General features: G+C 33.9%; 11 protein-coding genes, 3 non-coding genes and 2 pseudogenes across 15 annotated transcripts; 8 read left to right on the forward strand and 8 right to left on the reverse strand.

Moving 5' to 3' along the window:
* Positions 1-5991: 5991 nt before the first annotated feature.
* Positions 5992-13085, reverse strand: LOC132294145 (BTB/POZ domain-containing protein NPY2-like). Its single transcript, XM_059791898.1, has 6 exons — positions 12873-13085; positions 12657-12723; positions 11110-11901; positions 9508-9577; positions 7732-8907; positions 5992-6905 (listed from the first exon to the last, which is right to left on the reverse strand). Exons 3-6 carry the CDS (start codon positions 11169-11171, stop codon positions 6336-6338), a joined length of 1878 nt encoding a protein of 625 aa, XP_059647881.1. The 5' UTR covers positions 11172-11901; positions 12657-12723; positions 12873-13085; the 3' UTR covers positions 5992-6335.
* A 10358-nt stretch (positions 13086-23443) lies between these two features.
* Positions 23444-24469, reverse strand: LOC132294146 (zinc finger protein ZAT10-like). Its single transcript, XM_059791899.1, has one exon. It carries the CDS (start codon positions 24298-24300, stop codon positions 23563-23565), a length of 738 nt encoding a protein of 245 aa, XP_059647882.1. The 5' UTR covers positions 24301-24469; the 3' UTR covers positions 23444-23562.
* A 15986-nt stretch (positions 24470-40455) lies between these two features.
* LOC132294147 (ATP-dependent Clp protease proteolytic subunit-related protein 1, chloroplastic) lies at positions 40456-49927 on the forward strand. Its single transcript, XM_059791900.1, has 9 exons — positions 40456-40829; positions 46843-46958; positions 47109-47312; positions 47427-47531; positions 47687-47749; positions 47999-48110; positions 49154-49215; positions 49275-49457; positions 49542-49927. Exons 1-9 carry the CDS (start codon positions 40595-40597, stop codon positions 49626-49628), a joined length of 1167 nt encoding a protein of 388 aa, XP_059647883.1. The 5' UTR covers positions 40456-40594; the 3' UTR covers positions 49629-49927.
* A 1138-nt stretch (positions 49928-51065) lies between these two features.
* On the reverse strand, positions 51066-57619 carry LOC132294148 (mitotic checkpoint protein BUB3.1). Its single transcript, XM_059791901.1, has 9 exons — positions 57290-57619; positions 57033-57163; positions 54187-54269; positions 53526-53792; positions 52969-53044; positions 52294-52374; positions 51686-51764; positions 51493-51593; positions 51066-51408 (listed from the first exon to the last, which is right to left on the reverse strand). The coding sequence occupies exons 1-9, from the start codon at positions 57404-57406 to the stop codon at positions 51321-51323; spliced, it is 1023 nt and encodes a 340-aa protein (XP_059647884.1). The 5' UTR covers positions 57407-57619; the 3' UTR covers positions 51066-51320.
* A 6651-nt stretch (positions 57620-64270) lies between these two features.
* Positions 64271-72730, forward strand: LOC132294149 (uncharacterized). Of its 2 annotated transcripts, XM_059791903.1 has the most exons (9): positions 64277-64554; positions 65064-65144; positions 67328-67448; positions 67559-67653; positions 68845-68916; positions 70532-70780; positions 70931-71039; positions 71415-71601; positions 72264-72554. In XM_059791903.1, the coding sequence occupies exons 1-9, from the start codon at positions 64531-64533 to the stop codon at positions 72346-72348; spliced, it is 1023 nt and encodes a 340-aa protein (XP_059647886.1). In that variant the 5' UTR covers positions 64277-64530; the 3' UTR covers positions 72349-72554. The 2 variants fall into 2 exon arrangements, with proteins under 2 accessions (XP_059647885.1, XP_059647886.1); XM_059791902.1 differs by lacking the exon at positions 71415-71601 and having other exon boundaries at positions 64271-64554; positions 72264-72730.
* Positions 72731-74542: 1812 nt separating this feature from the next.
* On the reverse strand, positions 74543-87702 carry LOC132294152 (vacuolar-sorting receptor 3-like). Its single transcript, XM_059791905.1, has 12 exons — positions 87198-87702; positions 85894-86586; positions 85720-85808; positions 85516-85585; positions 85360-85443; positions 85174-85250; positions 85018-85099; positions 83026-83108; positions 82866-82932; positions 80433-80561; positions 80229-80338; positions 74543-74923 (listed from the first exon to the last, which is right to left on the reverse strand). Exons 1-12 carry the CDS (start codon positions 87502-87504, stop codon positions 74825-74827), a joined length of 1890 nt encoding a protein of 629 aa, XP_059647888.1. The 5' UTR covers positions 87505-87702; the 3' UTR covers positions 74543-74824.
* Positions 87703-92011: 4309 nt separating this feature from the next.
* Positions 92012-97061, reverse strand: LOC132294151 (uncharacterized). Its single transcript, XM_059791904.1, has 4 exons — positions 95385-97061; positions 94642-94878; positions 94442-94533; positions 92012-93140 (listed from the first exon to the last, which is right to left on the reverse strand). Exons 1-4 carry the CDS (start codon positions 96288-96290, stop codon positions 92357-92359), a joined length of 2019 nt encoding a protein of 672 aa, XP_059647887.1. The 5' UTR covers positions 96291-97061; the 3' UTR covers positions 92012-92356.
* Positions 97062-98103: 1042 nt separating this feature from the next.
* TRNAN-GUU (transfer RNA asparagine (anticodon GUU)) lies at positions 98104-98177 on the reverse strand. Its single transcript has one exon. It is a non-coding gene; the product is annotated as a tRNA-Asn (tRNA).
* A 3336-nt stretch (positions 98178-101513) lies between these two features.
* Positions 101514-102229, forward strand: LOC132286018 (uncharacterized). Its single transcript, XM_059788275.1, has one exon. It carries the CDS (start codon positions 101678-101680, stop codon positions 102020-102022), a length of 345 nt encoding a protein of 114 aa, XP_059644258.1. The 5' UTR covers positions 101514-101677; the 3' UTR covers positions 102023-102229.
* Positions 102230-104181: 1952 nt separating this feature from the next.
* LOC132297645 (U2 spliceosomal RNA) lies at positions 104182-104300 on the forward strand (annotated as a pseudogene).
* A 1173-nt stretch (positions 104301-105473) lies between these two features.
* On the forward strand, positions 105474-105671 carry LOC132297623 (U2 spliceosomal RNA). Its single transcript, XR_009479323.1, has one exon. It is a non-coding gene; the product is annotated as a U2 spliceosomal RNA (small nuclear RNA).
* Positions 105672-108690: 3019 nt separating this feature from the next.
* Positions 108691-109343, forward strand: LOC132286025 (uncharacterized). Its single transcript, XM_059788283.1, has one exon. It carries the CDS (start codon positions 108789-108791, stop codon positions 109137-109139), a length of 351 nt encoding a protein of 116 aa, XP_059644266.1. The 5' UTR covers positions 108691-108788; the 3' UTR covers positions 109140-109343.
* Positions 109344-110170: 827 nt separating this feature from the next.
* On the forward strand, positions 110171-110365 carry LOC132297633 (U2 spliceosomal RNA). Its single transcript, XR_009479334.1, has one exon. It is a non-coding gene; the product is annotated as a U2 spliceosomal RNA (small nuclear RNA).
* Positions 110366-111763: 1398 nt separating this feature from the next.
* LOC132297634 (U2 spliceosomal RNA) lies at positions 111764-111916 on the forward strand (annotated as a pseudogene).
* A 482-nt stretch (positions 111917-112398) lies between these two features.
* Positions 112399-117381, reverse strand: LOC132294153 (uncharacterized). The gene is made up of 2 exons (XM_059791907.1): positions 116613-117381; positions 112399-112823 (listed from the first exon to the last, which is right to left on the reverse strand). The coding sequence occupies exons 1-2, from the start codon at positions 117171-117173 to the stop codon at positions 112653-112655; spliced, it is 732 nt and encodes a 243-aa protein (XP_059647890.1). The 5' UTR covers positions 117174-117381; the 3' UTR covers positions 112399-112652.
* A 3306-nt stretch (positions 117382-120687) lies between these two features.
* LOC132294154 (DNA polymerase kappa) lies at positions 120688-134544 on the reverse strand. The gene is made up of 14 exons (XM_059791908.1): positions 134082-134544; positions 133241-133413; positions 131889-132062; positions 131566-131689; positions 131375-131475; positions 131137-131223; positions 129600-129695; positions 129331-129451; positions 126644-126772; positions 124988-125079; positions 124080-124191; positions 122680-123014; positions 121976-122220; positions 120688-120949 (listed from the first exon to the last, which is right to left on the reverse strand). Exons 1-14 carry the CDS (start codon positions 134209-134211, stop codon positions 120835-120837), a joined length of 2034 nt encoding a protein of 677 aa, XP_059647891.1. The 5' UTR covers positions 134212-134544; the 3' UTR covers positions 120688-120834.
* Positions 134545-144179: the final 9635 nt, after the last annotated feature.

Raw genomic sequence — 144179 nt, forward strand, 5'->3', positions numbered from 1 at the left:
CCTTGTGTTCTTGCGATCCTCCTATTTCCTTACGATCTTCTAAAGATCCGAGTTGACTCAGTTTCGGCCTCTTCATTCACCGTGGACTCGGCCATGAACGCAGTAACTTCAAATTGGAACATCGGATTCAATGTCGAGGAGAAGAATGGAAGAATCGTAAGGGAAGAGCCCGAGCCCACGGTTTCGGTATTCTACAAAGAGGTGAAGCTGTCGTCCATGCCTCTCCACGGGTACAGCTCCGATGGTGTGTATCTAATGGTGACCAACAGTACGGGCACATCATCGGTGCCGGTGACCGAGCAGGTGGCGAAAGCTATTGCGGTGGATAGGTCAAATGGGGTTGTGAACCTCACCATCACCATTCATTGTTTTTTTAGGGTTATGTTGAGGGGTGAAATCACTGAAATATATGGTAGTATGATGGTGAGATGTGAGAATGTGAAGGTTGGATTTTCTCATCACAATGCAACAACAGGGACAATGTTGGGCGAGTCTAGAAAATGCAGAGTCTATTAGACTACTTAAATTACTATCAATAATTGTACGTGTACGTACATGTTTAGGAGTCACAAATTTATGTATGTATCTACTTAATTACTGTAATGTCCATGCTTGATGATCTGATTGGCAAATCGAAACTATATATATATATATTTGAATTGAATTTATGATCATTTTTAATATTGTTTGTTCATTTATCAATAAACATGGGAGAGATTTTCTATTTTGTGACAACATTTAGGTAAGATTCCTTTTTCATGTATGCTCTGTGATTGAAGTATATGAGTCATTTTTTCACCACCATAAAAAACAGCAATCCCAAAATTATTTATTTATTTATGTTCATTCCTAGCTAGCTAAAAGCTGTGTGTGTCACCTAAGTTTAAAGCCTTAATAATTGTATGTGTGGATCAACATATACATAATTGGGACATTCAGAAATGTTGATCACATCCAATTTTTGCTCCCACAAGAAAACATTTGTATTATTATTATTTTTTTAAAGTTAATAATTAACTCGAGTTAGTTTCAACTTGGAAACAAAAATTTTAAGTTACAGTAAATTCCAATACTTGATCTAATTATTTGAGTGGATAATAGAATTCCAGTCAATGGACTTTGGATTAACTAGTAAACCGGAAAGTTTTGGCTTCATGCATCTAAAAATGTGGTTTAATATTGCTCTCCTTCTCTCACTCTATATATATATATATAGATACTAGTAACTAGTGAGAGAGACACAGAGAGAGAATGGACCACTATGTAAGTTGAGTTTGGTCATCCAATTTTTTTTTATTTTTCTTTTTCGGTCATGCAAATTCCTAAGCTATATTTGGAGGACATTTTGCCTTCCAAGTACGGCAAAATTTAAGTGTCCTTTCATGGAATACAGATAGTTGATGCTTTGGGCTCACAAGAGTGCTAGCCATGATATATATATAATTGTTTTATAATAATAGTGAAGTAAGTTCCATATATATATGTTGATAATCAATTTAAAACATAATTGAGAATAGAATTCATTAATAAATTATACTTACAAGTCAAGTTTATTTAATTTTCTTTTTTTATAAGGTAAGAAATGTTAGAAGTTATATTAGTAGCTGCAGAGAGTCGAAACTTAGCACACCAAAATTCACCGAAAACACTAACCCATTGCGCTATCGAGGCATCTGCAAACCCATTTAATTTTCTGCAAGCCCACTAGACTATAGGGGGATTTCTAAAGAGGGTGTTGCTCTCTTTGTGCATAAACATTTGCATGTTCTAACAGCTCTCTCTGAATTCTCAAAATTTCAATCCCAAATGCTAAATGTAGGTATGATTCAACCACTTTTAAAAATGTGAATATAAATTTTTGTATTTTAAAATTTTTTAGCAATTTGCCCCTGTTCAACAAATTAGACCATTTTATTTTTTAAAAAAAATCCCAAATACCTTAGGCTGTATTCGGCTACATGAAATTGGAGTTCTGGAATTGAAATTTGTAGAATTAGAGAAAAATAACTTACAAAATTTTTTCCAATTTCACCAATTCTAATTTTAAGACTTCAATTCCATGCAGCCAAACACAGCCTTAGGGAATTTTAGTTATTTTTTTTATTTATAAATACATTTTCTTAAAAATAAATAGAATATATATATATATATATATATATTGTTGTTGTAATTTTTGGTATATAGCTTGGCGCGTGTGTTGAACAATGTCTTTCCAGCCGCACTACAGAGTAGTATTAAAGTAGCTATATATTACTAATGTTCATTCATTTTTAGTTTAATAAATAGTAATGCAATATGTTCTATGTCATGTAGCCTTCACAATCTATTCCGGGTCCCCCAGACACCACATGGTCCAATGCAAATAAAAACCGGCCTTGCCCCATGGATCATAAGGTCCCAACAGAAATGGGCTATATATATGGCCGGGCTCGAGAGGCATGGGCTTGCTTCTACGAACATAAATATTCTTTGGGACACTTGACGGTCCAATGCAATGCAATGCATTGTATTTTATTTTATTTTTATTTTTTTGTCGATCGAGGGTGTTGTCGGGCCTCTTAAAACATCATATAATTCACCATCAGATACATACATCCCCACATGCAAATTTCCTAAGAGTGGCCCCAAGGGATTCGAAACAAATTCTTGCTTTTTAAAGGTTTTATATGTTGCTCTTGACCGACATGATGGGGTCGATGTGAATAAATAAAATCATATAGTGGTTAGATGGATCATTCGAAAGACAATTGAATATATCTTATGAGTTATAGCAAAATTCAAATCAAATGTTATCCACTCAAAATTAATCCTTGGCAAAAGAGAGCATTTTCTAATGAAATCTACAACTCCCCTGCCCTCCCTTGATAAAGTATGCAGTGTTGATAGTTCTTAACAACAATCTGATTATGCCCTTAAGATCATTTTTAATCTCGCAATTTAAAGGAATCAATGTAGTTCACAATCGTTTGCTGCCCATGGTTAGTGAGTGCCCACCTAGCCCAATTATATTAGACCATTGGTTTGGGGTCCACTAATACATACACACGTATGTCAGCTTTATTTCATTTTTTGTTTATGTGTTAATATATATTTGGTCGAGATCAATAATCCGAAGATCATGTAATAAATTTTCATTTTTAAAATCCTTTATCATAAATACTATTATCAATGAACTAACATGTATGCTAGTAAAAAATGACGTACGATATCATTTCAATCTCACATAAATGCAAGTCAGTAATATATCAATAAATGCAAGTCAGCAATATATTAAAATGTTATGAAGGGATTAGTGATCTCACATAAATGCAAGTCAGCAAAGTACCAAAATGTTATAAAGGGATTGGTGACCCTACACGTATAAATTCTCACTCACTGTATTAATATTTATGTTAGTGGAAAATGATGTTTTGATAATATTATTCAAATTGAGAATGTCATTAATAATGTCATTTTTCTCTCACATAAATGCAAGTCAGCAATTTACCAAAATATCACATAGGATTGGTGGCCCCACACCATTATAGGTGTGGGGCCCACCAGATTAAATTATTTTCCAATCAAAGTTGGCTCAAAAAATGTCACTGATTAATAAATTTACACACTGCTGTTGAAACAAATTTAACCAGTTTAAAATTATTAATTCAAATTTTTCCAAACCTTTTAAAATACTACCATTAATTAATAAATCTTAAACATCATCACATATAAACTACTAGTAACTAATTGCCTTTCCTAAAATGCATATGCGGTTTCGTTTCAAAAGAGAGAAGTTTATGTCGTTTGTTTCACCGGAAAATAGAAAAAGAAAGCAATGTATCATCTCCCCTGTGTTCCGTGTTCACACACTTCACACACACACTCTGTTCATCCCCCAAAAGTTGTATTCTTAGAACTCTCAGTTTTTCTCTACCCATGAACACCAACACCAACACCAACACTCGCCCCGCCGCCGTTTACCCTTTGGCGGAGGAAGCCCCACCCACCCACTACAACCACCGTGGAGCACGTCACGCGCCTCCACCGCCGCCACCACAAAATGAAAAGTGCCACCAATGCATTGCAGAGGCAATTGTATTCATTTTCTGTGCCTCCCTCGTTTTTATTCCTTTTGTTGTTGCGATCCATCTATCTCCTCCCAATACTCCAAAGATCCGAGTTGACTCAGTCTCCGTCTCTTCATTCTCCGTCCACTCGTCCACGGCCAATCACTCAGTAACTTCAAATTGGAACATCGGATTCCATGTGGAGAAGAAGAATGAATTAATGTTATGGGAAGAACCGGAGGCCGTAGTTTCGGTATTCTACAAAGAGGTGAAGCTGTCGTCCATGCTTCTCCATGAGTACATGAGCTCCGATGATGTGTCTCTAATGGTGAGCAAGAGTACCGGAACATCATCGGTGCCGGTGACCGAACAGGTCGCCAAAGCTATTGAGGTGGATAGGTCAAATGGGGTTGTGAACCTCACCATTGCCATAAAGGGTATTTTTATGGTTTTCTTGAGTAGTGAAAGTTACGAAGAGATGATGGTGAGATGTGGAGATGTGAAGGTTCGATTTTCTCATCATAATGCAACAACAGGGACGATGTTGGGTGAGTCTACAAAATGCAAGCTCTATTAGCTACACTACTTTAATTACTACTAATATATCAATAATTGTAGGTACGTGTTTAGGAGTCACAAATTTATGTACGTCTCTACTTAATTTACTGTAATTCCCCTACTTGCTTGATGATCTAATTGGCAAATTGAAACTATACAAGTATTGATGTTTTTCTCATGTTTATATATCATCCATGTCGAAAATTAAATCTATTGTCCAAAAAATATTACTCTTTGAATTTTTTGGGGAGTAGTTTGGTACACAGCAACGGAATGGAATGGGTATTTTATTCCAACCATTTCCTTATTTGGTATGACATTTATTCGATGTTTGGTATGAAGGAAGAAAATTGGATGTAAGGGAGAAAAAAAGTGATAAATTAGACATGCCTATGGAAGAGAGATTGTATCATTCCCTCTTTTTGTTTGGTTGAAAGGAAGAGAAGACAATGAAATAGTACCATATTTTATTTGTTACGAGAGAAACGAATAGAAGAGACCGTCTTAATTATACTAAAAATTTTGTAATTTTAAAACTTTTATAATAGGCTTGACTTTTTTTTTCTTTTTTTTTTTTTTTTGGTGTCTTCGGTCCATATTTGGAGACGAAAATTTGTAAAGGATGAAGGATGTCTAATCCATCATTTTTTCTCTTCTTTCCTTACCTCTACTCCTCTTCCTTCCTATCTTCCCTCAACCCCTCTTTCTTCTTTTTTACCAAACGAAGCAAAAATGAAAATGATCATTCCCTTGGAGTGAAAATCCATTTCACATCTAAAATTAATGGAATGAAATTTTTGGCCACCGTCCCTACCTTCCACCACTATTGCCTTTCACTACCGTCGTCACCACTGCCCTCTGATGCCGCCACTGCCTTCCACTTCCACCACCGTTGCCACCACTTTCTGCCACCACCACCGTCTCTCGTTGCTGCCATAGCCTCCGCCTTAGCCTTCCACCACTTTCACTTAGAATGGTGATTATCATTTCATTCCTACATTATTTCATATTTGTAACCAAACAATAGAACAAGAATAATCATTCCATTGCCATTCCCATCCCATTCCCCCACCTCATTTCCAACTTCATTCCATTTCAATCAAGTGATTGATAACAATCTTTCACCATTTCTTTTCTTCCTTTTGATCATTGGCATAGATTTGTTGAGATTTATATATTCTTCTCTTCATCAAATATTAATAATCTAAGAAGCTTGTTATAAAACTATATAAATATCCAATTAACTGCTGAAAATAAAATCCCACTGGTTAATCACAACATATTAACATCTAACAAGGTTTTTTTTCTTCCCTAGCAAGCAGTAAACAAACAAGGATTAACCAAGTGACTCTCCACCCTGTTTATAAAAGAATTAAGACAACAATAATTAATAAGCCAAAAAATTACCATTATGCCATGCTACTGCAGAAGAGCATATATTGTAGGCCTAGAAACAAGTTCATAATATGGCAGACATGTCCAAGCCCGTAATAAAATTTCTACTCCATTGGCTAGGATTCATTGATCAAACTCAAGTAGGCATTCAACAAAGTGTGCTTGGCATTTTCCCAAGTAACATCTTCTCATGAGATACTTTGCTGCAAATTTAATTCTAACCTATATGCTTCACTTTTGTTCCCTTAAGATAACGACTATTTTTTTTTTTGACTTGGTAGTTTCATTCCAAAAACAAAAAACCCATCAAAAACTACATTTTCTGACTTTTTTTAACTAAGAAACCGAAAACCGCCTGTTTCTTGAAGGCGTAGATTTGGCTTCTTCATGGTTAGCAGAACTAGGACTGTCTGATGAATCTGAGCCACCATTCTCACTATGACCCCCTTTGCTGGACCAGAGTTTTGTAAATACTTTCTTCGACATGAGCAACCCTTTCATTTTACTAATGGCAGCCCTGTCTGCATTAGTTCTAATATCCCCACCATTTCTGTCACTCCCTCGGCTTCCATTCCCCAACCTTAAGGCAGCTAGCTCGGCTTTCAAGGCTTTGAGCTCCTCGGACGTGGCCACAGCATCCCATTCTTCCTCCGTGTTAGTTGTCGCAGATCTTGAGCTCCCATGGGACCCACTGTTTAGATCCTTCATGCCTTTAGGTAGGTCGGGTGTGCTGCAGCCCGATGATGCAGCGGCCCTGACTTGCTCAAAAAATAGGATCTGGACGACAACACGCAAGGGGAGTCTTTCATTTTGTACGGCATGCATGCATGCATCTGCAGATAACTTTTTGCAGTCCATCAACCTACATATCCTCTTCTTCTCACTCTTGCTGATCCCAGGGTGCTCCTGCGGCAAAAAACACACAAGTTTTAAGAGCTAATGGATCAACAACCAGTGTCAAATTGTATAAAAGTCCTGTTATTCTTTTAAACATATTCAACTAAAATGAGCTTCTAGTAGAATTTTGTTCTGGTATAGGACGAAATAGCTCAGTACAAAAACCCTAATCATCCCTCACCTTTTAAGAATATAATGCATGTCCTCTCAACTTTTGACTGATGAGTGATGATGTAAAAGAAGGGAAGAAAAGGTTTATGTGGCTTTTCAATTTTATGCTTTGTGCAATTGCTGGGAAATTTCAAGATGGTTGAAAATTGGAGTACAATAACAGGATAAGATTGAAGAGGTAGTTATGTGATTCCAACTTCTCTTTGTGTTGGTTCCCATTAATGAAACAAAGCAAAATTGCTTAATTGCTGCATGTTAGAGATGTCTATAACAAAAACCAAAATTGGAGTCCAATAACAGGATAAGATTGAAGAGGTACTTATGTGATTCCAATTTCTCTTTGTACAAGTTCCTTATCCGGCCATGAAACAAAGGAAAATTACTGTGCATGTTAGAGAACTCTATTGATGTAGGGGGGATAGGATTTAACTTCAAAAAAAAAAAAAAAAAAAAAAAAACAAAAGGTTGCCAATTGTCTAAGAACATACTAGGAGAACTTTTATAGCATATAGTAAAGACTCACAACAAACTTCTCACACAAATCAACATATAACAGCATTCTGTCATGCCTAATTTTGGATTTTATCATGAAAACACAATTCAAATTCCAACTAGATATTATCATATAAAGTGAACAAAATTAAAACAATCCGAAAACTCTTACCTTGAGATATGTGTCAATGGCCCGATAAAGTCCATCATGAGCAGGACGAGAGAAACCAGACACCATCTCAGCAAGATCAACAAACATCAACAAAGCGAGATTAGGATCCTTTGCAATTTCAGCAAGGTACCCATCAACCAACTTTCCAACCATTAGCTTTGAAGCATCTGATAAAATTCCTGGTTTTCTTACTTCCTGAATCTCTTGGTCCTCTGCTAATAGAGTTTCAGGATTCTGGTCTTGCATCATAAACTCCTCCAGTATTTTCTTCACTATATCGACATCATACATTGTAGTTGCCCCTTCTGGGGCTCGAATCAAAAGATCATTCACAGAAGCTGCCTCCAGTTGCTGCCCTAATCTACTTACCAGTTCTCCCTTCGCCATTTCCCCCAAATCCACCAAACAGGCTGCTTTTAACAACTTGAGCAAGAAACTACAAGAGACACTGCCTTTCTCTGCAGGCAACAACCACACGAGCATATCCACTATATATCGAATTTTCAATAAATCTCCACATTGGATCATACCTTTATCAAATCCCGGAACCCTTCTCACAGCATAAGCTTTCAAAGCTTCTCCTAACACTTCACCAGCAATTATCCCTCTGGCTTTCATATTACTTATAACCCGCTTATATAAATCTACTTCAAGCTCACATAAGTCTTCAACCCACCAATCCTTTGGCACAACCCGGTTTTTGACACCATTCCAGTTAGGACCATTCCCATTTTCCTCTGGGAGCTTTTTCCTGTTATAGGTATAGGACCAGTCCACCTTCGAAACATCAACAGAGGCCTTGGAAGCTATAGAATCGATGCAGTTGCTGACCAACTTCAGTTCCTCAGACAAAGGAGATAGAGACTTTGTAGTCTGAAGGAAAATGATAGAATCCTTCCAACTGCGAAAAATGCTAGTGTTTAGGAAAACATCAATCTTGTAAATGAGATTTCCTTTCTCAAGAGTCTCATGCATTCCTAGGTACTCAGCTGCACAGCGCACTGCAACAACATTATAAGCATTGAGGGTGACTGTCATGCCATAACAGAACTTGGCACATACTTCAAAGGCCACAGGCCCACCAGGAATGTCATTAATGTGGATTTCATCACCGTTTTCTTCATTTACAGTTGCAACCAATTTTTGCAAGCGGACACTCTTGGACAAGAGAGGAAACTGCAAAAACAAATATTCCAGTCATCAGTTTTGTGTGATATGTATTGCTATAAACAAACTGGTGTGAATTAGTAGGGATAAATGATCTGATTTGAGACAAATTCTCCCAGGTCTGGTCGAGGTTGTCACTTGACTCTTAAAATAGGCCTCGGCTTAACTTGGCTTGGGTTGGCTTAACTTGATATTTCATCAGCATTTACTTAAAACTAGCATTCATCAATGGCTTGATATAACGTAAAATGTATAGACAACTATTCCTTCCCAATTATTACTAATACAACTTAAATGTAATATTTGATATTTTTAGTAAGTGTGTTCAATGTATCAAATTTATTTAATAATTTTATATATCTGAACCACCAGCTGAACCCACATCAGCACTTCAGTAGAAGGATCAGTTCACAGTGTTGTTCTCCCTGCATAAATAATTTCAAATTATCCAGTAGAGATTAAATGTAAACAGCCTGAATATGCTGGAGTCTCACTGTCATTGTTCTAGTTATTTATTTGGCAAGTCTCTAACATCACTAACCACTAACTCTGAATTATTGACCCTAAAAAAAATGTAAATAGCGTACATGGGCTTAAATATTATCATACCTTGTGCAGAAGAAACTTCACCTCCCCTACATTAACAATAATGTCAGTTGCCAACTCAGTTGCCACAGACCTGCACATGGGAATTTATTTGGTAATTTTATTAATGAATTCTAAAAATAAATAAACAGAGACATATCCGGCCACAATAAAATATGAACACATACAAAAAAAAATGTTGGAGATAAAATCTATTTAGGGTGGTTTAGTGACCCTTACAGGCCATGTGGTACTTCTAAACATCGTAATTCACAGCAGGCTATAAGAGATAGCATCCTGTACCCACTTGTTTGAGGGATAAAAGTAAAGCGTCACTATATACAAAGCTAAATGATTATACTTACAAATGTAGGAGTAATATGTTTACACTTTACATAGATTTTCTAATCTAGAAACGTTAAGCCTAAAGAAAGCAAATATTTTAGAAGTAATGTCCAAAATTCCAAATATTTGTACCATGATTTGAAGTTTCATCTGAAAAAAACTAAAAACACAAGTACAAAGTAAAATTAGTCGTCCCTTTCACATTTCCCCCTTTCCAGTTTTGCTCATTAACCCAAATAAAAATCCAATTTGAGCCAAGTTTTTAACACAAGCTTGAGCTCGAGCTAGTTTCACCATTCCAAGCTATAGCTGAGTCGAGCCTAAACATTGTAAAGTGACGACAGGGTTAGTCTGAGCAAGTCTAGATCTGTAGATTGAGATCCCTTTCTTCAAATACTGGAATCTTTTTGTTATACTTGATTTCAACATTTGAAAGAAAATACTTATCGATCAAAAAAATTACTGTAACTATTCCATAATCACCTTTTTTAACAAAAACTATGCAACAATCTTTCACTCTGGAAAACAATTCAATATTCAAACCTACCAGAGTGATGGGTAATGCCAAGCACCAAGGTACTTGTTAGAAGTACTAAGCTAACAATACTACATTACCAATTCTGAACAATTCGAAATGCCTAATTCCTCCGCAAAGAATTTTTTCAGAATGTTTGAAGGTTATTTTGGAAATTCCATTAATAATTAAAAATATTAATTGATAGCAAAATCAATCTCTTTTTTTCACAGAAATGTAAGTTACAAGTATAAAATTTGAGCACCTCTTTCAGACCTTAATGTTTTCTAATTTGACCCCACTGATATTAATATAAAAACGGACCAGAAAAGGACAGGATGCCAATAATCAAACCTACAGAAAACGATAGAATCATTTTAGGGCAAGAACATGGGCCAGTTAGAACAAGAAAAAAACAAATCAACTCACAAGCCTGCCTAAGGATATGTTTAGTTAAAACATAAATTAAAGTGATTTGCAGCTACTAACTGATGCTTGCGAGAGGTCCTTGGATTTTATTTAGCTCATTACTACATACTGATTGTATTTTTAGAAAAGAATTGAGAATTTCAGACCCCCCAACAGTGAACATTACTGAATAAAAAACGAAGGGAAAATGAGTGAGTTAATGCAATATCAATGAAGAAAATACCAATCAAAATATGTTCATGTTACCATAACTCATGTGAATATAATGCTGAAATTAAAATTTTCAGGAATGAACAAAAGAAAAATAAAGCTAGAATAGCAAGTCACAAAGATCTCACCTGACATTGTTACCATCAGTGTGAAAGGAATCCGGCTTCGATCCAAGCTTCATGAACTTCATTTTGGCAAGCAAAAAACCCTTATTTCTGCTACTCCACTGATACCCCCAAAACAATCCTTCCCCAACACTCAACTATTCGCTGCTAAATTAACTACCTCGCAGTCTCCACCACACATCCCCAATGATCAAACATAACCCCAATCGAGGAAAAGCCTCCCGGAAATGGAAATTAGACCAAAGGCGTGGTGGGGACCAGATTACTGAATATGACCCATAGTCTGAACTTCAAAGGAAGGTAATAGGTTCTCAAAGAGGTGAAGGATATATTTGTGGTGTGACCGAATCTTGACAACAACCGAGGTAGGAGCAATCTGAATGTGAGAGAGAGTAAGAAAAGATGGGGTTATGGAATTTTTTAAGAATGGGATCACTTGAATGGGAAGAGAGCCAAAGAATAGGCTGTTTCCTTGGTCGACGGCAAAGCCCACGGACTCCGGGCGCACCAAGCCAGCCCAGGAGACATAGCCAACAGACTCTCAACACTAAAATAATTCTGAAAACCAGACACCCACAAGCACAAATCTGACTCCACACCCCCACCTCCCTCTATTTCTTTATCTTTCTCTCTCCTACCCTGCTTTCTCTGTTTCTATACTTTTATAATATAAAGTTTTAAAGATTCAAGCCACTAGCACCAATGCTCTATAAAGTTTCAAGTTCCAAACGCTATATATAAATCAAATACATTTGCATGTGTATATATTTATTTTACTGTTTAAGTTTGAAAAACCTGCAACAGAAAACAGCATCTTGGTATCAGTTGAATAAACCACCAAAACGGTGGACAACAAGCATCTCCCTTTATAATTTTGCAAAGGTAAAGGAATAAATGAGAATATCACAAAAACAAGATGTTACATATATTATATACATATCATTAATGAACAATCAAACATCAAGTACCAACAAAATCTGAGGAACCCATAAGAATCGTCGCAAAGATATCACATAAATCTAGTGAAAATAAGTGAACCCATGATCATCATATGTTGCATATCGTGGACAAATCTATAAACCCACATGAAAGAGAAATATAGTCATGATCAACTTGTAATCAATAGACAAAGCCCAAAAGCCACTCTCCATGTAAACCCCTACATAACCCAAGACTTAGAAACACAAGAAACCCACTTCAAATAGAGTAATACAAACCACTATATGTACAATATATATATATATATATATATATATATATAGAAGAGAAGCAATACCAAAGTGTTATGCAAAACTCATTCAGGAACCCTATGAAGGATCAAACAAGTGGAGAAGAGTAAATTTAACAGTCACCCACACGAGTTTTATAAGTCTGTTGGATACCATTATGAAGAAACAGTCACAGAGACCAACAGACAAATACCTAATGAACATTACCCAAAAACACCCATCAGAAAATTACTTGTTCTTCATTTCTGCAATTAAAAACCAGAGCACCCAGAGGAACACAACAAAATCACACAAAAAGCCAAGATGAGGGCAAGTGCTTACCAGTTTTCTTAATCATCACCACTACCACTCTCTTTTCCTCAGCATTACTAGTACCCTTTTTCTTTGTCTGACCAAAGACAAAAGCAAAAGTGAAAACCCATTCAAATTGGTTCTTCAGATAGTCTTTATTTCTTTTTTTTCTGGTTGGTTTTCTCTCTGATTTTCCTGAGAAATTGCTCAGATTTGGGTTGAGGCCATTAGGATTAAGACACCCACCTTGCTATGTTATGCACGCCAAACTGACAATCCAGCTTTCTTGCTCCCCCCTTTAACGTGGAGTTCCCATGGGTTGTGTGTGTGAAATAACACCTAGTGTCCTGTAATTCACAATATGACCCTACCATGGAGTGTAGTAACATAAAAAGACTTGTCCATCATTTCAATCAATATCTCTCCTGCTTTTTCCAATTCCGAATCATAATGGGTTGTACTTGTAATATCTTATCATTTATACTTTTTCTGTGTTTATTGTACCAAAATCAATACAAATCATGTTGATTTAAATCACGGGTCACAAGTTTTATGGACGTGAATTCTGTGTTACATTTCCTCTGGCGCATGAAATATATTCAGCCACAAAAAGCAATGTGATTGGTTCAAATGGCATGAACTGTCTTCTTCAAATAGAACCAAACAATTGCTATGAACCAATTGTGATTGGTTCATTGGTACATTTTAAAGGAAGCAAAATGAAAAAGTTGTAATTCAACGAGATATTATTGCAAGGTGTATTTGGTCCGGCCAATCACATATTAACATAGTATTAGGTGAAAATTGAAATGAAGTAGACATAAAATTGACACAATAATTTATGTTTTAGCACAACTCAAAATCACGTAATAATTTTTCGTAATTGAAAACACACATCACATTAGCGTGAGCTCCAATATATTGTGGAGCATATGAGACTCATGAGTAATTAAAAAATCATTAAATATAGTAGTACTTAAGTGTAAAAAGTAAAAAATTCAAACCTTTGAATAAACAAAGTGAATTATCACCGTAACAAATAGATAAATAAGAGTGAACAATTTGAACTTCATATGAAACAATGTGATGCATGCATGGGTGTAATTTTTAACTATCACAAAGAAATTTAATGGTATTAGAAGAAAACAAATTCTCACAACAAAATGTTTTATATTGAGTGGCCTAAAATGTAACCACTAAGGTCGTGTTGGAAAAACATTTTGAGGGCACAAAGCTACGTCACCAAGGAGTCTCCTCTTGACCCCAACAAAACGTTATTGGGAAACTCCCAATTGCTATATACCCAACTACACAATAAAATAAGCATCACAAAAATCTCTTATCTTTTTTATTATTATTTTATATTTTTTTAACGTTTGAAAACAAAATTTTCCATCTTAGGAACAATTTTTGTAATAAATAAGTGGAATCCAAATAATTCTTAGCTCCATTCATTAAAGTTGATTTTGAACAATCTAAAACTAAGCAGCACATCAATCTCCAAAATAATAATAAGTTGATTTTAAACAAGTTTTTTAAACTTTAAACAAGTGGAACCCAAATAATTCTTATCCAAATTCAATGTTGATACAACATATTTTTAACATATCCACTTGGTAGAATTTCAATGCTCCTTTCTAGGATTTTCATACATTTGATAAGAACAATCACTGAAAAGTTTACGCAATCACATACGTAAGACACTTTCAACAAAAAGATCTGCATATGAAACTCGATACTTTACTGCCCCATAGTCCACTTATCTTTGTGTATAATAATCTAAAATGTTTAGCAAAATGTCTTTGAGAGGTCTAGTCAAACTCCTCAATTGTATGATCTCTTTTGACATTCCCAAAGCTCTCATTTCAATGAATCTTCATCTCCCACCATTTACATCTTTCACATTGTCATTAACATTTTAAAACTAAGAACACAATCAAAGATACAAAAATTTACGTAGTTCAATGTATAATTTAAGTCTAAGATGAAAATTAGAGAGAGATTTAACTAGGAGAATAAAAAAAAAAAATTACAGATTATCAACCCCCAATTATTTCTCTCTCACTCCCTATGTCAGCTTTCATCTTTCTCTTGAACCACACCATATACCCTACTACCCTTTAAAATAGAAACTAAGAATTTAGAATCCACGATCAATCGGTCAAAAAGAAATAGAAAAAGTAAAATTCATTTAGATCTCTTGAAATTTTCTTTATACATTTGTTAGACTCCCAAATTTGCATATCTTCAGTCAGACCCCTATTCTATTTTTTACACAAATCAGTCTTCTCCCTCGTGTAACAGACATGTTTTTTCGCTCGACATCATTAAAAAAGTAATTTATAATGCCCTTATTGCCCTCCTCATTCCCTCTAATTTAATTTTTTTCCCCAGCGAATTAGGGGGAGGGGGGACTCAAACACGGGCACTCCCACTTGGGGAGCCGGGCGCTTTATCAACTAGGTCACTCAAAGTAAATTAATCATTTCATTCTTTTCTTTAACATCGTCAGCCGACAACGTCTGACAAGAGATTTATATACAAATTTGGAGAGCTTAACTAAAGTATAAACAAACTTACAAAACACAATCTCACAATTACACATTATTAAATCTATAAAACTAAACCATTAATTTCAGTTCATCTATCTAAATGGAATCTAAAAAACCCTAGTGTGTCATATTATTCCCCTCATGGCCTCTTCTTTAGCACATGATACACATCCCTATAATAGTGCAACATATCTTTACAAATAGAAATCCCATTACCCACCACATTTTAAGGCCCCCCTATTCTCTCTCTATTCCCTAAGAGGGTATCTTAAGTACTACTGCACACATGATGCTGACTATGTCACTATAAGTACAGTTAAAACTCCTATGCATGTATGAGATTTGGTTTTTTTTTTCCCAAAAGATGCTTCCATTCTCAGCTCCCAACTTCACTGGCTGTAGCTTTGTCAAGAAAAGTGATGGCGTTGGGGTAGGGTTTGGTCATGCATTGTGGGTGTTGAGATGGGCCATTCACGCCGAGTTTGAACTCTTTAGAATCTTATAAGAATATATTGCACTTGCTTACGGACATATGCTAGTTGTGTGGACTAGGCGGTCCCGTGTGTCCACTTTGACCCACCACATGTTTTTTCTATCTGTTTTGGTACATTTGACACCATTAATCAAACTGCTTTTTTGTTGAGATAAAAATCTCCCCAACTTGCATGGAATCCCTAATTTTAAGGAGAATCATCTCAAACCCCCAATTGCTTACTGTGTCCCTAACCATGCCACATAATATATATATATAGAGAGAGAGAGAGAAACTCATGGGGACAATGGAAACAATACTAGACAGTGGGGATACTATGTCTGAAGTACAAGATATTGAATGGTTATAGATTACAATCTTAGCTAGCAATTGATCCCTTCTAGCTAATTGTTTTTTTTACAACTCATTAATATTGTACTATATATAACTAGAGAGAAAAATAAAGTCCTCTTGATGATCTACCAAAATGTGCACATGGCCACCAATGCTTATTTTTTTAGTAGATCACTTTAAAAGCTACTAGCTACCTTGCCTAATTATCCCAAGTTAGGCCAAGAAGATACCTTAATCATCACAACATGACATGCCTCAAGAAAAAAAAAATTATATATTGAGGGTTGACAATGCATCATCCCATCTTACATAGTAATTAGAGTTATGTTACACTTGACGATTTATTTTTTTTCTTATTTTAATTATAGTGTTTAAAAAAAAATTTTAATTAGTGATTAATAAGAAGATGTGTCTCTCATTTTAAAGTATTCAAATCAATAATGTACACATCAATCAGTAAAATACTGATTAATTAGTGATAAATAAGATGTGTTTCTCATTTCAAAGTGTTCAAATCAACAATGAACGCATTAATCAGTAAAATATTGATCAAGAGCTTTTATCATTTTTCCACCACACTATTTTGTTTAATTTTTTATAGTAAAAGATTGTAATGCATAACAAGAATCATTTGGGCTTTGATTAATTTGGTTGAGAAATTAATCAATTTTGGCTAGGCAAAGTGGTTTTAGGACTAATTAGAAAACTAAGAGAAATGGAGACAAGATATATATGGAATATATAATGTAAGTTTGAGCTCAAAGGTGAAGAGTGTAAAGAGAACAAGAGATGATACTCAAGTCAAGTGAGTTTATAGATCTCAAGGGGGAGTGCAATAAAGATTTGACAAAATTGAGAGAATATTCCAACTTTAAAGAGCCCCAACTAAAAAGAATCACTAAACTTTGCAAGTTCCAAACTCATTTGTGCGCGACCCAATTATACAATACTTGTGTTGAGACTTTCATGCCCTTTCAATTATATGGCCCAAACAAAGCCTTAGAGTTTGGCTTTCTGTCTGCTTTTCTCTCTGGTAGTATATGTAGCTAATGGAGATGATGATTGACACCTTAACCATGAAATACCAACCATAGATCTCTCTCTCTCTCTCTCTCTCACACACACACACACTCTCTCTCTCTCTCTTACACATGGTGAGTGATGCTAACCGCTTGTCTCATGATATATATATATATAACAATATTGGAGACACAGACAATCATATTGATAGTATTTTCAACCTTAAAAGGAAATTGGAAATATTTCACATTGATCTCCAAATGTATATAGTAGTTATGATATCAATTAAAAAGATTGTGACATTTCTCCAAACAAACATAATTTTCTCACAACTCGAGAGTTTCAATCCAAGGACATACCACCACATTCTATGCGTTAGGTTTTCTCAGATTTAGCTCCTTACGGTTGGCAAAGTTCAACAAAATTGAGGTTGCACCAACGAGAAAGCAGGAATAGCTGATTGGTCATAAATAATCGATAATTTATAGGGTAAAGTGCATTAAACCCCCCTGAACTATTGGAGTATGTGCAAGAAATCCCCCTGAATTATAAAAGTTGCAAAAAACCCCCTTGAACTATTGGGGTGTGTGCAAAAAACCCCCCTGAACTATAAAAGTTGCAAAAAAAAACCCCTAAACTATTGGGGTATGTGCAAGAAACCCCTCTGAATTATATATTTTTTTGCAGTTTACCCCATCTGTGCGAATTGATTGACTGAAAGGGACGATGAAGCCAAGGAATTTGTTGCTGGGATCGGTGGGTCTCTATCATAGCTCCATCATAGCCGTTGCACCACTCGCTAGATCCGTCACCCATATATATCGCATTTCTCTGCACCGTTGCGTCAGCCCATCGCCGTCACCGCCTTGCCCTCTGTTCAACTCACCTTGCTTGCCGGTCCATTCCACCGTCCATTCCAAGCTCGCCGGCCTATTTCGCTATCTCCATAGCCGAGCACACCGTCGTTTGTGTTTCGAGCACACAGCTGTCCACAGTTCACTGCCGAGCCCCCTTGAGCTCGCTGCCGCCTCCACAGTTCACGACCGAGTCAACTGAGCTCTCATCACAACCAAGTCCTCCGCGCACAAGCTGCCATCATCCGAGACCGAGCCATCCCGCCGACCTCGAATTTCTTTGGTCTCTTCTCTTTCTCTATCTAGCTCTCTGTTTCGAGTTGTGTTGGGTGAAAAACATCTTTTGGCAAGAAAAAAATAAAAAATAAAAATAAAAATAAAATGTAAAAAGTGTATAAGTTAAAACAACGCAGTGTGTTATAAGGGTAAACTGGTCTTTCAAAATTTTCGGTATCGGAAGCTGATGTCAGGTGGGTAAATTGCAACAAAATCATAGTTCAGGGGGGTTTTTTGTAGTTCAGGGGGTATCTTGCAAATGACTAATAGTTCAAGGGGGTAAATTGCAACAAAATCATAATTCAGGGGGGTTTTTTGTAATTCAGGGGTTTCTTGCAAATGACCAATAGTTCAAGGGGGTTTAATGTACTTTACCCTAATTTATATTAGGGTTAAGGATTATGATGGCTAATTATTGATAGTTTGGAAAAAATTATATTACACTGCGGCTCCGTTTGTTTAGATGTAATTTTTTTTTTTTTCTTATTTTCTAGTATTTAGTTGTCATAAACATTTACGAAGAAAAATAATATTTAAATCTAACAAAAATAATTTACCTATCAATTTTCGATAAGTTATTTTACACATTTAGCTTGATAGACTAGTCCTTAATCTCAATCTAAACTTTTACCAAACACAAAAAAAAAAAAATTAAATTAAAATATATATTTTACCACCAGATAAGGGAAAATATTTTCTGAAATTTTATTTTTTTAGCAAAACAAGGTTATTGATATGTGATAATTATTGATGAGACATATTGTTGCCATTTGCCATATAGTTGGAGAACTTTTTTCATAAATATATTGACACAGCACCAGCCAATATTTGCACTCCTCATTTTACTAAATGCTCTCTATTCGTAGTGAAATAACATTAGTGTCCCTAACTCTAGGGTAATCAAGAAGTATTAAGAGTGTGTTTGTCTTTAAAATTTTTATAAAAAAAATGGAATAAAAAATAAAAATAAAAATAAGTGCATTAATCATCTTCCGAAAATATAAATGTCTGCGCTTAAAAAGACACGTGAATGTTGGCATATCTCTGAAACTGGAAGTGTAAAGTTTGAATACAATCATTGTAACTAGGTCCACGGAGGACTGAGGAGAATGGGCCGTGACTATATTTTGGAATGACAAAAATAAATTTGCAAGGTCAGGTGCTGGAGTTGGGCCTAAGCAATCAAATTGGAACCCGACCCTCATGAATAATTCAACTCATTGGCCCAATCGAGCTGTTGCAAAAAATCACATAAAATAGATCAAACCCGCAAACAAGAATACACAATACAATACGCCGGTCACCCACAAACTAGAAGTACATCCACGGGTTGCACGGATTTTACTATTTTAAGAAAAAGACAAAATACAGAAAATTCATAATAAAATAAATACCATCACACTAAAGCACCAAAAAACCCTCCAAAAGTTAGACTGTACAGTACTTCCTATCACGAACCACTTTAATATATATATATATATATTTCCTAACTTTCCATTGTAACACAACATTTTATGGCTTCACGGCTGAGGTGGTGTGTAATTGCCTTTCTGAGTGGCATTTTATAGATTATATATATATATATATATATATATATATATATATATATATATATATATATACCTGTTGAGGACAAGTTGGGTGACAAATGTCCAAAGCCCTATCAAAACATGTTTGGGCCTTAAAAAATTGGCCGATGAGGCCCATGCGCCGACAGGATTAAGCGGCTAGTAGGTGACGTCTTAATGACATCCCAAAGACATACGAAAATGAATTAGGTTGCTTAAAGGTGAAGCCTATCAATCAATCTAGAAAGAACGCCAGCATCCCCCACTGTACGTGGGTTTTCATTGTATGTAGACCAGACCACCCCATGCATGGACTACTTTTATTTCAGTATTCAAAACTATTGAAATTCAACTTCTTCCTCCGACAATACCATGGACTTTCAAAAAGTCTTCTCCACCTGCCTAATTAATTTCCATGTGCTTCTTTTCTATTTTCTCTAAAAATAATTAGAAAATTATTCTAGCGGTTTTTTACTTTTTTTTATGTTATCCAATGGGATGTATACTTGATTTTATTGACTTTTAATGAATATAAATTCTTTAGGTATCATTACTCATAATAATAATAATAATGACAATTTTTAGTTGGAACATTCAAGATTGATCTAGAAAGCCCCACATACGGGTCATTAATCCAGTATTAGAGTATAAGGACAATTTGTAAAATGTGTGTAAAAATATACTTAGCTATCCTTAGAAATAAAAAATAAAAGAAAAAACCACATATAAATGTTTGGTTTGTAGTCATGACAGATCGTATGTGAGCACTGTTGCTTGCATTTTATTAGCAATAAAGTAAGCGATGGCGACTAATGTTAAGAATTGTAATTTAAAGTAGGGGCGAAGTCAGGATTTTAGTTTAGGGGCACAATGTTAAGGAAAAATAAAAATTATTTGAAAGAGTAAAAGGGAAAAAAATTAAAATTTAATTTAACAAGGAAAATTTAGCTTTTTTTTAAAGGAAATTGAATATAAATTAAAAATAAAAAAAATTAGAAAAAAATTTAAAAATTAATTATTTTAGGAGAACATTATATAAAAATTTTCATATGTATATACATATAAAATACAAAAAAAAAAAATTGCCATATATATAGTGGGCTAGACTAGACCAAGAGCAACCCGTGGACATACACCTTAAAGTCTCCATATAAATAAATGATTGTGTGAGTTTTTAAAATATAATAATAAAAAATTAAGGTAGTCTTCTTAAAACTATTTAGAAAACATGGTTTTTTTTATTGTTTTTTAATTATAATATTCTAATTTTTCTTTCTAGTACATATCAAACTGTTGTAACCGTCCGAGAAAGCAACGTAGGTTAAGTAGCCATATGTCATAATTGCCCCCATAACTCCAGAAACTAATATATCTCATGGATCTAAATCTGGCAAAGTTGTCCGTCTGTCAAAGCAATCTATCTTGTTGTTAAGGCCTCGTCATTCTTACCTGTCAAGCGCCAAACCTCCCGTTTACGTGTGGATGACAGATAACTCCACAATGGACGCTTTCAACCTTTTTTTTATTTTATATTATCAATATATCTAAATTATAATATTAATTAATTACTCGAGACAAATATGGCTCAAAAACACCTGTAAAAAATAAATAGCGTATTGTTTGCTAATAATATTGTTTAAAGCACTTTTATTACTAATTTTACTATATTACCCTTACACTAAACATATACTAATTCCCTAATATTAAATATTATAAAATTGTATTGAGTTCAATAATTTATAAAGATCAACTTGTATTGTTTTTTTTTTTTTTTTAATATCACATATTTTGTTTATGATATCGAATTGGTATTGAGTACTAAAATATAAATGAGTTAAACATATTTTAATGATGATTAATTTGTATCTGATTTGGGATCTTCCAATAATAAATTAAGCAAATTTGTTCATATACTATCTAATAATGAAATTTAATAATATAATATTTTGCAATATAGACAACATTTCATAAAATAAAACTAAACACTTTAACCACAATTAATAATCGTATTACTTGTTATTTAAGATAATAGTATAAATGTATTATAGTTATTTTAAAAATAAATTACAAATCATAATTTATTAAAAATTAAACATTTAACAATTATATAATTCAGAGTTTCAAAATAAACTGAGATTGGAAGGTAGCTAGAGTCCCAAAATAAATTAGGATTTTAGTCTGTTACAAAATCCATATTGTTTGCTATTTGTTTGTAGAAGAGATACAATTGTATTTATAAAAAATATAAAGGAATTAAATTGTCTTAAAGAAAAGTAGTTACCTAAAAATATGAACCTTTATAATAACGCAATTTTAAAAGCTGCGATTCCAACTTCACTTAAAGGCACTTTTTATACCTAACATTTACCATTTATAAGAGTTTTATTTTTTCACCAAACACATTGCACCGTAATTTTTTAAAATAAGAGTACTTTTCACTAGTAAAGAAGCAATCACAAATACCCACTTAGTTTGAGACCTTGAGTTTGGCAAGTAACATTTTTTAGTTTAATTAAAATTAAAAATTCCGAGTTCAATTAGACAACAATTTCTTTTTTTAAGGGTTAATAATTAGAAGTTATGGGAGAGGTTACGAGGTTTAAACACGGATTCCTAAAAAATAACCCAACTACTGAGACAAAAAGGTACTTGCAATCATATTACAATTTAACTTGGCTCATATTATCATGATTGCAAGAGAGTTATGTTATGGTATTACTTCAGAAACATGTGGATATATTTATTTATTTTTTAAGATCCACGCCTCGAATTCAACTCCAAAAAAGTAAGTAAAAAATAAAAATAATAATAATTATCTTTTCACCGATAAATCTTGGCAACTTCGTAAAGATTTTGTATAATATATCAGATATTAGATCGGATACTAATGCCAGCCAAATTATCCAGCCAAATTATCCATATGTTGCATGTGCGTGTCATAAAATTCACGAATTTATAAATAAAATAGTCATTAAAGTATGAACCGGAATTCTGATTTATATTGGACCCATACTGAATTTAATTCCATCATTGCCTAGAACTGAGCCGAGAAAAGTGCCCTTGCACACAAAGTGCATGCAGCTTGCAGGCAGAGCCAGCAATGGCAATCACTTGTCCACTTCTTCATCCATGTATATGTGTGTGTGTATAGACATATAACAGTGGTGACTGGTGAGCAATCAGGGAAATCAATATTCTATGAACAGTAAAAGAAGTGTCCATTGATTTTATAACTGAATGAGTTATTAATTATTAATAAAATTATTTTAAGAGTAGAGATAGTCTATATTATAAAATTACTGACAAGCGGAAAAAATTTCAACAAAAAATGATAGAAGATGATAGAAGTGTTCACTGATTTTTATAACAATTGTCAATCATGGATAAAAATATTTTAAAAGGAAAGGAAATCTATTTTATCAAATTAGTGAGAAGAAGTAAATGTTGTATTAAAATTGATGAAAGTGTTTATCGGTTGTAGAATAGACTATGTATTTGGTGCACAATTAGTGTCACTGTTTATTTATTTATTTATTATCATATGATATTAGGTTTTGTGTTACATCAATTTAATTGATTCAATCCACAGAACATGTGCATTTAGGCATGAATCACATGGGTGGTTATGGAATGAATTCACACACTTCAACATGCACACACCACCAATCTCTCACTCCCTGTGCCCTACTCAATATAGCATACTCCAAAGCAACAAAATTAATTAATAATAACAACAATAATAATCACAGTTTTATTTTATAAATGAATCAATGAATGAATTACATTTATCAACAAACAAATTGAAAATCAAATCATAATCTAATCAAATTGAGGGAGATTTCAATTTTCCATAATTGATAAACGCGGTTTCTTAGTCGGCAGAGGACTCTCCGCTTCTTGTTCACCGGTAAGTTGACTTTTTCTACCGCAGTCAACGTTCAACCCCAGATGGAATTCCGGCAAGGCCGGCAAGTTCAAGTCGAAGTTCCGGTGACTGTGAGTAGACCCTGCGCTCTCAGACGTCGCCATGCCACTGCCGGCTCCGGCGTTTCCGTTGCCGGTGCCGTTGCCTTTGCCGCCTTCGTAGTGACGGCGCTTATGGCCGCCGAGGGCTTGCCCGGTGGGGAAGACCTTGTGGCAGATGGAGCACTCGTGGGTCCGACCACTTGGGTTTAGAACGGTGGCGGAAGTGGTTATCGTCGTCGTCGTCGTGGTGTTGGTGGTGGAGGTGGAGGGGTTGTCTTCAGAGGCGGCGGCGGCTGCGGCTTTCCGGTGACTGGCCTTGTGACCACCGAGAGCTTGGTAAGATGAAAAGGCTTTATCACAGACACTGCACTTGTAAGAGAGTTTGGGAGACGGTGGAGAGTCGGTCTGATCGTCGGTGGTGGAGGCGGCGCCGCCGCGAGCGAGCATGATGAGGCAGAGAGCCAGATACTCTTCCTCCGTTGTTGGGCCTTCGATTCTTGGACGCTTTGATCGCTTTCTCTTGGTCCATGGCTCGAGAGAGTGGAGGTCTGCTTCGTCGTAGTGGAACGAAGGAGAGGCCATGGTTGGAGAGCTGAGAATTTCAATATCCATAGCAGAGAATAGATGTAGCAATAGAGAGAGAAAGTGAGCAAGAAAAGAGATGGTTTGTTAGAATGAGAGAGTGAGGGATGTGGAGAGGGTATATAAGGAGAAGTGGGTGGAAGTTGCGTGAGGAATGGCAGTGGGAGTGTTGTGTAGGCAATATACGTGTGTGTTTGTGTGTAATTTATAATTGGTATATATGTATAGATATATATAATATCTACAAATAGAGAGAGAGAGAGAGAGGAGGGAGTCACGTCTGGTGGTGATGAGTTGGTGGGAGTGAAGTCGGTCAATAAGAGTGGGAGTGGTGGAAGGGTAGGGGTGGCGAGGCGAGGCGACTCAGCCTATTCCCAATGACTTCTTCCAAGTCAAAACAAACCTACGCATACTGGACTTACTATTCACTCTTCTCACACCCAAATACATCATCCAATACGATTGAGCGCGTACGCTTACGCGTTACTTCTTACTTTCTTTCTTTTTTTCCTTTTCTTCAAGGTCGAATATTCTTTACTTTAAAGCAAAAATAAATAAAAATACTACTAGTATATATATATATGTATATATGTGTGTGTGCGCATATATATTTGTGTGTAATTTCGTGGGTTTTCCAACCAAGGCCCTTTTTTCTTCTTCTTCTTCTTCTTTTTTTTAATAAATATTTTTTTTTTATGGATACACTTATAACTTCTCCATACATATATAAATTACATAATTAAGACTCATTTTGTCTATCTCTTCAATTTGATAGTAATTATGGATCTAGAAAGGAATGGATACATAAAAAATAATATTTTAACTTTTTAAATGAAGCATTTATTTTTCAACAGTCAAAAATAAAAAAGTGGATATTTATTTTAGGAGTGAAGAAGTATATATTATTTTCATTTGTAAAAAAAAAAATACACATTTATAAATTTATTTTTCTACGTACGAATTTGAAGCTCCACCTTTTATTTTAAAAGTATTACTGATTTACAATATGAAATATATATTTTGGAGAAATTGTGAAAAAAATATATATTGTATATTGGCTAATTTCGTTGTCAAAACAAGTTCAATCGAGTTGTAAAAGTTTGGTTCAGAATTTCAAGGTTGAAGATCGGATGCGGATTTAAAAAAGTTCAAGTGTTCATGGTTTTCAATGCTCCGAGATGATGAGAACAATGTTTTAAAAAGGTATGTGAGTTTGTGAGAACACTTGGGAAGTTTTGAAAGTTTAAAGTGTTTAGGAAATTTATATTCTGTCCATTTGATACTGGTAGCCAAAATCTGGTACTGGTAGCCACTCCTGTCCTTTTGGTACTAGTACTAGTAGCCAAATGAGGAATTCACTTCTGTCCATTGGGAACCGGTGGGAACTTCTTGGTACCGGTAGCCAAAGGCTGAAATAGTAGCAAGAGTGCGTCGGAAAGTCTTCTGACCTTCTGGAACCGGTAGCCACATTCTAGTACCGGTTCAAGAAGTCCCGATCAGTATAGAACTTTAGTTTCCTTATCCGTTTTGATTCCTTTTTGGATCAAACTTCCTTCCAAGTCCTATACACGAAATTTTCTATATTTTCAGAGGGATTAAGACATTCTAAACTCTATATAAACCTTGTTAGTCATCTAGATTTATTCATGGTTTTATGGAATATCAATTCTATATTTTGAGAAAGCCTTTAGAGAGATATTTTTATATGGCTTTTGCATACAAAATTCAGATCTATTAAAGAGCCATCTTTTAGAAATATTTTTTATTCATTCAGAAAATCAATTTGATTTTTCTGATTTTATTTTTGAGAGCACACACATAAACACAAGAGTGATTTAGTAGTGTTGTTCTCTATCTCATCGGAATTGAAGCATAATTGAAGATTCAGAAATTCCGGAAAAGCAGAATTCATGCGTTCTTCATAAAATTCAGATCTAGAAGAAAATGGGTGAATCGATCACACTTTGAAGGGATCAGAGCATTCGGGGAGTGTTGTCTGATCTACCTGCAACTCTTCTACAGAGATCAAGAGTAAGCCTGAGGTCGAGAGCTGTTGGACAGGCAACAAGGTTTTTCCTGTTACAATTGGTCTATCTACCAATTGGGGTTTCCTCGATAAATCCTGGCGTAATCTCTCAAATTCTATTTACTTTACTTGCACTTTATTTTTGTTTTGTGATTTGATTTTAGTTTTATTTCGGTAAAATTAAAATAAGTAAAAAATGGATAAAAGAGTAAGTTAAATCTATTCACCATCCTCTAGGTTATCTATCCAGATTATATTCCACAACCATTCTGCTGTGCACACTCAACAAGTGTTATCAAAGCCATCCTATATACATTGAGTTAATCCTTGTGGAAGTTTTTTTTGAAAAATAAAATTATTTTTGTTTTCAAAAATTAATGATGGAAAATCCTATGAATAAGGGTGAATTGGATCTTGTTTTTAATGGTTTAAGTTCTGACAAGGAACTTTCTCGTTTATCTAAAAGATATGGAAGACTCCTTAAAAATAGAAAGAATAAAAATTCTATTAAAGGAGATCCTTCTAAATTGAAAGATAAGAAAAATAAGAAAGATGATTCTATTGCTTTTATTGCTCATGTTGATAATGATACTCCTAATGATTCTTCTTTTTCTGTAGGAGATTCTAACAAATTTGGGACATTAAACAAGGTTGGTTCTTATGATTCGGACGATAAGAAAATTGAAAAAGAACCAAGTGAAAGCAATACATTGAAAATCTTTGAGGCAATGTTAAAGGCTAGTTAGAAGCAGTCTGAGGAACTAGAGTTGATGAAAAGGGAGAATGATATCTTGAAGAAGGAGAATAGCAAAAACAGAAATTGCTTGAGAAGAACAAAGTTGAAATTCAGAATCTTCAAGGTAAAGTAAAAATTCTCGAGAGCTAGGTAAGTCAAGCTAATTCTACTAGAGAATCTCTTATTGCCAAATTTAATTTTCTTGAGCTTGAATTGAAAAAGTCACAAGAGAAATTAATTACTTTTACTTCTGGACAGATTAAGCTTGATAAGATGATTAGTGTTGGTAAGTATGTAGATGATAAAACTGGATTAGGTTTTAATGAGGCTTCATCTAGTAAAAAGGGTCAAACTGTATTTGTTGAACCCATGAACTTAAATGTGCCTATTTTTAAGTCTAAGCTTTTTCTTAAGCCTATGCATGCTAAGAGTGTGTCTAAAGTGCTTTATTGTTCTTATTGTGGTAGAACTGGACATAGTCAGCACTAGTGTTTTAAGAAGAGAAGAGATAATAATTGTTCTGATTTTCATGGTGATAATTTCTTTGCAGAAAATAGGTTTCATGCTAGAAAGCAAAATAATTGGAATAAACTAAAAAATTCTCATGCTAAAAGGAATTCAGATAAGAAAAAGAGTTTTGTTGATGGTTCTCAAAAATCTCTTCAAAAATTGAATGTGAAAGTTATTTGGGTGAAGAAAAAGGATTTAAAATTGGATGTGTCTTTTGATGCCATTGAATTTGTTTCCAATAGGTCATTGGGTGCAAAACCCCTAGAGTAAATCCTAAAGAGTTTTTATGGTCATTGGGTGCAAAACCCTCAGAGTAAATCCTAAAGAGTTTTTATGGTCATGGACTATGCTTTGATGAATATCTTGTTTCCATTGGACCATATCTTGTAGTTTAGGATTTAAGTTGTTTTTCTTTCAAGAGAAAGTGATGGTCATATTTTTCTTGTCGATGCATGAGTGATAATTATTTTTCTTGAATTCATTATTTTTCAATACAAGTTGGGGACACATGATTATTTGATGAAAATATTCTTGATGTGTAATCTATATGTTGAAAGACAATTTGCTTTGTTTATTTCTTTTTAGAGATAAGTCTCTTGAGTTCATATTTTTCATGTGCACTAATCCAACTTTGAAAATTTTAATTAACAATCATCGTGAAGTTGACTAGGTCATATTGCTCATAAAAGCTATAAAGATTATTATTTTTTTTTTTAAAAAAAAAAAAAATAGAGCATGTGTTTGAAAAAAAATGAAATTTCAGCACAAAAAGAAAAGAAAAATCAAAAGAATGTTGAAAATATTTGTTAAGGAAAAGGTTACCTATTGAGACTAGTTCAAAAACCCCTACAAGACTTTGAAGATGAGCTAATTGAGTAAACAGAAAGGAGGAGACAAGTTGAAATAGGGAATTGCTGTCTACTCTGTTGTGATACCCCTCATTTCTAGAGCAACGGATGATCAAGTCCAAGCACAGATCCGAAGGATACCAAACAATTAATAAGTAAATAAGCACGGAATACAAAAATGAAATAAAAATAAAATAATAAGCTGACAGAATTCTAAATTAAAAATCTTCAAAATATTATACATTGATATAATATTAAATTTTTCAAATCCGTACAACTCGGGAATCCATTTGGTGAACCCCTAATAATCCCAAATGAAAGTAAAATACAAAACCAACATCCAAAACTAAAATAAGAACAGAAGTCCTACGTAGTCGGAAGAGTGAGTGACTGTATCTGCTCAGCATGGTCAAACTCTAAGCCTTAACTGACGAACACCTGAAAAATAAGAGTGGGTCAGGCCCACATGCAAGTTCTATCCTACTACAATCCATACAGAAACCCGATACGCAGATACATCCTAGATAGCTCAACAACTAGAATAGTCCATATATGTATAAATACACATTATAGGACGCTCACTAGCTCAATAGGTATGTTTCAGTCTGAGTAGAGATACCATACAAATCGCACATAATGTGGTCATGTGTATCTAAACCTATCAGGGAACAGTAACTATGTCCAGTTATCCATCGTAAGCGATATACGCACCCTAACCATTATCCTGAGACTCAATCTCATATCACGGCACCATAATCATAAATATATAAAAAAATCCGTTCAAGGAATGTCATTCAAAGATTTATTGACCTGACATATAACTATAAGTAGGACTTAACTTTTACAGTTAATCCATCTTATTTCTGAATAGGTAGGACTTAGTGTTTTGAACTAATCCATCCCCAGAATAGGTAGGTCTTAGTGTTTTGAACTAAACCATCCCTAATATGCCACCGTCTCATACCGGTGCATATAGATATATATAAGTATGACTTAACTTTTATAGTTAATCCAACTTATTCCAAAATAGGTAAGACTTAGTGTTTAGAACTAATCCGTCCCTAGTATGCCGCAATCCCATACCAGTGCATACACACACAACAAATCCAACAATTGACAAAACAGAACAAGCAGTTTATCAATTATAATCCAGAACAATATAATGATAATCAGAATCAATACTGAACACATTATAATGAAATTCTTAAACGTAAATTTCATAAAAATTCATAAATCCAACAATTGATGAAATCTAAACAGTTAAAATATCAATTAATTCCATATAAGCATCCTATAGTTTCAGTTAGTCAATCATGCTTATTACCGTACCTAAACATGATTAATAATGTTTAATCATATATAGACAAATTGCTAAAATTATAATAAGCAATTAAATCCTTCAATCAGTCCATAAATTGATGCAGTTTATAATATATTAAAAACATCAATTTAATCCAATCCAAGCGCAGATATTTTCAGATAATCCTTTACACTTATAACACTGTTGGAATATAATTAAATATTATTGAATCATATACGAAAGGTTTGCTAAGTTTCAGTAAGCAAACAAATTAAAAGAACAATATTCCACTTGTAGGTTTTTCTTTCACTTTATGTTACTCTATTCCTTAATACATTAATGTGATAATGCTTCATAATATTTTCATAGGTCCATCACAGTTATTTCCATCCTTCAATGCAATTTAAACAGTTTAAAAATACTTCAGACAGCCCAAACAGCCCAAAAAAAACCAATTCTGCACGTTTCAGGGCGATAGCAGACTCTCACAAGTTGAGAGCCTGTTCCAAAACAATGGGAGCCGGCTTCCCACCCTTGGGAGCCTGCTCTAAGGAGTTGGGAGCCGGCTCCCTCCATGTGGGAGTTGGCTCTTGCTTTGAGGGAGCTGGCTCCCTCCTTTTGGGAGCCTATTCTCTCTCATTTAAGAGCCGTTGTCCGATTCTACTTCGTCTTCTTCACCTCCGGCGATACCCAGAGCCTCTGTAACATTTTTATTACTTGCTCTAGAGTTAAATCAATGTCCCAGATTAATTACAAGTCATTGTTATACATCAACGACATAGATTTAAACAAAGCTTACAATCAACGACAGCATGATTCAGTTAGAAACTTTAAGAAATCTCAAACCAGTTTAATTCAACAAACTTAAACACAGTTTAAACATGCATAAAAGATATGTTTTAGCATTAATTTAATCCCTGGAGTCTACCTAGGCATGCACAGAACACAGGTTTAAGGGAAAGAGTTAGAATAAAGACTTACTTTTAGGTTTCGGTTTGAAACCTTTCAACGTCGTTTCTGAGTTTTTCGACAGATTTTCGACTGCCGTTCAACACCTCCGTTGCTCTTGGTTTAACCCAGGAGCAATCCATTTTTTCCTCCTTTAGCCTCCCTTGTTATCTCTCAAGCTTCCCTCTGTTTTCCTCTCAAGCTCCTTTCAGTTTTTCTTCTCAAGAACTATGACGTGCCTCTGTTTTTTCTCTCAATCACTATTATGTGAATAGGGTTTTCCAGTCCTAGCAGACGTATAATGTTCTATATATATAGGCTTTTATTAAACCTACTTCTAATTACAACCAAATTACAAGTCGGCTACCATAACCTCATAAAATAAAACCCTAAATCTAAACTATATACGACACATACAAATTATAAACTAATTAAGTCCACCTACGCACACAGAATTAACACAAACAAACCATATATTATTAAATTAAACAAGTCAGGTAAATCAACAATTAACAAAATAATTAAATTAAATAAACAATCAAACAATTAATTTACATACATAAACAGTTACCATTAAACCATTAATTTAAATAAGTAGACAAATTCAATTAAACAATTAATTTAAACAACTACACAATTAACTAATTAAACAAATGAGCACATAATTAAATAAAAATGGAATAAAATCCTTAATTAAAATACCGAGATTATCCTTTTAAAATTAAGGGTATTACATCTTTAGAGTGAAAGCCGTCTTGCTTAGAAAATTTTGCTCACAACAATCTTATCTTGATGTTTTTCGATCAATATGATTTAAACAGTTGGTCAATGTGATTTGATTGAAATTTAATGAGATTGGATTGCATACACACACATGTGAACTTGCTTGTAACGACCCGAAAAGATACCAAAATAATAATAAAAATCTATAAAAATTTTGGCATGACCTTCGCAGAAAATGACCCTCAACAACCTGTTGAAATACAAAGACAAATACAATGGCCTCACTGGGCCTTAAATCTAACTTATCATGTCCCAACGCACAATTCAGATATTATACTACATTCCCAAAATGATTGCATATATACAAAAGTCCCGTTCCTCCATCTCATCCAAACATGGAACCCACTTAAGTTACATCAAATTACAGTCCATAAAATGTAGTTAGAATTAAAAGTCCATAGCTTACAACATTATACTAATTAAACTAAAGTTTTACGAGTTAGTTAATATTACATTTATAAAATATTAGAGAGTTTTAATACAAAAGATAGTAAAAATAAAATAGGTCTCCGTGCTCGTCTAAAATCGTGGTGGATCGTCGTCCGCCACCTCTTTTCCATGTCCTGAAAGATGTTAAAAATAATGGGGTGAGCATAAGCTCAGTAGGAAGTGTCTAAGACACACTTCTTATGACCCCGTAAATTCACATAAGGAAGAGGTAAAAAGAAATGGGGTCATACCATGAGGAATACATATTCTCAACCACAACAATAAATATGTAGCAAATGTCAACCAATCACCGTTTTACTAAAATGCCATGAAGTGCAATGTTATGCATATGTCGCTCTCCATTTCCAAAACAATTCCGTTTCAATAAACAAACCGTTAGTGTAATCCGACGCAAGGCACCTCCAAGGTGTCACGAATGGAGGGTTGGCTAACTATCCACGACCACAAGGCACCTCCAAAGCGTCGCATCCGGCCTAGTTAGCTTAACCATACTTCATTCTAGACTACACTAACAACATGGACCACTAGGCGCCTCCTAGGCGTTCGGTTTTCACAAACTTCTTTAAAAAATATTTTTTTCCAAGAACAATTCATTTATTTTAAAACATTTTTCCCCTTATTTCTTCCCCAATTGATGCATGAATGCTCCATGCTTCATTTCATCAATTCCACTATAATGCTCCCACATACTTGTTCAAATAAATTAATAAATTACTAAAAGTACACAATTCATTTTCTCATCCCACATTTTGATAGCAATTTAAATATACAATTCACAAATTTATTTCCATAATTATACCATAAATTTTTTTATAGTAATTGAGATCATGAAAACAAACCAACACTAAGCATACTTCTTTACAAGTTAAAAATTATCATACTAATAAGTCATTTAACACACAACGCACATTTATCACCATCAACATAAATAACCCTAACAAATATAATCACAAAAAATTAAAATTAAGCATGCTTAAAGTCAATTTAAAGGGGAAATTCACAAGAAATCCAAGAATTGGTGGATTAGAGCACCCCTACCTCAAATTGATGAAAACTCCCAATTTGATCCCAAGAACCCTAGAATTTCGTACTCCCTAGAGAGCACTAAAGTTGAAATTGCTGGTACCCACGCGTAGATCTCGCCGTACTCTCCGACTTTGTTTCACAAGGTTCTACCAAATTCCAATTGAGTGAAGCTAGATCAAGTCTTGAACTTGCAAAAAGAAAAAAAAAAAAAACAGAAGAAACTGCCGAGGTGAGAATGATGCAGCAGAGAGAGAGAGAAGCTAATGATCTGCGAAATGGCCTTATGGCCTTTTGTTATGCTTTTAACTTATTGGTGGGGCCCACTTACTTTTTGAAATAAAGGAATTATTTTATAACTTTAATATATATGTACATATACATATAGAATTATAACTATTACATTACTAGACAAATTTCTAAATTTTTTATAAAAATTGCAAGTTGAATTTCATATTGTGATTGCATGCTTAAGAATTGATCTGATTGAATAATTTAAGGGGTCTAAAAATTATGTTTTAAAATTCTCTTGAATTCTTCATAAATTTTTGGATCTCATGTATACTTGAAATTGATGGAAATTATTATCTCATATTTTTTTGTTCGAATATCAGAAAAATGAAAAAAAATTCAAAAATAAAAAAAAATTCAAAAAGATTTTCCTTTTAGTTTTTATTAGGAATTTTTTGTTTTTGATTGGATAGAGATATCATGTGTGTAATTTTGAGCATGATTGGTTTTATATATCTAGTGGATGAAACATCTATTATCTTGGATAGTTGTCTTTGGTTCTATTGCTACTATATATCATCATGTTTGTGTGCTTATTGCAATATCTTATGCATGGATAATAGTTTTAATCTCTCTTCTTATTAATTCTCCCAAATTTTTTATTTTCCTTTTTTGGTGCGGTGAATGTAGAGAAGTATGCATATTTGTCAATTTGTAATAAAAGGGGAGAGAAGTGTGTGTGCATTTGAGGGGGAGAGTTTCTAGAATTGAGGAGGAGATATAAATATATTGATATTTACATATTGATAGATGTTGATTGTTTATCTTTCTTGATGAAATTTCACAGGTAGTTTTGTTGAGCTAATGTGCAGATTACAGGTTGTTACACGTGTTGAAGCTTTACGAGGTTTTAAAAAAATTTCGTTTTATTTCTTTGACAATCATTGTAATTTTTTTTTTCTGCTTGGGTAGATTACATATTATTTTTAGGGTTTTGTCACGAAATTGCTAAAGGGGGAGATTGTGAAATATATATTTTGGGGAAATTGTGAAAAATATATATATTGTATATTGGCTAATTTTGTTATCAAAACAAGTCCAATAGAGTTGTAAAAGTTCGGTTCAGAATTTCAAGGTTGAAGATCGGATGAGGATTTGAAAAAGTTCAAGTGTTCATGATTTACTACACTCCAAGATGATGAAAACAATGTTTTAAAAACGTATGTGAGTTTGTGAGAATACTTAGGAAGTTTTAAAAGTTTGAAGTGTTTAGGAAATTTATATTCTGTCCATTTGGTACTGGTAGCCAAAATCTGGTACTGGTAGCCCTTTTTGTCATTTTGGTACTGGTAGCCAAATCTGGTACTGGTAGCCAAATGAGGGATTCACTTCTGTCCATTGGGAACCAGTAGGAACTTCTTGGTACCGGTAGCCAAAGGCTAAAACAGTAGCAAGAGTGCGTCGGAAAGTCTTCTGACCTTCTAGAAGCAGTAGCTACATTCTAGTACCGATTCAAGAAGTCCTGATCAGTGTAGAACTTCAATTTCCTTATCCGTTTTAATTCCTTTTTGGATCAAACTTCCTTCCAAGTCATATGCATGAAATTTTCTATATTTTTAGAGGGATTAGTACATTCTAAACTCTATATAAACCTTGTTAGTCATCTAGGTTTATTCATAGTTTTAAGGAATATCAATTCTAGATTTTGAGAAAGCCTTTAGAGAGATATTTTTATACGGCTTTTGTATACAAAATTCAGATCTATTAGAGAGCCATCTTTTATAAATATTTTTTATTCGTTCAGAAAATCAATCTGACTTTTCTGATTTTATTTTTGAGAGAACACATAAACAGAAGAGTGATTTAGTAATGTTGTTCTCTATCTCATCGGAATTGAAGTATAATTGAAGATTCAGAAATTCCGGAAAAACAGAATTCATTCATTCTTCGTGAAATTCAAATCTAGAAGAAAATGGGTGAAATGACCACACTTTGAAGGGATCAGAACATTCGTGGAGTGTTGTCTGATCTACCTGCAACTCTTCTACAGAGATCAAGAGTGAGCCTGTGGTCGAGAGCTGTTGGACGGAGGAGTCGCAAAGCCAGGGATTGTCAGAATTGGTTTTTGGTAAAACGATAGGGTGTAAGACTGAGTCAAAGTTCGGTATACTTTGCTTCAAATATAGTGGATCGTTTATCTCAGGACTGCAACGTCCAACGAGGTTTTTCCTGTTACAATTGGTCAATTCTACCAATTAGGGTTTCCTCGATAAAATTCTAGTGTCATCTCTCAAACTCTATTTACTTTACTTACACTTTATTTTTGTCTTATGATTTGATTTTAGTTTTATTTCGCTAAAATTAAAACAAGTAAAAATTGAATAAAAGAGCAAGTTAAATCTATTCACCATCTTCTAAATTATCTATTCAGATTATATTTCACAACCATTCCGTTGCGCACACTCAACATACAAGGCGGTTGATTTGGTATTACAAATTAACCAAATTAGAAAACAAATTTAGTTTGAAGACTAACTTTTTCAAAATGTTTGGTGGTATTAAGAATATATATATATATATATATATATATATATATATATATATATATATATATATCTTTTGATAGTATAATTTTGACATTGCAAACTCTTTGGTCAAAACTCAAATTTGAAAACTTTGAATTGTGTTTGCACATGGTGTTAAATTTATGTTGTGGACTTTATGCTTATGAAGGGAGAACATTTTATAGAAACGTGTTTTTGGATAAACTATCTAGAACATTATTTTATCTTTCAACAACAAAATTGTTTTTCAACATCACGTAAAGCAAAAGATGCTTCATTAGAATTTAAGCAATGTCAAACAAATTTCTTAAGTGCTTGACATTAAACCTGTATACTATTTACTCTATCGACTGCATTTGATAAAGCAATTAGCCATCACTTAAAATATGGCAATCATGGATGAACTACGTGAAAGGTATTTTTAAATCTTAATCTTGTATACAGTTTGTTTTTTTTTTAAATTTAATTTTACAAATTCGTTTATTAAATATGTTCAAAATAGCTGATTAGTAACTACAAACTTGTATTTGTTTTGGTATCCATGTGATTTGCAATGAGTTTATTTTCACAAAATATATATATAAATATATATATATATATATATATATATATATATATATATAAGTATGTATGTATGTATACAAAAATACATAGATAGTTCCCGTAATATTTTCATAATTGAAACGGTATTTCACATTTTTCAACAATTCTGATTCCGATTTAAATTTTCAAAGAATCTTTGAGAACAGTTCAATTCCGATTTGTTTGAGACTATTTGTAATATTATAATTTTTTTTTTCGTAATATTATCAATTTAACATTCTTACATTAAACTTGTAAAAAGTAAACGATCATATTTCTGTTGACTCATATAGATAAATCTGATAATTCATTTGCTATTAATATAATAAAATAATAATATAAGTTATTTTTTAAAAAAATTATATTTTCAAAAAGGACACTTATTTTGAAAATAAGGGAGTTAAATCTATGTAAGTTTACAAAATTTTATTTTCTTCTTTTTTCGTTTTCTTTTATTTTTCGCAAAACAGCACTGCCCAATTTAAAAATATCCTAATTAAAACTTTTTTTTCGTTTTCTTTTTCGGAAAGTTAATTAAAAACTTTTTCTGTCAGATAAAGAGTTGTTAGGGCATGTCAAGAAAATGAATTGTCACAACAAGATTGGTCACGTTTCTCACGCGCATATAAAGTGTTGTAGGATTGCAAGCCATCGATATTCACCATTTTTAACTTTCCAATCAAGGTAACCACAGCGACTTATGCTCCATTTTGGAAGTTCCTATCTGGTTGGCTTTCCAGAAAGCCACCTAATTTTCCCGAGAAACATACAGCTCGGCCACGTGTTCTAATAATTGTCCATGATTATCCTCCTAGTTTTCTAGAATATACCACTACTACTATAATAGAGCCTCTCACTCACTAACTCTTATATAATTACCAAAACCTCCTCCTACATCGAAACCTCATCAGGGGTGTCTTGGTCAATCAGGTATATCCTACTATATATGTATGTGGTGAGTGTAGAAAGAGTGGACTACTGTAACTTCACCGACGGGAATACCCTCGGCACACGGCACGCAACACACCTCTCTTTCCTATGACCGACACGTGGCCATGTGTATGGGGAATATGACACGTGGTGGATTCAGATGAATTTGGCCACTATCTGTTGTTTGGTACAAGCAAAGAAAGCCGTCTGTTTGTTTGTTGGACCATATCTCCGTTGAATGTGGCCACGTCATACTCTTCCCTGTTTGGCCAAGTTTGGTTGAGAAGTAGATATCCACTACAAGAGAATAGCATATGATCCCTTTACTTTATATCAGAATTTTCAAACATCATCAAATACATAATATTCATGTCATATACTTTAAAAGATAGAAACTATATATATATATTTTTATTATCATAAATACAGTCTCTTCAAATCAAATGACTACGAGAAAAAAAGAAAGGAATCAAAGAAATTTCGTTATCCCTCCAAAAGTAGGGGCGGTGGTATTTGACACCATTCAGACAAACATGGAGTAAATAAGTTTAGATTTGATTTAATTATATTCGAGTTGTAATCGTGTTGATTTGAATTAACACGATAATTTAACGTGTTGTGTTTTTATTTGTCCTATTAATTTATTTATAATCCGTTTAACTAAACATTTAATATTCGTATAAAAATTTATTCAAGTAACTAAATGTGTCATTTTTGTGTCGAAAAAGAAAACGTGTTTTATCGCGTTGAGTCTTGACTTATTTATTAAATGGATTACACATATCGTGTCGTCTTGTCCGTGTTATAATACAAATAATAATTGTATGGTGTTTATGTCGACCATTTAACAATTTACTCATATCTTGACAAACACAACTAGCTTTTCTCACATAAATTGTCATCCCTAATCCAAAAATGGAAAAATTATCAAAGAAAGTATTTCATTTTAAGTGACACTTTCATAATACTAAATATAACATTAACATTTTAAAAAATGATCTTTAAAACATTTGGATACCACCTTGATATTAATGTATTTAAAGTAGATCGATTAAAATATAAAGTTTTTTTTTCATTTTCGCTCTTTTACTTATTCCGAACATGTATTTTATCAATTCTTTTTTTTATAATTTATCCAAACATAAATACAACTATTATTATATTTTATTTTATTTCATAACTAAGATAATCATTTTTTTTTTCCCTTCCCTCTGTCCATTCAAACAAAGCATGTACAAAACTTCATTTAAGATAACAATATAGCCTTGATCATTCAAAGGGTATAGTGCAAATATAGATATGAAACTTCTTCAAAGATTACAATAGTAGCTAGCATATATGCATTTAAATTTACTTTTTTTTAACAATGTTCTCTTTAGTTACTTGGGGTCGCATTATATAAAATACAAGAAAATTTTATTAAAAAAGGAATAAAAAAACAAATTTAATGTTTTTAAATATAGTAATTTATGGTATTGCGGAAAGACATTTGCGTGTGGTATACTTGGAAGTTTAGACTACAAAGAACGCAATGAAAAACACATTACTCATATAACTAATCCTAATTAACTAGACTAACACTTACTGAATTTTTTTATTTTTATTATTTTTATTTTTATAGCTACACATACTTAACTTCATTTGATTTAATTACTTGTTCTATAAACTATACAAGTAATTAATGTTCACGTAACCACGTTAGAGGTTCCCCTTCAAACTAAACTACAAAATTCTTCATCCTCTGCAGTGTGAACGCTACTAATTTATTAGTTCAAGTTCAACCAAATAAATGTCAACGAAATTTAATTTCAATGAATTTTTTTCTATAATTTAATAGTGTGAACATCCAATTTGATCATGTAACCAAATGCTCTCCGAGGCTTGCGCTCAACGGATTATTATTTTAAAGAAATGTAAATTTGGAATTCTTTGTATTTTTTATTTCTAATAAGGTGCAGCGTCAAAGTTTCGCACACTGTGTGAAACAAGTTTAAGAAACTGCTAGTAGCTTAGTGAAGTCATGCCTTACATATTCACTTATGCTATTAGTATTGCTCTTTCTATACACAAGTACAAAGTCATCCTCTACCTACCTCACACACACACACACACACACACACACACACACACACACATTCAAAATTTTAGGTGTAAAACAGAAACTTTGAGTGTTAAGGACCATTTACAAGATTAATCTCAGTGTGGACCATTGAAGGAACTGTTAGTAGCTTAGTGAAATCATGCCTTACATATTCACTTATGCTATTAGTATTGCTCTTTCCATACACAGGTACAAAGTCATCCTCTACCTACCTTATAGATATACGTGTATATATATTCAAAATTTGAGGTGTAAAAACAGAAATTTTGAGTGTTAGGGACCATTTAAAAGATTAATCTCAGTGTGTATATAGTTGGCATATTTATATAGTGCATCCTCATCATTGCCTTGGTCCATACAAACGGGGTTGATTTAGAGTAGATGGACGCACGGTATGGATAATTGTAAGTTGTAACTCACATTAAGAAAGAATATAATAATATCTTATGGCAATAAATTGAAAAGTTATATAGATGTTTTTGGGACCAGGCGATTAGAAAATGTGAAAAAAAATTAAATTTTCAAGTCAAATTGATGAAATAAAGGTGCGACCGAATCAATTGAAAGATCAATCCAAGATATAAAATCTTAAATTCAAGTCCAACTCGTTACGAGCTTTCCAACATTACCCAACTCGTACTCGAATTTTTAAATAAATATTTTGTGCTCAAGTTTGAAATGTTAGGCTGAAAATCTGATTGATCTCATTGGATTACCACATTATAAAAAGTTTAAACAAGTATTCAAGAGTTAATTATCCACATGTTTAAATACAAAAAAATCAAGATTAAAAGAAATTAAAAAAATAAAATTACGACTATTAATATATAAATTCATATTAGGTTTAGGTTATTCAATTCTTAATTTGAACCCAATCCAAATTCAGTTCGGATTGAAACTCTTTAATTGACGTTCAATCCTAATTATAAACATAATAGTCCAATTTGATGAGAATTCAAATTTGTAAAGGCAACGGGCTTTGAAGATCTCAAGCCCAGTTTGTAACGCGCAAACCCTTCGACCCACATTAAATGATTCGGTGGTTTGATGGACTGGACTTCACGACACACGGCCCATATCAAGCATCACGAAAGATCCACAAATCACGATGGATTGGGGAGTTAAAAAATCGCAATGCTGCTCAGCAACACCGAAACACCCAAAATATAAACTCCAACCTTTCTCCATCATCGTTCTTCTTCACACACGCAAATCCTGTATAAGCCTTACAGTGTGAGACCGGTGATTGAGCACAATAATCTGAGTTTTAGAGAGAGAAAGCCGAATCATCCATGGCGACTTCTGTATTTCTCTCTCCTCTCTCTTCTCCAGCCATCGACAATCGCGAACTAGGTTCTGGTATTGGTCTCCCACAGTCCTCTTTCATTCACGGTACGAAGTTCTGTGTCTCCTCTTCCAAGACAAGAACAAACACTGTTAGGAGACTGTGTTATAGGTCTCCGATTTCGGCGAAGTCTCTCGATCACATTCCGAAGCAATTCAGAGAAGAAAACCTAAAAGATGGATGTAAGTTCCGCACCTTTTCTCGTGTTTCAATATTATGCTTGCTGTATTAGTCATTTCTTGCTATTTTGAAATTTCTGTATTGCTTTACTTCTTCGTTGTTGGAATTGATTGTGACGATGTAGCAACCAAATTCATTTCTATAATGCTATAAATAATTCCTAGGGTTTACTTTATTCGTATTGATAAATACGCATATGCAGATGTATATATATATGTATTAATAAGTTATGTTGTGTAGAACAAAAATAGTGTTAATTTCTGAGCAAAGTACGGTGTTGAATAAAGGGCGTTGGCAAAATAGTCCTGGCTGATTGTTGGAGTGCAAGCAGTAAATACTTACATGGCTATATCACCCTTGACAATAAATTATTGAACACAAAAGTTAGATTTCTTATGAGCGAAACAATATGATTGATGGATTATATGGGCATAAACTATATTTAGTCTCAAAATCAGAGAGAGTCACCAATTTTAGGGTTCTGACAATATCTTGGAGGCAAGTGAAGTATGTATTTTGCCTCGGGAAACTTGACACAAAAATGCAGCGGTTATAATATCAAATTTGATGGAAAACTAGCTGCAAGAGTGCCTTATGATATCTGAGAAATTTAGTACTTTGAAGATGCTAATTGTTCAAGGTATAAATTAATAGCCCTGATTGGTAGGAAAGGTATTAATGAGTGGTACTTAGATATTGAAGCATGCTATGAATAAATGATGATGATGCTATAGGTCTTATATAGGGGAGCCACTCCAATAGGATATCTTGGATTTCCGAATGTGAATAGCAGCTTCTCATAATACCACATAGCGAGTCAAGGCTAACTTGTTTATGTTAAAAGCATGGACTATACGTGGCCTACTTGTGCCAACACCTAGGAAAAGTTAAAAACCTTGTCATACCAACTCCAAATATGCCCTCAGCAGGGATGGAGTCTGGGTCGACATAAACACCCGGAGGATCAATCTCCAGCTCTTTGTCAACCTCATCAGGGGTAGAACCGGTCTGATCTTCAGCTGGAACACGATCGGTATAACCCTCTCGGAACCCCTGAGCATATCTGAGAGCCCCAACCCTGGAAAACCGAGTGTGTAGAGCCAACATACCACCATTTACCTTGCTGATGGTACTGAGTAACGCATCACGCTCGTCTAGAGCTCTTCTCTCAAAGGCCATCCGAGCGGATTGCTCATCACTCAAAAGGCGCTGAAGTTCTTCCTTCTCAGCCTTAAGAGATTCTCGCTTGGTATGTCAGACACTCTTCTCAAGTTGCAGAGCGTCCTTTTCGTCCTAAAGGGAGTCTGTCTCCTTTTTCAGAGCGTCCCTCTCTTTCTCAGCTTTGTTAAGCTGACCCTTCAGCTCGGCATTCTGAGAAACTAAGGCATGGTTCTCCTTGTTAGCTGCACCAAGGTTGTCAGAGAGTTTACGAGCCTTGGCGTTTCCCAACTTAACTTGTTTCTGCATGGCCATCATCCCAAATAGGGTCTTCAAAGATATACATGACAACTAATTAAGCCGAGCAGGTGATCAGAAGTAATCAAATGTAAAGACTATGTAAAGATTCATTGACTAAGGGGCAAAGGTTACCTCCATGGCAGATAAGGGGAACCGGCTGAACACTTCTTTCTGGGACGGACCCTTGGCTACTTCAATATCCTTAGGAGTCCACATGCTCCTGTAGTACGCTATAGCGGTCTGACCATCCTTGAACATGGTCTTATCCGGCTTTACGGACGACCCGTCCGTTCGAACAAAGCAGGGGTTCCATGGTGCCGATACAGAGGCATAGGCATTGACAGAGATAGGCCCAGAGAGGGTAGGAGGCCTAGTCAGAGGGTGCACGGACACACTTAGCCCAGAGGGCCTAACCCTCTGTGACAGAGAAACGTCATCAAGGTTGAGAGCACTATCAGGCTGAGGCCTTTTTCCTCTCGCCTTTTCCCGAGCGGTAGCAGTATCAGAGCTGGGAAGGTTGCTGACAGAAGGGGTCACGTTTGGATTGACAGGCGTAGTGTTGGAGACCGGATCGGTAGTCATCACGATCGGATCGGTGGAAGGAGTGGTATCAGAAATAGTGGCAGAAGAAGATACTGAAACTTGAGAAGAAGTTGCCGCAGGGGCAACAACGGTCTTGGGGGCAGTTTTCTTCCTGCCGAAGGAAGGGATCTGGAGTTGACTCATTGTCTTGCCGAGGGCTGAGAGAGCAAGAAGGTTGTCTGAGGTAAGGAGTTTCGAGCAAGAGGGAATGTTGTTCAGAACGTACTTCTTCAAATAGTTATCCTTATCCCTGCAAACACCGTAGCTCAAATCATCACAAGGAATGCTTAAGGAACGGCATAAGAAAGTACAAAAGCGAGGAACGCAAATCTCGCAAGGACAATCACTCTTATGGGTTTTGTATTTTTTATACGAAGAGACAGAGTACTCGCCAAAAGCGCTCGGGATAGGGAAGTCCTTTGCGGTTGGAGAAAACCAGGCTCCCCTAATCCCAATTATGTTTTTCCTCCAACCCTTCTCAGATTTGATCTTATCTTTGCATATGGACCTCTTCTCAATGGGGTAGAAATGGTAGAACGGCTCATCAGTTCGGATTTTGCTAACTTTGTAACAGAGGAGAAGATCTATGAGGTCAAGATCAAGACTTCTGTCACGGTTCAGAAGCAACATAACAGAAAAAACCCTAAGGAAATTTGGGTTTACTTGCAAAGGGGAAAGTTTCAGTTTATTAAAAACGTAACTGAAGAAGGGATGCAGAGGGAACCTAACGAGATTTAATTAAAGGTTGGAAAACAAGACCTCGTCGGGAAGAAGGCCAGCACCAGTCCTGATGTTCACATCTTTAGGGCAAGCCCTAATTTGAATGTCATCCGGAAGGTTGAGTCTCATACGAAGAACACTTAAATCTATAGTCATGATGAAAACGAACAAAGATTCTGAGGAAGAACAACAAATCCCTAAAGGAGGAGAAAGAAGCAAAACTAACCTCGAAAGATTGGACACCGCGAAGAGCACTGCGAGATCACCGGAAAAGGAGGCTTTTGCAAAAGATCGTCGGAGTAGATTCAATTCAAAAGAGACAGGACAAGATTTGAACAACAGTGAAGCAAGATGAAGACGGTAAAGAGAATCGATGGAACATCTATGAGGCTTATAAAGACAAGGTGGGCCCGAAGGCCAAGGAGTCAGGAAAGCGAGGAGTTTTTTGAATCTCGAAGCACCAACTCCTAAATCTGACCGTCCATTTGTCCATGCGATCTTCTCGAGCCATCAAGTCATGATTAGCAGCCTCTAATAATTACCCCCTAATTTATTAGGGAGTAATTATGGGGGCAGTTGAGGATACAATAAGTAATATGGGCCGGTTATAGTCCGCGAATGTGGCATCGGGGTAAACAATTGAAATTCAGCCCATACAGGAGAACCATGGAATGGGCCGAGCTCGGAGGATCCACCGAAGAAGGCCAAGCCCATTGGAAAGAAGGCCCAAAGTTGATAGTCCAGCAGCACCTGTAATTGCCTATAAATAGGCGGTGAAGGAAGTAAAGGAGGGGGAGATTATTGTGAAATGTACTGAAACTCTGTCAAAATTGAGGGATAGATTTTCTTGCATTTACAAGAGTTAAAACCAAGCTCTTGTTGTGGTAGCATAATTTACTTCTTTTTTAATTATTAAAAGTGGCCCTATTCTTTTATACTCTTTGATTCTGCACATTTATTGTGTTTCTATTTTGTTTCGGCTGAGTATACATGATTGAAGGAGTGTGTGGACTCATGTAGAAGTAACACAAAAAGTATGTAGGTATCCAAAATGTGTTTGATAGGGACATGGATCCTTAGCCAAAGTGTCTGTGCTACTTGGAGAGTGACTTGACTTGGCTTGTATTTCTAAATTACAATTAAGGGTATAACTCGCATTGTTTTAGCCTTATTCAATGCCGCCTACGTGCTTAAATTTGTTTAGTTTGGGAAATTGCTAGTCTTTGGACTATTATTCCTTCAATCTTTCTTTTAAAATTCAGACACAATAGAATGTTTACATATCCTTTGCAGAATTTGTGAGTGACTTGAATGGTATGAACCTATATCTCTAAAATTTCAGTGTATAAAAGATGCATAAAACTATTACTTAGTACTTTGGATGGTCCTGTAGAAGACCTATTGAAGTGTATATGTTATATATATGATTGGTGCGACTACTTGACTCTTCAATTTGTTTTTGGAATGGATATCTAAAGCATGCTTTAGTTTTCAATGACTTTATGGTAATGTCTGGAAATTTTGGACTCGCACTAGATGCCCTTGTTGAATTATAAGGCAAGTTTATACTAAATAGTTTGAATATTATTCTCTGGTGAATTACACTTTGGTCAAAATTTTATGTGAAATTTTAGAATTTTTTGGTTAACACTGAATAGGTGGAATGAATAAATAAGAGTTTGCAGTCTATTAAAGTTTTAATATGGCAAAAACCTGACAAAACAGATCTGAACCAGAAAAATTTACTCATAAATTCACAAATTAAACACCTGTTTAAAGCTATTTGAGAATTGGGCTGCAAATGAGCTGAGCTGATTGTTGAGCTTTTCAGGCTTGATCTGTTTAAATTTAGGTGTTGTTCAGAGTTTGGACTCAAGTAGGAGCATCTGCGCATCAGCTGAGACACCAAGCAAGGGAAACAGGGAAGGGAAATCAAACCCTCATACCCAAACATATATCTACAGATCTTCAACATGAAAACTCATCCACGGATAAGAACTAAATATGAGATGAGCACCTTAACACAAGCCAAAAGGGAACAAAATAAAAAGGAAAAATCATTGAGGAGAGCGATAAAAGTTGTGGCACCGGAGAGAGGGTGAAAGAAGATCGATCATCTTAACTCCTTTCTTCCTTTCTCTCTCCTCTTTTTGTCTTTCAACGTTCCATAACAAACTATTTTTCACTTACAAAAAGAGCTAATATATTATGTTATATAACTATCGATTATAGATGGAGATAGTTGTTATAACTTATATTATTGTATTTAAAATTAGTTTTCCTGTCCCAACATATATATTTCCTCAAATATATAATTTTACCGTGTATATTTTTATATTCAGATTATGAGGAGCATGGTTGGACTAATATGCTTTTGTGTCTAAATGAGCCGAGCACAGTCTTTCTGAAACATAGATGTGGTGATAGTCTGTAGTTCATGGCCGCAATGGCTCTGGGATTTTATCTGTTTGGATTGCTCTATTTCTGATTAATATGGTTTTGTTGTTGGCCCTGAAAAAAATAACAATAATGAAGTCTTGCTGAAGCTTGGCTTGTCTAATTGAGCTTAAAAGTTAGGTTCAAGCTTAGCTATTTAAGGTAGATGAATAAATTCAAGAAAGCTTTCGGACAAGCTGAGCCCTAGTGATTAACTTATTTCTTGGTTCATTTGCAGACCTATTTTAAAGTTATATAATCTTTAGGTTCCATTTGGATTGAAGGATTTAAACTAAATGGATTTAGGTTCAATTATGTGATAAATATAGCTTGTGAATTTGAGAGGATTCCAAGCAACAAGGTGTGAGGAGTTATTTGAAATCCACACCGACAAGGATCCAAAATGCAATGAATGTCGCCATCACTTCAGATTTCGGAATCCAATTTAAATAGCCAACCTTTGTAAACTCAAATCGGTTCATTTCAATTTCATCCATTTATCCAAATGAACGCTGAATGTTTTTGTGATTCTAAATCTTCTTTCCGCATTTAGATAGTAATTCCTATATTCCATATCTACCTCGATTTTAGTTAGTGTTGTTTCGTCCCCTTCTACATTTAGAACATTGTTGTGGTGTATTTTATCTATTATAAAATTTTCAAGAAATGAAGCTGCATTGTGAACGAGAACTTGGAAGACACTGAAGTTTCAATATCATGTCTGATTACATCATGAAATTCAATTACTTTTGAATTCAAGTTACATTCAAAATCAAGAATGTCTTGGTTCTTATATCTTACCCATATTCTCTGTTGTAGTGTTGGACAATTTCAAGAATGCCCCTCAATATCTTTATGGCCTTACTCCTTCACAGATGGACATGTTCATGACAGAAGATAATCCTGCCCGTCGACAGTCAGAAAGAGTCACAGAGGTGTCCTCTTTATATATGCTGCTTCATATCTTTTACTGTTAAACGATTGCATCATGAAAATCCTTTTGTTATTGCTTCTTGATTTTCAACAAAATAAAACCTAAATCTTATTGTTAGTCGTTGTATACTTATACCTAGAGTATTTGACAGGAAAGCATCTCATCTGCCAGCAATTATTTGGATCATGGAGGAATGTGGAGTCTATCGGGCACGAATGATAGGGGTCCTTCAAAGTATAGCATGAGTGTGAGCATGTACCGAGGAGGAGCCAGAGGGTATGGAAGACCCAGAACTGCTCCTCCTGATTTGCCATCTTTGCTTTTAGATGCTAGAATTTGCTATCTGGGAATGCCAGTAAGCCACCAGTCCACTCTACTACTCTTGTCATACCTTGCCTAAATAAACCTTCTGCTACTGCGCTGTCCTTGAACTGCACCATCTAATGTCTTACCTGTCTGATTGCTGCAGATTGTACCAGCAGTAACTGAGCTGCTTGTTGCTCAGTTCATGTGGTTGGACTATGATAACCCATCAAAGCCTATATATCTATACATAAATTCATCTGGAACGCAGGTTAATGTTTGATATAATGCTGTTTGTCCTACTGTTTTTCTATTTCACACCACCTATTCATCAAAAGACTCCAAACTCCTCATGGGTTGGTTGAAGTACGTCCTTTTGACGTTTGCTTACCAATATTGACGTGTTTCTGTGATGCATTTGCCTAGAATGAGAAGATGGAGACTGTTGGATCTGAAACTGAGGCGTATGCCATTGCCGACACCATGGCTGTAAGCACATTATAATTCAAACCAAGTAAAATGTTCATAGTAGTTCATGAAGCATGTTAATTTTTTTTCAATTGGATACAAGAGAAGGGGAAGGATGAGATACCTTCATTGTTTAGTCTATATTTCTTAGAATATAAAAGGACATAGTGCAAATGTATTTATAATGTCTTTTATTAGTTTATCTTATTTAATTTATCCATTTAGCCTTCTAATTTGACCTTTGAATTCTGTTTTATGATTTGCCTAAAGTACTGCAAGTCCGATGTCTATACGGTGAACTGTGGCATGGCGTATGGTCAAGCAGCTATGCTTCTATCACTTGGAGCCAAGGGTTACCGTGCTTTACAGCCAAATTCTTCCAGTATGACTCAATTTCTCTGTGAAACATAAGCATGATTTCTGTTTCCTAATATTATTTATAATCACCAGTATAAGATATCAAAACAGTGTTGCTTTCTGCTTCATTATATCTATATGTGGTGCACCAACTCATGATTAGTGGATCACCCATTAAATAGGGAACCGGCAGACTGATCCATTTACAAGTATAATTCTTAATATATTTGTGTATGAGAGGTAGTACTGTGGTGGAAAGCTTCCTTGAAAGTGTCTCCTGGGTCCTAATTTTATCCTTCCGTCTACCATGTCTTTAAAGTTGCTATATGCTTGCCATATTAGGTCTTAGTAGTTTGAATTTGAGTAGTTGTATTTCAAGTCTCCCTACAATTCAGGGTGGGGATTATTTTCCTTCTAAAGGTGGATAGTTGTATTAGTTTATCTATTGTGTTATGCAATAAAAATCTATTTTTTTATAACATAGCTGCAGATATGAAATTATGACTCGTTATGTTAGGTATGACAGATATCTCTGCAAAATTACTCTTGAATTGAAATTTTGAATATTATTCTACTAAATAGAGAAGTAGGGCAGACTTGGGGAGTAGGATATTCTCAAGGTGTTGCAGTGGAAACCTTCGCTTGGATGCTGAGCAAGCAAGCTTCCAATTTAACTGTTGTTAATGTGTCTGTTTTTGCTATTTTCTTCAATTATGTATGTGGCCTTCGCAAACTGTTTAGGTGTTTATAAACGGAGCTATTGGGTTAAGAGTTTAATTTTCATTTTTTGTTCAAAAACCCCCATGAAGCCTCTTATATTATCCAATTGTCTATAATAGGTTGTTTTTTTTTTTTTCCCTGCCCCTTTTTGATTCAGCTTTTATAGTGGCATCCCACCCTCGGGTGTGCGCGCGCGCTCGTATCAGAGTGATAAGAATAGAACCTCTTAATCCCATACTTCCCCTTCTAATGATGGAATAATAATAATGTCTTTTGGAGTTGTATGAAATCCAAAGCTTCGTAGTAGTCTTTTATACCTCTTTTTCACCATATTTATTTGATTTGCAGCAAAATTGTATCTGCCGAAGGTCAACAGATCAAGTGGGGCTGTTATAGATATGTGGATTAAGGTACTCTCTTCTCCCCTTGCCTCCCTCCCCCCTCCACTTTCTAACCGCATTTTCATCAGGCCAAAGAACTAGATGCAAACACCGAGTATTACCTCGAGCTGTTGGCAAAGGGAATTGGAAAGCCAAAGGAAGAACTCGAGAAAGACATCCAGCGCCCCAAGTATTTCCAAGCACAGGAGGCCATTGACTATGGCATTGGAGACAAGATAATTAGCTCAAGGGATTCTGCATTTGAGAAACGGGTAGATTTCTTATTAAATTCTGCCTCGGTATAGTGTTTCATAATCTTCCTCCATGTCCATTCTAATATTAAGTTCGCTGATCAGAATTATGACGAGATGCTTGCCCAATCAAAATCCACAAGGAGAGGACCAGGAGCTGGTCTGCAAGCAGCTCCCTCTGGATTTAGGTAATCATAAAGCCTTTTATGCATCGTGAATATCCCAAAACCACAGGTTTAATGTGATCCTGTCTCGTCCTCTGCGACTTGCACAATGGAGGAGCTATTACATTTGGGGCTTTTGTTGAATACTGTAGTTGTGATACAGATAGAGCTAGCCTCCAATATGTGAGATCCGTTAGTTCTCTTATATGTATGTTGTATACATGGGTAAGATGGGAAAAGGATATCGATCTGGATCTGCTCCTCGTGAAATGTTCATTGTAATGAAACACAACCTTAAGCACCAGTTAGTTTTATGATTTTTCAAAATTATAGCATACAATATATACGACGATTAATGAACTAGAACAGAATGTTTTTCGAGGAAGCCTCAATCTGATACAGGGAAAAACTGAAAAGTACCAGTCCAATGATTTCATGTGAACCAATGGTTTTCCATATATGATTTGACTGCCACGGGAAGCACCACGAACCATCCCATCGTGCCCTTGTGCTACAGAAACGTCCCTTTTAGATTGAAATCCTGGCTTACTGGGGTAAAGATAACACTAATAAAACGACTTATCAAAAAAAAAAAAAAAGATGACAACACTAAAACCGGTGAGACTTCACTGTCATGGCAAAAGTCCAGGCTAGGTTTTGGACCTCAATATTATGGTAATTTACCTCAGACAAAACTACCTGGGGTTGTTCTCATTAAGTGGTCGTAAAATTAATTCTGCAGTTGCAAATGAGTTGCTTGTTTGTTTCGTTGGAAAATATTTTCTATATAAAATCTTTTTCGGTAATATATATATATTTATTTATAACTTGGTGTTTGACCAAGGTCTTGAAAAAAAATTTCTTAGTTATTTTTGTTTAGTTTTAATAAAATATTTTTGTGTATTTGGTTATATGAAATTAGAGTTGATAGAATTTGAAAAAAATAATTAAGAAAATTGAATCAAATTTTTTAAAAAAATTTACAAAATTTTAATTCCAAGAATCTAATTAAATTTTAATTCCAAGAATCTAATTCCATGCTACCGAACATATCCTCAATACATTTACTTAAATTTTGCACAACCAAAAACCTAAAAAGGTCAAATATTTATATATATATATATATATATATATATATTGCATCCAAATATCAGTTTTTTGGCAAGTGCCACTGAGGCTATAACCAGCTTATCAGCATAAGGCCAAATGGACTACGCCTTTTGGGTTGGACCGTCAGCCTAAGCACCATGAAGCACGGAGGACACTAACCCACATCTTTAATATGCATTTTGATGCCATGTTTGTGCAATGAACCCTCTCAAAATATATTAGCAAGCTGATTAGAACCTCCCATCTCCAACCAAATTTATATTTCAAATAATTCCTAAATGGTAAACTCGCCTATATGGTTTAGTCGGCATTGATTTCAACTATTCAAAGTGAACCAATTGGAAGACAATGCATCTGACACAAACACTAGTATAGAATGTCAATTTAAGGAATGCTATCAACTTCAGTCAGTAACTGGATTTGACGAGCCATCCAACACAGAGTATGTACAGACATGGTGACAAAGTCTATCGAGAAGGCCAAAATATGGGAAGAAAATTCCAATCAATGAGCAACGATTAACTAATCCCTTCATACATAATAAGGGGGAATCTAGGATATGAAAATGCCACATATTAAGACTGGCAGCAGATTTAGTTGCAGTTTCCATTTATGTAGTAGGATTGGCGTATGCTTTTGGTTTTGGCTTAACTTCAACTTCATTTACGCTTCTAATGAAAATGGCATCTGGTTCGTGTCTGCAAAATGAACAGGCAACAAGTAGAAGTTAACCACACGCAATAAAACATAACTGGATGCCATAGAGAGAGAGAGATTCTCACCGCTTATCACCCTCCTCAAATGTATAGCTGGACGCAACAGCAAGAAGTCGGCCATCTCTGCTGAATGATAAGGCTGCAATGCTAGTTGGGTATTTCGAGTACTGCTTGTTGAATTTTGGGGAGAAAAAGAATTAGAAAATCGTTACCCACCACGAATGAAATATAATGTCAGAATGATTATTTAATATATTACCTGATACAGCCTCTTTTTGTTGTTCCCATCCCACATGTTCACATAACCATCACAACCACCGGTTGCAAATGTACCATAGCTGCAGTTCAATTTGTTAGTACAGATAACAAATATAAAAGTAGCACAAAAGGTAATTACCATAATAACTGTTCTTATACAGAAACATCAACTCAATACTGTATTATGGTAGTATAAACCAGAAAAAGGAAAAGAAAAAAAAAAAGAAAAGATATATAGTGTAGTTCTAAAATCACCAATAGAGGGAAGACCCTGCATAACTCCAGCATGAAATAAGAGTACAAGAGCATCACTTTATCACAGGGAAACATTTTTGAATTTTGCATCAACAGATCCATGAACTCATCTTTCTAAACATATGATACACTGAGGGATCTCGAACAGGTCACACTCAGAAGAGCACAATGACCAAAATGATCCTTCGTGATTCAACTCTACAAAGCCTTAAACCCAAACTATTTTTTATACGGTAAGGCTACTATTTTGATCATGAAGATCAACCCTTCAATGCAGGATTCTGTCACTAAACAATAAAGTAATGCTTAACCTTATAGTCCCTCCACTAAGAGAGAAATTTTGAGAGAACTTACATAGGATGATATGCAATAGCATTTACAGGATAGACGATGTCCCTTCCGGCTTCCGATTTCCGATGACACTTGAATGCATACCTGCAGAAGCCCAAAACCATCAAGTAGCAAAATAATTGATAAAAAAAAGGTGCACCATAGCGATGAAATATAGGCATGCCTGCATTTTCGTGCTATAGTCCCCTAACAAGAGAGAGATTTCCCTCCTTCACAGTCATCTAGTAATAAATTGCATCTTATCACATCACAGTCAGAAGAGTGCTGCTGTGGTTTCACAGGCAAAAACTTGTGACAAGTCAGGAAACACCACATCTCTTCTATTGAATGACAGGAGTGCAGCATACAAGGATGTGCTATATACATAATTCCTTTTGTTTGAGAGAGAGAAGAAGAGTTCTTACAGAGGGAAGACTTAAAATTTGCATCTTTAATTTAATCAATGCAAACATACATCAACAATATAAAAGAAGCAAAATCTCATTCTATCATGCAGCCTAAGGAAGTATCTCAGAAACTCAGTGCAGCTATCTAGCAAAGTTAAAAAGAAAGAGGAAAAAATAATAATAATAATAATAATAATAGAGAATGTTGAAATGAGAGCTCCGAAAAGCGATAAGAAAAAGTTAAAACAAAAAAGTCACTATGTGTTAAGTCACAGTGCAAAGAAATACATACTTTTTGGATTGACCAGACTCAGAAGGATCAAAGAATTCCATGGCAACCCGACCTTCCACAGAACTAAGAGCATAACCTGCACATAACAGTCTTTATTAAAATCAGAGCAAGAATGCATTACATAAACAAATTTCTTCAGACTACATTAGCTAGATGCTTCATTGCAATGTTACCATACTTGACTATTTTTCCTTTTGATTAATAATCTGAACTGTGGCACCTGTCCCCTCTGTCTCTCCATAAACATTGTGTCACATACGTAGTATTAATGTTCACGTCTTAAGTGAATAAAACTGAAAAGATCTGTGAAAGTTTAAACTTTATTGAGAAGGTTCCAGAATTTATATTTCTAGTATGGGAAAAAAAAAAAAAAAGCCCTACAATTATGGTAGAGAAGTGACACCGTAGTGATTTAGCTGCAAAATTGAATAAATTTTTTTGTCTGGGAGACAAAAAGGGCTTAGCTAATGTCACATGATTCTACCCATGGAAAGATGCTGAGAGTTACCAACAGTTGTAAGGTAGCTTTCCAAACCTTGAGACATTCAGATAGATACCTGTTCCATTGGGATAACAGCGTACGCATCTAGTCTGATATTTCAATGATGATTCCCTCCGCTGCTCGGGTTGAGCCATATTCCTCAAATCATAAACATTTACATGCCTTCCAGCAGTTGCTACTACTAAACGATTGCCAACAAGAGATAGAGAATAGACACGCTCGGGCTGCGCATACGTCCCAACAAGAGTGCGCTCTTGTCCACTTGTGCCTCTAGGGTCCCAACACTTTAGTGTTTTGTCCCAACTACCAGTGATCACTTGCCCTAATATCACAAACAGATGAAATATATGTTATCAAATGAAATCTTTTAGAAATATAACAAACAACATCATCAATGAGATTCCATGCATATGTGACATCAAGTGGTATTACTGACTTAAGTTAACAGTAGTGTTACTATGATAAGATTAATGAAAAATAAGAATATGAGACTATACTTATTCTTGCTCCTCCTTTTTTTTTTTTTTTTCTTCACTATTGAAGTACTTCAAAATTATAAAAGAAACTAATGCTCCCATAACTCTCCAACAACTGACATGAACATGATAAAGTGCTTAGCCGTTCAGCGAAAGCACCAGGTGGTCAAAGTCATCTCATACCATTGTGAACATTAAGTTAATAAGAAAGGTAATAATGCAGCAACCACCAAAACCAACCTGTTGCATATGAGTACTCAATACAGCGCACAGGTGCATCATGCTTCCCCAAAATATCCTCCTTGCCTACGCTGAAAACAAGCCTGAAAATTTAACAGCATCAACTGCTTAAGCTTGATGAAACAATAAAGTTAAATATGTTTATTGACATCACATACACAGTCGGGAAAATATAAACAAAGCAATCACCATCTTCTATAAATCAAAACAATAAGAAAAAAACAGAAGCACAGTCAGACCAGTACATAAGGATCATGTATTTAAAGTTGGAGTGTTCTTAATAAAACAATGAGTCAGAACCCCAGGAAGAATGTAGAGTAGACTGTTTCCCCAAGTATTTTAAGGAACCACTGAAGCTTCCGACAAGCAAGATGTTGGGACATCAAAATAAAAGGCATGCGACGCACATTAGTGAAACTGAGACCATAGATGAGAAGAGACAATAGTGAAATTCGAATATGTAATCATTACGTTTTCAGTCTGTAAAACCACAGTTAGCAGATCAATACAATTTCCCCAACTACATATTGGTTTCCTAGAGTAGAAATTTTAAGCTTATATTCTGGCGAATTCCATGAAAACAAGTTGATAGTAAACCAAGAAGGTCAAACAGAGAGCAAACAACTATTAGCAGAAATTCATACCTTTCTCGTTTAAGTGTTACATATAACGAGAAAGATAAGGTGGTGCGGGACAGTGATGATGCATTCATACAAGTGTTAACCCAATTAATTCAATCTTCAGTTCAAGTCTCTTCCGAAAATTTCTTCCCTTTTTTTTTTGGTTGGTGGGGGGGTTGAAATATTAGAATCTACTGTTTATATATAAGATCCTTGTTAGTTCAACAGGACTGAGATTGACAAATTTTATACAAAACAATAGTCTGTATGTTCTGTTTTTTAGCTATTGATTTTGGGTTCAAAAGTATAGAGAAGTTAATTTGTCCAAGGACAAAACTGTATATTCAAAGCTTTCAACAAGGGCAAAAAGGTAAATTCAACTCTCAAATTATGCAATCACCAAAACTAAGTTTCATATGGATTCATTCATATCATTAGACATATTAAAATTTTCAAGTTGCACGTTTTGATCAATAAAAACCTGTTTTAGAATGGTTTGTTTCTATTATAAAAATTCTAATTGAGCCAAGACAACGGAGTTCAATCAATGATTGCTCGAAGCCCACCAAACGGTTCGATTGATTAAATTAGCTTTCAATCGCTCAAATTTTATGAATGAAGAATTTGCAAATAGGTTTAAAACTCTCGACAACCCCAATCTCTTTCAGCCTCCAGGATCTATAAAAAGACCTAATGCTTTCAGAGAACTAGACCTAGCATCTTCAAGCATACCTAGAGCATGTACCAACATTGTGAGGCAACACGACTTGAAAATCTGATCACGTGAGAGTGGATTTGTTAATAGGCCGAGCATTACTAACTAGCTAATGCTTTCGAGCCCATGGGGCTTCCTTTTCTAAATGAACTTTATGACGAGAATTTTCCATTACTTTTATAGGAATGACTTTAGGCGAGGGCATGCTTCTCGACTCAGACTTTGTTGGTGGAGCTTTCCAGCCTGGCAGCAGCAGGGCTCTCGAGGAGAACGTCTGGCGTGAGTCTAGATCAGATTCAACTAAGGGATTCTAGCTGTCGAGTATGATTACCTAATTGTAAACATTTCTTCATACAATAAATTTGATCGGTCTGGACTAACATTTTTGGTTTTTCCCTTATGGGATTTTCCAAGTTAAAGTTAGTGTTTGTTTGTTGATGTTTTTATGCTTAAAATTATGCACCATGTTTATTTTTACATGCATGAATGTTAGTTAAGCTTTGAAAGTTACTTCAAATTTTAAATTTCTGTTAATAATAGTTCAATAGATCTCAAGACCTATTCATACCTCCTCTAGGAATGTTAGTTAAGTTTTGAAAGTTACTTCAAATTTTAAATTTCTGTTAATAATAGTTCAATAGATCTCAAGACCTATTCATACCTCCTCTAGGTCAAGTTTGGGGCCTTTGCATTCTCTAACATCAGAGCCTTTAAAATCCTAATTAAGGCAAGTATTCTTATCTGATATTTAATTTAAACCCAAAAGAATTTAAAAAAAAAAAGTAAAATTAAAATAGTGAGATCACTTTTAAGCAGGCTAAATTAAGTATATAGACCGGTAGTGATGACAAACACCCTATGAAATGTGTGAACATCACATCCACTCTAGGCAATAATTTTAACAAAATAACATGAAATGAGTAAAAAATAGAAGTCATCAGCTACTGCAAATGAAAACATGAAACTATCTCTTGCAAACAAGTGATCTTCCACACTAAAAGTTGCGTACCTATTATGGAGCATCACATTTTTTGCAAATCCCAAGTTTAAAGACGGCTTAATGCTAATTATGCTACTACAAACTTGCAAATCAAAAATACTTTCTATATGCACAGCTACAATAAATAAACTTGCAGTAAAGAGAATTTTTTTGCACAAAGTTACTGCAATCATAAGCTAATCAAACAGATTCTTCACTCATGCACATGCAGCACAGCAGAAAACTATGACAAGTACTTATTATATCTAATGAATTTGGAATTTTCAAAGAAAGAAACCTAAATGACCACACAATAAGCTATCAAAACAAATTGATCATTATATCCTCATTTTATTAAAAGAATAAAATAAAAAACTGAAGATTTGTGACAGTTCCAGCAAATTCTATTAAGGTTCAATATAAAATGCTTTTCTTTTTGGGTGCTACGACTGGAGGTAAATCAAAAAATATATATATGAAATCCAGAGATTTTTTAAAAGAAAAAGGGAAATAAGGCACAAATTGCTCTTACCTCCGCACAGTATTATCCGCACTGGCACTGAAGCCAGACGAATCGTCATGGAAGCAACAATCGAGGACAGGACCTCCATGCATGAACTCTCCTCTCAAGAGATCGGCACTCGCATCGTACAATCGAACAGTCTGACAAAATCACACCATCATGATGAGTTCAAATTAAGATCTAGAAAAGAAAAGAAGAAAAAAAAAAAAAAAAAGTAAACCTATCGCACTAAACTTAGGTCTTGAGAAATAGGAGCTGAAAATTACTTTGTCCCAAGAGGAAACAAGCAGGTGATCACTGTGATTAGAGAAGCGAAGGTTCGATATGCCGTCGGACGGCGGATTCGAGAGCTCTCGTCCGGCGACCTGTGGCACCGTGGTCATGATCTTGTCGTTTTAGTGCAAGCTAGGGTTTTAGAGATAAAAAGGTTATAGTGGCCCTGGTTCTCACACAATGAATGCGAATAAGAGATAGGGGGAAGATAGGTTTGAAATACAGGAGGAGTTGAATCCAGTGGTTTTTAAAAGAGGCACAGAGGGACGAAGGTGTCCGACTACCTTTTCGTATGCAAATTTTCAAATTCAAATGAGGGGCAATGAAATCTTGTGGACCGTGGTACATATTATACATTTGGTTGTTTATGTAAAGTGAAAATGATGCCTGGATTATCTTTTTCCTATTACGTCAGTGTCCCGATGTTTTGATGGGTTGGTGATCGACATGAATATATGGTGCCCGATCATTATGGATCATTAACTAGTGTGGTGGATATAATTAAATTAGGCATTAATTTTAATTTGATGCGTTCTTAACAAATTAATTAAAAAAATTAATTTACTATTGATCTTTTAAAAAAAATTAGATTTTTTTTCAAAAAAATAGATAAATGAAAAACAATGGCGATCTATCAATTATTAATTTGCGGATTCGATTTTTTTTTTAATCCGCCACCGATTCGTGAGCTGCAGATTCGATTTTTTTTAATTCGCTCCCAATGTATCGGGGACAGATTTAACCATAACTCAATAAATAAAATTTAAATTTATCACTATTAATTTATATATTTAAATGATCATTAACTAATACATCGTTAGAGTCCATTATATGATCATCAACTAATTAAATTAATTAATATGTTATATATATATATATATATATATATATATATATATATATTTCACGGATCTGATCGGATTTTTAACAGTCCTATCCATGATTCCATACGTGAGGTGCGAATTCGATTTTTTTAAATCCGCCACTGATTCGTAAGTGTAGCAATCCAATTTAATTCATTCGGATTGGGTCATATTCGATAATTCACGTATTATTTACTCACCCCTATCATTAACTATATACATAAGTAAAAAATATGATAAAAGTATGCGTATCCAAATCTAGAAAAATATTATATGGTGTCGCACCAATTATCATGTGACACATCAATAAATACGTCAAAAATGTGTAAGTTTTAATTAGATTTTTGCTAACGTGTCACATAGTAATTGGTCGAAATCATATAATAATTTCTTTTTTTTCTTAGTTACCAACTCACATACACATGTCTTTTCTGAGACTTAAACTCCTGACCTCTCTTTGAAAAATAAGAGACTGATACCGTTAAGCCACTGCCCCATTAATAAAATCATATAATCATTTCTCTCACATCCAAATGTCTAACTTGTCTTTTTATCGAATTCTAAATGAAAATTTCACTCGTTCCACCAGAGTACAGGCCTAATTACAAACTATACTTTTAACATTCAAAAAATTAAGTTAACTTCATCCTAACACTTTGTCTTTGCCCCTTCATGCGATAAGCAATGACCCTCTTTTTTTTAATGACTTCAGCCATTTTACCATACTTGCCCTTATTACAGTTTTAAAGGCCTTTCCACCTTTACTTTTGATTTTAAATTAATATTCATCTTAATGATGTGGTCATTAACTAATGAAATGGTGACACATAGTGATATAGCCCAAATAAATATAAAATAATGATACTTACACCGAAGTTATGCACCGATTTGTTAAGCAGAATGATGTAACAGTCTAGCTAACAGAGAAACGTGATTTTTTACTAATGTAATTATTGTTCACCATCCCATCACTAATTTCATAAACTTTTCCGTCGTCCTTAATTTCTCAAACGAATATCGTGTGTTTTTTTTCCTCTTATCCTCTTATTAAACGCGATATGCAATAACTCCAAATGTTTTGACGATTTACAATAAGTTTTTGACGATTTGCAGAGTACCTCTTTTAACCAAATATATATATATATATCAATCTACCTGTATATGTATATGTTACTGCAAATTTTTTTTAAGAGTTCAACACCAATGTCAATCCATTTAATAGAGATTCATTCAGACGACTAGTGCTGATCAAAACAATTCCATCTATATATACATATATATATATATATATATATATATATATATATAAAGAGAGAGAGAGGTACTCAATAATTTCAAATCGTCAAAAAGTTGCAAATCATCAAAAACTCGTTATAGATTGTCAAAACAATTGGAATTGTTACAGATCACGTTGAATCGGAAGAAAAAAAAAAAAAAAAAAAAAAAAAAAAAAGTGAGAAATTGAGGATGATGAGAGAAACTTCGTCTGAAAATTGAAGACGACAGAGAGGTTTCTGAAGTTAGGCATAGGATGGTGAACTGAAAAAGTGAATAATTAGATTAGTAAAAAATCACGTTAAATCACGTTCTCTACCAGCTAGACTGCCATATCATTCTATTCAACAATTTGATGCATGGCCTTCGGTGTAACTATCATTACTCATAAATATATATATTTTTATTTGATAATACATAATAGATTGATAACATTAGGTTAAAAAAAAATTATCTTTTTTATACAAGGCTTAGGATTATATTTAATTTAAAATTTCTGTAATAGTACATTTGTATTCTCTCATTCCCTCCACTATTTTTAAACGAATAAAAATTTAAAAGGAAGAAGAATAAGTTTTAATAGTTATATTTAAAACTTTCGAATTATGGACAAATAAGTTATTTGTGTGTGTTGACCTTAAGGATTTCATCCAAGGACAATCTAGTTGTTTTGATGATAACAAACCATTAATGGTGTTTAAGGACTAATGTTTACATTGAGTGTTATATAGATTTTTCACATTCAAAGAATGACCTCAATGAAGCTATAAAGATCATTTCAAGTATTCCATTATTCAAGATCACATCAATGAAAGAAATGGATACAAAGAAGAGTTGAAGTTGCAAGAAGCCAAATGCAAAGTCCATCCAACGATAGTTTGAACTACAACGAGAAAGAAAGCACCTCAAAGAAAGGATGAAAGTAAGGATACCTCAAAGCCTAAAGATCATGGACAAAGCCTGAAGAAAGGGGTAGATAGCATGGTGAGTGTTTATGATTAAATGTCAAAGTATTTATGAATCTATTTGAAGCTCATCTCTATAGAACCATGCATGTCATTACATCATTTATAAGTTCCTATTACCATTAGCAATAGACTATGCACTTCATATATACAATAGACACATGAAGTTATTGCTAAAGAATGAGTTAGTTCAAGCTTCCTTAAGCTTTGAAAGAACTCATCACTTGTGCTAGAAATGTTAAGACCATGCACATCAATTACATGATTCACTTTAGTCTCTAGAAAGTAAATGCTAAGGCTTAGAACATATTTGCTCGTTTATAAAGCCTTCATTTCAATGACTTGGTAAAGGACATTAGGACCCCAGAATGCACGTCATGAAGAACTGTGTTTTTGGCTAAGTGTGAAAAATGGATTTTTGAAATAATGATTATTTCAAATTAATTTTTCCCGGTAATAACTCTTTATACTTAAACTAGCCTAAATTGATTTTATTATAGTTTTTGACGAAGTCTACATTGGTCTATATAAGGATTCAATTTTACCAAAACTATCGGAAATCCAAATTTGTACTAAAACTGAATTTCTATATTTTGATTTAGTTGGATTTCAATTTTCTAGTATTTTTTATTGAATCCAAATGGGGGTACTTCCTTATTTACATTGTAAACTTAAAGTAAATGGACATATAAATTATATGCCCATTTACTTAAATGTTTTCAATGGAAATAAGCTGTATGCAGATGTCCTGTACTGAAAGTCTTATGCATAAGCTGTCTGTCAAAACTGTTAATACACATGTCGACTGGTTTGATACACATGTCGACTGGTATCTAGGCAGTGGCAAAAATCCAAGCTGAAACTCACACATGTCAACCGATTTGACACACATGTCGACCGGTATCTAGGCAATAGCAAATGTCCAAATGGAGCTCAGTAGATGTCGACTGGTTCGCAAAATACATCAACCGGTTCAAGCCAAGATGTTAACCGGTTTAGCCACATGTCGACCGGTTTGGTCGCAGATCTGCAAATTTCAAACTGCAACGGCTATTTTCTTTTTGACCCTCGTGCATTCCACTCCCAACAGCTATATTGAGCTTGGAAACTCTATAAATAGAGTGGGGAATGTCTTAATAACTAAGAGACATCATTTGAAAGACTTCATATTGCATTAAAGAGAGTTTTTGTTCTCAAATCTTCTCTTCATCTCTCTCATTCACTCTTATCTATCTTGAGAGATTTAATTAAGCACTCAAAGGGCTTTTGCTCTTGCTTTAATCTTCATAGAGTTTTTGTTCTATTATACACTTGAGAGATTATAAGAGTTTACATTCTTCACTTATATCATCTCCTCTCATTCATTTCATTCATAGAGTTTGAGCTTCACTTATATTCATATATACTCTAGTCGAGAGCTAAAGTTTGTACATCAATCTTTGAGAGATATTTCTTGTGAGCTTGCACTTGTATATTTATCTTAAGAGAGAGATTCAATCTTATATTTCAATTACAATCTTTTCTACTAACTTGTAAGGGTTGGTGTTGTTGTGAAACGTGCAAGTTTTAAAAACTTTTCGAAAGATTTTGATTCATAGATCTTGATTCATCACAGAGAGACAAGTTTGATGAAAAAATAAAAATATGATGTATCATTCAATTAATGGATTGAATACTTACATCAAATGTCTGAGTAAACCTTTAAATCTTTCCTATAAAGTGAATGTTCCCACTTATTGTAGATCCCTTAACAAGATGCCTTCTCTTTGAATCTCCATCTTCTTGGTAATTGTTTTGCCTTTAGGAATCACTCATAAACCTCCATGAATGACCTTGGAAAATTAGGCTTGTGGGAGCCTCCATTAGATGAAAATATAAACCTTAATTTTCTAGAGAGAGAAAATATATTCCTTTTTCCTTCTACTAAAAATCACCCCTAAAATATACATAGACCATGTATATTTATAGGCAACATAAAGGTAAAGGAAATGAAACAACTAATCCTTCTCAATCTCTAATTCACATGTCTCAAATCTAATATGATTCCAATATCAAGTTGGGCTATGAGTGAGAATCCTTTGGGCTTATTATTTTATTGGCTACAATGAATTAATAATTGGCCCGATCCATGGATCCAATTCAATCAATTCATAAATTAATTTCTACTACACTAAAAGAAATTAATTGAACTCCAATTAAATAATAAATAACCTCTAAGTCAATATTGCACTTTGACCCCTCTATACATAATTAGTTATCGGATAAATAAAGCCATCAATCCGACTACTTAATTAATATATTTATTTTGGTACTATCGATTATTTCTGGCTCGATCACAATAAAAAATTTGTTTGACAAAAATAATAATTTAAATAAATAAATATATAATAAATCATTTTGTCTAAAAACATACGAAGGTTTTCGAATTTACTTTGTGATCAACCATAATCAATACAAAATACAAGTAGCAATGATGCAAATATTGAAAATATAACCCTCTAACTATTAATTACATAACTACCCAAAGTGTCGGTCTAAGGATCCCGAAGAATCCGCCAAACAAAACAAAGTAATTATTATTTAATAAAAGAGTTTATAATTTTCTCATACTTAAGAGTCAAATGCCATGACGGTGATAGGGAGCAATTGCATACGATGACTCTCGCAATATATCTCAACCGGATCCAGTTCAAGTCTTAATTAATTATGAGTCCATCCATAATTACCGACTATGATTACTATTTATATTTATGTATTGATTGTCATCACATACATATATAAATATCTCTTGTAATCAAGTGGACATTATCAATTCTATAATGAATCGAAACATAATACATTGAATTTACCAATTGTATAAAATATAAATATTTCAGAAACGTCAAGAACTTATGTCACTTTAATCCAAATAGGAATTTGTTATGTCAGGGCATATAAATCCTAACAGGTGTGACCCAAAAGAAGCCTAGGATAAGGATGTTATCCTAGCAAGGAAAAGAAGCAAGGTCTTGCTTTATGTAAAAGTTTGCTCTCCACCCGTAAGGAGAAACTATATTGGATTGGAAAGTCTCAAGAGGGATCTTGAGCCGAGGAGTAGGAGTTTCTGAACCTCGCAAAAATCGCTGTGTTATAGTTTGCAATTTCTCTTCCTTTATCTCTTTTTACAATTGTGCTATAAAATGTTTACTTTCATATCTTGATTTTATATGTTGATTATTACACAATAGGTTATATTGTTTATTATAAATTGTATTTCTATAATTTGCAAAAATTAGCCATTTACTCTATTCACCGCCTCTAAAGTCAATTCTTGGGCAACAGTATGTAAAGGCAAGCCTATGTCGAATGGTGGAAGTAACCAATCAATCAATCATTAGCAACTCAAAAATGAATCCAATTCATTTAAACAAAATTCGAAGTGATCATGAACTTGAGCGTGTTATCAAACTTGATCACAAAAAAAAATTGATTACAAACTCACGCCATATTCACAAACCTCAAAGGATATGTTATTTATTTTATTTTATTTTATTTCAACACCTAAAAATGTATGTTTTTAACTCCTAAAAACATATCCATTCATGACATATTTACAATCCTAACAAATTGGAAAATGTTCTTCAAATTTTAATTACAAAAAATTAGGGAACTTTTATTTTATTCACATGCAACCATCCAATTAATATTGGATGAATAAGTGTGATTTTGTATAAGTTGGACACTTTATTTGGGGAAAAAAACGAAAAAGAAGGAAAAAAAGAAAAGAAAAAACCCGGTACACTTTCGGGCCGACCCGGTTTCAGGTGATCAATCTAAAGAACACATGACTTCCGTCTACAGAACGCAATCACTGCTCCGAAAAGAAACGGATCCTATTCCTATATATATATAGATATAAGGAAAAGGAATGCAAGTACAAAGAGAGAACACAGCAAATCCAGTTAGCAGAATGGGACATTAATGACTGATACATCGCCATTGTTTTTCATTTATCTATTTCTCTTATCTTTCGTTGCTATTTCACCTAAAACCCTAGAAATCACCGCAAATCAACATTCAGATTTCTCTGTATTGCTTCTGAATTTTCAATCTCAGATCGAGTCAATTCCGTAACCCACACCAGTTGATGCGATGGTGGTCTGCAAATGTCGCAAGGTACTTCATTGCCACCTTCTCTTTTTGCATTTGTTTGTTTTTTTTTTTTTTCACATTCACGGACTTATTAGATAGCAATTTGATTTATTCTGTGGCTCAGTTTGTTTTCAGATTGTGTTGTAGTACTTTAACGAGAGGTTTTAGATCGGATCGATCTCGCAATTTGAAATCTGAGCAAAATTTGAAATTCTCGATTTCAATTCACTGTTCGACTGTAGCATCAATGCGTTTGTTGTTTTCTTAGCTACATCCAACACTAAATCAAGTTGATTAGTTAGAAATGGGTGATCCAAGACATGCATATACGAAGTTTTAGATTATAGTCCATCGATTAGCTTGATGAGGTGTTGCTATTGACCATTACGGTAGCAGTTTATAGCTAATTTTTGTGCACCTTGTTTCGCATGATTGATAGTTTGGAATTGGCATTAAGAAGACTTTGCCTTTAATTATCTTCCTCATGTTTCTTGACTTTAAAGACTAATGGATATGGTGGTTTGGGATTTCAGGCAACCAAGTTATACTGTTTCGTGCACAAGGTCCCTGTTTGCGGAGAATGTATATGTTTCCCGGAACACCAAATATGCGTGGTATGATCTTAGAGTTTGTCTATTTGATTCTTGTATGATGTACTGTGTGCTTTTTATTTGAACGTGAGTTTAGCTTGTTGCTTCTCATATTTTTAATTGTAACTGGCTTTTCTTATATATCGGTGCCTTTGCCACCTCAGTTTTGAACACAAATTCTTATTTGTATATGAATCTTCAATTGGCATAGCATGGTTTACTTTAGTGCAGATCCTCTGACTCCTGTCAATGTTTATGTGCAGTATTTGGTCATATTGCATGTTGTAACTTACTTTGGAATTGAGTTTTTGTTGCAGCCTTGTGCTTGTTTTGTCATAATGGGTTTGTTTGGGATCTGATTTGATTTATGAATCTTGGATAATATATTGGTTTGATTTGATTTGATTTGGTGCATCTGGAGAAGTTATTGAGCTTGGAATCATCGGCATATACTGCAGAGTCTTAGATTTAGACAGGCTATGATTTGATATTTTTTCTTGCGGTTTCTGGTAATCACTTGTTTAATCCGTAGAGATTATGAGGTTAATATAAACTCAGTTTATATTTCAAGTGTCTTCTCTTGAGCATTAGGGTTGCTTGATTTATTTTCACTTTAAATTCAGAGGTCATTTAAGCTATTGCCATATAGACATGCAGTGTCATTTGGTAGCACAGCACGACACATTAAACTTACGATTTATTGAAAAATAAGCTGATTTAATTCTCAAGTGAATTTACACATTAGGAAACAAGTGAGGAACACTTTTGGTCACCAAAAATAAATAAATAAATAAATAATGACAAAGCATATTCACACCTTAACTCAAGGAGAAGAGAGTTATCTCTCGATGTTCTCTGTAATGTTTTAGTGTTTGTATTGTGCGTGCATGCTTTCATGGCATAACCTTTGGGCAACCACCTAGTCAAATGGTACAATTGTTGGCCACCAACATGGGCACTGCAAAAGGCAACCTGATTGTGGGCCATGCTTGGTTGCTTGATAAGTTCTCACGGATAGCCTGAAAATTGCAATAAGGGTCAAAAGATGTGAGTTTATAGTAGTGTTGACCTAGTGCTGTGGCGTTTTTCACCGCTTCCATTCAATAGTGCTACTTCTACATAATTACAGAGAATATTCTTTTTTACTGCTCGAAGAATTCATTTCTGTCAAAGCTGATGAAAGTTATCATACTTACTGACAACTAATCAAACTTTTTATTTTTTTTGTATGCATGCTTTTGATGAATTATGTTTATAATATTGTTAATATATTTTTTTGAGAAATTGATATAGATACTAGTAGGAACAAAAAAATTTCTGTTATATTGTTTTTGTGTGAAAAATATCTCCCTTTTTACATTTAGGCTCCGTTTGTTTCGACATACAATAATTTTTTTGGAATATATTTTCCTTTATCAGGTAAAATATTCTTTTATTTTTACTTTTTCGGTGTTTGACAAAGGTCTACGTCGAGGTTGAGTCCATCGGGCTGGGCATGTAAAATAACTTATCGAAAATTGATGGATAAGTTATTTTTGTTAAATTTAATATTTTTTTTCTTCGTAAATATATATATATATATATATATATTTGATAAGTAGTTGGCCGTTTTCTTCGTAAATATTTTACGACAACCAAATACTAGAAAATAAATTTTTTTTTTTACGTCCAAACAAATGGAGCCTTAAGATTCTCACATTGTCGGCATCATCATCATCCTTGTCTTGAACCCAACTGACTCGGGTGGTATTCTTCTCTGGTTCTAATGTATGCTCATCATGAATTTGCATCATATGATTATCTCAACATTGTCTTCTTTTCTGATCCGAAGAGCAAACTTATCTTTAATTAAAGATTTTTAATATTGAGTTGGTTTGGATTTGTCTTGAAAAACTCAATTTCGTTTTGGTTTCATACTCTAACTATTCATATATTTGAAAAACAAGTTGCCTCTATTTTCAAAATTGTAAGACCCCCTCCTTCTGGATTTTTTTCCCTTTATTTGTTGGAGTCTCGTTGCACTAGAAGTTTGTCTTACTAATGTGGTAGGTTCTTAGTATAAGTAGGACTGGCTATGTTGATATTCTTTGTGTGTGCATATTTATCTGTCACATTTTGAATTTTACTTTATCAAGAGATTTCTTTCTGAGTGTGTCTGTTTATGACTGCGTTCGGGTTATATGTACTGATATTGTCCAATTTCATAGGTCCGTACTTACTCAGAATGGGTAATAGATGGAGAGTATGATTGGCCTCCTAAATGCTGCCTTTGTCATGGTGTACTTGGAGAGGGGACTGATTCTTCAACTACTAGATTGGGTTGCTTGCGTATGTAATCCTGCAATGTAGTTAAACTTTCTTACATTCATATTTTTTCTCTGGAAGAAATTATGTTGAAGTCAACTGCATAACTTATATTTCTTTATTGCTCATTTTAGATACTATACATACAAATTGCTTGGTTTCACATGTTAAAAGTTTTCCTCCGCACACTGCGCCAGCTGGATATGTGTGTCCTGCCTGTTCCATTTCGGTGAGATTTATTTCCAGAAGTTACAAATTTATTTTTTTGTTTATGTCTTCTTTTGATTAACATCTATTGCAGGAAGTTGTATTGCTCAACACTGAAATAAATAAATCACATTTTGATCTCTATATATATATATATTATGACCTCTGAATTTGATTGGATTATGTGGTGACTGGGCCTTATGTGATAAAAGAATAACACTAGGTTAAAAGAAAAATTCTATAGAACCGTTATTAGGCCAACTCTGCTTATTGGAACAGAGTGTTGGGCTTTAAAAAAGAAACAAAACAGCGCCTTCATGTAGCAGAATTGAGAATGCTAAGATGGATTATTGGAGTGACTAGAAGAGATAAGGTCACCATGAAAGTGTAAGAGAAAAGTTGGGTGTGGCACTCGTCAACGAGAAAATAAGATAGTAGACTTGGATGGTTTGGACTCATACACCAGAGGCCTATAGAAGAACTGGTGAGAAGAGGAAGCTTAATTTCCATAGAAGGTAAGAGACGAAGAGGGTGACCAATAATATGGGATGAAGTTATTAGAATGACTTTAAAAAGTTAAATATAGTAGGTGATATGGTTGGTAATAGAAAGTAATGGAGACTCCATTCATATGGGAATAAGGCAAGGACGATGATGAACTCAGAAACCTTAAAAGGCTTAAACTCGCCATCTTAGAAGCACACCAACAACGGACAACTGGTTTATAACACTGTAGTGCGGTGAGCTAATCATGAACTCTACAGAAAATATGAAAGCTCACCCCTTGACTGTATGTGATAGACTAACACAGACAACCGGTCAGTTTCCTTATGTCTAACTTGGAAGCCTTTTTCGGCAAGGCTTGTCTAAAGAATGTATTTCGTCTTTAGATGAGAGTTGAGTTTCTGAATGTGAAAGCTCACCTGTTGACAGTTTGTGGCAAACTCTTGATGATTGCTGTGGTATTGTAGTGGGTGTTATGAGGTTTGGTAGAAAGAATGAACAGTTCATTGTCTTGCATGCTTATGCACCTTCTAGAACATTATGCTTTTGGACTTTATGCTGGATTCATTGGCCTTCAATTCTTTCTAACAACTACTTGGAAAATCAGGTTTCTTTAATCTATATGCATCCAAATATGTACTCTTTATGATCATGGTATTGCTTTAGAACTTGTTTTGGCTGTGTCGTTGATAGTGCTTTGTTGCTGCAGATATGGCCTCCAAAAACTGTCAAAGATTCAGGATCCCGTCTTCATTCAAAGCTGAAGGAAGCAATTATGCAGGTAATGCCCATGCTTGGACCTATATTTATTGCAGTTAAGTTGCTACTCTACAGCAATTTGACAATCAGTTTTGGTTATGTTTAGTTTATAACAAATCTTTTTTGCTATTTTTCCATTTTAAAAGTTTTGGTTCTTATATTGTTCCATTATCATTGTGAGATGATGTTGTCTATATACTTGATGGCTGAATGAATACATGAAGGCTTAGGGCCATTCTCATTCTTCAATTTTCCCTCTTTAGTAACAGTACAGCTGAGGTGAATTAGAGGTGCCTACATCTGTTTGAGTTATACTTCCTCTTTGAAGTCTCAAGAATTCAGTATGGAAGGAAGTTATGTGTCTGAGGAGTTATTGTCTAAACTTTGTTAATTAGAAACATGGTACAAGGGGAAGTATCGTGGGTGTGTTGCCAATATTATGTTGTCCAGCCAACATGTTTGTCAGTAGCTGAAAATTTTTAATCTCGTGAGGCACTAAGATAGTTAAAACTGCAGTGAAGTGCCACCTATAGTCACTTCATCTATTAAAGATCAATGGTATACGGTCATTGCATAAAGGTCGCATAAAGATCAATGGTGTTGTTTTATCCTTAGATTCCTACAGCTACTATTGTGAACACATTGAACCACTGATGCAATGAGGAAAGACGAATGGTGTATGGTTCAACTGAGATTATGGTCCTGGATAGACTGGATGATGAAATAGGATTCTTGTAGCTGGCTCCAAATTGTTGACACCAAGGCTCTGTTGTTGAGTTAACTATTTATGTAACAAAATAATCCATAGGATTGAAATGTATGCATGCTCATGTTAAAATGTTCTCTTTTGCATTTATCTTATAACAAAATGATATTATATTATTTTTCAACTAGCAAATATACTCACCCAAACATGCCCCAACTGGGGCTTGAACCCTCAACCTCCTTTTTGGGAAGGAGGACATACCACCCAAACCAAAGCTTCGGTGGTATAACCTATGTTACACGTACTCTTCAAAACTAGTGAATTACCCGTGTCGGACACACGGTACTTGGACATGGGTATGGGATGTCTAACACTCTTGGTTGGACATGCACTTGAAAAACATATCTAGTAATTCAATTTTATTATATTGTTACTTCAAAATGAGTGAAGTGTCTGTATTCAACACTATGTTCAAAATGAGTGAAGTGTCTGTATTCAACACTATGTTGCATGAAAAAAATATTTTACTTTAGATAAAAAATAAAAATATTAAATAAGATGAATATTTAGAAGTGTCCATGTGTATCTGTTTTGGAGATTTGACACGTCCGATGTGTGGATACATATTAGTACCCGACACACATACACCCGAGTCCATGTAACATGGGGTATAACGCAATGAATATCTAAGTTTCCGCCTGTGCTTTTCAATTTTCACGCAGTTCCCTGTTTTATCTTTATCAAAGGAAGCATGCTGGCCGAGAGCTATCTCAGGCCAAGTTGTTTGTACTTAGCTTTTCATTATAATAAGTCCAACATTATATAATGTTGCATTGGTGTTCTTATGTATTGTACATGATAGCTAGAGTCACTTGTCTTTCTAATCTCCTTGTGATGTATGATTTTGGATCTCTATGTTGTTGTTATGCAGACTGGTCTGGAGAAGAACTTGTTGGGAAATCATCCAACTGAATCCCGTGGACCTCCTCCTGCTTTTGCCTCAAATCCACTGATTCATACATCTGTAGCCAAAGATGCTGAAGGATACTTGGCTACAGCTGGAATAGGTTCTACTAAATCTTCAGTCACAGATATTGTGGAGATAGATGGTCCCAGTTCTGCGAGTCCATCCCTATCCAATCATGATTCCAATTTCATGAAAAGCACAAGCCCTTCTGGTGTAAGAAGATCTTGCATTAATCGTTTATTTTGTTTTTCCCTGGACATGCATCTGTATATGGGCATCTATCTGATGTACTTTACTGAATTTGCTGTACTTTACTGAATTTGCTGTCTCGTATAAACTTATCTTCTTAAAACAAAAACGCAGCCTGGGGCTACTACACGAAAGAACGCATTCCAAGTTGACAAGCAAAACTCTGAAATTTCATATTTTGCGGATGATGAAGACGGGAATCAGAAAAAATATACAAAAAGGGGTGAGTAGAATTTGTCTATGTTAATTTTGAATTGTTATTTTCTCGGTTACAAGATTTTCTTGTTGGCAAACTTCTGAATTTATTTTCTTGATGTTACCCCGATTCTTCTACTTATCATAAAAATAAAATTTAAAAATAAAAAAGTTACCCCGATTCCGATCAAAACTGTATTGTAGTCCTCAAGCATTTTACTCAGTACCATACACGCCACCAAACAGTAGTCATTAAGGCATTTCTCAAACTGTTATGAAGAAGATGTTTTTACGTTCATTTGATTTGCATTCTCATTTCATTTTACTTCATGCATGCCATGTTATTTCATGGAACACCTTTATGGAACATTTTGGAATCAATTAGTGAGGCTCTTAACTGCAGGTCCCTTCCGCCATAAGTTTCTTAGGGCATTGCTACCTTTCTTGTCGAGTACATTGCCAATTCTTCCAGTGACTGCACCACCACGAAAAGATGCATCACATGCAGAAGATGTCCCAGAAGGTCGCTCACGGCATCAGAGATCTTCAAGGATGGATCCAAGAAAAATCCTTCTCATCATAGCAATCATGTAATGTTTGCTGATCTCCTTTCCTGATCCCCCTATTGCCTTGTTACCCACGTTCTTTTCCAGATAAGGGAACTAAAATATAAGGTGAAAAAGGTGTGCTAATGAAAAAAGAATTAGAAAAGTTACAAATGAATGTTTTGTGATCAGTGATTGGTCTTGCAGGGATTTGCTTTAGTATATGCACGAAAGTTGCATTATTACCCATACTGTTGTTCATATGGGGAACCAGGCCAAATGTGTTGTAGTGTAAAATTCTCTCATTCAATGACACTGAGGTTACAGAACGGCTGAAAATTCTTTCTGCGGCAATTTTATAAATTTCTTCTTTAAAGAGATAAAGATGAAATCAATTAAAATGAAGATATTTCCTCTGTAGAACTTGGTGCAACTATTGAGTCTATTATCACTTCTATTTTTCTGGCAAATGAAAAGGGTTCATACATTGTGGCCCCCCATAACCAAGGGTGCTGGGAGGGGTTTGACTGGATACAAACCTAAACCTTGGCATTCTTCGCACTAAGTGGCTTTATTTAGGGTTCGGGCCTGAGTTCTCAAGTTTGACAGCCGCCGTATTTTACCAATGCACTAAGCAATGACCCCTATTTCCAGTTAAACAGAAATCTATATCTTAACTAATGCAAATATTCCATTATTACGTGCAGGGCATGCATGGCTACAATGGGTATTCTGTATTACAGACTTGCACAACGTGGTTTTGGTGAGGAGCCTGATGAGGAGCAGCAGTGATCAATCTTGTACAGATTGTGATGGTGGCACCTGTTGTGGTACATGTTTTCCGGACATTCTGGTCCCTTCTTGCTTCTGCTCAGCAGCCACTCCCTTGTGTGAAACTGGGGCTGGTTTATTGCCAGACATACAAGTTGAGACTTTTGCTACAAAGAATTTTCATGTCTCTGAAAACAGAAATGTTACATATGCTTTCTTGCTCGATACCCCCTCTCTGCTGTTGTTTTTCACTTTCGTTTGAAAATGAATGCGGAATATCACGATGCAGGCAAATTTTTTTTGTTAAATCGGGTTACTTTGTAATTATTTATCTCTAGCCAATAAAGTAGCTACAAGTAAAAAGTCGGATGGACCAATTGTAGTCAAAATTTCTAATTCCGTATGTTTTGCATTCTTACTGAGCTGGGGATCTGAGCAGGGCTGATCAGATCAAGGTTTTGGTTACATTTTGGAAGTAAAAATTCTGACCACTTTCACCTTGATAGTTTGAAAAACCAGATTTGAATCATTGAGTTGTACACCTAGAAAACATAAAGCTGCCTCTGGTCTCATCAAGTCAGTGTCATTGTTTCACGACTGTTACATTTTGATGTGTTTTCTTTTCCTCTTTTTTCTTTGATATCTGAATTAAGATTTCATTTGTTGGTATTGACATAGTGTATGAAGTATTCTGGTGTTTCCATTTCTTAAATTGTGGTGATAGAAAGAAAAAATAGGAAGAATAGCACATTTAAAACCAACACAATAGAACCTACCTTGGGTTGATTCTATCGTATGTACATTCGGTTCTTGGTTGAGAATTTGGTTTGTGTTTGAGAAAAAGAAATAGTTGATCATGGTTGGTATAGATTCAACATGAGCACCATTAAGTATGTCAATTCTTGCTCATCGCTATGGTGAAGAATTTGTATCTTAATTAGGGGAAATTCCGTGGAGGTCCTCCCTAGGAGGGAGGGGTAGTCGAATCAAAATCCCGCGGAGGCTGGCTTCAAGGGGAAGGAGCGGGAGTTGAACCAAAGACCTCTATCATCAATGTTTTGCTCTGACACCGTATACACACACACAAACTCAATTCATGAACTATTAACTTCAATGAGGTCATATTCATGTTTTTTTTGGGTAAGTAGTGAGGTCACTACTCTATAATTCATTTCTTCATTAATAATAGCTGTTTGGGTTATAAAATTTAAGTTAAATGGTAACAAATGAATCTAACATTTTTTTTTTTTTGGATGCCGCGGTTCTCCGGCAAGGACAAAGGGGGCTATATCTTCCATAAGTCTTGCAGCATATTGCCTCTGCAAACCAAAGTAGTTGGCCTTTTTTTTTGATGTGATCACTATACACTTTATGAACCCAACAATCACATTTAGTATTTTTGTGTGTCTCATAATGTATATCGTTGGCCAACCTGTCAAAATGGTCACACGAGTATGTCACACATCCTAATAAAGCTGTCTAAAAGGGCCATTGTTACAATATGTGTGTGTTTGTGTCACAAATCACAATATTATAGCTTTTATGGAGGTATATATTTGCAAATATTTAGGGTCAAACTAAAATTTCTTGACCACATCCGGTAGCGCAAAATTTCAAGAAAAATTTAAAGATAATGGATGGAGGAGATCAGTTCTACTACGTACCCCATAATGAAAATTATTTCCTAAAATAACCCCAAATAACCAATGACCTTAATGGCTAATATAATTAGGAAGATACAAACCTCCCCTCATTATCAACATCTTGAATGAATCTGGAAATGCATGTCAATCTCATGCAAGTGATTGTCAGTCACCCTACTGCTGGAAGTGCATCACTTAAAAAAAAACAAAAATCCATCCCATGTTGAGCATACAGAACATCCAAGCAGGACTAAGTAGAAGAGCAGCAGCAAATGCGAATAAACATCATTAAAATTGTATCTGCATAAATTTTCTTGAGTGATATCTTATACATTTCACACATAAATGAGGAGCATTCGGTAATTTCAGTCAAGTTATTCACCACAGCTAAAAAAAACTCTTGATCAATCCAAAACTATGGGAATAGTACAACATAATTGTCAAACAGCATCACACTGTAGGGTTGAAACATGTCAGGGCTATAGTTTGGAATAAGCTATGTTCATCAGTGCAAACAAGAATGTTAATCCTGCTTACATCAAGAAATTAACAATTCATGACAAGTTCGGCCGGAATTTAAATCAGTGGACAATATATATATATTTTTAGTGGATGGAAACAAAAACTCAAGAGAATACAGCCCAATCATTTTTATCTGTCCCAAATACAATCCCTACCAATTCCACATGTTACATTCTAAATAAATATCAGGACAATCTTGGGTTTGCAATATCTTATTGTCCAAAATATTTTACAAAGATATTTTAGTTCTGCCTTCCAAATCTTTGGCTCCACGTATGTAGGACTCCTACCCTCATCCAAATTCTTGGAAAAAAAACAAAGAAGTTCCGTTTTCATGCACGATCTTCATTGACATGATTTGGAACTTCAGCCTGGCTATCCAGAGGCATGTACTGTGCCATTATAGCTCTGATCTCTGAGTCCATGTATGACTGAAATATTGTGAAAAGAAAATTAGAATCCCCAAAGCATGAAATATACAAGACTTCACATTTATATTGCAACTCTTGACCTTATTAAAACATTCAAGAATAATCAGGCTCACTAAGTTCAAGAATAACGACCCATTCAGATATAGATTTTCTTATATGCTTGGATCCACCCTCAACCATGCCCATTTTCTCCTTTTAATGGTGTTTTCCCCTTCGAATGTTCCATTTATAAAATTTTAAGAAATAAAACATAACTTAAATGGATTATAAGAATTTGTGTGGCTAACTCCAAGTAGTTGGAAAAGGGTATTGAAGCTAAGTACATGTGCGCTTTAAGTCAGTGAACTTTGGTCGTGTATTAACTCATGGTCTTTGCTTCCACTAACCAAATCACAACCTATTCGTCTATAAATAAATGATTATGCTTGCTTTTTTAGTAGGGCTCATAACAGGTCAATTTTCAACCGGAGTAAGGTCAAATTAGGAGAGTGAAAGTGATATGTTGGTTCCAATGGGTCAAAACTATAAGACAAATTAAACTGGCATGTGAACTCAATAAGTTTCCTCAATCTACCGTTAGATACCTTCCTTTCTGGAATGTCTGAGTTCGTTTGTTAGTCTCCCTTGGAGCTCTGTTTCTTTTGCTTGTACTCATTGGGGTATGCCCCTCTTATTTCTGTACATTTGTTTCTTTTAATATATAGCTCAATTTTCCAAAAAACAAAAAAGATTTGAATCTGATTGATTATATTATATATAGTGGTGTTATATTATATGTACGTTAAACAATTCAATTAAAATATATTGAGTGATATTATTTCCATTCAGATTCGGATTGAGTTTGGATAATTGAATTCACATTCTCATCCGAACTCAGACGCAATAACTTAAGTTCAATGGGTTTCAAATTAACCACTAATCGTATTAGGATTTGGCCAGATCTACACTATAGCTGATATGTTTCAGTCATACCCTAAGCAGCACGGACACGGCAACACAGCAAATGGTAAAAAATTAAGTTACGGACATGGCGGGAACACTGCAAAGGTCTATATATATATATATATATACGATCCTATATTTTAATAGTAACATTTCTTTTCATCAACCCAACAATGAAAAATTCACAAAACATAAGAAGTAATGATCTATAAAAATAATTACTACCTCTGTCCCAAAAATAGTGTCATGTTTCGGGAACCGTGTCAGTTCAATTTGTGTGAGTCACGATTCCCTAAAAGTGACACTTTTTATGGGACGGAGGGAGTATCATTTAAGGAACTACAAAATTGAATCTACTCCACAACAACACTAATAGTTCTTTTTATTATTTATTATTTATTTTATATATTTTATGTGACGATCACCATATTATAAAAAATGTGCAAAGATATCGTGTCATCATATTTACACTTTAACCCATCTCTCTCTTTAGAACTATCTTAAAACTGCCTAACAATGTGATTTGCATGTCGGACATGCGTCCATGGCGTGTCTATGTTGTGTTTGCGGCATATCCAAAAAAAATAAAATTCCAAACACCTTTTGGCATGTCCAACGCGTGTTTGGCTGCATCCAACGGGTGTTGCTGTCCGACATGAATTCTTTGACCTTTTAGGTGTGTATGTGCTTCCTAGCGGCCTACCTTTAATTTTTTTTATCACTTGCTTATGAGAGATGGCTATTGATTTTTAGTTAAAACATAAATTGAAATTTGAAAACCTTATGTCATCAGGTTTTTATACAGCCTTAGATTGGAATTTTCACTTGAGGATCTGTAATACCCCGATAATTTTAAAAGATTTATTAATTAGGATTAATTATTTTATTTTATTTTTCAATGATTTATTTTATTTTATTGAGTGCTAGATTAATTATCTTATTTTAATTAAGTTATATTTCATGATTATGTATGATGATTGATTGTTTGTGTGGTTGATTATTGATTGAATTATTGGTGTGTTGATTTTATTGGTATTATATGACTTAGTTGTAAATTCTTGTTTGTTTATGTGCTTCATGTAATTAGTTATTTTAATTTCTGTATTTAATTAATTATCTTATTTATTTAAATTAATTGGATTGGGCTTAAGGAAAGTTGGACCAAAAGATGTGGTCTTGGGCTTGTATGAAACCTTATTGGGTTAATTAATGAAGGTCCGTGGTTATTTAATTATTTAAATGATCACTTTTGTATCAATTATATATATATATATATATATATATATAATTATATATAAATATAATTAATTAATAATTGTTATGGAAAGATATATATATAGATATATATTTATTGATATTTATAAGTATATATGATTTAATTAACTAATGAGTTAATTATGGAAGGAATATATATTTATATATATATATGTTTATAGATATAAATTATTTAAAGATTATTATTTTAATTCATAATACTAGTTGGAATAGGATTTGGAATTTAAGGTGTATAAAAATACATATAAGGCTTTAGGGTTAAAGGTTTTACACGTTAGAAAAATAAAACAGACAGAGAGAGGAAGAAGAAGGGCTGACAAGGAGGAGGTCGGATCTGAAAAGGAGGACGTCGGAATTGGAAGAGATAATTAAAGCTTAAAGCGTCGGTTTCGTTTCGAAACCTTCAGGCGAGTTTTCTCTATTTTTCCTCTTAGAACCTATAAGGATTTCATCTTAAGTATTAAGGCTCTAATTAAATTATTAATTTGGATTAATTAAAAGCATCAAGTTAATTTATTTTATTAAATTGTGTTTAGATATGATTATTTAAAAGTATGAATTATTATATATTTTTAATTTTGGATTATTGGATTTTATTTGTATATGTAGATGTTGGATATATATATTAAAATCAATGTATAGGTGGAACTGTGACCTAAGGGGATTAATTTTGGTTTTTATATTTTCTGGAATTTTTCTGTACTTTTCAGAATATTTTTAGAATTTGTTTTGTAATTTTTTTATATTCTGGAATTTATTTTAGAATTATTTTTATTAAATTTTAAATTAATTCTATGCACTCTGTGTGAATCGGCGCATAAATCAGGAGATGGGTGATTCGAGGTATGATCTAGTGTGGTAGAATGCATAGTAAAAGGTTACATCACTGATCTAGGCCATTGGAATAGTTTAAATATAAGGGGAATGATTCGGTGCATTACGGTGTACATAAAAGAGTGCGCATGTGAATCTGGACCATGGATTAAGTTTGGTCAACAGAAGATTTATCTGGTGTGGGTGCATACATGTGAGCTCAAGTGAGCTAATCTGGTGTGGGTGCGTTTGTGTGAGCTCAAGTGAGCTAATTAAGTGTGGGCGCGCTCACAGTAGTGTTTGAGCTTAGCCAATTATTTTGTCTGTTTGTGACATAAAATTAAAACGGTCATAACTTAGTCATTTTAAATCGAAATTGGGTCATTCTTGAGCTCAAATTCAAGGATTTTTCGTCCTCTTTCCAATGGTACCAATTTCATTATCAGATTCTTATCCTAATAAGAGATATTTACGTTTTAGTGAGACGGTGTCGGAAAACTATTTAAACCGGTATGGAGTATTTAAAGGAAACTATTTCTGACATATTTAGTTGCACTAATTTGGGTAAATATAATAAATTAATAATTTGTTATGGAAGGAAGTGTGTATATATATATATATATATATATATATATATATATATGTATATTGATTTTAAATAATCAAGGATTATTAAAGAAGGTGTTAAACACATATATACATTAAATAACATATGTGTAGGTATATATATATATAAATCATTTAAGATGATTAATATTATCATTCTTATTTGGCATATCTTAATAGGCTGGTTGTTAAATTAATGATATGCGTATAATATGCATGTGATGGCTATGTATGATTTAGCGTATTGTTAATTTTAAAGTTAATTCATGGTTAAAGTGTGGGCATGGATGAATTGTCAAATGATTAAATATATTACCTAAATATTTGTATGAATAGAATACATATATGGAAAGCATGGATGAATTGCTAATTAAATGTATGAATAAATATACCTGTGGAGGCATGGTTGAATTGCCAATGTATAAATAAATATACTTATGGAGGCATGGTTGAATTGCCAATATATAAATAAAAATATTTACAATGGCATGGTTGATTTGCCAAAGCATAATTACGTTGTTATGTGTTAGATGATTAAAATATCATCTATGGTTGTTGTATGTATGGATTGGATTAGGGTTAGATATTCTTAAATGAGAATAGTTTAGTACTTACTGGTTAGTGTATTATTTTCCATTAATAAAATAATATTGGGGAAGACGTGGATGATTTGTCAAAACTTGGATTTTGGATATGTGATTTAAACAATTAAAATCATTATCGGGTTGGGATTAAATAGAGTATTTCTTTTATTATAATTTGTTGTTTAAATGATTAGACAACTGACTAGGATTGGATTAAGGTCAAAGGAGTTTTTATAAAATGAAATGGTAGATTGGTTTAGGTATGAATATTATTTTAATAATTATTTAATAGGTATGGAAATTTAATAAACTTATTAATGGATGTGATTAGTATAGTATATATAATTATATATAGACATGTATATCGTGCTTTATTAAAGTTAAAACTTTATTAGGTTTTGGTTTTGATCAGAGATGATCTGCTTATTGGTTTTCAGAGGCCTGGTAGAGTGAACTTGCTCGTAGGGTTTAACCCACGATTTATTTTTTCAGGTTATTAGAGGTTCCAGTCTCGAGGTTGAGGATCCGCAGCTGGGAGGACTTATCCATTCTTTCTATTTATTTACAAGTAGGATATTATTATTGTTACAGTTGAGATTAGTATTTATTTGGTTGGAATTCTACAAAGTAACTTTTGGGTTAAGGGGTCCTTGAGTTACGGGATTCCCGAACTGTAACCATTTGGAAGTTATTAATGGATTTACTATTAATTAGATTTCTTCAGCGTTTTATTTTATTCTTTATTATTCATCTTTGTATTCTGTGCTTGTTAAATACTTAAATTGTTTTGATATCCCTTGATTTTGTGCGCGGACTTGATCAATCCGTGTTCCAAAATTAGGGGGTATCACAGGATCTGAATTGGACAGTAAATTCTATAAATAATTTATCTTTTGGCCAGTAAAATTTGTTCGTTCTACGTTGCATCTAAGCACACCCTCGTAATAATATTTGAGTGTGAAATTGAGTTTGTGAAAGAGGCTTCTAAGTTTAAGACCAGCGCTAGCACTGAAGTTTAAAGTGTCAAACACAATAAATATGGATTACCAATATCAGCCTAGAGAAATGTCATGTAGCAGACTTACCCTCAATCTGTATTTGTAAACAAGATATGCTCCACCAGCAGCCATGGACAAACCTATCAGAATGACCCAGACAGCAGCCCATGCAGATTTCACTTCAGCCGCCTTCTTACCTGCAGATGACCATTCATAATAAATGAAATCAGCAGAACTTAAGCTTCTATATACTTGTAAACAGAGCTACACTGCTTGGGTTGTGGAACTCACTTATGCAGGTATCATGGTCCCTGATATACAGAAGGTCTCCACTACAACTACAGTCATAGCTACCCCAGGTATTCTTGCAGCTGCATTCAGAGCACTGACATGCTTTCTTCTCCTTGCATTCATCAATATCTGTGCAGTTGAGAACGAGACACAAAATAAAAGACATGTCAATCAGGAAGTTACTTAAGTAGTTGGGACATATGATTTGTTAAGCCGAGCTGTATCTCAAATCAGGAACTTATTCACAGGGTGTATAGCTTTTAATACCACTTTCCATGAAAATGAGTTGCAATTGAAAAACTGCAATCTATTTCAACTTAATATCAGAGTTTCATTTGTTCCAAGAACTAACATAAACCTTATCATCACAATCATCAGACCAGCACAATTCTTCCACAATCAAGTTTCTTCAAAGCGAAAACTGCAGATTCACTTAAACTTTGAACATTGGTTATTGTTTGGTCAAGTATTGTTAAATCAAGTTAAAGTTAAAAAAATAGTACAATATCAAATCAGAAAGCCTCCTACTTCAGTAGGCTGTCCAAGTGACATGCCACTGACAGAAATATCTAATGAGTTACAGCATTTGTGCATACATGTTTGCACACAACACAAAGTTATTAGTGAGATGTGTTATCATCTTGATTAGTAGCAGCAATATTAATGAAAATAATAACTATTATTGTTATTACTGCAATATTGAAATTTATTAGTCTAGAAGCACGGATATGGCATGGAAAATGAGTACGACATAATACAGACACAACGATACCACAAGGGAATGACAATAAAACAATAATGTAATGTATTACTGTATATACAAAAATTAGTTTTTGCTCATTTTACTCATATTTGCATGATGAATGTAATCACTAATTTGGAGATTAAAGCTGGATGGATGGATGTTTTTGTTTTCTAAAATTTTATATTACTTTTCTATTCACACATAGTATCTTTTATAATTGCATTAAAACCCTTATTTTTAAAAAAATAATAATAATTGCAATATTATCTTGTCGTGTCCTGAAAGTGTCCCAAGCGCGTCCTTAACGTGTCCCTACCATGTCGATGTTGTGTCTTAGCCGAGTCCAACAAGGTTAAAAATAATAATTTAAACTCCAGGACATCCTAGCTATGTTGAACAAGAGTCTGGCCCATGTCAGTGTCTGACACCACCATGGCACCACCTAGAGGAGTGTCCATGCTTCCTAACTATGAGTGCTAACTTCTATCCTTGATGATAAATTCCATGTGGTAATAATACATCATAACCCATACTATATGTAATAATAATTCAATCACCATCTTCTCCTTTCCTAGATACTTAAATTGTAGAATACATTACTGAGTATTACACAATTTGTTATTTGTTCTATATGGTGCTTCATATTTGTTATTTTCATGTTCTTTTTCTTTTATTATGATTTGAGAATTTGCAATATGTGTCATATTCAACATTCTTATCCTTCATGATTTCTAAATATCAGGATAGAAAACGACCATCATAGCTCTAGAATCTAGATAGATATTCTTTCTCAATATTTAAAACTAGGTCAGTTAAATATAAATTATATTACACAACCATAACGTCAGTAACTAAATACTGGATTCTCCGCTGTTTTCTTTTGTAAGAGAAAATTAAAATTCAAATATTCACCTTCCCTCCAACAGAAACAATATCAATGGTGTTAATATTATGAGTATAGAACTTTTTTTTTTCAATGAAAAGTTTTGCAAGATGTAGAGTCTGTCAACTACTAGAAATCATATACAAAAAGTGTTTTATGGTTTTCTTCAAGGTATTTACCATTAATTGTAAAATATCATTGCTTGGTACAATGGTAAAAGATCTGGCTAACAAGTTCCGAGTACAAGAACAGCCACTTTGTGCAAAATATTGCCAAAGGTTGGAACTAATTAACTATCTCTAGCATTTATATATAAAAGATGGGAGTAGTGACCTAGAGTTTGCTCACTAAACAGAAATTTCCTAGTGGCACCAAAACAAATAGTCAGGTTGATGTTGCTCTTCACTGGGTTGATACATGTACAGAGCTATAACCTAATAGATAAAATGTTTCAAGACACTGCCTATACGTTAGCCCATGCCCATCTGCATGCGTTTGGGTTCAAGTCACAGCATGGTATATCATTGAGGTAAATGCTCGGGCAAGGGGGATGAACAATTGCAATCCACAGACTCCATCTGTGGATTGCCTATTTTCCCAAATCCAAAAGAGAGTTAAAATAAATCAGTCATGCTTGTTCCTTAAGATAGATAGTATGCGGAATCTGCTGTATATAAAATTATGTTACCACAATGTCCAGGTATAAGGTATATTGGTGCTCTCACTGAAGCTCACATTTGAGAAAGAAAATCATCTTTCCTAACATGACCTTAAAATATGACAACCTGATCTTGTAAGCTCTCACCTGTACAACTTTTGACACCATCACCTTTAAACCCTGCAGGACACTTGCATTTACCGTTGTCGACATCCTGTTGACAGCAAAATTGAAAACATCTATATGAATTTATTTATTTGATGAGGAAAATATATATATATCTTGAAATTGTTAAATGATCACCAACCACACAAGCAGAGAATGCGTGTCCATTTCGTGTTTCATGCCAACAACCTCCATTATTGATCTTGCAACGCCCAGGACCATTTGCTGCAAACAGAAAAGATATAAAAATTATAAATAGATGTATAACAAAACAACTAAAGCAAACAGAAAAGATATATAAGTAGATGTATAATGAAAAGACTATAGCCTGTTTGAAACCAAAACCATTTATTTTATTTTTCACAAAAATGGTGTTCTAAAACAATCAGCATGTGAAATGTGTATACTGTATACATATTTTTTATGCACACTTAATAGAAAAAAGGAGTGATTGATTTGTGATGCACCGTGGTCAATATGTGGTCAGGACAAAAAGACTCGTCAATTTATTGTTTTAGCCTTTAGGAGTTCAAGTGATTCTAAATCTAACACTATTTATTACCATATGGAGTGGGATGAACTTCAGGCAATCAGTATTTGTTTTTGAAGTTGTCTGGAGCCTAAAAATAGGCTTTGGTGGTAAAAGAGGAACAGCCCTACAGATAATAATTTATTCTCTCTCTCTCTCTCCTCTTTATTTTCCGTCTCTAAGTCTCTCTTCCATGGAGATTGAAATTCTTCGCTTAACATCTTCCACTTTCTTCTTCTTATCTTGTAAACAAGAGGTTGGAAGTTGCAATGTGCTCCTGTCTTGTTCTATTTCTCCTCTTTCTAACAATTTTTTTTTTTTATAATTAATAATAATTTATTTATCTGGATACATAATTATTACTTTAGCCTTGGACCCAAAATATAAATTTGAGGAGGTCAAGAACCATAGCTCAACATGTGGCCTATCTTATTACCACGGGAGCCACTAAAAGATGAAACAAGTGATTTACCAATCAGATGATTCACATTTCTCAAACACTCAATCTTGAAACCTCTAGCATTTATTTCCAAAATATTGCAATGATCTTAATATCATAAAAGGTCATGTGCTCTGGAATCTTCTGATCACTTTTTACCATGTAGTTTTATAGTCATAGATTCAATAAAACGTTAGCAAACCATGTAAAGAGGGTTCTTATTAAGCATAAAATAGTCAAGCTCAATAACTTTTCCGTTCTTCGTGCACCACTAATAATAATAAATGTATTCAATATCAGTCATTTGGAACCATAAAGCAATGACAAGTAATTCCCCAAGGCAGCAAATAAGTAGAGAACTGGCATAAGTTGCTGACTTTTCAGATTTGTTTTAGACACATTTAAGTGAAAATTGAATCAAGGAAATCAAGCAAAAGTTTAGATGTGATAATGACTGGGCATACATGCTCAAAGAGTTTATTTGGGGACAAATAGAAGGCAAAATAAATACTCAAAGGGATCAAAAAGGAAATTGCATTGCAGAATCCTTTGTATGATTACCAAATGATAGGCGGAAGAGAACTTTCTTCTCTAAAATCAAAATCTTATCAAGGCATTGAAGAGAAAATATGTTAAGAGAGGGTTTAAAAGACAAATGCAACTTAGCAACTACAGCTCATGCAGATACAAGAACTGAAAAACCAAGACGATGAGAGTCAAAATACCAAATATCTAAGGAGAGATCAAATTGTTGAAGAAAGCATACAAAAGCTAACTGATTTTTCTCCTCTATTCTAGCATTACAAGGATTCAAAAAATAATTAATGCAGAAAACCTACTTTCAAGAGGAATTTTCGTTTCTAAGCTCACAGATTTGAACACACCAAAGGATTAAACAACTATTAGCTTGGTGATTGTTTAATAGATTGAACAAAATCATATTCAAAGTCCCATTCATCATCTCAACGCTGCCATAACAAAAATTAAACATGCATTCCCCAAAATGTTTCTGGATAGGTGTAGGCACACGAACCCATTCCATGTGTATAATTAATGTTTTGGATAAGCATTTGTTACGATACTCCCAGTTCAAAGTTCAATCGGAGCATTTCTTGAATAGGTTGGTAAATTATCACACAGCAAAGAAACCAAGGCTATTGTTTTACCTTGGCAGGTGCTATAACCATCTCCCTTAAACTGCACACCATCAACCAGGGGGCATTCACACACTCTCCCACGAAACGTATCCTGAGTATATAAATGCAATTCTTAGCAATGTAAACAACCAGCCACCTGTAAATCTCATCATTTAAGACAAGAACCTTGCAGGCAGTGACGTTCGCTGTTTTATCTTGCCAGCAACCACCATTATTATCCAAGCATTCATTTGTCTCTACATCTGCAATAAGGAAGATTCCCGCTAAAACAACCCATCTTGTGAATAATAAGCACACATCTATAAAAGTTGCAATTTCAACATTCAGTTCCAAACTGGAACAGGAACTTACCACCACTCAAACAAACAGCTGGCTCAGTAGTTTCCTCGAAACCGGCGCAAATGGCTTTCAAAACAGCACCTCTCTCCAACTTTCCTGCAAACACATATTTTAGGAAGAACAGCGTACTTCCTTTTTAATTAAAGATACACAAGTAATAAAATATACCTCGGTACTGTCGATTATTGACAACAAGGGTAGGCAGTATTGTTACATCACCTCGCGATCCTTTCCCAACCTACAGAAAGTACTAGTCAAACAGTTTTACACGTTTAAAATGAGATCATTAATTTCAAAGGATTCCCTGTAGCTGTGAAGTTGCTAAGCCCTTCAAATTATTTCAATAAAAACACATTAAAAAGATGCATGTACTTGAGCATCTTGCTCTTCTTTCAGAACAGGATTGTCAGTATCAGCATTTGAGTCTCCCATACACTTCTCAATCTTTTTAATGTCAAGCCCTGTGCAAAAAGCAACGTGAACATAGATATTCATCAATACTGGTGGTATCCTTAAAATCAAAGGATGCAATGATAAGCTATTCACCTAGAGATCTGATAACATTATCAGCACATTCCTTGTTGTACTTCTTTTCCTTCATGGGACATCTAATTTGGAAATCAGTTACGTAATCCCACCATACCCAGGGCTTTTTGGTCTCATTTGCCACTTTAAACACACATAGCTGTCTTAAGTTTTCAAGAACCACATCTTTCCCTTCATAACCCCTGCTGAAATCCTGTTCAGGATCAGGAGCACAATATCTTCCATGATTAATACATTGGGACTTGCACTGTTTACTTATTGTGAAGGCCTGAGGACAGTACCAAGTTATATAATGGGGTGTAAATTGAGTATAGCCACCTTTATCAAGAATCTGAGCTGCACCCTTAAAATCCTTCACAAACGCCATCAACATGTCACATTTAAACCCACACTCATCATTGCTGTTGGTCCATAACTCATATTCCACACGGTCATCTGGGTGAGGAACAGCTTCTCTCCAATCAAGATTAACATTTACCATCTCCCCGCCACTAATTGCTTTCTTTAATTTTTCACCAAAACTTTTCTCGATTAGTGCAGACGGTATTGTTATGTTCTCAATATACTTTGCAGAAGAAATATCCTCTTCCGGCGTATCCATGGTTATCAATGCTTCCTCAATGTCATCTGCCACAAGCACAGCAGATGCACCGGCATTTTGGGCATTCCAAACCTTCAAAGCAAAAAAGCAATCTGGAGAAGAATAAAGCACAAAACTCATCATCATCATCATACTAGATCGATTAAAATACAACAAACAAAACCGGGTTTATACACTTTTCATTTGAAAGTAAAACAGAGTACAGTCACTTGTAATGAAAAATATCAAACCCAGCATGCACTTTACACATTCACATCCAAAAAGCAAATGCTAGTACTTCACCAGACAATCCATTCCACAGATGGGTTAATAATGTAGACAGGATCAAGTCAAGACTCAAGACCCTGAGAGCCATAAAAAGTGGTCCTTCAATCAACAAATTTAAGACCACAAACGTCAACACAGAGAGCAAAATCACAAAAATCTATCAAAGACTACAAAACGGTATTTCCAAAATTAATATAATAATCCAAATCAAACCTCAAACCCAAAACAGAGTGACAGGGAGCTAAGTTAATTAAAATAAAATAAAATAAAATAAACTCACCTCCACAACCAATCATTAAAAGGAGCACAATATCAGCTAAAATCAATTAGAATTAACAAATGGGTACCTCAAAAAGTAAATTAATCAACCTTATCATTCATCAATAAAACTAGCCAAAAAAAAACTAATTAATCAAAATTACAAAAAAAATAGTACCTCCACGATCGACCACAAGAAAGGTGGGCAAAGCACCGGACTTGGATTTGTACGAAATACCAAATTCATCGAAATTGCGACAACCTTTTCGGTTTTCTTTGGGGTACGCCGCCGTCCCAGCCATGCTACCACCATACTGAGGAATCCCAAAGTTACCAATGGCACTGTCGTGTGTGCCCTTGATGCTATCTGGAGATGTCACCCTCAAGCTGTTCTTTTCCACCACAAACCGAGCCCTCGCTGATGGGTTCAGATTCAGCAAAAGAAACCCTAGAAATAATGTTACTGCTGATCTCGGAAGCCCCATTCTACAGGAATTCTAGAGGGAGAAAGTAAAGAATTTTAGATGCTTGTTGTGATTCAGGAAATTTCCTGAGAATAATTTTTTTTTTAAAATGTAATGAAATCTCTGTACGGTACGGTTTTGGCAGTGATGAGAAGTGATGGCTATGCTATTGTTTTCTTCGTGTTACATGTTTTCATATATATATAATATGTGCGTGCTGTGTGTCTCGTGTCTCTCTCCATATATATATATATATATATATATATAGATACACATACATGTATACGTGTGTGAATCTAATCCGTTGTGTCTTTAACTCTTAAGAACTTATTAAAAGCGTAACTAAAATAGACTCTCTATCAGGTCTTGGGAAACAGTGGCAAGTATCAACGTCTCTAAATCCCAATTGATACATCTAATTATATATAGATTAATATATAATTATATGTATATATATGTGTAGATATATTATATCTTTCAGATTATTGTTGTACCTGTAAGTCCTGTACAATTACCCATACAACCAAATAATAAATTAAAACAAAGGTAAAAGAAAGATGACAAAACTACAATTATTTTAAGTGTTTTTAGCTAAAAAATAATGAATCGCCTCTCTCTCTCTCTCTCTCTCTCTCCCTATTATATTCGATATTATTAGTTGTTGATGTTAGTTATAAATTAATTTTTCTTCTATTAGAATATTTATGCTTATATTATATAGGGCAAAACCTTGACTTGTAACATTTTTAGTAAATCTTCCTCATTTAATTTTTTTTACCAAAAAACCCCCTTGATTTGTGGCCCTTTCCAATATATTTTCCTTATCTATTTTTTTACCAAAGAACCCCCCAACTATCTGGGGTAAAAGAGTTGATATTTGGATCAAAATACCTTTTTATTTAAACCTTAATTTTTTCAAATTTCAAAAATTCATATCTCACAACTCGTGCATCCAAATATTGCAAATAATATATACACGGCACAACCCGTGCATCCAAATATTACAAATAATATATGCACGAAAAGCTTATAAAACAAGGATGCCAGAAATATAAGATTTGTTTAACAAAACTTCATAACCAGAGAGAAATAGACAAGCTAAAAATCTACCGCAACAATTTTATTTTATTTTATTTTTTATAAAATACTCGGGTTATTTGTAAGAAAATTTTCAAAATTATTCATTTTCATATGGAGCATAACATATAAAAAAAATTAGCCCCAATAGAGACCGAATATTCATTTTTATTTATTTTAAAATGGTAAATCTATAAAAAGAACTAAAATACTTTAACACAAAATATGAAATCTCATTAAATTGATCTCTATTGGGGTTAAATTTTTTATATATTCAGCTCCGTATATAAATGAATAATTCTGAAAATTTTCTTGCAAATATCTAGAGTATTTTATTTTTAAAAAATAAAAGAAGATTGTTGGAATAGATTTTTAGATTGTCTATTTCTCTTTAGTTATGAAGGTTGGTTATACAAATCTTATATTTCTATAATCCTTATTTCATAGGCTTTCCGTGCATCTATTATTTACAATTTTTAAATGTACGGTTTGTGATATATAAATTTTTGAAATTTGAGAGAATTAATATTTAAATAAAATGGCATTTTGGTCTAAATATTAACTATTTTACCCCCCTTTGATTAGTTGAGAGGGGTTCTTTGGTAAAAAATTAGATAAGAGAGATTTATTGGAAAAATGTTACAAGTTGAGGGGAGTTCTTTGGTAAAAAAATAGATAAGGGGAGTTTATTGGAAAAGGTTACAAGTCGAGGGGGTTTTCTGTATTTTGCACAATTATATATATAAAAAAATTACTTTTCGAAAAAAAAAAAAAAAAAAAAATTATATATATATATATATATATATATATTTATGCTTATATTGCACTAATTTGGTTGGTGCAGTGCAAAAAGATAGAGGTGTTGTCAAAATGTGGATTTTAGTGAATTAAAATCTTGTAGCTAGCGTGACTTGTTGAAATAATGATAAAGTTGTTAAAAAATAATTAAAATACTAATAATTTAAAAAATGTACTCCGTATTTCATAAACAAATTCATTTGACATCCCTCAGTGTTTTTATTTTATTATTAGTTTTTTATTTATTTATTTTTGAGTCTTGATTTAGAGCTTTATTTTTTATTATTATTATTTTTCTTGATAAGAAGAATTTAACACACCCACTCATTTACCCTTTTTAGGGCTTGAACTAATCGTCATTTACTTTGAATAATTTTAGATGCCATAACTAAGGAATTCTTTAATCGTTAGATTCATTATTATAACCAATCCGGATAAGTAGAGAAAATATTTTTTTGTCTCTCACTATTGCTGGGATGTTATGATCTATTTTTCTAATAAAAGATTGAATTTAAATTCCAATAATAATAAAAGTGTAAAAGTGTTGCACGTTTACTTGAATTACACTTGATATATTTTTCTTGTTAAAATAAATTATGAAAAAAATTCATACTAATTTGATGAAATATTCTATATTAAATTTGCATAAGTTTGCCTTTAATTTTTTAAATTAATTATTTAAATAAAAATCTTAAATAGAAAATTTTGAAATATTTAAGTAATTTCTTAATTTTCATGAATATATTGCATTAAAAAAAGATATTTTTTATTTACGTAATTTATTAATTTTTCATGAATATTGTTTGAAAAAGAAGAAATTTTTTTATACTAAATTTTTTTAAACTGAGTATAATAAGTTTTATTATAATAAGTTAATCATTTTAGAAAATGATAGTTACAAATTTTTTTTTTTTCCATTTTTATAATCAATTGTACTAATTATAAAATTAAGGTAAATGGTATAAATAATATTTAAATAAGATAAAATATAATAAAAAATAATTTAATAAGAAATAACAAATTTAATAACAAAGGGTAAGATAGTCTTTTATGATGAGTTTGTCTTTAATTATAATAAATCAATAATTTAGGGGAATAATATTTTATTTAAAAAAATTAATTATAAAAAGTCAATAATTCAGTGAAGTTTTTTTTTGTCCTAAAATAAAACCCTTCGTAGAAGCCAAAAGATCGATAGATTCTTGAATTTATGGGAGCTTCTTTAAATAGAAGATGATAAGATATATTGCACTTCGCAATTCACGTCATCCACACGTACCAAATTCAAAAAATATTGATACCATGTAATTGACCCCTTCTGTTTTTAGCATTAAAAATAAACATGGATCATCATACTAGAAGACAATAGCCAGACTATCAAAATCAAAAAATAACTGGAAGGTAGGGGAGGATTTGTTGGACCCAAACACTGAATATTATATATATATATATATATATATATAAGCACGTTTGGTTAACAAAGGAGGTACCAAATCCAAGCATGCCACATCAAAACGCAATTTTTGAGCTACATGGACAAAGGTGTCAATATCATTTTCACCATCAGTGCACTTTCTGCCATGGCTTAAATGTTTGTCATGAGATACTTATTATCTTATCTATAATCATAATACTGTTACAAACAGATGGTGAAATTAGATGAAGTCATAAATGCAAGTTTGTTATGCAATGCTTTTTGTATAAATTGGATAATTTTAACTCAAATAAAAGTATTAGAAAGCCTTAATTAATTGCACCATCTGGATATATTTTTTTGCATTTCACTTTGTCAAAATGTGCTATTTTATTTAAGAGTAATGCCCATAATAATAATAATTATTATTATTATTATTATTTTGTAATTTCAAAAATAACATCCAACAAATACTTCTTGTGAGTAATGAATTCCAACAAGTACTTCTTTTAAGTAATGAATAAGAATAGAGTTTCTTTCCTCTTATCGTATTTATTTATCAGCTGATAAGAAAAATCGATTGAATATTTTTTTTTAATCATTTTTCTTTATTTAACTAAGTTCAACTTAACAATTGTGTCCTGACTCTGGTCATAATTTGAAACACATGAGAAATTCCTTCACAAACAAAAAGGGTATGATGCTTAGTAACTTGGGAGCATAATACACCCTATATATAATATGATGTTTTTGGTGATTTAGGGTTTGGTTTTTTTGACAAACAATGATAGTCTTGTGGTTCCCTTTAATCTTTAATTGTGGTCCAACAGACCATACATTGATATTCTTTCCATTAAAGTATTGACCAACAATCACATGGTTAATACATGAAAGGTGCTCTTTAACTTGCCTTTGTTTTCATGTTGGATAGCTTCCTTGCAACAGTATGCAATTATAAACTTTTAAAAAAATTACCAACCAAAGAGAGAGAGAGAGAGACCAAGAATAATTTTCTTAGCCATGAGAAACTGATATCATCGTTTTCCTATTTGTTTTTCAAATAAAACAAGAGAGTAGAAGTTAGTTTTCAGCAGTACTCAAAATCAACATTGTTAATGACATGTTCATCAGATATCGAAAATTTTGCAAAAATGATGTGCATAAAAACTTAAAAACATTACTGATAGCAACCACACACAACAAACAACCTGAAATTCTGCGAATTCGATGACTGAAAAATGTAAAATAGAATTAAATAAATAAATAAAATCTAATGTATATGATGTACACTTTAGAGGCATGTACTAGACCAAGCATCAGCTAGCTCACTAATCATATACTTGCACAAGATATCATTCCATTTTATATAACAAAATCATCAGTAATTGTTTTATATCTACTGAAAGAAAGAAACAGTTAAAGAAACAAACTAAGTACATAAATCCATGGAGAATACAGGATTACGCCGTAAAGAATTAGGAGGAGAAATATTCACAACGATTACCTATTTCTATATGCTCTTAGTTTTGATCGGATCATTGTGTAAGTTTATTGGACTTGTGATGGCTCATCACCTCCGAGTGCTCAACTTTGAACTGTTGCATTAACATTTTCTAAAGCCATGGCTGTCCTCTCCACATTCTTCAACAAGACACTATATATTTTGTTCTTCACCCTTTCACAAGCTCCTATTCCGGTGTCCTCTGTCGTGGAACTTTCTTTGGATCCGTTCTCTTTACAGACAACCACATCTAACCAATCATTCACTCTCTTGATCTGATACATCATCCCAGCTATTTGGCAATCCGATTCTATGGAACTGGTTTTACAGTCAACCTCATCTAAAAACTTATCAATATAGCAAAGAAACCATCTCTGGCATTCATCCTGCAAGGAATTAGATAGGTCAGCAGCTGCGCACAAAGCACTTCCTCTCGCCCAATCCGGCTGGTCATCCTTGTCGGCTGCCAATCCATTTGGGATCTCTACATTCTTCACCTGCTTCTGCAAGAGAGATGCACTCTTTGATTTAGGGGCCCAATTTTTTATGCTTGATTTCTTCACTGTGTTGGTAGCATCTCTAGTTGTAGTTACAGGTTTGGGAGAGGACGAGCACGGGGAAAGATCAGATTCAATGGCTGATTTGATCCATGAAGTTGCATTTTTCTTTCTTTCCAGTGCCAGATTCAACGCTTCCTTGACTGAACCTGCACTGTTAGAATCGGTATCTGATGTTTTCGGTGGACTGATTTTTGTCAATGACTGCACTATTAGTCTGCTGTGAGCCAAGTCATCTTGAAGATCAAAAAATTTATCAACTAATATATGTGAATCACCCCCTTTCGTTAACTGGAACTCTGAGTATGTGCTGGACAAAACAGAGGAAGCCGTGAGTTAGCAACTCTAGGTGATAACCTGAATCACTCACAATCTCTACCTATCAGACTCTTTATGTCTCAAAGAATAAAACAAAAGGGACACATTCAATTGGAGTGATGCACAAAGAAAAATATGCTACATATAAAATAAGCCATCCTATTGTGCTTGCACAATCCGACATAGAAGTCAGCTGGAAGCTCATTAGTGTGATAATTATGCATTGGCAATGGTGGAAACTGGATGAGAATACAATTAAACTAAAACTGAAAAGAGGGCCAAGTACAAAGGAAAAAATGAATTGAGTTACATTCATTTGGTAATTAGGGAAAAATAATTTCTGAAACACCTATATTCAGTCTTCATTGAGGTGTGCACGTTCGTTTCTTGAATCTGAGCCAAAATTGCATTCCTTTCCAGGTTTCTAAAAGGTAGTCCTAAAATTTTTAATTGATGGTGGCTCTTGCATTGCAACAACAATGAAAAAGGCTCCAGACATCAAGTTTGGATAACATAACTTCCAATAATATGCCAGATCAGATACACACAACAATTGCCACTTCTATATGTTGACACTAGCAATTCTTCAGCAAATTTGGCAGGTATATCCTTTTCGTGCTCTTTATTTAATGCACGGCCCATGTCCTGGATTATCTATACAGGTCCTCTGGACATGGTTTCAAAGACTTACCATCTCAATTTCACTAAACCTATAATGTCACCCGAATTCTTTAAGCTACCAAAAGGTAAAATTACTTTAGTATCTCATAAAGGACGTGTCGATTTGTATCTTCCCTTAAGCTTGATAATGTTTTCTCTCTGCATTCAATTTAAACCTCTTGTCTGTTATCCAATTGACAAAGTCACAAAAATACATTAAGTCTACAAAAATAGATAGAATCAAAGAAAAATGAAAGTAACGATTTGAAGTTTAAGACAGTGAACAAAAAGTGGTCTATGTGTGTAATGAGCATTTGTGTAAAAATTGATGGACTAAAATGAGAAGTATACATATGAACAAATTACAAGCCGATCAAGTGTTCCAGATCATGTCCTTTAAGACCCTACGTGTGAACTTATAGAGAGAACAGATTTCGTTATGTTAAGTCCATTATTTTCTGGGGAAAAAAAAAAATCCTGTACGTATCATTTTCTGAAATCTTTATCCACAAGCTCCTATTTTATCTAAAGAACTAGATCATAAAAAAGATTAAGTTAGTTGAAAACCGAAAAACCAATAACAAAAAGATAAGATTCTAATCAGAAACCATCCAGAACCACAAATAGCCACACCTTAAGCATTTGGCCAGTCTCTCAGCAGCACAAGCCTCTTGCAGAGCCTCAACTGCAGTAAGCAGAGCAACATTTCTATGCCTTATCACCTCCTGCAGATCATCCAAGATGGAAATAATGATTAGTTTCTTGACATATAAAATAGCCCAAGCTGCCAAGCACCATAAAGATGAATTTACTCTATGGTTGGACCTTATTACCTTTCCAAGCTTCACGAGGCTTGAGGGGAGAGATTCCCATGAGATTTTAATTTCTTCTCCTTTTCTATCATTGACTGAGCTGCACATCACTTCCTCACCATTTTTTCTTGGAACAGGGATCTTGCTCCTGTTGGAATTTTTAACCGATTTCACACTTGGACCACAAACTCTCTTCCTTCTTGTGGAATTCGAATTTTCATCAGAGCTATCGGACCTCACAGGATGAACAGGAGAAATCTGTCTATATGGAAAGAATACAAATGCAATTCACTAAGGTAAGGAATTCACACTAGTACACATGAACTAAATAAAAGCAAATTCACCTCAAAATTCACCACAAACTAATTTTATCCCATCTAGCTTCATGTTATATATTTCACAAATTAATCGGTAATAGTTATTGGCCCAAATCAGAATTTGTCCATATTTCTTAATATTCAATCTTTGGGCAATCCAAATCCAAAATTATTAATTATTTTTATCAAAGTTGACTATATTTCCCGATTATCTGCGCAAAAGTTTAGCTTAATTAACAAATGTATCCAACTCAGAATTTCATCCACATTATTGTTTCTGGATTTCACAAAACATTTCAAATCTGCAGTTGGACATATTCTATTAAGTTTTAGGCCTATTTAATTTCAGGTGCTGGTCCAATTCCAGATTCGTCTAACTTCAACTATGATTGAATTTGCCATGAAAATGATAACATGATGAAAAAAAGGAGTCATTGAGAAACTCACACAAGCACTACGGCTACGAGTCACTGGTCTTATCTCATGCTTGACAACCGAAGAATCGAAAATTCCCTTCACCCCCAAAATCTCCATCTCACTCCAGCTTCTTCTCTTTGATGTCTGTAGAAACGAGGCAGACGCCTTTGGACTATCAGAATCACTGTCATTGTCAGCAGAAGCTGATTTACTTCTTCGTAGAACCCCCAAACCACCCAAAATTCTCTTCTCAATATCACAACTTTTACTGATGCAATTGAAGACCCTTCTTTTCTCACTGGGCCGAGCTTTGGATGCACTCAGAGACCGGTTCTTTACCGGAGTTTTTTTCTCCCCAACATCCCCCTTCCCTGTTATGGACTCAGAATCAGAGAACCCACAAATCTTTTTCTCAGAAACAACAGTCTTTTCCATTATGGACTCTTCATTGGACTCCTCAAGAAACTTCACCAAATTAGCAGCCAGAACTATATCTTCCGGAGTTCCATCACACGGATGTCTACCGGGGACAGGCCTTACGCCTCTGAGAATCGGAACCGGCAGTGCCTCCTCCAACTTCTGTACATATATGAACTGCCCAAGTTGTAATTGGTTACTCAAAATCATCTCATCCTGTTCTTGAGGCAAAGAGACATAAATGGCGTGAGTCGAATCGGAGACCTTCAAGTAAAACCCTTTGTTAGGCCAAAGATCACCTTCTTCCAGAACAGGGATTATGCTTCTTATCTGCAACAAAACTCGTTTACGATCATCCGCTAGGGTTTCATCCACCGTCATGTCTTCAAGAAGCTTAACGAGAACTCCAGATTTCAAAACAGTCATTGTTGCAAGAAAAGCCAAGAGAAGACACCTGACGTCTTGTAATTGAAAGATTATACAAAACAATAGTGTGTCGAGTGGTTTTATTTGAAACATTCGATCAAAACCCTAGAAAGAAAGATTGGGTTGGATAAGCAAAAACACGAAATGGGTAATGGAAAATCTATAAATAGGGTAGTGAAAATCGAAGAAAGATCGATGTTGTGTCCAAATTTAGGGTTTTACAGACTGTGAGACAGCTAAGTCGTCACAGAGCAATTGAAATTGGGGGATAAAGTGTCGGAAGATTTTTCAGATGACGAAATGGGGAAAGAGAGCGAGAGAGACGCAGTGGATCGGAATGAGTGGTTGTAAATCAGTTTGGTGGCGAGGAATTACACCTGCGCTGGCTATTTATGTTTTGAGTTAGGGTTTTGAAACCGACCATATCGCCATTGAAGGCGGGAAATGGAAGGCAGTTAAAACCGTTAGAGCTGGCTCCATCTCACTGAGTACTATTCTCTTGGGCATAGACCATGGTCATGACATACCCGACATAATTGGCATCTTTGTATCAAAGATCAAAGAGTAGCGTCACAAAGGGCAAAGCAGAATTGGCAGGGTTTTCAAAACCAAGCCTTTAAGGTCTTGCTTTTTTGAGGTTTCGTTTTTATTACTTAAATGATTAACACGTATTTGGTCTTTTGTTTCAAGATGAAAAAGTAGTCAACATTTCTTTTTTTTTTGATTTATTTATTTATTTTTTCACAAACTCACTTTGCCTCGCGACTTCAACTCTCAATTTAAAAGAAAAGAAATTTTATTTAAACATTTTAGGGGTTTGGGTAATTTAGAAAAGAAGACTTTAAGCAAAATTAATTCTTCATAATGACACAATTTTTTTAGTAAGAATTTTTGCAGAACGCAGAATTTTTTTGACTTCTTAAGAAAATTTTTAGGAATTTACAATATTGTCCTTCTCTCTTGTAAGTTTCATGCATTCCAAAAACATGAAATTGTAATTTCACTTTTAGAGATGAAAAAATAATTTTTTTTAGCTGACTCACACATCCCACTTTAACCCTTTGGGTAAACTCTTAAATTTTCAAATTTAGAAGGTGACTGAAATATCATGAGGCTATTGCTCTTGTTAAAAAATAATATTTTTATTAAAGCAAAAAAATTGCAAAATTACAAAATAAAGTTTGTTTTAGGACCACAATTAATATAATCTGATTTATTTATCTTCCATTTCAGCTATTGTTGCATGTGTCTAGTTCTGTTAGAAGCAAACATATTACTTTTCTAGAGATAGAGTTTTTTTTTTTTTCTTTCTTTCTTTTAAATCTATAAATGTCAAGGAATTAAGAAAACTTTACAGAGAAAATAACAAACAAAACGATTAATAAAATAATCAAAACGGTTCAACAACACAGTGACACTAACCAAAGATGTTGCCCAACTTAGAACTACATATTATGGGAATGTCTATAGTCCAAAAGTATCATTAAAAGAGATAATGGTGCAATTCAATTTGTTCACTAATCAGAAGCAAAACTAATCACACTCATTTGATTCATCATTCATCAATCATCCTCTAGATTAATGGGGAAAGAGGCTGAGAGGGAGAGCTATAATGGCGACCTTGCACGATCAATGTTTTTTTTTTCAAGACGATTCATTCACCGGAGGTATTACGATTAAATATCCCGATAAATATTAAAATCACTTAATTTGTATGGTATATAGTTAGATTCTATCTAATTTACTCGGTTTATAATTGACATTGAATACTAAATAAATATGAAGCTGCGTAAATGAAAGAATGAAAGACTTCAAAGTTATATATGTACATACATGGACACACGCATATAAGAAAAACAGAGAACACATGCTAAAAGCTACAAAATGGAAAAGAAAAACAGAAAAGCGCTAGAGGAAGGGTTTGAACCTTCGGCCTTGTGGTTAACAGCCACACGCTCTAACCAGCTGAGCTACTCCAGCTCGGCGCTTCACAAAATAAATAATTAAATAATAATATTATATATAATTAAGTAACCTATTTGCTCATTAATTACTTATTCTATTTTCCGTCTTGATTCACATGTGTACATTAGTACATATATGTGTGTGTGTGTGTGTGTATAAATATATATGTGTGTGTATATGTGTGTGTGTGTGGGTGTGTGTGTGTATAAATAATTAGGTTACTTTTTATTATGATATTTATTACTTATCAAACCTTCTTTTGTCTTTAAACTGTGAATTTTATTTTTATTTTTTTCCAAAAAACCTCCCACAGCGAGTAAGTAAAATTTAATTCCACAATTTTATTTGACTAAAACTCAATTCCATAATTTTACATTCAATTAAAACTTACAATATTAAATATTCACATTTAAAGCGTGTGTGTGTGTATATACATATATATATATAATGTAATATAATATAGGGAATTTCTTTTTTAAAAAAAAACTAGGTTTGATGCTATAATTACAAATATGGCATTTATGAAAAAAGAATTAAGTAGAAGAGCTACTAAACAAAGCAAATTACAAATACGACCACTTGCACAATTATGGTCCAAAATACCCTTAAGTCCTTTAAATATTTCCATCCTTCTCCTCTTTATATCATACACGCGGTTACAAGTGGGATTTGTCCTACATCGAATCTGGATGGAAAGTGAAAGTTATTTAAATGGGTGGGTATAAAACACTATTCAACAGTTTGAACTTTTGGGTAAATGGTCAAGCGCCCATCTGTTACGATTGGTATCAGAGCCAGACCCAGTTCTTGATCCGGTATCACGCTAAACGCCTAGCTCAGAAGGCGTCTGGGTGAGCCACCTGGGTAAGCAGGGTGACCCGACCGCAATGAGGGCGTTGCGCGAGTTTGGGTGGGGAAGGATGTTATAAGTAGGACTTGTTCCACATTCGATTTACATCGGATTTGGATAGGAAGTGAAATAGGTTTAAATGAGTGGGTATGCATAGCACTACCCAACAGTTTGAATTTTTAGGTAAATGAGGAAGCGCCCACCTGTTACACACACCCATATATGTTTAGACAACCACCGTTGGCGGCTGCGCCACCGCCACCACTCTCAGGTACAATGCAGCCATTGTGTTCGACATCAATGGCTTGGAAAATCCTATAAAGCTGTAGCTCCTTATCATCCAAATACCTCCTAAACTTCTGGTTATCGACCCGGCCATCTAGCATCACTAACCCTCCTTGGCATACTTATACTTCGCCGGAATTTGCAGCGCCGAGAAACCACCTCAATCTGAGCATAGTCCAAGTATCCAACACTGGCAGTGTCAAAAAATTTGAAGAGACTCTGAATTCTGGTGTCCCTTTCTTCCTTAGGGTATGTTTGGTATGGATGATTTAAGGGGATAGGGAGAGAAAAGAAAAGAAATGATAGGATATGAGTGTGTTTGGATGGATTAAATGAAGAGAAAAGAGTGGATAGGGAGAGATAGGGAGGGATAACTATCCCTCCTTATCTCTTATTTGCTTTCTCTCCAATTTTGAGAAGATATGGAGAGAAAGCATAGTGATTTTAGTGGTATTTTAATAATACAAAAATTAGCCTCCATAAATCAATATATAGATTTATTATTCCATTCAAGTCCCATGTTTGTTTTTTTTTTTTTTTTTTTTGGAATTACATGTTATGTTTGTATTTGATCCACACTCACCGGTAGTAGTTTTTCACTTTCTCTTTCCCGGACTCCAATTGAAGAATAAAATCTGAGATTCATATTTTTTTTTTTTTTTTTTTTTTTTTTTTTTTTTTTTTGCAATTTAATTTATTTAATCACAAAAGAAAGAAAGAACAAAGGGTACCTACAACAGGCAAGCCAAGAAAAAAAAACTACAACAAACATGTTCCCAAAAAAACAAATTAGCAAAGCATTTGTTCAAACTTATTTTGCATTTCACAGGAAATATCCAGTAAATGGTTTCTAAATAAGCCATCCAAAGAAAACCAATCTAAAGAACAAATTTGTTGAAAATATGAATAAAAAAAAAGGAAATAAAAGAATAATTAAGTTCGGGTTTCTCAAGAATAATGTGTGAAGTGATTATGAAAGGGTAAAAACGTAATTTGTCCACTATCCTTTCTTTTCTTTTCTCCCTTGTCTATCCAAACATACCCTTAATTTCTTGCAATAGCGAGAGAACATGGTCCATCAACACCGGACCCACCTTCTTCACTGAATGAGTTACTCAAAATTAAATTGGACGGAATTAATTTTAAATTTTGAAATAAATTTTTAAAATTTCAACTTTAAGAGTCAATTCCATTCTTCCAAACGCAACATTAATAAATAAATATATATTATTCGCCTCAAATGTGGATTGATTTTTAAGTGACTTTTGTTGTTATTCATAAGTGACAATGGATCTTTATTGGATAATATTTTTCTTGCCAAGAAAAATAAAAAAGAATTAGAGTACCACCAAAAGAAATAATAAAAAAAAGAAGAGAATTTTTGTATCATTATGACGTATTGGTGTGTTAGTTTTCAACTCTCCATGTATTGCCAATTGGGCTTTTGCACGTAAAAGCCAGCCTTGGATTTGGATGACGCAGTCAACGATGGATGGATGGATGGATTGCGAGTTGGGACAAGTCATTTATGGGAGAACCGAAATCAAATTTGTATTCCAATGTCATTATTAAATTTTCCTCCTCCAGTTTGAATTATTCTGACATACACCTATTACTTTTCACCAAATTTTAGTTGATTTAATTAAATTTTTTCTTCACTTTTTTCTTTTTTCTTTTTTCAAATGATGATTTTGCCTTAATCATGACAAATGACCTTTATAATCCTCCCACATATTTAAATCAATTAGCACCCCCAAAAAACCAAAAAGTGACTTATCTGTTTGTATTTTTATTATTATTATTTTTTTTTAACACCCGCATGCCAACGTGTGTAAACAATGACGGACCCAAAATATTGCACGAGAGAAAGCGGGCAGTAATTTTATAAATAAAAAAAGTTTAATTGGGGCAACTGCCTTGCTGAGCCCTTAATGTGTGTTTCGGTGTGTGTGGAATTAGGGTCCCTCACCTTATTTTTAAAAAGAAAAAATTATACCAGTAGATGATAAGTGGTGTTGAAATATAAAATTCTAAAGTACCAACATATATCATATTACTGGCCTCCCAGCAGTTGGATGTGATGATGTGGCCCACCTAATAAATAATTCAAACGGTTGGAAGTCTAGGAGAGTCGAGGGTACTCGAGATATCTCCAAGTATTCTACACAATAATTCTTGCACGCATTATCTAGGGAAGTTTTTACATTAATAGGGTCCAAGGACAGAACGATCATTACCCATGTCTAAGCCACTCGCCAACTTTCCTATGACCCATTCCTAGTATATATAAATGTGATGTACAATACAAAAACACAGACGAGATTAAAAGCAACCATATAGTAGGGGGACTAAAAAACAGGCTAGAAGCAACAAGCAAAGCATGGAAGGGTTGATCCCATTTCTCCTCCACACCCTCAAGAAACAGAGATCTCACAACAGCTACCGGAGCCTCTCCGACAGCTCCAACCGTAGCTACCACATGTTGATGGGACCGGACTCGTTGGATGGCTCGTCCCATCGTCGAACCAGATCAGAGTTTGTGCCACTCACAGTTGAATTCTCCCAGCAGCAGCAGCAGCCTGGTTTGGAATTCTCCCACTCACGCAGCATCAACGGAGCTTCTGTGGTCACTAATTCGGCCACGAATGGACGGAGCCAAATTGGTGCCTCTACTAATACTTACCGAGCCACAAAGAAGACTAATACTAATCTTCAACATGAATGATAGATTTAGCTCAAGAGTTCAAAAGTCTTTGAATGAATTTGTTTTAATGGATTGGATGTTGTTGCATCCAATTGATTCAAGTGCACCTATTTTTTGTTTTCTTGATTTGTTTGCAATGGTTCTGTCAATAACACAAATGTTCTGAATGAATTAATGGAATTTGTTGAATTGTAATTAAAGTTTTAACTATGAGATGTTCTTTGGCAAGTTTGTGTGATGATGAAGATTGAAGTGTGAGTATAAGAATTGGAATTTGAGTTTTGTTCTTCTATATAAAATAAACTGCAAATTATATTTTTTAGTTTATTTTTTTGGGTATAAGTAAACACAAACACATTCATAATATTGTTCATAGTTGAACTTTAACGCTCAACCTTATATTATGGTTGGTGTTGTATAAACAGAATGAACGAATAGTATCTACTTTTGTGAAAATATATAATAGAAAGAATGGTATTTATGAAAAAGTATACATATTTTGGAGTACTTACACGGGATATTCTCTATCAATGAACAGTTATGAAATTCTCAATTTCTCTTGATAATTCAAGATAAATGAAAATTTTTCAATAAAAAGTACGATTTATTAATGTGGATATTACATGATAAATACCCGTATTGTATGTTTTTTGGTATTTAAAAAAGTATGATGAGTTAGGCTAGTGAGAGTTGTTAAAAAAAAAAAAAAAAAAAAAGGTTAGGCTAGTGAGTGGTAATCAAATTTTGCAAGTATTTGACTGGTTCAACTAATCAAATAGTCCACATATCAAATGGTGGGAGTGGGCAACAGGTGTAAATGAGTGTGGGCACTCTCATTCAAGTGGAGACTTTGATGGACACCAACATCTATCCATTTGACAACAACAGGAGACGGTCATATATATAATATATGCATATATAGAGGATGTCATATGCTGCTATGCATAGAGAATTACTAATATTTCAAGAGTTTTAATGTGATTCATGAAATCATAATCAATTTAAGGACTCTCTTTCTATATATATATATATATATATATGGTGTGTTTGGCTGGGCTTTTTGTAGTCTCAAAACGGGCTTCTAAGTCCAGAAAGTCATTTGCTGATAATAAAGAACGTTAGGTAAACTTTTTGAAAACAGACTTTTAAAAAGTTTCAGTAGTTTAGAAGCTCGATCGATCAAAACCAATAAAACATGCTTCCTGATCGACTTTCCGCAAGTTACACACTTTTTTTAAGTAATAAATATAAAATTCCTATATTGTCCATAATTTAACCTATTTCTTTTTCTATTTCTGATTGCAAACTTTTTTCTTTCTCTTTCTGTATCATCTCCTACATTCGTTCTCCACTCAAAAATAAAAAAATGAATTTTAAAATGTTGGGCAAAATTTCACATATCTTTACTAAAAAAAATATTTTTGAAAAACGATTCAACAAAGGAAAAATAATGACATCGAAGAGTTGCAGGAAAAATTACCATCGACTCCCATTTAACTTCAAAGCCTAAAGAGTTCCACGGTTTATGAACTCTCATCTAAAATTCAATCATATGTAGAATTCTAAATAACTTTAAAAAAAAAAAAATTATATATATATATATATAATTTTTTTTTTTTAAAGGTTACCGTTCCACTGTTAAAGTAATTTATTTGTTGCCATCTCTCTCTTTCATTTTATTTTTCTTTCCTTTTCTTTTTTCACAATCTCTTTCAACTTTTATTAAGGAAAAAAAAAATTCTATCATGTAAATTGGGTAAATTTGTATACCTTTATCATCACTGTGTCAATTAATCGTTGATGCATCATAGACAATTTCACTCCATCACTTATTTTTTTATTTTTTTATTTTTTTTTCCTTCCCCTATTTGTACATCTCAAGTCAACTTTATACTATTATTCATGAATTATTAAGGGTATAATTGTCAAGTTGAATTATGTTGATAATTAAAAGAACTTTAAAAAATTCATCTACCAAACAACTTTTTTGTTTTAAAATCCTTTCATCAAATGTATTCATGGTGATTGTTTCTTCATCCAAGGGACCAAGACAATGTGTTGGCTTGTTAAATCTGGTTAGGGTTTTTTTCTATGTTCAGTTTAGTCCCATATCGTTTTGGAAAGAGTAGTGTGAAAGGCAAGATAGATTATAAAAGATGTGGGCTATTACAAAATTAATCATACCTTTCTCGACCTTTTGGCTAAGATTATCTGTTCTTATCGGTTTAATATTTGATACGTGGGCCATTGGCCCACACAGTGTTAAAACTAGGATTTTTTTGTGTATAAAAGACAATTAGAAAAAGAAATAAAAGAATCCATTGAAAAAAAAAAAAGAAAAAAAAAATAATCATAATTCATTATGAGAATGTTATTAAATACTCCATATATATATATATATATATATATATACATGGATCAATGCAGAATTCTAACCAACAAATTATAAATTTAATTTTTAAAGGTGAGTAAATTATTTACCCACCCCTAAAAGCAAATGTATATTACACTCAAAGTCAATACGACATTTGGTATTAAATTTTTTTTTATTTATTATAAAGCAACTGTATAACATATTAAGTAACATAATATCAATATACTTACTAGCAAACGACGGTAACCTAAAAGTATATCTTAAAATATGTTGTAACAATCAAGTATACACCATTGTTTATGGATAGGGTGTCCATCCAATTGTCCGTTTTGTCGCAACCTTACAATTCTTCGCAGATATCTGATGTCCAAGGAGACAAGACAACATTCATAGTAAATAACAAACAGTAATGTTTATATTATCCTTTATTCGACAATCCCTTTAATAGTATTTACATTTGCCCAATAATTTTCCAAAATTTCCACTTTTTCTCTGCTTGACACAGTTTCTATTCGTTGGTAGTCCTATTACTCAATGTTACTGGAATTGCAGTTCGATGATCCATAAAGTGCCACAATGTCCTCATTCATTTGCTACTAACCAGAATAGGTGATCAAATCAGAACCAGTTCTAAATTAACAAATACAAGAGCACATCCATATTCCATACATGATAAACACAAGTCTAAGATGGAATGGACTCGGTAAGAGTAAATGACCAAATTGGGTCTTTATGATTAATATCATTCTCAGCTGTGAGCCATCAAAAAAAATTACTCTATTGAAATTTTGAGACAAATGGAGTAGTTTGCATTACATATATACATATATATATATAAACACAATTTTTAAGTATATGCATGAACATAAATTTCTATAGGGTATAACGATGGTAAGTGTCAACTTACTTAAACTTGAAGATTATTCGGGCAATTCCAAAAGTCAAAAGCAAGTTACGGGGCTCAATAGATGATATCATGAAAGCCATGAATATGAAAAACAGTCAAGAAAAGTGCTTTAGCAAAGTCCCACATCGGTTAAGAGAGAAAAGTGGGGAGAGAGTTGGTTATAAAAAGAGAGGCCGGTGAATGGACAAATCATACCTTTCTCGACCTTTTGGCTAAGATCAAGTGTAGTATCTGTTCTTATCAGTTTAATATCTGATACGTGAGCCAATGGCTCACACGGTATTAAATTAATTTTTTGAGGGGGAAAGAGGCCACCACAGTAGCTAGCTATTGGGCCTCTTGCGGGTGGCCTTAGCGTTGCACTATAGCCTAGGCCCGGCCCACCCCACCAAATCTTAGTTTAAAATTTATGTTTGTTCATAATAATCATAGCCCGAACAAAAAAAACTAGTTCATGGCAACTTTATTTAACAAGAAATTGCATTTTCAAAATTTGAGAATTCAAGCAAAAGAACAGAAATTTAAGAATCAATGACTGGCAACCACTCACCATATTTACCAAGAATCTCTACAAAAAGCTTCCATCTCAATTTGCTTGAACATGGCATCACCCAAAAATATGCTTGCAAAGTCAACCATACAAGCGCCTTGTAGCCCAAGCAGTAGGGTTGCTCGCCGTTGTCCTTGGAAGCCTGACTTCTAGCCTTCACACACCCCCTCCCCATTATTAAAAAAAAAAATAAAGTACAACCATACAAAAAAAAAAAAAACTATCACTGGACTCCAATAGAACATGAGAGTTAACTTCTTATTAGACTCTCTCATTGGGGATAAAAGGATTCCTCCTTGAACTACCAGGAGTAAATAAAAATTCCTTTATTACAATCTTTAGTATTGTGCATGCAAAGCTTAAAAATATAAGTAATCTGATTTGCACAAACACACAACTAAACAGGTGATTATATATATACATCCTATAACCAGCCAAGAAGCTAGAGCAGCAAAAATTAATTTTTTGTATGGTCGCTCAAGCACTGAAGTCAGTTCACAAAATTGCAGCCAAAACGCATGCATTCTACATAATTTACAATATAATGTTTGCTAAAATGAAACTAACTTCGAGATCTAAACCTTGTACACCATTTAATCAGAAGCTCTTCGACATTGGCATCCATTCGAGTTCCAATGCCTCCCCTTGTGCACCATTTAATAAAATGCAATCCATGTCCATTTGGGTACATTCAGGCTGTTGGAAGAGAAGACACCGCCGCGAATCATCGACAAGTTCGGGTGGTGCTATTGGGATGCATTTTATCTAACGGTGGAGCCAGTTGGTGTGTGGCATGGTGTGAAGAAATTTGCTGACGATGGGTTCCCTCCTAGATTCCTAATCATTGATGATGGATGGCAGAGCATAAATATGGACCGTGAGTCTCCCTTAGAGGACTCTAAGGACTTAGCAGGACTTGGGTCTCAAATGCTTTGCAGGGTCCACAGGTTCAAGGAAAATGACAAGTTTGCAAAGTACCAAGCAGGGACAATGTTGAGAGCTGACGCGCCGAGTTTCGATCAAGTGAGGCATGACAAGATGTTTAAAGAGACGGATGCTATTGCTGTTAAGAAGAAAGAGTTAAAGGACGCCGGAGGGGACATCTCGAGCTTTCCCGAGTCGTCGGTTATTGAGTACTTGAAGGAAGAAGAGGGTGTGGAGAGAGGGGGTTTGAAGGCACTGGTTGATGATTTGAAGGCTAAGTTTTCAAGTTTGGATGATGTTTATGTGTGGCATGCATTGTGTGGGGGTTGGGGAGGGGTTAGGCCAGGGACGACTGGTTTGGATGCTAAGGTGAACAAAGCAAAGTTGGCAGATGGATTGGAGAAGTGCATGTTTGATTTGGCAGTTGATATGATAATAAAAGGTGGGATTGGTCTTGTTGATCCAAGTCAAGCTGCTGAGCTGGATGAAGCACTTAAAAAAAAAAACTACTTTTGATGCTATAATTACAAATTACATTCACGGAAAAAGAATTAACAAGTAGAAGAGTTACTAAACAAAACTAATTACAAATACGAACTTGCACAATTATGGTCCAAAATACCCGTACTCCCTTTAAATATTTCCATCCTTCTCCTATCTCTATCATACTCGTGGTTACAAGTGGGACTTGTCCCACATCGGATCTAAACGGGAAGTGAAAATTGTTTAAATGGGTGGATATGTAGCATTACTCAACAGTTTGAGTTTTTAAATAAATGGCCAAACGTCCACCCGTTATTAGTATTAAAGCCAGACCCAGTGCTGCGCTAAGCGCCTTACTACCCCTACTCGAAAGACCTACCGGTAGACAGGGTAGCCCGACCGCAATGAAGGTTAAATGAGTAGGTATGCATAGCATTAGCCAACAGTACACTCCCATACGTAATTAGACAACCACACTCAATGAGTTAAAAAAAAAAAAAACAAAAAATGAAGGAAAGGAAAGAGTATCATAACTACGTATTGGTGGTGTTAGTTTTCAACCCTCCATGTATTGCCAATTGGGCTTTTGCGTGTAAAAGCCAGCCTTGGATTTGGATGAAGCAGTCAACGATGGATGTATTGCGAGTTGGGACAAGTCATTTATGGAGAACCGATGGATGGATTGCGAGTTGGGACAAGTCATTTATGGAGAACCGAAATCAAATTTGTATTCCAATGTCATTATCTTATTAAATTTTACACTAAAAGCTTCCTCCAGTTTGAATTTTTCTCACATACACCTACCGCTTTTCACCAAATTTTAGTTGATTTACTTCAATTTTTTCTTCACTTTTTTCTTTTTTCAAATGGTGATTTTGCCTTCTATTTTTAAAATTATAGGAATTCAATCATGACAATGACGTTTATATTCCTCCCACATATCTAAATCAATTAGCACCCCCAAAAAACCAAAAAGTGACTTTTTTTTTTTTTATATATAAAAAAAATAACACACGCATACGGACGTACGTAAACAATGACAAACCCAAAATATTGCACGAGAGAAAACGGGCAATAATTTTATATATAAAAAAAATTCAATTAGGTCTTTCGGTGCGTGTGGAATTAGGATCTCTCACCTTCTATTTTTTTAAAAAAAAATTATACCAGTAGATGATAAGTGGTGTTGGAATATAAAATTATAGGATGCCAACAGATATCGTATCCTTGGGCCTCCTAACTGTCGGATGTGATGATGGAGTCCACCTAATAAATAATTTAACGATTGGGAGTCTTGGGGGAACTATAACTCGAGGTATTCTGCACAATAATTCTTGAAGGCATCATCTAGGGAAGTTTTTACATTAATATAGTCCAAGGACAGAATGGTCATTACACATGTCTAAGCCACTCGCCAGCTTTCCTTTGACCATTCCTAGTATATATAAATGTGATGTACAATACAAAAACATAGACGAGAGATTAAAAGCAACCATATGGTAGGGAAAAAAAATTAAAAGAGAGCTACGCTAGCAGCAACCAGCAAAGCATGGAAGGGTTGATCCCATTTCTCCTCCACACCCTCAAGAAACAGAAACCTCACAACAGCTATCGGTGCCTCTCCGACAGCTCCAACCGTAGCTACCACATGTTGATAGGACTGGACTCGTTGGATGGCTCATCCCATCGTCGAACCAGATCAGAGTTTGTGCCACTCACAGTTGAATTCTTCCACAAGCAGCAGCGGCAGCAGCAGCCTGGTTTGGAATTCTCCCACTCACGCAGCATCAACGGAGGTTCTGTGCTCACTAATTCGGCCACGAATGGACGGAGCCAAATTGGTGCCACTACTAATACTTACCAAGCCACAAAGAAGGCTAATACTAATCTTCAACATTAATGATAGATTTAGCTCAAAAGTTCAAAAGGTCTTTGAATGAATTTGTTTTAATGGATTGGATGTTGTTGCAGTCAATTGATTCAAGAGTACCTATTTTTTGTTTTCTTGATTTGTTTGCAATGGCTCTGTCAATAATACAAATGTTCTGAATGAATTGGAATTTGTTGAATTGTAAAGTTTTAACTATGAGATGTTCTTTGGCAAGTTTGTGTGATGATGATAAAGATTGAAGTATGAGTTAAGAATTGGAATTTGAGTTTTGTTCTTCTATATAAAATAAACTGGCAAATTATACTTTTTACTTTATTTTTTTAGATACAAGTAAACACGCACACATTTACAATTATGAATTCGAACGCTCCACCTTGTATTGTGGTTGGTGTTGTATAAACAAAATAAAAGGTTAGTATCTACTTTTGTAAAAATAATAAAAAGAGCGGTATTTATGAAAAAGTATTCATATTTTGGAGTATTTACACGTGATACTCTCTATCAATGAACACTTATAAAAAATCTCAATTTCTTTTAATAATTCAAGATAAATGAAAATTTTCCAATAAAAAGCACGACGATTTATTAGTATGGATATTACATGATAAATATCCGTATTGTATACTTTTTTGTGTTTAGAAAAGTACGATGAGTTAGGCTAGTGAGTAGTAATAAAAATTCGCAAGTATTTGACTGGTTCAAGAAATCAAAGTCCCCATAGTAAACGGTGGGAGTGGGCAACAGTTGTAAATGAGTGGGCACTCATTCATGTGGAGACTTTGATGGACACCAACATCTATCCATTTGACAACAACAGGAGATGTTGCATATATAGAGAATTAGTCATATGCTGCTCTCTGTCTATATATATTATATAACATGTATTCGTGGTGATGGTTTCTTCATCGAAGACAAGGTGTGGCTTGTTAAATCTGGTTAGGGTTTTTTTTTATGTTTAGTTTAGTTCCACGTCGTTTTGGAGAGAGTAGTGTGAAAGATAAGATAGATTATAAAAAATGTGGACTATTACAAAATAAATCATATCTTTCTCGGCCTTTTGACAAAAATCAAGTGTAGTATTTATTCTTATCATTTTAATATTTGATACGTAAGCTAATGACTTGCACGGCATTAAATTAATTTTTTAGGGGCAAAGGTTGCCACAGTAGCTTGCTATTGGGCTTCTCGCGGGTCGCCCTGGCATTGCACTATAGCCTAGGCTAGGCCCACCCCATCAAATCTCAATTAAAATTTTGTTAGGAGAAAAGGTTGTACTGGGCCTCTCGCGGGTCTGGCATTGCACTATAGCCTAGGCTAGGCCCACCGCATCAAATCTCAATTAAAATTTTATATAGTCATGGATCATAATCCATAATGAGAATGTTATTTATAAGTATATACACATATGGATGAATGCCAAATTCTAAGAATTCTAACCAATTAAGAGTGCGATTATTAATTTTTTTAAAACCGTGAGTAAATTATTTACCGACCCCTAAAAGCAAAATGGATATTATACTCAAAGTCAATACGACCTTTGGTATTAATTTTTTTATATTATAAAGCAACTGTATAATATATTAAGTAACATAATAAGTAACATAATATCCATATACTGAGATGTCTGATGTCCAATAAAATGGAAGGAGACAAGACGACATTCATAGTAAATAACAAACAGTATGTTTATATTAACCTTTATACGACAATCCCTTTAATAGTATTTACATTTGCCCAATAATTTTCCAAAATTTCCCCTTTTTCTCTGCTTGACACAGTTTCTATTCGTTGGTAGTCCTACTACTCAATGTTACTGGAATTGCAGTTCCATGATCCATAAAGTGCCACAATGTCCTCTCATTCATTTGCTCTTACAATCTCCAATTTACTGCTTTAAAAGTGCAACTATTACCAACCAGAATCAGTTCTAAATTAACAAATGCAACAGAAACTCCCATATTCCATACATAACTCATGTAAATTGCAGCAAAACAATCATTACCATGATAAACATAAAATTGTGGAGCAATAAGACAATTAACTATTAATGAGACCGATTTACTGTAGTGATAAAACATAACTCATGTAAATTGCAGCAAAACAATCTCCAATTTACTGCTAAAAAGTGCAATTGCTACTAACCAGAATAGGTGATCAAACCAGAACCAGTTCTAAATTAACAAATACAAGAGGGACATCCATGTTCCATACATGAGAAACACAACTCAAAGATGCAATGGACTTAGTAAGAGTAAGGTATCAAATTGGGTCTTTATTGTTGACATCATTCTCAGCTGTGAGCGGTCAAAAATAATTACTCTATTGAAATTTAGAGACAGATGGAGTAGTTTGCATTACATATATATATATATAAAAACACAATTTTTTAGTATATGTATGAACATAAATTTCAATAGGGTATGACGATAGTAATTGCTAACTTAAACTTAGAAGATTATTCAGGCAATTCCAATAGTCAGAAACAAGTTAAAGGGCTTAATAGGTGATATCATGAAAGCCATGGCCATGAAAAACAGCCAAGAGAAGTGCTTTAGCAAAGTCCCACATCGGTTAAAAGAGAAAAGTGGAGAGAGAGTTGGTTATAAAAAGAGATGCAGGTGAATGGACAAATCATACCTTTCTCGGCCTTTTGGCTAAGATCAAGTGTAGTATCTGTTCTTATCAGTTTAATATCTGATACGTGTGGCCGCCACAGTAGCTTTGCTATTGGGCCTCTCGCAGGTCGCCTTGGCGTTCCACTATAGCCTAGGCCCGGCCCACCCCACCAAATCTTAGTTTAAAATTTCTGTCCACGGCCTTTATTCATAATAATCATAGCCCGAACTAACGAAAAAAAAAAAAAAACTGATTTACAATTCTGCCATTTCTATCTTTTATTTCAATTGTTGAAATAATAAGAATGATTATCTTGGTAACATTAAGCTTCTTTTTTTTTTTTTTTTTAACAAGAAATTGCATTTTCAAAATTTGAGAATTCAAGCAAAAGAACAGAAATTTAAGAATCAATGACTGGCAACCACTCACCATATTTACCAAGAATCTCTGCAAAAGCTTCCATCTCAATTTGCTTGGGAGCCTGACTTCGAGCCTTCACACACCCACTCCCCATTATGAAAAAAAAAAAAAAAAGTACAACCATACAAAAAAAAAAAAAAACTATTACTGGACTCCAATAGAACATGAGAGTAAACTTCTTATTAGACTCTCTCATTGGGGATAAAAGGATTGCTCCTTGAACTACCAGGAGTAAATAAAAATTCCTTTATTACAATCTTTAGTATTGTGCATGCAAAGCTTAAAAATACAAGTAATCTGATTTGTCTTGCACAAACACACAACTAAACAGGTGATTATATGTATACATCCTATAACCAGCCAAGAAGCTAGAGCAGCAAAAATTAATTTTTGTATGGTCGCTCAGCACTGAAGTCAGTTCACAAAATGGCAGCCAAAAGGCATGGATTCTACATAATTTACAATATAATGTTTGCTAAAATGAAACTAACTTCGAGATCTAAACCTTGTACACCATTTAATCAGAAGCTCTTCGACATTGGCATCCATTCGAGTTCCAATGCCTCCCCACACCAACATGTGGGCAAGGTCTCCCATGGATGAACCAGTCACTTCGTGCACCGTCTTGAATCCAATTCTTGTGTAGAACCTAACAAGCTGGAACATTGAAGAATACAAACTCAGGATCAATTAGAGAACTAACCATTATTCCTTGTATTTGATTCTTCCAAGTAATATGAACAAGAAACAAATTGTCAAAAGAAATGTATTGCCTCAGCCTTTTATTTTCCTTTCACATTCATTACGGACAGCTTATCAAACATCTTCGCTAGCAAAAAGCGTATAAAAGAACAGATCGGCATTTGATCCCCTATTATTCCACAAGTATCTAAGCCATTATAGCCTTGTTTCAACTCTTTTAAGTGCTTCATCCCCAATTCACCACAAGATATTTCTGTATTTGAGAAGTTTAAATTCTCTCTTCTTTTTTTTCCATTTAAATCATTGCATAATCACTTCCAGCTCTTAATTTTCTCATGGGTTGTCTACTCTCTGTTAATTTGTACACTTATACTCATCCATATCATAAAATTGATTCTTTTTTCTTGAAGTGTAAATGCATGTATATTATATAAACATATTATGCCCTACACTTGGATGTTATTACCTGGTTCTTTACAGCCAAATTTAGGCAAAAGTGCACTAAACACCCCTTAACTATTTTGAATTGTTGCAAAATGCGCCCCTCAACTATCAATTGTTGCATTTAAGTCATTCAACTTTCAAAAGTGCTCACATTGCACCACTAAAGCTGACTACCATCAGGTTTGACCATTTAAGTAAGACGCGTGCAGTTACATTAAAAATCTTTTTAGTGACCTGAATAACCTTCATAAGCAAAGAAATTTGAAATTTTTCTTCTTATGGAGAGTATTTAAGTCATTAAAAAAGTTTTTTTGAGGTCAAATGCAGTGCACGCATCTCACTTAATGGTCAAACTTGAAGACAGCCAACCTTAGGGGCGCAAATAGCAAATTGAGCACTTTTGAAAGATTGAGGGCTTAATTGCAACAATTTGATAGTTCAAAGGTGTATATTGCAACAAGTCAATAGTTAATTAAGTTGCACCAACATCAATTAAGTTGTCATATCTTTTCTATTATTTCAAAACGTGTTCCCCAAGGTGAGCATCTATTTCAAATTCTCAAGTCAACCCTTTAGTTTAACTATTTCTTTTTAAATCTATTGGATCTGTTTTTTTTTTTCTTTTCAACTAAAGCTGCTGAACTTGAGGACCACGCTTATAGTAAGCTTATTTAGGTTCTCAATGTGAGCTCAAACCATATCTCTATTTGCATATTGTGTCAGCACACACATGGCTCTAAAGGGGAAGAAGGGAAAGCAATTGCCACGCATGAAAGAAGCCGTCACTGCACAGCCATGGCCAGTTCTTCCCTTGCAACTCATCAACTTAATTGCAAGGCAATGGAATCTTAAGCAAAGCATGAGCTTTGGTGGTGTCACCAAATCTTGAAGATCTGCACCAAAGCAATGCAGCCCAGTTGGGAAGTCACCGTTGCTTCAGCTCTCTGGCACCAATGAAGGTGATTCTGATGAATGCCGCCACAAGACTCATTCTCACATCCTCAGCATCTCATTTCGTCTAGGGGACTATTGGTGGTATGGAAGAAGGTCATACCATTACCCTTTTCACCAATTTGTGGGTTGCTCCCAGGGTGTATGAGTGGCTAGAGGTGCTGAGAAATCCCAATACTACCTTTGGGACCTTAAAGATACTTCATCGATTCTTCCTCCTTGGGATACCAATGTGCCATTTAAATATGCTGCTCTATCTGCACCACCTTTTCAGTACAATACCAGTACTTATATTGTGATGGTGGTAACAGGCCTTTCTCATCCAGCTTTCGTGTTTAATAGACGCGGATCTGTAGGTAAACTTACATGGATAAAACAAGATTGTGCCCTCCTTGAACCACGTGCTCCGAACAAACAACTCATGCTATTTACTAATATTGTTGCGTTTGAGGAAAGTTTTATGCGTTGAGTTTGCAGGGAACACTTGCGGTTATAGAAGACATTGATTCTCATCCTAGAATCACTGCTTTAAGTAGAAGCAGAGCCATTCCTTCTAAATCTTCAAGGCATTTCAGAGAATATTTAGTTGAATCCAATGGAGAGATCTTATTGATTTTCCTTATCTCTAAAAATTCGATTAATATTGTGGATGATGTTGAGGTTTTTGGCCTTGATTTTGCTAAACTATCATGGGCTAAGATGGAAAGTCTTGGGGATAGAACATTTTTTGTCAGTGCTGAGTGCTGTATGTTTGTCACTGCAAGCAAAGGGGGTGTAGGAGCAACTGTATCTATTTTACTCATCACACAGTTGATGGTTGGTGGTTGTATGACATGGAAAGAGGAAGCATCTCACCTGGCCGGAGCAACTCTGATTGTATGACAAAATCCCCAGTAGGGGATAAACCAATGGAGGAGCAATAAATGTATGTCGAATTTTGTTTCCCCCTTATGTTTGTCAAATTAAGGATACTTTGAGCAATATTATGTGTTTGCTTCCTCCTGTTTTATCACTTTGCTCAAATAATCTCAAAATTTTCAAAAGAAACTCAGGATCAATTAGAGAGCTAACCATTATTCCTTATATTTGATTCATCAAATAATATGAACAAGAAACAACTTTTCAAAAGAAATGTATTGCCTCAGCCTTTTATTTTCTTTCCACATTCATTTAGGACAGCTTATCAGACATCTTCACTAGCAAAAAATCGAATAAAAGAACAAATGGACATTTGGCCCAAATGATCTCTCCTCCCCTCTCACATAGGAGGTTGAGGGTTCAAATTTCATTGCAACACCACCTTTCTAATAAAAAATAATAACATAATAAAAAACATAAAAAATTGGACCAAATACCTCCCGGAAGGAAACAATGTTAGTTAGAGGAGAAAAGTAGACCAAAGAGAACTTCTGGAAAAAGGAAAAGAAAAGGAAGGATAACAATTACTCTTCAATTAGAAAAAGATGGTGGAGAGCAAATAAAAAGGAACAAAAATAATAATAAAAAGGTTTATCACAATTCACATGAGTTGAATGGGTAAATGGAAGCTCATTTGTTACCAAAAAAGGAAATAAAAGACCAATCATTTTCATCATCATTCTTGCCTTATTCCCATATGCATGGGATTGGCCACATGAATTTTCTGTCTCCCTTCATCTCTATTGTCCACCATCCTACCTACGATGTTCAACTTTTTAAAGTCATTTCTAATAATGTCATCCTATCCATCTCTTACCTTCTACGAAAATTAAACTTCTTCTAACCAGCACAATAAGGGGTTTCCGGTGTTTATGCCCTATCCACTTAAGTCCACTCTCTTATTTTCTCATTGTTGGGTGCCACACCTAATTTTTCTCTAAGGTTTTACTTATGACCCCATCCCTTCTGGCCAATCACTCCATTCTCATTACCTATCCTTTTAGTTTTTGAAAAAATACTGTTCAAAGGGTTAGCAATCTTTTATTTATTTATTTTAACGAAGAATCAACCCACCCAAAACTTTGGACTCTTGGACAGTCTGCAATTTCTGAATGCACGCTCCAAACACCTTTGGTGAGTCTCGAACCAGATACCTAAAGAATATCCCCAAACCTTACCAGTTGAGCTAGCCTATGTGGGCTAAGGGTTGCAATCTTTCTCCTCTTATTTTCAACCAAAACTGAATAAGTGATGAGCTCTCCCACTTTCTCCTTTTCATTCCTTCAACCCACAGCACTCTTCCTACTCTAAGTTCAAATTTTCACACTAACAATAGCGAATAATGTCATGTAGATGTGAAAGTCTTGACAAAATGAAGTGAGACAAAAAATAGGGTTATTTAACAGAAAAGATAATGAAGAAATCAAGTACCTTAGAGTGATAAAGATCAGTGTCATTGATGGCGAGCAATTCAGCTGTTTTACACCCACAATCATACCCATATCGGATTGCAACAGCTCCAATGAACACACCAATGCCAAATATTGATTTTTCCATGCCCAAAGTCTCTCTGCGCAATCTAATGGAGTCCAAGTGAAGAACTCTACCTCCCAACCACACCCTTATCAGTCCCTCTGCTCTCCCAAGCTCTCCTTGGGTTTCCAAGCTTTTTGCAGTGATTCTGAAAAAGGGTCCTATTGTTTGCAGCTGAAGATGAAGGTTTTGGGCTTTGGACGCATCCATGATATCAGACATGGTTGGGAAGGTTGATTCTGTGTTTATCTGACTCTTCTCATCAGGGTGGTTGATTTTGTAGAGAGAAAATACATGGGATTTTGGTGTGCTTGGTTTGGGAGAAAATGAGTGGATTGGTGGAATTTGAGAGTAGTGGGTGCGAGAAAATGAAGTGATTTGGGCTTGGGTTATTCTTGTTGTTCCTGCTAGATTTGAGAAGTGGATTTTGGGAAGTGTAGGAATGTGTTTTAGTTCCATATCTTCTTCTCTGCCAAGGGTTTGTGATATGTCCTAAATTAAAGACATTTGATACAAAGTTTATTTGATTCTGGGGCTGACATTTGATACAAAGTTTATTTGATTATGGGGCTGAAATTGATGTCGTGGCTTGCGTTACTGTGTGTGTGAGGGAGAGATGAGGAAGGGGCGGTTTACCCATATTGAGATACTTCAAGGAATGGAACAATTTGATCTTCTACCTACGGGGTCCATTAGCAGCCGCCTAAGCTTTTGATTGCAGTGTGTGTCACGTGACTGAGAAGCGACGATCGCACCTGCTTATTATTGTTATTCTCATTTGAATAGACTCTCTAAAATTAGGCTTTTTGAATTTATCACATCAGTAATTTTTTAATAACCACATAAGCATTTCTCATAATCATGTCATCATTTTAGCGTCTCTAAATTTTAGTTATCGCATGCACTTTAATGGTGCATTTTCGCTTTCCAAAAATTTTAATATTTTTAAAATTTAAAATAAAATTTATTTTTTAACCTTTTCCTAACAGCTATATTACTAACGGCTATATTTATAACGACTATATTTTTCAATTTGTCAGGGAAATCAAATAATTAAAAAATAGCCGTTAAGGCATTGTTTGGGTCAACCAAACAGTATCTAAAACGGTTATAATGTCAACAGGAACATTGAAAATTTTGAAACGAAAAAAAATCACTGTTTTCTAATTTTTTAGGCAAAAGTGCAAAATACCTCTCATGAGGTTTACTCCATCGAGCAAAATACCCCCTGAAGTAAAAAAGTGAGCAACTTAGTCATAGTAGTTCTGAAATTGAGCACTTTGCCCCCCTCCAGGCGTCAGAATCCTCTTTCCGGTGATATGTATAAGTGCAATTACATATATACCCTCTATAATTATCATTTTAGAAAAAATCAAAAAACATGAAAATGCAAAGTGTCGTATATACCCCTTAGTAGTTTTAAAGGCATGTTTGACTAAGCGTTGGTTAGTTACATTAGTTTAGGGTTAGAGATTAAGTTTTCACCCCATTTTTTTAACAAATATAACCTTATTAAACCATGCCACCTCATTAAAATCAGGTATATTAATGTAATTTCCAATAAAACCCCAAACCCACATTCTCTCTCCATCGTACTGTCTCTCTCTCAACCGGTATTCTCACGAAACTCCATTATATATCATTATTAGATCACCGCCACCATCGTCGTCAACCATGGCGCCTTAAATTAGTCGCCGTGAATCACGCGGTTGGCAAACACATAAATTTATACTCATAGCTAAGAAAAATCAGAGAATCAAAAAGTTCAATAAGAAAGTCTGTTTGGTTAAAGAGAAAATGCAGGGAAAGAAATGAAATTAAAATTTGGCTTTGATTTTTCCCTTTTTTTAGGAGTCAAGACCTAGGAAATAAAGAGCTCGACTCAGTTGAAGATGTCATTCTCAGAAACCTAAACAACAAGTATAATTGACACAGAAAATGTTATAATTTCTCCCCCTCCCTCCATTTTCTCAACAACCAAACAAAGACCCCACAAATTTTGACAATAAGAGGAGCAGATTGTCTATTATCTTTTATTTTCCTTCATGTTTCAAGCAACTAACTAGGGATTTATATAATTGGGAACAGAGATTCACATAAAAAAAAAAAAAAAAATTAAAAAAAAATCCAAATTTCAATGACCAGAAAAAATATGAGAGGACACTGACTTAGGGTTTTGGCGAGCGATCTTCCAGAAAACAGCATAAGACCACTGGTTATTAGATGACCGTGCAGGGCAACAAATAGATATAGATATAGATATAGAGAGAAAGTTCAATGCCGGAGATCATAAATTTCCCTACAACTCGGATTTTCCGGCCTAACTTCCACGGCACAATCCTCGTCCCACCTGTTTCGTCCTCAATCCCCTACTCTTCCTTTCCGGATCCAAGTTCCATGCAATCATCCTCCTACAACTCATTCTAGAGAGAGAAGAAAAACAGGTCCAGTAGAGAGAGAAAGTGGAACACACTTTGAGGCCTAAACTATACCACAAGCTTTGAGCTCGTAGTTGGCGAAGATTTTCTCCATTTTAGCACAGAAATTGAATCAAATATTACAAAAACAGAGATGTATATGTGTGTATATATAGCTGTATGACTACGTTCATGTATAAAGTTCGGATGCAAAAGCTTTTTTTTATAGGGGAGGGGTATAATCATCATATTGAAGGGTAATTTTGGAATTAGCTAAAAAGTCTGAGTCACGTGCATCACTATATCACCAAAAAGAGGATTCCGACGTCTGGAGGGGGTATTTTGTTCGATGGATTAAACCTCAGGGGGGTATTTTGCACTTTTGCCAAATTTTAAAAACTTTTTTTTGCCCAAAAAAGCCTTTAAGGCACTGTTTGTGTAACGGCTCTTTGGTTCAATTATTTTGAGGAAAAAAAAAAAAAAAAAAAAAGACCAAAGTAAGCAAAAAATCTGAATTTTAACTTTTATTTCAGCCAAACATGCCCTTAGGAATAGTGTTCTGGGCTCGTAAAGTGTTCTGGCCTAAATTTAAAAAATAAAAGAAAACAAAAATGGGCCCACAAAAAGTGAACCCCATCGCCAACCCAATCTTGCTTTCTGGCGACCTGCGTCAAAAGCCTAAACTTGGGGCCCACTTTTCCCATATTTCATTGGAACATTGCATCTTCAAAAATTGGGCCACTTTCACCAAAAAGAGCACTGATGGAGTTGCCCTTACAAGTAAATTATATGAAAATTACCATATCTCAATTCTCAGATGTAGTGAAAAAAATTGCGCGGTAACTAGTATTATTATTTTTTTTTTAGTTAAAGGCGGTAACTAGTATTAGCTTCCACTTTATTACAGGTTATACAAACACACCTCAAAATCGGGTTTTTATTCAATGGCTAAAATTGGGCTAGACACATTGTATAATATGAGTCATATCTTAAATTTGGTCTTAGTTGCACTCACTAATCTGATATAGTATAATTCTTCCATCTTGCTTGTATAATCTCATCATCGGAATTTTTGAGAAATTGGTTGATTTTCTGAAGTTCAAGTATTGTGCTAATGCTCTTGCAGGACTTTTCTGAACTTTATTGTGCTAATGTTCTTGTAAGACTTAATGTTGAATTTTGTTGATTTGCAGAAAATCTTCGAGCACAATAGCGTGAGCCATTTTGGCTTTTACCCATTTTGCTGTGATTTGCTGTTGAGTATAGAGGTCCCCATAAGTAGAGATTGAATTCTTATGATGAACATGTTTATATTACACACACATATATACTGAGAGAGAGAGAGGTGGGTGGTAGGGGTGGAAGGTGATGGAAGAGTAGCAGTTTGGCCCTTTATTAAATGATGGAGAGATAAAAAAAAACCATAGAGATCAAGTTGATCAACCTCACATGACCTGTTTTCTCCAAATAAATAAATAAAACCACCCATCACATTGTGTTTCTCACTTCAACCTCAACAAACTTAGCTACCACCCATGCACGCACATGAGAAAATAGTCATTGAAAACAAGAGCTTTATTACAAGTGTTTAAATTACGATACAACAATTTGAATACTGTACATCAGGTTAAGATTACAATAAAATACACTGAACAAACTAATTTTTGCTATTATATGTACAAGTTGAGCAGAAGCATGCGATGCTAGAAATTCTGATTACTTTTTGCAAAGAACACATCAATTGGAAGATGGTTACCATCAGATGACTTGTGCTTCTTTCGTCTACTTCCACTTGCAATGTGGTGTTTTTGGGTAAACCTGACAAGGTCAGTTTTTGTTAGAACAAATGATGATGAAGATATAAATAACAAGAATGAAATATAATCAGTATATCAGTCCAGGATTCCAGAGTGATTTTAAAACCAATTGGTTAAAGACCCCTGGTTAGTTTGCACAATTTTACTCTGTTTCAGGCCGAGTTGAACAGTTCCACTAAAGATACGGTTGTCTGTTCTACAAATACAAAAACTAACCCTCCGTTCGCTTCTCATAGTGTTGGACGGAACAAATTCATTCTGTAATGGAATCAGTGCAAATTTTGAGGCTATCAATGGCTAAGATAATGAAAAGGGTGAATTAAGATTATGAATATTGACATGATAAGAAGAGACTCATTTCGGTTACAATTGAATGCAACTTTTTCACTAAAATGCCATGAACCAGCTAAGAAATTTGATTTTCTTAATCCCTGGAATCAATGCACCATTTTATGAAGACAAATTGCAATATTTATCAAAAATATAGATTGTCAATGCATGGGAATTAACCAATGCTCCTGTTAAATTAAGAATAACAAACTCGTTGTAAATCTTACATTTATGTCAAATAAAAAATATGATAATAGTTTACATATTATATTATGAAAACAAACAGTAGGAATTGATTTTTTTATTTATTTGCGGGAGCGGGGTATAGAGTAGGAAAAATAGTAAACAACCAGCAGCATTCCTTCTGGCTTTTTATTGTAGTAGAACTATCTCTCAAATTCCCACATCATAAGGACATTCAATTTTAATAAAGTGTGAATCTAAAAGAAAATTTGGTCTTTTATGGACCATCTTGTAGCAGCAGAAAGATTTATTTATTTTTCCATTTCAAGTTAACAAACCCCGCATTTTTCTAAAAAAATAAAAAATCAGTATGTTAATAAAGACGTCTGATTAGATGCAACCCATCATAAAAGAACCAACAGTCTTTAGTACAAGCTAGCAGAGCAGACAGGACCAGAGAAAAAAGAAAAAACTATGTAACCTATCAGGCATACGACAGGAAACTATATGGTACCTCTGCTTCAATGCAAGATTGCTTGGACTGTTGCTCGATTCCTCCTCCTGCAGCCTCTGGGCAAAATGAAAATCGGAATGTTCTTGCCTCTCCTCAACAAAACTGGGAGGCAGTTCAATCCCACATAGTGAACACTTGTAGTCATTCACCCATAGAAATGGCTCTTTCTGATTTAGTGAAGACGCTGCTGCTTCATCAGAAAGGTTGGTCCTCTTCTTCACTTGATCTTGGCTAATTCCCTCAGACTGTACAGATAAAGAAAAATAATGGGTCACCAATTGTACTGCATTGGGGGCATTAACCTGGGCATGTAGCAACATTTATAACATGCTAATGTAAGAAAGTAACAAACCAAGGCAGAAACTAATGCTGCGTTTGGATTGTATAAGTTTCGAGAGAGAAGAAAAGAGGGGAAAGTGGAAATAGAGAGAAAAACATGTTAAAATAGAAAATCTTCAACACAAAAACCCAGGTAGAATTTGTTTTCTTTTTAAAAGTAAAAGTTGAGCTAAATTGCAAATAAGTTTAAGATGGAGATATGTGATAACAATTGATAAGAGTGCCATCCTGAAAATGCTATCCAATACATTAAAAAATCATCAAGCATCAAAATTAAAAGAAACTATGTTCTGCACTAATTTAAATGGTTGTTTTTTATTGGCAGCAGTCAAAATAATGAACCACAAACCAACCTTCCTACATACCTTGTCCTTACATTGGTTGCTCAGAGGTCCATAACTTTTCTCCATGTCACAACTATCGCAGCCTAGCAAGCAGTTACCGTGATTAAAACTTGAAATTTGATTGCTGTCCAGTGAATCTCTAAAATCACCATGACATGCCTCCTGAAGGTCAGAAGAAAGACCATTTTCTGTGTCCATCATAAAGTGGTTGTCACTAATATCTGAGCCCAAGGAAACGTGATCACTCATATTTCTTCCAGAAGTATCTCCTGATATAAAGAACTTGGATAGAGTTTTCTGTGTAGGATCAGATGGAGAACCATCCTTGTCTTCATTAAATTGAGACATCCGCAATCCTGACAGAAAATAACATATTTGTTCATCAGACATCCTTGTATTTGAGAGGTGTGTTGAGACCTACAATCCACAGAAACGAGGTAGAGGAGGACAGAGGAAAATATAAATGCTCTATCATAATACCTACCACAAAACTGCACATACTACAAAGCCACACGTTTTGAGCATCAAAGAACAGAAAAGTTTTGCAATACTGTTTAGTACTCATCCAATATGGAAAACTAAAAGAAAGTCAAAGAGGATGCACTTATGGATGAGAAAGTTTTGCTGAAAAGGCAAACATAACTTCTGGTCTGATCAGCACAAAAAAAGAAAAAGAAAAAAAGTCGTGGAGCAAGATATTGTAAGAGATAAAGACATAGACCTCCACAGAGAAGAGGATCAATAATAATAATAACAGTAGTAGTAGTAGTAGTAGTAGTAGTAGTAGTAGTAGTAACAGTCGTAGTAGTAGTAGTAGTAGTAGCAGCAGCAGCAGCAGCTGCAGCAGTAGTAGTAGTAGTAGTAGTAGCAGTCGTAATGGACAGAATCATTCAATAATTCTCTCCAAAACGTGCTCCCCAAGAGGAGACCCTTTCCACACTATATACTTTCAGACTCCACCATTTTATCCTTATATAAACCTACGGAAAAAAAAAAAATTCTTGTTGGACAAAAACCAAATTTTTTGCTAAGAGAAAACCACAAAACAGAATTTCCATAAATTAAGATATATATATATATATATATATATATATATATATATATAGACATATTGGTTAGGTAAAAAATTAAGATATTGAATAAAACAGAAGACTACATTAATGACAACTAAGAAAATGGAAACAAATTAAGAACATTAAATCAACTACCGAGATACGTGTAGGAAGGACAGTTGAGAAAAGAAGGCGGCAGACAACCTTTTTTGGGGGGGAGGAAAAAAAAAGGTGTGAAAAATAAAGAGTCATTATTTGAATAAAGATTGCTACATCCTGCTTCCGAGGATAAGCAAGTAACATTCCAGTCGGCACTATAATGTAAATTTTTCCACAATAATAAATATGAACCAAGTATTGTGTCCCTACCAATTAGTCTTAAGCATACTGGAAGTTCAGCCTTTAGCAACTTAGATGCATACTTCAAGATATCCTTGCTTGAGCATACATATTTTTCCAAAGTCACAGCTCGAGTTCGGACCTGGAGATTGCAAACCAATAAACATGACAGCACAATGATCTGGTAAGTGATAATCACCAAAAGGATGGGAAGAAATTGAAGAAAGAGAGATAATAAAGAGTCTGTTACAACAATTACCAGGGAAAAAAGTATTACAGGCGGAAACTTGATACGAAAAAAAAAAATTACAAGATCTAGGAATTAGCCAGAATCACTAGTTAGCATTTTAGAAATGCCATGGTGTGTAGGAGTGCACAAAAAACCGGTTACACGGGTAAACCGGACCAAACTGGTCTGGTATTTTATGGTTTGGTCCAGTTCCGGTTTCAAAAACAAGGAACCGTTACTTAACGGTTCGGTTCTAGGTTTGGGATCCTCCAGGACCAAATTGAACCGTTAATTAATTATATATATATAAATATATAATACACAAAAGATATAATAGAATCCCTAAATCCTAGCCCAGTAATATATTTTATATATAACATATAATAAAATATTTCTATTTTAGATGAGCCAGCCACGTACATATGTTGAATTAGTTGGAGAACAATATAGAATCTAAATATAAGAAATTCATATTACTTATCAAAAAAATATATAAGAAATTCATATTATCAAACAGGATAAACCGGTGGAACCGAACTGAACCAGTCCCTCATAGTTCAGTTTTGTTCAGTTCTGATGGTTCCTTCGGTCCGGTTTGGTCCTGATTCACGCCAGAACTGGTCCAAACAGGACTGTTTGCACCCCTAATGGAGTGCATTCATGAAAAGAGCAGACGCAAAGGCTACTCTAAGAAAGCATCAGAAGGTACCTCAAAAGATGCAGTTTTCAGTTTTAGTGTCAATGTTCGCCCAAAAAGGCCTTCTTTTTCCATGTCAGCGGAAAGCATTTCAGCAAGATCCACTGAAAAATTAAAAAATTTGGCATGGCTTAATTGTTGAAGGATTGTTCAAATAATCTTACTCGTGAAAGCAAAAGACTGGCCTTATTTCCAGATGTAAAATGTGCTTCTTTTGGAACAAATAAATTACTTCTACAAACATTTCAAGAACACCACAAGTCTCAGCAAATAATTAACTTTTATTTGAAATTCCAAGTTTACCTGCAAAGCACTAAATAGTTGCAGAAATGTAGCCAAATCAGTTCACAAAAAGATGGAATGAACTATTACTACATTTTCTCACTTATTGTCCAGTCAAACCCATGCATAAACTCTTAAATGTCATATCCATTAAAGGTAAAGATGGATTTGAAGGATAAACAACATACAACTTGCAAAATAACAATCCTAAGATCAGTTTCCTTTACATTGCAAGTAACAACATCATAGTGATCACAAAATATTGGTTTTAAGTAAATTGAGAAAATTACAAAATGTAAGGATATAATCAAGAAGTAATGCACCAAACTAACATAATTTTGGATTCATGGGCATGAGATTTATCTTAGCCATTTCATGAAAGCAATAGGCATTTCAGGCTCAGCGTACAAATCAAAGAGTTGAAAAGGTGAGTCCTCAAGTTCAAGGAGCATTCACATGACTTGATCCTCTTCCTTTGCCTGTTCTCCATATGGACCATATAATAAATATGAGCAAGGAGAAATTATGGCTAAACCCTGAAAGAATGAGTCATTACATAAATTTTCCGAAGATAAGAATTAATTACAAAGGGATACGAACTTACTTGCATAATTTTCAAATTACTGATTCAGTCTTAAATAATCACGAGAACCAAAATTGACATGATAACCCATTGGAATAACAATGACCAGTAGTTGAGTTATTAAACGAATAACTAAAAAATAGATGTTTCAGTTAAAATGGTGATGAAAAAACACAACCATTAAGAAAACAAGAAGTGGTAGACGAACCTCAAGACAATTTAAATTCTAATATGAAGCTTGTTCACACAAAACTTGGAAATAAGGGAGTCGAGTGTGTTTTTCTCAGAAGGAAAAAGGAATTACAGAGGTTGGTGGTCATTTCACGCTGATGAAAATAAGGAAGAGGAAACAACCCATAACAAATTACTCTTGCGGCAAGGAAACATGTTGTCCATAGAGTTTTTATAAGGCTTCCTTTCACTAAACTTGATTATTTTCTAATGGCATTTGAATTATCCTAATAAGTCACCATTATACAACAGAAGGGCATATTTAGCAACAATATACAGAAGTGAAATCCCTAGTATAGCAATACGTTAGTAATATTCTTCAATTTTTTATTTCCTTAGTTCAATATGACAGTCAATAGAGTTCCATTCCATGGAAAATTCCAAAAAAACAATAGGAAATTCCACATGTATCAACAGAAATGAAAAGGAGCTGCTAATTAGCATAGTGGACATTTAATGAGGATGGACATAAAAGCAAAATCAGGTCAGATATATGAGCAAGAGCAACAGCTTCATGTCATAACATATCCTAACTGAATGTCTCTTGTAAATAAAAGGAAAACCTGAGATACCTAATTTCTGATATAGCAATATCTCATCCTCAGTGGCTGAAAATGTTCTCTCACTGCTTATACTTTTCCGCAACTTAACTTGAGGAGTATCTGTCCTCCCAAGTCCCAGACCCACAGAGAGAAAAAAATCTGCAATAAAATGGTATGATGGTTAATAACTTAGTGTAATTTTACAGATATAAGAACCACAAATACTAAAAGCAAAGAAGAATCAGCATTACCAAAATAACAAAATAAAGAAGAATGAGAAGTAACATAAAAAATGCAAGTCAGTCTAAAACGGTATGATGGTTAATAACTTAGTGTAATTTTACAGATATAAGCACCACAAATACTAAAAGCAAAGAAGAATCACCATTACCAAAATAACGAAAAAAAGAAGAATGAGAAGTAACATAAAAAACGAAAGTCAGTCTAGTTAAAGTTAAGTGTTCAAAAAATTATTTTCTGTCATTTGAAGAAAATATTAATGAGTTAGTCATTTGACCTATGCACATTCAAAATACCAAAAGGCTTATTTAGTCAGATAATAATTTTACACACATTTTAAATAGAAAAGACAGAAAAAACTAATTACATAAGAATCTAAGAATTGCATGAGAATACTTCAAGCAGTTTTTCAAAAAAAATGTTAATTATAAAAAATTCAGATATATAGTAGGAAACAAATTCAAAATCTTTGACTTGAACCGTGACTCTTACAGTCTTACGATATTGTGTTTTGCAGGAGTACCATTTTTGTACGAGAACAATTTCTTTCTTTTTCACTGCCTCTACTATTACCATTATCTAATACACACAGAAAAATACTACGAAAGAGAGAATATTTTGGAGAAGTTCTCATATATGGCGAAACTTTTCCTCTCTAGATATTCTCATAATGTACCTGAATAATTTTGCTTCTACTTCCAACCATAATTAGAATAATCAGCTATCTTCTTTTTTTGCCAGTTGGTCACACACACCCCCTCCAAGGAATTGTTTGCACCTAGTAGGAATCGATCCTGAGACCTAATACTTCGAGAGGCGCCAGGGGCCAAGTCTTTTCCATCTAGGCCAATCCCGTGGGGTTAATTACCAGCTATCTTCTCCATAAGGTAATATAACAAAATAAACCAACCTAAGAAATTTCTGCACTAGTAGACGATTGTAGCTAATCTTGACATTAGAAAGGCACAAAGTTAAGCTACCAGCTTTCATCAAAGCTACAACCAGAAAATGACGAGCTTACAACTCTCCCATAGTCCAACTTTTTTTTTTGATAAATAAAAAATTTTATAAAAAAAACACTCCGAGGGGGAGCGGAACCCAAGAACAATACAAAAAGCCACTCAATCCTTCAAAGAGGCCAAAAAATCAACAATTTCCTCCAAAGATCTATGATCTCTCCCTAAAACCCAACAAAAAAGAGTGGAAATAATCGAGAATTTAAGCACCGAAATCGACATCGCCTTTCCTTCAAAATATCTCCTATTCCTTTCAAGCCAAATGCACCACCATACACAAAGCGGTGTAGCCCTCCACACATCCTGACTGTGAGTCCCCACAGGGCAACCTCTCCAAGCCTCAATCAACCCTCTCCCATAGTCCAACTTGCCATTGAGTTTGCTTGGGTGGCATGCATTTAAAGAGTGTACTTAATTGTCATGACTCAACTGATACAGTTCAATTTCTCATCTATTTAGGCTTTCTCCCTCCTCACTAATCCTTTGACATGATTCAGAACAGGTTGACTGGAAGCGACTTGTGGTAGAATTGATGAAATAACCTGCTTCTCCCAAACTTCATTATTCTTGCTGATTTTCATCTTCAACATGATTTGTTTACAATTGCTCAGAAAGCTCCAAAAAAAAAAATTTCAAGTCTATAAATAGTCTCAAATTATACGAAAGTGGTGCAAGATATATTAAGTTAATGACATCAACTCTTAAAGTAAAGACTTAGCGCAAATGAAGCTAGAGTTCATGTTCATCAACTTTAAAGATCGACACTTGGTGAAAATAAAGCTGATATCCACACCCACCAACTATTACTAGGTGCTATAGGAAAAACTCGGGTGGGCAAGTGTGAGAGACAATTTCAAGTATTAGGCAAATATTTTAGTGTAAATGAAGTATAGATAAGGCTTGCACCTACTCCATCCCTCACAACCTCAGGATTAACTGGACCAAAACCAGGTAATGGCCTCCTAGGCCTCTATCCAGTTAACCTCTCAGGACCCTGAACTAACAGGAGCAACAATGCGTAAGAGCCAAAACAAATTTAATGCACTCTTCTATAAAGAAAATCATAGCACAAACTCCATTCATAATCCCATCAATTACCCATTGATCCATTACGCATAAAACCACCGAAGTGCTTTGTTTTGATAACTATTATTGACATCATAGTACCTCAAAGATTACAAACTCACTTCTTAATGAGAAAGGTTACTGCAGCCCAGCTCCCACTCAGAGAGAGAGAGAGAGAGAGAAGGATTGATGATGGGAAGTGAGAAACTGAATAATAGCAGATTTGATATCTAGAAAGGGGTTTTCAATAGTACAGAATGCAAATAATTTCAATAGCAGATTTGAAGTTCTCACTATTCCAAAATCATATGACAATCCTTAGGTGCACACCTCTCATATTACAATTTATGGAAAAAAAAAAAAAAAAAAAACAGAAGCAGTGATCAGCATGCCAACCTGATGAAGAACGAGAAAACAGTGCACAGAGGAAACTACTCTTTTGCAGCATCTCCTCACATGTTGTGACTCCAAAAACATCCTTTAACACGTGTTCAGTGACCTTACCAATGCCCCCAATCTGTAGATAGAAATACCCAATATGTTTCTCAATCAGAACACGAAGCTAAGGACCTCCAACAATATTAAATGTGTCAATTTTGAGCTACAGTTCTTTCAAAACAAACAATGCAAACTTGTCAAAACAAATCTACAGATAACTGAAATACCTTCCTTATAGGAAGTGAGGATATAAATGTCATGACAGCCATCCGGTCATTTGGTAAAACAAACTGGCCATTTGGCTTGTTTATATCTGAGCAAACCTGGTAAAAAGAAAAAAGATATAAAGGACGATCAAGTTAGAACTCCCTAAGAAAAAACTCAACTCAACAAAGCCTTTTTTTTCTCAAGTCTCAACCACTAGGGTCAACTACATTAACTCCGTCAAAAACAAATTTTCTCAAGGAATATCTAGATCATTTCAGTTCTATATTACTCATGGATCTTGCTGAGAACAGAGGAAGAAACAGTAATTATAGATGCTTTAAATTCAATACAAACAAGTTAAGTTGAATAAGCTCATAATCATAGAAATTTCAGAACAAAACATTTCGGAAAACTTTCTAAATATCCAACCTGAACCGAGCACTATTGTGGATGCTGGTACAACCAAATGTTCATCCAATTTAATTAGTTCTGAACATAATAGCAAACCATCTCACTTGCTTCTCCCTTGTCTTTTAACCTATTGAGTTTGTGCTTCTTTTCTACGGTAAAATGCGAAAAACTCATTGAATTATTCTGCATTTGCAATTGAACTTCAAAAGCCCCCTAACCTATAAAAAACTTGTGAGTAAATCCTTTTCCATCATTCAACTTCATGAAACCATATAACTATCCTAAAAAAATGAGAACAAAAAATTTAAGTTCAAAAATGTTTTTGAAATAAAAAAAGGTATCCAAAATTTAGGTCCCAAAAATGGATCTCTCTGCATGGTTTTGTATGGGAGTAATTTGGTTCTGAGAAAAGGGCACATAACCCATTTCTGTCACTTTCTAATGGAAGAATAACAACATGGGGCAATTTGCAGGGTTTTACAATAGTACAGGGGGGTTATTGCCAAATTAATAACCTAGGGGGTTATTTGCAAATGTGGAGAAGCTGAAGGGAGATTTTTGCATTTTACCCAATTTTCTATGCCATAATTAATAATTAATTCAGTCAACCTAGCCACTAATCCACCTCAACATCATTAGCATTGTTTTGAATAAGTAACATAATCTTAAATTACTCATAAATATACTTTTTCACAATTACCCCATAAACTGCCCCACAAATCCATTCGGGTCATGTTTGTCGACTCAAAAGAAATTCCCATTTAACATAAACCACAGGGCACCGTTTATAGCATAACATTCTCTACCAACTTCACTTTTATCAACAAAAAGTAAATCCTCCTAGTGTATTGTCAAACATCGATTCTTTGGTGTTCACATTGCCAACATCTCCACTAACAATTTCCCTCAAGTACCGAGAATAAATATATACACTTCATACACAAAATTCTGATTTTTTTGGCTAAATGGCATGAAAAAAGAAGTGGCTGAAACAGAATATTCGTGAAATGCAAAAAAAATAATTTTCATGAACAAAACGATGCACATAAGTGTCCATGCAAGCTGCATATCTGTGGTCCATGTGATAAATTGATGCGGAGAACGTCTAAAAACATAAGAACAAATTCAACAAAAATCCTAAAGCACCTTAGCAAGTAAGCGGTTTGGCCCCACTCCAGCACTACATGTTAGACCAGTCTCCTCATAGACACTTGTTCTGAGTTCTTCAGCAATCTTCACAAAGGGTAACAAAATATGAAGGGCGTTAAAGCAAAGGAGTATCCAGTTTAATGACAATAAAGTGATGGATGTGTTGTAGAAATGCCACTCCAAGAGAGAAAAAAGGAAGTGAGTGTGGGGTAATTCCTTTAGTTTATGTTCTTACCTCTCCACCGGTAATGCCCCTTTCTTTGCAGACCTTTGTTATATCAAGGTATGCTTCATCCAAACTAGCCGCCATGAAGTTGGGATCATATTTTTGGAAAACTAATTAGAAAGAGCATGTCCAAGTGAAGTTTATTAGCAAAAGATAACTGCTGGTTCAGTCCAGAAAATACATTAAAGCACGATATCAACCTTTTCTAGTTAAATCACTGTAATGAGTATACTTCTTGAAATCTACGGGGACAAAAATCAACTCTCGGCATAATTTACGTGCAATGAAACCAGGCATTGCAGCACGAACCCCAAATTTCCGTGCCTACAGAGTAGACAAATCATGTTCTTAGTAGAAGTATTGAGTTAAAAACTAAAATAAAAAAATAAATAAAAGGTTGTTTCTCTTAATGGAAATTTGAAAGCAAATCTTGCGTCAAAGAGAAGCAAAAAGAACATAAAGGAACATCAGGACAAGCCAACCAAAACCATCCACAATGAAACTTCCAGTTAGCAATTCAAACCTCATAATTAGCAGTGGATATCATAGACATGCCACCCACAGCCATTGGTTTGCCCTTCAACGAAGGATTGCTTAATGTTTCAACAGCTGCATAGAAAGCATCCATATCTACGTGTAGCCAAATCCTTGACAAATCACGAGTAACTTCTAGCTCTAAAATTCTCTTATCAGCAACCTATAATGAAAAAAAATATAATAAAAAAAAATTAGAAGGGCACAACCACAGTAATTTTTCACCTCATGAAGTGCTTTTTAAACATTTTCCTTGCTTATTTTGTAATGGCATAGAGAAAATTCATAAATTACTAAGTACACCCATTTTATGACCTGATGCACCAGGCTTGGGCAAGGAAATGAGATCAGTCAAGTCCATCGATCCAATGATGCTGAGTCATGGTCCTCATGGAGTGCATTCTGCAGAGTGTACGAAGACTATAGTTTCCTATTAAAGTTTTTAAAAACAATTACATATTCAATTTCTTATTTTGATGTTTCTTCATCTTTGAAAAATCATTTTAACTTTTAAGACACTTTTAGGTCCAGTGACAACATACTCCAATAATGAACCCAGATGATGCACTAGTTACACGCACCATAGATATTTTTCACTGATTACTTTACACCAATTGGATAGCTAACCAAGACTTGGTTTCCTTATGTCCATAAAAGAAATATTTCTTAATTACCAAAAAAAGGGTTTAACTGCCAGTCAAAATGTTGCCAAATAAAGAGTCACTGGTTACAGTTGCAACTTTGTATGTATCAACTCGTTAGTTTACGTAATTTATGAACATAAGCAGAGGCATCAGGAAAATAACAAAGAGAGAAAAACAAGAAAATATATAAATTGTTGGAAATTTGAGATGTTTTTAAGACTTCTTTATTGCATAAGTTTTATATTGGGCCTATTTAATTTGGCGGTTACAAGCCCTTGGCTTTGCCTATATAAGTTGAGTTCTATTCTTGTTTTGTTACTTCACTTTTATCTCTTTTGTTCTTCCACTACTTTCACATTTTTACATGTTTTATGGACGCCGAGATGAAGACTTGATACAGAGTCTTTCCAATTGGAGTCTTCGTGGCCCGTCAATTGGAGTAATTTTCTATTTTCATCACAATGTGTAAAATAACTTTTACTTGTTCAAAGTTGTTTAAAGTGTAAAATCCTAAAATCATATAAAATATCCCTAACATAAATTGTGTTAGGGTCATAAAGTTATATCAAGTGATTGGAAAAGCAAGACAAAAAAGAACTCCAGTTTTCAATATTAGATTTTCTGTCAATTACATGACAAAGCACATTAATACCATGGCAAGATGAAGTAGAAAGTATATGTTTTCCTCTAAGAGTACCTCCTGATAATGAGATATATCTGCTGCCGTGAGCTTTGCACACCGAGCATGCATGTTTTCTATTTTCTGCTTTATGAAAACCTCCTTGCGTTTCTCATTCTCAAAATATTTTGATCCTTTGCTCATCTCATAGACTACTCTCTGCACTCTTTCCTTATCAACTCCATCCATCCCTACGATGTCGCAAGAAAAAATATCTCACATTTTAAGATACATGTAAAGTGAAGAAAAAAAAATTATTATGACAAAATCAAAATACCTACACAAGACTAGAAGTAGACTCCAACTAAAGCAATTAAGAATATAATCCCATTACAAGTGTATAAATATATTTACAAAATCCACTTCCAATTTACATTCTTCAAAATAAGCAACCCTAGTCATACGACTTAGAATCACACATAAAACGTAGTTTTGTCCCAAAAATCTCTTCTGAACAAAATCATAAATTTAAAACAACCAAACCAAATATATATATATATATATATATATATATATATATTGGAAGAAGAAGCTAATGTTCACTTCTCATGGACTTTCTTGCATTTCATCTAACATTTGTTTCAAAATTATGTTTCTCCTTAGTTCAAGATCATAAACAAACAACTACAAGTTTCAATCAAAGACGTTGTCACATCGGGTAACCGATTAAAAGGCAATTCAATTTGATATAACGATAGCACGATCAATCGCAACTGAAACGCGTGTGCAATAAGCAACAAGAATCGGGAAATGATCGAGCATATTCAAAAATTCCACAGTATTGTGCGTTTTCTAGTTGTAGATTGCCCAAATAAAAAACCCTAAAATTTATCAGTCCGAATAGATATGATTTATATACCTGCTTTGGCGTTTGTGAAAGCGGTGTGGTAAGACTGCCATGGCCGAGAGGTGTCGCCGCCTGATGTCTCACTCTTCGCCATCCCCTCTTTAGCTTGCTCCAGAAGGAAGACACAGAAATTGAATATCATCGTAGTATATATAAAGAGGACTGCAAAGACCGCCAAAATGGAGAGTAACGGAGAAAATTAAATAAACAAATATAAAATCCCACTTTAGTTTTTTTTTTTTTTTTTAAATAAAAATAAAAAAATAAAAAATAAAAAAGAAAAAGAAAAAGCAAAAGTGTGAAAAAAATCCCCCCTGAACCGTTTTAAAATTTCACTAAACTCAATATAAAATCCCACTTTAGTTTTTGAAAAAAAAAAAAAAAAGAGAGAAAGCAAAAGTGTGAAAAAAATCCCCCCTGAACTGTTTTAAAATTTCACTAAACTCCCATGTAATATCTTTCCTACAACACCATTAGTTTAAAAAATAAAATAAAAAAATGATAAACTCACTAAACCAAAAAAAAGTGATGTAGGATATAATTTTTGCCAAATTTGCATTGACTATCAACTCAAAAGGTTCATTATTCTATATCAACACGTCTTGGAGTAAAAAAAAGCCTCTTCAATGGGCTCTTATTTGAGAAAATTTGAGATTCTCAAATTTCTTCTCATATATGACAGCTGCCAAATTTTTTTGGCAAGTCTTTCATTTCCCAAAACGGTACCGTTTCTCACCAGTCATCACCCACTCGCATCTCTATATGTATATTATATATATAATATATATATATATATAAAATATGCATATATATTATATATAATATATATAAATTTTTGAAAAAAAAAATTATATAAAAAAATTAATTCACAAATAGTGATAAAAAAATTATAAAAATTTGCTTTTTTTTCCGTCTTTTTTTGATCAGATATTTTAGATTTGTAATTCTTTTTAATTTGGTTTAATTTTAGTTTCCTTCTAATGTCTACAATTTGACTAAAATGTGCCTAATATTAATATTACTGATGCAAATATGAATAGTGGGAATGGTAGTTGAAAAATAATAGTAATTGTGTTAAAAAATAGCATTTTGCGTGAAATGTATCATTGGAGCATAATTGTTAAAATGTAGTATTTTGGCACTGTAACACTTGTCAAATTCCTGTCAAAATATAGATTTGACATGCAAAAATAGATTTTAACATTGAAAATACTCTAACATTCAAACTTAAGAAAGACGCTTCATATTGGTGGGAAATGCAAGGAGAGCAAACTTGCAATCGTGATAGGAGACGAAACAATTGTTGACGGCTAGATTTGTAACATTAAATTATGAGCAATGGTTGTATTATGCAAGAAAGAGAGTTGGTCTGCCAAGGAATTTTACAATAAATTTAGTGATTTCAAATAAAACCAAAATAATATTATTGAAGCAACGAGTGATTTTATTGCGATTGATGATCAAACTTCAATATCTGCCGCTTGTTTTGTGAATGCTAGAAAGGTTAGAAATCAGATTCAATCAAATGAATACTTAAAATCTCATACGAAATGGAATAATTCACCCGATTGTTTTATATACAGTGGCCCTGCATTATGTGCTCTTGGTGGGCTTTATGAGTCAGTCATGCAGGATTTCAAACGAAACTTTACTTGATGAAAATTTTCTATTGTACCAAAATCTATTGGGGGTTGTCTTCAATGTAATACCCTAATATTTTAAAGGTATTATTTATTGGGATTAATAATTTTATTTTTATTTAAAATAATTTTTGTGATTTATTTAAGATTAATCGCTTTTATTTTTATTTTTAAATGATTTGTTTTAGTTAATAGAGTGTTATGATTTAATGGTCTTGTTTGTATTAATTTATATTTCATGATTATGTATGATGATTGATTGTTTGTGTGTGTAATTATTGATTTAATTGTTTATTAACGTGTTAATTTTATTAGTATGGTGTAAATTCTTGTTTGTTTATGTGTTTCATGTAATTAGTTATTTTAATATAAATGTTTATTTAATTATTTTATTTATTTAGATTAATTAGTTTGGGCTTAAGGAAAGTTGGACCAAATGATATGGTCTTAGGCTGGAATGAAACCTTATTAGGTTAATTAATAAAGTCCCATGGTTATTTTATGATTTAAATGATCAGTTTTGGTATAATTATAAATATATATATTTAATTATATATAAAAATATAATTAATTAATAAGTTTTACGGAAGGATATATATATTAATATAATTAATTAATAAGTTTCACGGAAGGATATATATATTTATGGATATATATATATATATATATATATATGATTTAATTAACCAATGATTAATTATGGGAGATATATATATGTATTTGTAATAAAATATGTGTTTATATATCTTATATTATTTAAAGAGTATTATTTTTAGTATTTTATTATTTTATTTGGTAGTCCTACTAGGAATAGGATTTAGGTTTTAATGTGTATAAATATACACATAAGGTTTAGGGTTAAAGAGTTTACACGTTAGAAAAATAAAAAAGACAGGGAGAGAAAAAGAAGATGAAGTTAACAAGGAGTAAGCTGGATCTAAGAAAGAGGATACCGGAATTGAAGGAGACAATCCAAGATTGAAGCGTCGGTTTCGTTTGGTTTCGTTTCGAAACCTTCAGGCAAGTTCTTTTCTAATTCTCCTCTTAGGACCCATAAGTTTATCACCTTGAGTATCAATATTCAGATTAAATTTATTTGTTTAAAAATCATTGTTAGATTGGATTAATTAAAAACATAAATTATTATAATTGATCTTTTGAAATTTTGGACTTTAAATTGATATATATTAGGTGTTGTATATATATTTTAAAATCAATGTATAGGTGGATTTGTGAACCAAAAGAATTAATTAGAGTTTCTATATTTTTTGGAATTTATCTGGAATTTTTTATAATTTTTCTAGATTTTTAGAATATTTTTAGAATGGGTTTGGTATTTTTTTGGAATATTCTGAGATTTATTTTAGAATTATTTTTATAATAAAGTATATGCACAGTATGTATTTGCGCATCACATAGGTGAGGATTAGGTAAGTTACGGTGTGCAGCACTTTGGTGCACCACAAGGCAGGACCATTTGCTGATCCTGATGACCAACAAACGATCTAGTGCGGTCAGGTGTATGGGAAGAGTTTACACTCAATGATTTGGGTCGTTGGAATGGGTTGATGGGTGTAGGAAAATCCAATATGGGTGTGTTCAAAAGCGCATGGATTTTGGACCATTGGATGAGGTGTAACGAATAAGATGGATCCAGTGTGGCGAGCTCACCGAAGCAGAATGGATCCAACCAACCAGAAGATGCCACCACACTCCGCGAGTAAAGAAAGCGCGCGGGAGCGCATGCAGGCGCGTGGACGCGCCTGCTAATGAACGGAAGCGCGTGGATGCACGTGCAGCGGGTCTAGGCACGTGTGGCAGCGTGTGAGGGAGTGTTTGGAGTCTCGGAAAGCTCCTGTGGGGTTCGGTGAATTCCCAGGGTTGATATTTTAGCCGTTAGGGTTGAAAGCAACCATTTAAAGGGGTATTCTTGGTGTTCTGAGAGCCATAGAGTACTACTACGGTATTAGTAGCATTTAATTAACGTATACATAATTAATTAATATTTTTTGTGATGGAAGGAAAGGTGGATATATATGTGTGTGTGTGTGGGGGGGGGGGGGGGTATTTAACTTGTGATTAATACGGAACGAAGTATACATATATTGGTTTATTTAACTTGTGATTAGTATGGAATGAAGTATACATATATATACATACATACATATATATATATATATATATATATATATATATACGGAAGGTATTATACATATATATCTTGTATAATATATTGGTATATGTATATATCACTTAAGATGATTAAATTATTAGTCTTATTTGGTATATATGGTAGGCTGTTATTAAATTAATTATATGCATATGATATGCATGAAATGTCTAGGTATGTGTTGTTTTATTCATAAGTTAATTTGCCTATGTATGAATTGTTTAGTTGGTAAATTAACTTCTAAAGTTTGGTACATGGTTGAATTGGATGCATGGATAAGTTGTCAAAGGCGTAAATATATTGCCTAAGTATATGGATGAATAAAATATAAATAGTAAGCATGGATGAGTTGCTTAGATAAAAGTATAAATAAATATACTTTCAGGAGGCATGGTTGAATTGCCAAGGTATAAATAAATATATTTTCAGAAGACATAGTTGAATTGCAAATATATAAATAAATATATTTATAATGGCATGGCTGATTTGCCAAAGTGTAATTATAATGTTGTGTTAAATGATTAAAATATATCATCTATGGTTATTGTTTATAAGTTGAATTATGATTAGATATTTTTAAATTAGAATAGTCTAGTACGTACATGTTAGTGTATTATTTTAGACATATTAATAAAATAATACTGGTGGTGACATAGATGATTTGTCAAAGCCTAGATATGGATTATGTGATTTAAATACTTAAAGTCATTATTGGTTTTGGAATTAAATATAATGTTCTTTTAATTATAATTTATTGTTTAAATTATTAAATTGTTGTCTAGGATGGAATTAAGGTTGGAGGAGTTTCTTTAAAAAGAAATTGTTGATTGGTCTATGTATGATTATTAATTAATCATTGGTGAATAGTTTTGACAATTTAATAAACCTATTAATAGATAGGATTATGGTATTATATATAAGTGTTTATATATATTTGTATCGTTGTATATTAAAATTAAAACTTTATTAGGAATGGTTTTGATTAGAGATGATCTACTTATTGGTTTTCAGAGGTTTGGTAGAGAGAACTTGCTCGTAGGGTTTAATCCACGATTTATTTTTCAGGTTATTAGAAATTCTAGTTTCGAGGTTGAGGATCCGCAGCTGGGAGACTGTCATTCATCTATTCATCTTATTTACTTTTAAGTAGTATTGTTTTTATTGAATAATGGATTTTGGTTAAGGAATCTTTGAGTTACGGGATTCCTGAGTTGTAACCATTGGAGAATTATTAATGAAAATTATTATTTATTAGTTTTTCTTCCGCGATTTATTTATTCTTTATTATTCATCTTTGTATTCTGTGCTTATTTAAATACTTAAATTATTTTGGTATTCCCTGATTTTGTGACCGGAATTGATCAATTCGTGTTCCGAAATTAGGGGGTATCACAGTCTTCGAATAGATGGATTGAAGTTTTGAATGGTATAAAATTTTATTCATATTATATATGATAAACGATTTTAGGTGTATTAGATAAAGTAAAATATACGGTAGGTAAGGGAGGGGGAATCGAACTCAAAATCATAGGATGGGGAGCACTCCAAGTGTTTGGCCCTTTTTGTTCGGGTAACACCGTCGCACCTTCTCTAAATTTTCTTTTAACTTTGTGAATGCAAAGTTATTCCTTATTCATTCATGAATGTTCATAGCTTCTCCATCTTCAAAAAGAAGGAAACACTCCTTCATTTTTTCTATTTTTCTATTTTTCTTACCTCCTTTTCAATATAATTTTCATAATCATAAAAAAAGAAAAAAAAATTAAGAATCATATGAAATAAAGCATAAAGGTTCCCTTCTTAAACTTAGATATATTAATCAGTTTAAAAAAAAGTTAAGATAGCTTAATAAAGATAAAGCTGAGTAAATATTTAACAACTCAACATTTAGCATAAACAAGTGCATGATAATTTAGGCCTAGGGTTCCAAGATAAATTATCCATGTAATTAATCAATGCGAATGCAGACTGCAGAGTGTGAATGGGTTACACCAATCACCAACGGAAATTATTTGTCAGAAAAAATTATATATATATATATATATTAGGACAATAGTTGCATACTCAAGGTGATCCATGCTAACCGCTCATTGTATGTTATTACAAAAAAAAAAAAATTAAAAAAGTAATAAATAAGCACAATAATATTTTTTTTAATAAATTTAGTCATCTCCTATTATTTTTTTATTTATCATTTTTATGGTACTCCACAGTTCAAAAGAGACATTTATGGACTGACAGAGGGAGTATATAAAATAAATGACCATAATTCTAATTAGTTCATATATAAGAATAATTTTCTTGAAAAGTAATGATACAACCTCTAAATTCAAAATTTACAGAATGTGTGAATTATATATGATTGAAAGAATGAGTCTCGCACCACGTTACATTCATTCGAAAACTTCTTAATTAATTTATTTATTTAATTAAAATTTTTTTTTTACAGGGTAAGCAAACTTACACACCCATATTTTCATGGGAATTTGAACACAACCTCAGTATTGTTTAATATATTACCTGTAAATCTGTAATGTAATCATAGACAGTGAAGGAGCAAAAAAAATTATTTGAGAGGGTTCGGTCTTGAAAAACAATATGATAAAAAAAATAAAATTTAAACTATCATAATCGCAAATCGTGTTGTACCAAAAATTTAATGGAGGCATTAATTATTAGATTCCCATCATGCTCAATGTAGTTCCTACTCATCGGCAGAGGTATAGCGGCCTTGATATGAATTCATGAGGTAAGTGTTTGAGGTCTTATTTTTGAACCGCATTCCTGATTTGAATAATGCGCGTGTTGTGGGACAGGGAAAAAAAAAAAAAAAAAACTCTTACTCTGTTTACTATATTTTCTATTATTTTTTCTTTATGATAAAAAAAATTAATTCAATTAATTAAATTCGGATTGTATCTACAGGTCAGCAAATTTGGTCCCTATAAAAATATGAAGTCCAATCCAAACCCTGAATTCTACAGTTAGATACATGAAATGAAGTCCAATGTTTGCCCTCTCAAGACCAACGGTTTGAAGAACCATGATTTGATTAAAAAAACCTCTTAAATATTAGGGATAATTTAACTGACACCTTCAGTAATTTGGCCAAATATCAGTTTAAAATACCTTTCGAAAATAACTATCATTTTGGTCCATTTTCATTTTTCAGTTACGGTCTCCGTTAAAAACACGGGAAAAAACATATTTACCCCTAATTTTTTACAAAATATCAAATAAGGTATATGACTTTTATACCCCTCATATCTCTATGATGTATATGACTTTTATACCCCTCATATCTCTATGATGTTCTCTCTCCTCAAGGAGCCTTGTCTGTCTCTCTCTTCTCTACGGATCAAAACCACTCTCTCTCTCCTACATATTTAAGAATCTGGTGGATCTGGAATTTGGAGACAAGAGAGATAGAGGGGTGGTTTGGTGGCAGGCCAGCGGTGGTAGTGGATGGTTCGATGGAGAAGGCCGGTGAAGGTTTAACCAATCGCGGGGTTGAGTTTTAAGACGAGATAAAGGGAGTGGTGGTGGGTACCGGCGAGGAGTTCTCTGACGGGAACAAAGACGGAGCCGATGTTTCAGTGGCCAAGGACGCCGTGGTTGGAGCGGAGTTGAAAAGGAGGAAGTGGTCGGTGGGTTGCCCAAGTTTCTGGCTATTTTCATATTTACCGATGTATCTCTATCTTCTCTTTTCTGGTTCCTTCCATATTCATGGATTCATACCGTTGTCAATACCAGATTTGCTTTCTCTCTCTACGATGCTACTAACAGAAAAATCTGAGGGTACCAAAAATAGAAGTAAAGAAAGGAACAAATCAGATGGCAAAAAAATTGAAATCAAAGGAAGAAATATACGTGACCTCAAATTGGAAACTTTTCGGATTACCAAGAATTGAAAGGAAAAAATAGACATAATTATTGCCAAAAATTAACAATTGAAGAAAGAAATAAATATATAATATATATATATATATATATATATATATGTATAGATATATTATACAAGTATAGGTTTTGCGTGAAATCAGAGTTAACGATGAACCTGCATCCAGAAGGATAAGTTATTTATTGTCAGTTCTTCCACGATTTTGTAGCTAATGCCTAAAGAGAAGTAAAAAAAAAATGAATTTTTCCCTCAATATACCAAGGCAGCATAAAAAGATTCTTAATTTTTTTGTCAATCCGGAATCAAGATTGGGGTACCACATTTTTTTTTAAGGTTTTAGATCTTTTTACCTAACTGAAGCTCCTCCAAAATACATCCTCCCAAGTAATAGATGCTAAAGGAAACAAAAAATACTCCCAAAGCCATACAAGACATAACAATAATTTTAAATTTCATTAATTTTCTTAAAAAAATATAGAACCTTACACCTGTATAGCGTATAATAGCCCTCAATAGTAAACTGTATGATGTTGATCACCTACTTTATTTATTCTTGTATATGAAAAAGGAAGGGTAAACATATCATTTGAATAGTCAATCTAAAGTCAAATGAGGCTAAACATGTAATTTTAATCATTAAAGAAATAATTTATTTGATAAAACCAAAGTCAAAGGGTAAGAATGTATTTTTACATGTAAAAAGTGGTCTGATACACCAGTCAACTAACTTTTGGGGTGTGAGTGAAAAACGGAACAAACGTTTGTAATGTGAGTGATAGTTATTTTCGAAAGATATTTTAGACTGATATTTGGCCAAACTAATGGGGGTGTCAGTGAAATTATCCCTTAATATTAATATAGTGTAAAAACGTCCTTATATGAAATTCCTTTATACTATTAATTTGATGTAAATACCTCACAATTTGCATAAAAAGACTATAGTACCCTCTTATTAATAAAATGAAATAATATTAAAAAGACCGGGCAATGTAAAATTACAATTTTAAACAATTCTCAAACTCAACCACAAATCTAACTTTATTGTGACAAATATACCCTTAAAAATATTCCTATGTCTTTTAATTTAAGGGCTAATTGAGTCATTTTACTGTAAACAATATCCATATCTTTGTGGCAATAATCCATGGATGATAAAAAAAAAAATGATGCAGGAACGATACAGTTATTAAGAGATAAATTTTTTAAAAAAATTTACTATTTAAAAAAAGTTTATATAAATTATGTTTTTTTCCCTATTAATCAAAGTAGTGTGAAATAATTGTGGGGACCAGTTTTTTTATGAAAAAAACAGAGCTAAATATATTATATTTTGTTTCATCGTAGACAAAAAAAAGAAGAAGACATATTTGGAAAAGTAAAAGTAAATGATTTTATTTGTATAATTGAAAAATTAGGAATTCCTTACCAAAATTTATTAGGAAGATCAAATAAACAAATAATTTGAAAGCATTACATAAAATATGAAATTATATCCATATAGTATTCATACAATTTTAGACCTAAATAAATAAATATTTACATTTAATATGTAGTATTCATATAACCTGTGACCTACAAAAATAAATATTTATATTTAATATGTTTCATACTAACACCAAAACTATAAAGTATTCATATAATATTTGACCTAAATAAATAAATATTTGTATTTAATATGATTCATCCTAAAAGTAGAACGAAAAAGGACAAAGTAAAATAAAACATACTATTTGATCTTGATGATATAAGAAAAGAGTAAATTAGGATTTTTAAATTTACTTTATGTTAATTTCAGAAAAAAAAAAAAAAAGTGATCAGATGAACTTATTTATATCGCTTTTGAATTTTATGGACTGTAATACACATTCTAATAGGTTTGATATTCCTTTAATTACGGATTGGGGGAATACGCATTCTTGGTAAGAGAATCAAATATCTAATTTCATGCCTGTTTTTGAAGATGTTATATTAATATTTTACCACTATGGTACAATAATATAATAACATAAATAAGAGTTCAAGCTGAGTAATTTGATTATTATTTTTTTTTCTCATTAAAGAAAAAATAATAGAAAATATAGTAAACAGAGTAAGAGTGCAACTTGGTTTGGACAACCGAACCTAACCTAATTTTTTTGTAGGCTTGGACAATTATTTTTATAGTTAGGCCTAGGGTGAAGAATCTCAATTCAAATTTAATTAAGGTTGGGATTGGGGTGAGGTGCCAACAACCCTAGCCTACTCGAATCCGAATTTTAATATTATTTTCATATATATTTTAAATTTTAAATACATTATATATAATATTTAAACTATGATTACCTTTTTTCCTTTCAACTTCAATATTGGTTAAATATTAATTTATTGTATATTAACATTTAGGAAAATTAATTTTATAA

Source organism: Cornus florida, unplaced genomic scaffold, assembly GCF_030987335.1.
Source record: "Cornus florida cultivar Cherokee Brave unplaced genomic scaffold, ASM3098733v1 CherokeeBrave_3.0.0_Hap2_Chr02, whole genome shotgun sequence".
Taxonomy (NCBI): domain Eukaryota; kingdom Viridiplantae; phylum Streptophyta; class Magnoliopsida; order Cornales; family Cornaceae; genus Cornus; species Cornus florida.

Excerpts from the sequence above, each read along its gene's own strand:
- LOC132294153 (XM_059791907.1), bottom strand. The coding sequence starts at position 117,173 with ATGGAACTAAAACACATTCCTACACTTCCCAAAATCCACTTCTCAAAT. Across the intron at positions 112,824-116,612 it reads CTGATCTTTATCACTCTAAG|CTTGTTAGGTTCTACACAAG; the intron begins GTACTTGATTTC and ends TCAATGTTCCAG.
- LOC132294152 (XM_059791905.1), bottom strand. The coding sequence starts at position 87,504 with ATGGGGCTTCCGAGATCAGCAGTAACATTATTTCTAGGGTTTCTTTTG. Across the intron at positions 85,100-85,173 it reads CGAACGTCACTGCCTGCAAG|GATACGTTTCGTGGGAGAGT; the intron begins GTTCTTGTCTTA and ends TTATATACTCAG. Across the intron at positions 80,339-80,432 it reads GGACCATGATACCTGCATAA|GTAAGAAGGCGGCTGAAGTG; the intron begins GTGAGTTCCACA and ends GGTCATCTGCAG.
- LOC132294154 (XM_059791908.1), bottom strand. The coding sequence starts at position 134,211 with ATGATATTCAATTTCTGTGTCTTCCTTCTGGAGCAAGCTAAAGAGGGG. Across the intron at positions 131,224-131,374 it reads GGGGCATTACCGGTGGAGAG|ATTGCTGAAGAACTCAGAAC; the intron begins GTAAGAACATAA and ends CCCTTTGTGAAG. Across the intron at positions 129,452-129,599 it reads CCTCACTTCCTATAAGGAAG|ATTGGGGGCATTGGTAAGGT; the intron begins GTATTTCAGTTA and ends TTCTATCTACAG.
- LOC132294146 (XM_059791899.1), bottom strand. The coding sequence starts at position 24,300 with ATGGATATTGAAATTCTCAGCTCTCCAACCATGGCCTCTCCTTCGTTC.
- LOC132294149 (XM_059791902.1), top strand. The coding sequence starts at position 64,531 with ATGGTGGTCTGCAAATGTCGCAAG. Across the intron at positions 70,781-70,930 it reads AAAGCACAAGCCCTTCTGGT|CCTGGGGCTACTACACGAAA; the intron begins GTAAGAAGATCT and ends ACAAAAACGCAG. Across the intron at positions 71,040-72,263 it reads GAAAAAATATACAAAAAGGG|GGCATGCATGGCTACAATGG; the intron begins GTGAGTAGAATT and ends TATTACGTGCAG.
- LOC132286018 (XM_059788275.1), top strand. The coding sequence starts at position 101,678 with ATGGAAGGGTTGATCCCATTTCTCCTCCACACCCTCAAGAAACAGAGA.
- LOC132294145 (XM_059791898.1), bottom strand. The coding sequence starts at position 11,171 with ATGAAGTTCATGAAGCTTGGATCGAAGCCGGATTCCTTTCACACTGAT. Across the intron at positions 9,578-11,109 it reads ACTGATGGTAACAATGTCAG|GTCTGTGGCAACTGAGTTGG; the intron begins GTGAGATCTTTG and ends TCCCATGTGCAG. Across the intron at positions 6,906-7,731 it reads CCATTGACACATATCTCAAG|GAGCACCCTGGGATCAGCAA; the intron begins GTAAGAGTTTTC and ends TTTTTGCCGCAG.
- LOC132294151 (XM_059791904.1), bottom strand. The coding sequence starts at position 96,290 with ATGTTTCAAATAAAACCACTCGACACACTATTGTTTTGTATAATCTTT. Across the intron at positions 94,879-95,384 it reads CTCGTAGCCGTAGTGCTTGT|ATTTCTCCTGTTCATCCTGT; the intron begins GTGAGTTTCTCA and ends CCATATAGACAG. Across the intron at positions 94,534-94,641 it reads GCCTCGTGAAGCTTGGAAAG|GAGGTGATAAGGCATAGAAA; the intron begins GTAATAAGGTCC and ends GATGATCTGCAG.
- LOC132286025 (XM_059788283.1), top strand. The coding sequence starts at position 108,789 with ATGGAAGGGTTGATCCCATTTCTCCTCCACACCCTCAAGAAACAGAAA.
- LOC132294148 (XM_059791901.1), bottom strand. The coding sequence starts at position 57,406 with ATGACCACGGTGCCACAGGTCGCCGGACGAGAGCTCTCGAATCCGCCG. Across the intron at positions 53,045-53,525 it reads CTGTTATCCCAATGGAACAG|GTTATGCTCTTAGTTCTGTG; the intron begins GTATCTATCTGA and ends TGTTATGTGCAG. Across the intron at positions 51,594-51,685 it reads ACAAAAAGAGGCTGTATCAG|TACTCGAAATACCCAACTAG; the intron begins GTAATATATTAA and ends TTCAACAAGCAG.
- LOC132294147 (XM_059791900.1), top strand. The coding sequence starts at position 40,595 with ATGGCGACTTCTGTATTTCTCTCTCCTCTCTCTTCTCCAGCCATCGAC. Across the intron at positions 47,313-47,426 it reads TTTGCTATCTGGGAATGCCA|ATTGTACCAGCAGTAACTGA; the intron begins GTAAGCCACCAG and ends TGATTGCTGCAG. Across the intron at positions 49,458-49,541 it reads ATTCTGCATTTGAGAAACGG|AATTATGACGAGATGCTTGC; the intron begins GTAGATTTCTTA and ends TTCGCTGATCAG.